The sequence below is a fragment of the Staurois parvus genome, unplaced genomic scaffold (assembly GCF_062004578.1).
Source record: "Staurois parvus isolate SC_StPar_1 unplaced genomic scaffold, SC_StPar_1.0 ptg000021l, whole genome shotgun sequence".
Taxonomy (NCBI): Eukaryota; Metazoa; Chordata; class Amphibia; order Anura; family Ranidae; genus Staurois; species Staurois parvus.
The window spans coordinates 552189-696367 of NW_028317817.1; the positions used below are offsets into that span (position 1 = coordinate 552189).

The window sequence follows — 144179 nt, forward strand, 5'->3', positions numbered from 1 at the left end:
ACAGGCTGGACAGCAGGAAAGAGCAGCTCTGCTGAACAGGGGCAGAAGATTATGTTCACTTTTAGTAGAACAAGCTGGGTCATTGTTGATGCTTTAATTTTGTGTACATGATGATGATTTATTATAGCTGCATACTAACATTTATGCATTTTGCTGGCACAAGAGAGCTCTAATGTTAAACTTCCAGCATTTTCCTGCACCCAGGGAGCTAGTTGCCATATACTTGTGTGACAACATCTCCTATACCAGTCCACCATTTTTAATCCAAGACATTATCACCCTAAGGGAAATGGTAAACTGATGGACTTTGATGCAGAAACAATGTGAATATGTGGAGCCAATCCAACACATGCATTGAATGTTTCTGTGCAAAAGGTTGTTTTAGTAGTGCTGTGTGTGTACTGCTTTTTGTTAAGGCCTTTTAATAAAATGGAGCTGCAATATTTGCCCCTTCTCTTAAAACTATACCTGAGCTGGGTACCTGCATTGCTGAATCTGTTGTACTTTGATCATCTTGGAGTATTGTGCTAATGGTCTAAAGTGAGTGAGACCTTCCCATCATATTGGGGGGGGGGGGGGTCATATATTATGGGCAATTTCCAGTCTCAGTCTTTCATATATCAATATATGCAAAGGCATACCACCATAGACATAGTTTGTGCAGAGTAGACATTATTATTACTACAGGTACTTATATAGCACTGTCAATTTACGCATCGCATTACATATTGTACATTCACATCAGTTCCTAGCCCTCAAGAAGCGTACAATCTAAAGCCCTTAACTCACATTTATACATACATATACTAGGGCCAATTTAGACAGGAGCCAATTAACATACCAGCAAGTCTTTGGAGTGTGGGAGGAAAACAGAGTACCTAGAGGAAACCCACGCAGGCACTGGGAGAACATACAAACGCCAGGCAGGTAGTGCCAAGGTTGGGATTCAAACAATGACCCTATTGCTGCCAGGCAGAAGTGCTAACCATTTATGGCCACTTGCTGACTTGGCAAAACCCACAGGCAGCTTAACTCTTTAAAAAGTTACAGAAGTTGAATCCAACACAATTTTTCTTCAGATAAGTGCAGTACAGAGGAATATTTCTGTATTTTGAAATGTAAGAAAATAGACTTTCCTAAGCCCTGTTTTTGCTTGGAAAATGAAACTAAAAACTGAACAGCAGCGAGATGGTACAGTGTCTAGCAAGACATTCTCTCCAAGTAGCACAAAAACAGAAGTAGGGAACAGAGGAAAACACCAAATACAAAAAAAAAAAAAAAAGATGACAGGCTGCTGTAGCAGCACAATATTTATTTATCACAGGTTCTCCTATAGCACCATCAATTTACGCAGAGTGTTACATATATTTTGTACATTCTCATCAGTCTCTAACCCTCAAGGGGCGTACAATCTAAAGTCCCTAACTTTTATTCATACATACACATACTAGAGCCAATTTAGACAGGACCTAATTAAGCTACCAGAATGTCTTTGGAGTGTGGGAGGAAACCGGAGTACACGGAGGAAATCCATGCAGGCAGAGGGAGAACATGCAAACTCCAGGCAGGTGGGGCCGTAGTTGAGATTCCAACCAACAACCTTAGTACTGCCAGGCAGAAGTGCTTCCTACAATGTGTTTTGTTCACATATTGCATGAAAATATCTTTGGAGTGGAAATGTGTTTAGATATATTTCTGGAACTGTTAAAATATATTTTTTTGCACAAAGCACTATTTCTATTTGTTTATTTTTGCATGGTATAATTTATTGGGGAGACATCAGATTTATCATTTTTTTTCTATATTCTTGAAAGTGTAGCAAGTATACTGAGATTCTTGTAAGTACAATATATATACAAGGTATACATTTTCTTGTGAAGAGAGATGCTGACACTTTGATCCTGTATATACATGAGAAAAGTGTCAAAAGTGTTGGACAGGCAAGGTCTGCTGACAAGAGACAAATCTTTTGTTTAGAAATTGTCTTGCTTTCATTGGAAAAGAAACTAGAGAGCTGCAAGCTTCATAATCTTCTTATAAAGCATCTTAAAGAAGAGTTATTAATTGTATAATATTTGGTTTGTGATAGGATAAAATACATGTAGTCATTTTCCCCATCGTCCTAGATGCCCTAAAACACTAGCTAAGATTGTGTTTTAGCACAGTTATGTGATAATTTAAATTTGTGGGGGTTTTGAGATTTGCAAAGAGAGATCACACAAACACTTGTATGTAGAACATTCAATTAGGAAATGACAGATGACAGAAAGAATAATGATAACAAGTGTATTAATATTGGAAAATGTAACAAGAATACTTAGCTGTAGATGACTTTTTTTTGCCAAGGAGTCCTGCGTTTTCAGCTTGGCAGAGATGATCAAACCAGGCACATTTATCAAGCAGCCCTGGGACAGGATAGATTATTCCACATTTTGGCTGTGGTATATAGAGGACTAGTGGGTAGCATCTGACCAATTGTAAGCCTGAATAGCAGTATTACCTTACAAGGCTTGACATTCCTATAGTGTGAAGTCATCTAAGGTAACCAGGCTTAGAATTAATTCTTAGATAACATGAATAATATTAACCCCTTGGCGCCGACCATATGCAGCCTCTCGGCGGGTGGGCATTGACGCCGAGCGGCCGCATATTTGTGTACCATTTGAAAACACATACAGTCAGGTCCATAAATATTGGGACATTGACACAATTCTAACATTTTTGGCTCTATACACCACCAGAATGGATTTGAAATGAAACAAGATGTGAAAAATATTCTTCCCAAATATATTGACATATATTTGAAATACTACAATTTTGACTGACTGACTGACTGACTGACTGACACACACACACACACACACACACACACACACACACACACACACACACAATGTGTTTTTATTACAAAATATATGAAAAATATTCTTAAAAATACATTTCAAATATACTGTATGTCTTTAAAAATACAAATCTACATTTTTGGAATGCCTTTACAAACATATGTAAAAATAACCTAAAAAATATATATTATTAAAAATATTTTTCATATAGTTTGTGATATATAAAAAACACATTTCAACATGCAGTGTATGTATATATATACACACACATATACATAGTGGTCTGTGACAACAGCATTTAAGAACAGAGATTGGTGACTTAGGCTGCTGAACCCTATTAACCTCACTTGCTCCTGCTATAATAGACAGCCTTTAGGAAGAAAAGAAAAGCTACCATAAAGGATTGCCTTGTATTTGCATTTCAGCAGTCCAGTTCATTGAATTGGCATGTAGTGACAGCTTCAAAGCTACAGTATACTGATGTTTTCAGAAATTACTTTTTATACATTATGCAGTTTGTAGAATCCCTCTGTTTCCCATTGTGTTGCAGTAGATTTCATCTTCCATTTATCTCCTATTTAACACATTCAGATTCTGTGCATCAGAACTGTATATAGTACTCATTCTCCACATTATTTCATTACATTGAAACGTACTCTTAAAGGGGGAAATTATAAGGGCTCTGGGTCAGTTTAATTTTACATTTTTTTTTTCATTTCAGTTTTAAACTGATGGTTTGTATGAGTTTTTTTTACTATGTATATAAAATCTCTGTTTTTCATACTTTGGTACTTCAAGTTAAATATACCCAAAAACTGGATGACGCTTATTTACACTGTGTGTGTCACATGAAAATTACTTGGTCATGCTTAGCATTACCTTGCTGTTCCTGTTATACAAGAACACATAGCAGAAGTATAAGAGGAAGGTCTTGCATAACTATGGTAAGTAGTTATGTCATGCCTATAAACTTTAGTTCAAGTTTTGGGGAGTACAGTGCTGATGTCACAGTAACATTAACCACTTCAAGTCCGGACACTTTTATCCCCTTCCTGTCCAGGCCAATTTTCAGCTTTCAGCGCTATCACACTTTGAATGACAATTGCGCGGTCCTGCAACACTGTACCCATATTAATTTTTTAGAGACAGAAAAACTTTATTTTGGTGGTATTTATTCACCACTGGGATCTTTATTTTTTTCCTATATAAATGCAAAATTAAAACAATTTTGAAAAAAAAAAAGTGTTTTTCTTATAAAATGTTGCAAATAAATAATCTTTCTTCAAAAATCTTGGCCAAAATGTATTCAGCTATCTTTTTAGTAAAAAAAAAAAAAAAAATAACAAATTAGTTTATAACCAAAAATTCTAATTCTTAAAACTTTTTTTTTTACATACTGTCACCCTTTCCATAGTGACACTGTACTACTTGTGGGGGGTGATGAAGATATGAAGCCCATAAGGCTGTAAAAGCAATCATCTCTCCTTTTCTCTGGATGCATTCTTGCAGCCATTGAGAAATACTGTGACAGCTGTGATTGGTCACAGGTTGTCACATGGTACAAGGCTGTTGTGAATAGCCTCGTGCCATGTGACCTCTGTGATCATTCACAGATTTCACTAGTAGTAAGCAATGATGTCAGAAGTGACATCTTGCTTACTACTATTGATGTGATCACTGATTGGCCAATCAGTGATCACATGATCGGGACCTCACACAGAGGTTCCATACAATGATCGGTGTTCCGCTGTGTCCTCTGGACACAGCAGGCACCGGATCGTGGTTGCCGTGCTCTCCCAGGGAGTGCGCACAGGCTAAAAAGGCGGGCGCGTTTATGAACGGCAACCTGTTCCTGCAAGTGGTTAAGTAAACAATCACAGGTTTACATCGATTTATTTTTAACCTCTCGGTGCCGGCAGTAGGCAAATATGCGGCCTCTCAGCGGCTGGGCCTTGACGCCAAGTGGCCGAACATTTGCGTACCAAGAGTGACCAAACGTGCCGAGAGCGCATGCCCTGCGTGCCTAAATAATAAAGGTCAGGGCAACCACTGGGGACAAGCATTATCAAGTGGTCCCTGTGGGGGTAGTGCTACATAATGCACATGCACTGTATGAAATACATCATATTCAGACCACTAAAGTAGTGAGTCAAACCAAGTGTCTTCACCCAGCTCTACACCCATACATCATTGGTCCAATATGAGCAGTACTGTATGTGTACACTAGCATGATACACTCACCGGGCACTTTATTATTTACACCTTGCTAGTGCCAAGAAAATATACCCCACACCATTTCACCACTGCCAGACTGAACCATTAGGGAAAAAAATCATGCTGGATATCTATACTGATAAGGACTGGGTAATGAGTTAGGAACATAAGGATGCCCCATCGTTTGATGGAAATTAAAATGATCAACCTACAGAGGACTGAATTCATAGACACTCTGAAAATCAAAGTGAAAAAATGATGCAGCAGGCTAGTCCTTTTTGCTGTTATTGCAGCAATTCAAAATGGTACTCAGTAGTTTGTATGGCCCCCACGTGCTTGTATGCATGCCTGACAATGTCAGGGCATGCTCCTAATGAGACGACGGATGGTGTTCTGGGGTATTTCCTCCTAGATCTGGACCAGGGCATCACTGTAGAGTCTGACAAAGGGGCCAAGGATTTCATCCCGATACCTAATGGCAGTCAGGATGCCATTGTCTAGCCTGTAGAGGTCTGTGCATCTCTCCATGGATATGCCTCCCCAGACCATCACTGACCCACCACCCTTTAACGTCTGTCACATGTGCTCAGGGTGAACCTGCTCTCATCTGTGAAAAGTACACCCACCACCAAAATGGTCATGCTGAACGATGTTATAGGCAGCATAACGTTTTCCGTGGCTTCTCCAGACCCTTTCACATCTGTCACGTGCTCAGGGTGAACCTGCTCTCGTCTGTGAAAAGTACAGGGCACCAGAGGTAGACCTGCCAATTCTGGTGTTCAATGACAAATGCAAATTAAGCTCTTTAATGCCGGGCAGTAAGCACAGGGCCCACTAGAGGGCGTTGGGCCCTCAGGCCACCCTCATGAAGTCTGTTTCTGATTGTTTGGTCACAGACATTCACACCAGTGGCCTGCTTGAGGTAATTTTGTAGGGCTCTGGCAGTGCTCATCCTGTTCCTCCTTGCACAAAGGATCAGTTACTGGTCCTGCTGATGGGTTAAGGACCTTCTACAGCCCTGTCCAGCTCTCCTAGAGTAACTGCCTGTCTCCTGGAATCTTACATGTTCTTTAGACTGTATATATATTCCATCCTGTAGGAGTTGGACTGCCTGTGCAACCTCTGTAGGGTCCAGGTAACGCCTCATGCTACCAGTAGTGACACTGACTCTAGCCAAATGCAAAACTAGTGAAAAACAGTCCGAAAAGTTGAGCAGGGAAAAAAAATGTCAGTGGCCTCCACCTGTAAAACCATTCCTGTTTTGGGGGTTGTCTCATTGTTGCCCATCTAGTGCACCTGTTGTTAATTTCATTAACACCAAAGCAGCTGAAACTGATTATCAACCCCCTCTGCTAATTAACTGACCAGATCAATATCCCAGGAGTTTAATTGACGTGATGCTATACTCTGATTAATAAGTGTTCCTTTATCTTTTTTGAGCAGTGTACTTACAGGTAAGGAGAGAAAGTAGCATACCTTGTATGAGAAACTTGCTTCCCTTCCTTCCATATGACAGTACTGATTCTAGGTACCTAACTTGATAACATAGGGTTTGGAAAGAGTCCACAGCCTCATGTAGGATCCAGGTCATGAGTTTACACAGAGCTTCATCTTCTTTCTTCTACTGGCAAATGGAGCAGTGAGGAGTAAAGGGAAGGGAAGTGTAAGAAGCTATGGGGGCTTGGAATTAAAGTGAAACTATTTTGTTCTTAATGGGCAAAGCATATGTTCCCTTTAAGGACACTTCACAGAGCTGTAGTATAAATCTAAGCAGAGGTGAAGTTGGTCAGACATGGCCTTACTGTCTCTAGAAATCCAGCATCAGGCAATTAGTACAGCTTATTTTCCAATACTTTGAAGGCCTTCTGCTATATGTGAATGGTATGGAAGTCTAAAATTCTTTTTTCCAGAACATTAAATGCCAAGAATCATTAGATATCAACTCCTACACTTCAGATCCAATGTCAGAACCACTTCAGTATAGGCTGAATTTTGTGCTTGCGTATAATGGCAACAGCTCTCATAGTGGACATTGTTGTTGCTTTATAATGGCAAGCAAAAACATACAACTTACTGTATAGAAAAGACCCCCCAACAATGATACAGAAGTAAAGTGTTTGAGCAGGTGCCACCTAGTTACCACTGAAACACATAAGGAAAAGAACGTTGTCAATGTAGACCTTTATGTATGCAGCAGCAAGTACTATAATTGTGTTATAAAACAGAAACATTGTGCTATCCAAATACAGTTGCAAGAAAAAGTATGTGAACCCCTTGGGATTACGTGGATTTTTGCATGAATTGGGCATAAAATGTGCTCTGAACGTCATCTAAGTCACAACAATAGAAGAACACAGTCTGCTGAACATAATACTACACAAACACTAGATGTTGCCATGGTTTAATTGCACATAACATGTAAACATTCACAGTGCAGGGAGGAAAAAGTATGTGAGGCCCTAGCTTAATGACTTCTCCCAGAACTAATTGGAGTGAGGAGTGAGCCAACCTTGACTCCAATCAGTGTGATGATATTGGATGTGTTGCTGATAGCTGACCTGCCCTTAAAAAAACACACACCTGTTTTGGGTTTACTGATTTCAAGAAGCACTGTCTGATGTGAACCATGCCTCGCAGAAAAGAGCTCTCAGAAGACCTACGATCAAGAATTGTTGACTTGCATGAAGCTGGAAAGGGTTACAAAAGTATCTCCAAAAGCCTTGATGTTCATGTGTCCACGGTAAGACAGACTGTCTACAAATGGAGAAAGTTTAGCACTGTTGCTACTCTCCCTAGGCGTGGTCATCCTGTAAAAATGACTGCAAGAGCACAGCGCAGAATGCTGCATGAGGTAAAGAAGAATCCCAGAGTGTCAGCTAAAGACCTACAGAAATCTCTGGCACATGCTAACATTTTTGTTGACACATCTACAATAAGGAAAACATTAAACAAGAATGGAGTACATGGGAGGACACCACGGAGGAAGCCATTGCTGTCCAAAAAGAATATTGCAGCACGTTTGAAGTTTGCAAAAGAGCACCTAGATGTTCCACAGCACTACTGGCAAAATATACTGTGGACAGATGAAACCAAGATTGAGTTGTTTGGGAAGAACACACAACACTATGTGTGGAGAAAAAAAAGGCACAGCAAACCAACATCAAAACCTCATCTCCACTGTAAAACATGGCGGAGGGAGCATCATGGTTTGGGGCTGCTTTGCTGCCTCAGGGCCTGGACGGATTGTTGTCATTGATGGGAAAATGAATTCCAGAGTTTATCAAGACATTTTGCAGGAAAACGTACGACCATCTGTCCGCCAACTGAAGCTCCGCAGAGGATGGGTGATGCAACAGGACAATGACCCAAAGCATACAAGTAATTCAACAAAACAATGGCTGCAACAGCACAGAATACGCCTTCTGGAGTGGCCCAGTCAGAGTCCTGACCTCAAGCCGATTGAAATGCTGTGGCATGATCTTAAGAGAGTGACTCACACCAGACATCCCAAGAATATTGCTACACTGAAAGTTTTGTGAAGAGGAGTGGTCCAAAATTACTCCAGATCGTTGTGCAGGTCTGATCTGCAACTGCAGCAAACGTTTGGTTGAGGTTATTGCTGCCAAAGGAGGGTCAACCAGTTATTAAGTCCAAAGGTTCACATATTTTTTCCTCCCTGCACTGTGAATATTTACACATAGGTGATTTCAACATGCCTGACATTAACTAGAATTCTCAAACTGCTATTACAAGCAGAAGCAGGGATGTAATGGAGGCAATGAATGAGATTTCTCTAAAACGGTTCGTAAAAAGCCCAAACCCGAGATGATCATATTCTAGACCTAGTGCTGACAAATGGGGATTGATTGTCTGATGTTGAGGTGATTTTAGTTCTTGTGATCACCAATGTCTTTGGTTTGATATTAAAACAAGAATTGAAAAATCATATACAAATACAAACGTTTTAGATTTCAAAAGGACAAATTTTGTGGAAATGGGGGAATTGAAAGGTTGGAGTAAAACAACAGGAGTAAGTAATCAGTGGGCACTCTTAAAGTCTACCATCCTGGAGGCAACTAGATTATATGGCAGGCAAATTAGTAAGAATAAAAAAGGGAAGAAAGAAACAATATGATAGAAGGAAAAAAAATACAATGGGATCCCTAAAACTAAAACTGGGCACAACACTTATGTATGTTGAGGGAGACCTGACTATAGAAAACCATTTAAACAATTACTACTGTTCAGTCTTCTCAGAACTAAATTGTACTAGTAATAGCAAGTGGGGGAATCACATTGGTTCGAAGTAATGATGGTTCATTTTTAGCATTTCTGGAGACAGAGGTAGCAGAGGAATTGGCTTGGTTAAAGCTTAACCACCTCCCATCCGGCTGTTGTATATAAACGGCCGGGCGGTGGCAGTGCATGGTCGGGTGGCCGTTTCTAAAGGGCCTCCCCGCCCCCTGCTTGTGCGCGCTCCCTGGGAGCGCGCAGCACTGCAATCCGGTGCCCGCTTTGTTCTCTAGACACAGTAGAACACCGATCGTCGGACGGGACCTCTGTACGAGGTCCCGATCATGTGATCACTGATTGGCCAATCAGTGATCACATGCAGAGTAGTAAGCAAAATGTCAATTCTAGGGTGAAAGTACGTAAAAAAAAAGAAATATAAAAAAATAAAATAAAAATGTAAAAAAAAATGTTTAAAAATTATAATTTTTGGTTATAAACTAATTTGGGTTATTTTTTTTTTACTAAAAAGATAACGGAATAAATTTTGGCCAAGATTTGATGAAATATTATTTATTTGCAAACTTTTATAAGAATAACACTTATTTTCAAAATTTTTGGACTTTTTCATTTACATAGCAAAAAAAAATAAAAATCCCAGTGGTGAATAAATACCACCAAAATAAAGCTTTATCTGTCTTAAAAAAATGCTAAAAAATTAATATGTACAGTGTTGCATGACCGTGCAATTGTCATTCAAAGTGTGACAGCACAGAAAGCTGAAAACTGGTCTGGACTGGAAGGGGGTAAAAGTGTCTGGACTTGAAGTGGTTAATAAAGCAAATTTCATGCTATAGTTGTTGGACATTTAACGGATCAGTTTATTATTATTATTATTATTATTATACAGTATTTATAAAGCGCCAATAGTTCGCTCAGCGCTGTACATTAGAAAGGGGGACAGAACATGTGACAAAACAATACCAATACAATGCAAAACATGAGGGGATCGAGGGCCCTGCTCTTTGGAGCTTACAATCTAGGAGGGAGGGGATGGTGGCACAGGAGGAGATAGCTGTGGGGGATGGAGTGGTAGGAAGAGTGGAGGAGGTCGGCAAGTTAGCAGGGGGTGGGGTAGGCTTCCCTGAAGAGATGGGTTTTCAGGGTGCGCCTAAAGGAGAGGAGAGTAGGTGATAATCTGATGGGTTGGGGCAGGGAGTTCCAGAGGATGGGTGACACCCTGGAGAAGTCCTGGAGGTGGGCATGGGAGGAGGAGACCAGGGAACTAGAGAGAAGGAGGTCTTGTGAGGAGTGGAGTGTGCGTGCTGGGCGGTACTTGGATATTAGGTCAGTGATGTAGTTCGGGGCAGTATGGTGGACAGCTTTGTACGTCAGTGTTAGGATTTTGAATTTGATCCGTTGCGCAATCGGAAGCCAGTGGAGGGATTGGCAGAGGGGGGTGGCGGAGACGGAGCGGTTGGAAAGGTGAATGAGTCTAGCAGCCGTATTCAGGATCGACTGAAGCGGGGATAGCCAGCGGCGAGGCAGGCCAGTGAGGAGGGAGTTGCAGTAGTCGAGTCGTGATATGATGAGGCAGTGGATGAGCTGTTTAGTGGTTTCTGGAGTTAGGAACGTGCGGATTTTGGCGATGTTGCGGAGGTGGAGTCTGCACGAGTTTGTTAAAGATTGAACTTGGGGCTGGAAGGATAGGTTGGAGTCCAGAATGACACCAAGTACTCTGGCCTGCGGGGCGGGTTTGATGGTAGCGTTGTTCGATGTGATAGAGAAGTCAGTGGGGGGTGGTGTCCGGGCTGGGGGCGAAGACGAGAAACTCAGTTTTGGAGAGGTGCAATTTAAGGAAGTGGAGCGACATCCAGTCTGATATGTCGCTCAGCAGGTGTGTGATTCGGGCGGAGACCGAGGAGGTGAGGTGGGGGGTTGAGAGATAGATTTGCGTGTCGTTGGCATAGAGGTGGTAGTTGAAGCCGTGAGAGTGTATGAGTTGGCCAAGGGAGGAGGTGTAGATGGAGAAGAGAAGGGGCCCGAGGACAGAGCCTTGAGGGACCCCAACAGAGAGGGGGAGTGAGAGGGAGGTGGTAGCATTATAGGTAATGCTGAAAGAGTGTTGTGACAGGTAGGATGAGAGCCAGGAGAGAGAAGAATCTCTGAGGCCGAGGGAGTGTAGTTTTTTGAGGAGGAGGGGGTGGTTGACTGTGTCGAAGGCCGCAGAAAGGTCAAGGAGTAGGAGCACTGATTAGTGGCCATTAGCTTTGGCGGTTAGCAGGTCGTTGGAGAGTTTGAGTAAGGCAGTTTCGGTGGAGTGTAGGGGACGGAAGCCGGACTGTAGGGGATCGAGGAGGTTGTTGTCGTTGAGGTGAGAGCATAGGCGGGTGTAGGCTAGGCGTTCGAGGAGTTTAGATGTAAATGGGAGCAGGGAGATGGGTCTGAGGTTGTTCGGGTCATTGGGGTCCAGGGAGGGCTTTTTAAGTATGGGGGTGATGTGTGCATGTTTCAGAGGGGAGGGGAAAGTGCTGGAGAGGGAGAGATTGAAGATGTGTCAATCTCTTCTAACAGATGTTCCCTATGACTGGCGGACAGCTAATATCGTACCTATCCACAGGAAGGGCAGCAAGTTAGAATCTGGCAATTACAGGCCAGATCATGTCAGACTAATCTGATAGAATTTTTGGCTATATTACTAATGTTTTGGACCAGGGTGGAGCTATGGACGCCCCCTAGGAACGTCAATGCAAAATCGCATCTCATAGACTTTCATGCAAAGTCATAACCCCGTTTACTTCAATGCAAAAATGCCCCCTAGTGATTTCAATGCAAAAATTGCATCTCATTGACTTTCATGCAAAAACACCACCTAGTGACTTCAATGCAAAATCGTGTCTCATAGATTTTCATGCAAAGTTGTGTTCCCATTGATTCAATGCAAAAACGCCCCCTAGTGACTTCAATGCAAAATTGCGTCTCATAGGCTTTCATGCAAAGTCACGTTCCCATTGACTTCAATGCAAAAACTCCCCCTAGTGACTTCAATGCAAAATTGCCAGCCACATTTAACCCTTCACACCTAAAGGTAAAACAAATCTTAATGTCTACGTTTGACATGTTAGTAAAACCATACATATCATAACTTCTTTGTACATCCAGGTGAATTATATCTTGTCTTCTTCAAGACAAATTGGGTTTGGATTTTCGTTTGGTGGTAAATGGTAATGGATATCTCCTGATTTTTTTTTTCATTAAAGGAAAACTGGCGTAAAAAAACAAAAACATTTTTTTAAATTTAGCTGTGTGTTTCTCGTTACTACCATAACCCACCACCTAAGAACAACCCAAAATAAATTCTCCAGCTAACGAATGCAGCGATACCACATATTTGAACATTATTTGTTGTTTATACCCATAGTACAGCCCAGAAATAATAGTGCACATTTTGCTCTTTTTTTTGTCCTACCTAAAACACGGACACTAATTTTAAATAAAAAAAAAAAACCCTGACCTTGACCCAAACAATCCTGGCACTGACTTGGGTCAAACCTTGATCTTGTTATTTTTAATTTTAATTTTATTTTTATTTTCTCTCTGCAAGCAGAGAGAAAGAGATATACAATGTATTTCTCTCCTCCATTCAGAGAGAAAGAAAACACGAGGGTGTGCTTCACAGTGACTGATCAGAGGCTATCACAGTGATCAGATGATAGCCTCTGACACCCCAGTCTTTTGCACAGACAGATATGCAAACATGTGGCCCCCTCGGACAAAAAGCCCATTTCTGTGAGGTCGCATATTTGTGTGACATCATTTTCAAGGGGTTAATTCAATTTTTTTTTTAAATGTTAAAAACTGTCTGTTTCAGTTTTTGGCCAAGTGCATACTGCATTTTCAGTTTCTGTGCACAACTAATTGATAAGATAGAACAAGCCCAGAGATGGGTAACAAAATGGTGAAAGGTCTGAGGGATAAAACATATCAAGAGAGACTTCAGGAACTTAATATGTACAGTCTGGAGGAAAGAAGGGAATGAGGACACATTGAAACCTTTAAATACATCAAGGGGCTAATAAGGTTCAGGAGGGCAGGATTTTCAATATGATGCCAAGAACACTAGGACATGACCTCAAACTAGCAGGAGGGAAGTTCAAAACTTATCTAAGAAAGTATTATTTTACTGAAAGAGTAGTTGATGCTTGGAATGGACTTTCAGCAGAGGTAGTGAGTCAGTCAACAGTAAGTGGATTTAAATATACCTGGGACAAACATAGATCTATACTCAACAAAAAAACCCCCCAAAAAACACAACTCAATGGACCACTTGGTTTTCTTCTGCTGTCAATTTTCCGTTTTTATGTAAAAGGTTTTGTTTAACCACCTCCCCCCCGCCATATAGTAATACGTCGGACGCAAGGTGGTTCTCTCGTTCTGGGAGGACGTCATATGACGTCCTCCCATTTTCACCGCGCATGCGCGGCTCAGGGAGCGCGCAGCGCGGCGATCTGCGGATCACCAATCATGGAAAAAGCCGAAGATGTCGGCTCGGACATGTGATCAGCTGTGTCCAATCACAGCTGATCACATGTAAACAGGGAAATGCCGGTTATCAACATTTCTCTCTCGAGCTGTGACGCTGACAGCTCAAGAGGAGAGCCGGTAATCGGCTTTCTGCGGAGGGGACATGTACACTGATCATCAGGGCACTGATGATCAGTGTGCCCTGATGATCAGTGTAGCCCCAGCAGTGCCACCTGTCAGTGTCCATCAGTGCCTTGTATCAATGTTCATCAGTGCCTCGTGCTAGTGCCCATCAGTGCCTACCAGTGCACATCAATGCCACATATCAGTGCCCATCTGAGCTGCCTTTCAGTGTCACCCATCAGTGCCACCTATCAGTGCCAGTCAGTGCTGCCTTTCAGTGCCAGTCAGTGCCACCTACCAGTGCCTCCTCCTCATCAGTGCAGCCTATCAGTGCCCATCACTGCAGCCTCATAAGCGCACATCAGTGAAGGAGAAAAATCACTTATTTACTAAATTTTATAACAAAAACTAAGAAAAAACTTTTTTTTTTCAAACTTTTCAGTGGTTTTTGGTTAAGAAAAAATAAAAAACCCAGAGTTGATTAAATACCACCAAAATAAAGCTGTCACAAAAAAAAATGTCATATGGGTACAGTGTTGCATGACCGCACAATTGTCATTCAAAGTGCAACAGCACTGAAAGCTGGAAATTGGCCTGGGCAGGAAGGGGGTATAAGTGTCCTGTAGGCTAGTGGTTAATTTGATGAAAAAAGCAGTTTTTGTGTGCATGTTTTTCAGACTGTTTACTTTTACAAGCGGCTGGCTGGCGATCGTGGGCTCCTCATACTACAGTATGTACTGATTCTTCTTTAATTTTATATGTTTAAGTATGGATACTGCACAGCAGAACTTCTTTTATTCTTTAAGATGTATCTGCACAGTAGCACTTCTTTTCATTTTGTACAGGTGAAACTCGAAAGATTTGAATATCGTGCAAAGGTTCATTTATTTCAGTAATGCAACTTAAAAGGTGAAACTAATATATGAGATAGACTCATTACAAGCAAAGCAAGATAGTTCAAGCCGTGATTTGTCATAATTGTGATGATTATGGCTTACAGCTCATTGAAAACCCCAAATCCACAATCTCAGAAAATTAGAATATTACATGCAATCAATAAAACAAGGATTGTACATAGAATATCGGACCTCTGAAAAGTATAAGCGTCCATATGTACTCAGTACTTGGTTTGGGCCCCTTTTGCAGCAATTACTGCCTCAATGCGGCGTGGCATGGAAGCTATCAGCCTGTGGCACTGCTGAGGTGTTATGAAAGACCAGGATGCTTCAATAGCGGCCTTCAGCTCTTCTGCATTGTTCGGTCTCATGTCTCTCATCTTTCTCTTGGCAATGCCCCATAGATTCTCTATGGGGTTCAGGTCAGGCAAGTTTGCTGGCCAATCAAGCACAGTAATCCCACGGTCATTGAACCAGGTTTTGGTGCTTTTGGCAGTGTGGGCAGGTGCCATGTCCTGCTGGAAAATGAAGTCATCATCCCCATAAAGCTCGTCTGCGGAAGGAAGCATGAAGTGCTTCAAAATCTCCTGGTGGACGGCTACGTTGACCCTGAACTTAATGAAGCACAGTGGACCAACACCAGCAGATGACATGGCTCCCCAAATCAACACAGACTGTGGAAACTTCACACTGGACTTCAAGCATCTTGCAGTGTGTGCCTCTCCATTCTTCCTCCATACTCTGGGTCCTTGGTTTCCGAATGAGATACAAAAGTTGCCCTCATCAGAAAAGAGGACTTTGGACCACTGAGCAACAGACCAGGTCTGTTTTTCTTTAGCCCAAGTAAGACGCTTCTGACGTTGTTTGTTGTTCAGGAGAGGCTTGACAAGAGGAATACGACATTTGAAGCCCATGTCCAGGTTCTGTCTGTATGTGGTGGCTCTTGATGCACTGACTCCAGCCTCAGTCCACTCCTTGTGAAAGTCCCCAACACTTTTGAATAGGCTTTTCCTGACAATCCTCTCCAGGATGTGGTCAGACCTGTTGCTTGTGCACCTTTTTCTTCCACACTTTTCCCTTCCACATAACTTTCTATTAATGTGCTTTGATACAGCACTTTGGGAACATCCAACTTCTTTTGCAATTACCTTTTGAGGCTTTCCCTCCTTATGGAGGGTGTCAATGATGGTTTCCTGCACAACTGTCAGGTCAGCAATCTTTCCCATGATTGTGATTCCTACTGAAGCAGACTGAGAGACCATTTAAAGGCTCAGGAACCCTTTTGCAGGTGTTATAGCTTAATTAACGGATTAGAGTGGGACACTTTGATCCTAGAATATTGCACCTTTTCACAATATTCTAATTTTCTGAGATTGTGGATTTGGGGTTTTCATGAGCTGTAAGCCATAATCATCACATTTATGACAAATCAAGGCTTGAACTATCTTGCTTTGCATGTAATGAGTCTCTCTCATATATTAGTTTCACCTTTTAAGTCGCATTACTGAAATAAATGAACTTTTGCACGATATTCTAATTTTTCAAGTTTCACCTGTGTATATGTATCCGGAAGATTTTACCCCCTCCATGACAGGCCATTTTTTGCTATTTGGTGCTGCGCTACTTTAACAGGTAATTGCGTGGTCATGCAATATTGTACTCACATGCAATTTATCATTTTTTTCACACAAATAGAGCTTTCTTTTAGAGGTATTTGATCACCACTGGGTTTTTTATTTTTCGCAATATAAATGAAATAATTTTTGGCCAAAGTGTGTTATGCTGCCTGTTAAATGGACCCTGTTCCCTCGCAAATACTACAGTCACCCTCTGACTCTATTCTTCACTCTTTAACTCATATCTTCGATCTCTCCCTTTCTACTGGCATCTTCCCCAACTCTCTAAAACATGAACTAGTCACCCCCATACTTAAAAAGGCCACACTGGTCCCCACCAACCTTAGCAACCTAAGACCCATCTCCTTACTCCCTTTTGCCTCCAAACTCCTTGAACGTCTATTCTACAACCGGCTGAGCTGCCACCTTATTGAGAATAACCTTCTGAATCCCCTTCAGTCTGGATTCTGCCCACAACACTCCACAGAAACTGCTCTCCTAAAACTCACAAATGACTTACTAATTGCTAAAACCAATGGTCACTATTCCGTACTCTTACTCTTGGACCTCTCCGCTGCCTTTGACACAGTTGACCACCCCTTCCTCCTCAAAAAAATCTATTTACTTGGCCTCCGTGACTGTACTCCCTGTTGGTTAGACTCTTACCCATCTCACCACACCTTCAGTGTCACTTACAACTCTACTTCCTACTCCTTTTACCGTCAGGGTCCCACAAGATTCTGTCCTTGGACCTCTCCTATTCTCGATCTACACTTCTTTGGTCAGCTAATAGCTTCCCATGGTTTCCAATACCATTTCTATGCTGATGACACACAAATCTATCTCTCTACTTCTCAGCTCACCCCATCAGTTTCCTCACTTATCACCGATTTACTAACAGATATATCAGACTGGATGTCACACCACTTCCTAAAACTCAACCTAACCAAAACTAAGCTCATATTTCCTCCCCCACGTGCCTCTTCCTCTGATTTCTCGGTGAGGATCAAAAGCACAACTATCAACCCATCTCTGCATGCCAAGGTGCTAGGTGTAAACCTCAATTCTGAACTATCCTTTCAGGCCCACATCCAATAACTGTCCAAATCATGCCGCCTCAACCTCTGCAACATCTCCAGAATACGCCCCTTTTTAACCAATGACACCACAAAGCTCCTAATTCACTCCCTGGTTATCTCTCGCCTCGACTACTGGAACTCCCTCTTCATTGGCTTACCTTTACATAGGCTATCCCCCCTCCAGTCCATTATGACTACTGCTGTCAGGCTCATCCACCTTACCAACCATTCTGCCACCCCTCTCTACCAATCCCTCCACTGGCTTCCACTCGCCCAGTGAATAAAATTTAAAATACTAGCAGCTTACAAAGCCATCCCCAACTCTGCCCCCAGCAACAAGCTCCCAAGACCTTCTGCTCTCTAGTTCCCATGTCACCTCCTCGCATGCTCACCTCCAGGACTTTCCCAAACTTCTCCCATCCTATGGAATGCCCTACCCCAATCTGTCCACTTTAGATGATCCCTGAAAAGCATTTCTCTTTAACCACTTGCCTACCGGGCACTTATACCCCCTTCCTGCCCAGGCCAATTTTCAGCTTTCAGTGCTGTCACACTTTGAATGACAATTGTGCGGTTATGCAACATTGTACCCATATGAAATTATTTTATTCACACAAATAGAGCTTTCTTTTGGTGGTATTTAATCGCCACTGGGAGTTTTTTTTTACTTTTTGTGCTATAAACAAAATAAAAAAAGAGCAAAAGATTTGAAAAAAAAGTTTCTTTGTTTCTGTTATAAAATTTTGCAAACAGGTAATTTTTCTCCTTCACTGATGTGCGTTGATGAGGCGGCACTGATGAGGTGGCAAAGATAGGCAGCACTGATGAGCTGGCACGGATATGCAACAATAATGGGCACTGATAGGTGACACTGCTGGGTGGCACTACTAGGCACACGTGGGTGGTACTGCTGGACACTGATCATCAGCACCCTGATGATCGGTTCCGATCCGTCCTCTAACAACTGCCGGTTATCGGCTGTACTTTCCTCGCGCTCTGACAGCGTGAGGAAAGTTCAGCCGATAACCGGCAACTGCATTTACCGGTTATCTACTGTGTCATTGGACACAGCTGATAACGTGGTAAAAGGGTGCTGTGATTGATTTTTTTTTACCATCACAGAGATTGCTTTCTGGGAGGACATCATATGACACACTCCCAGAACCGGACAACCGCTCTGTAGCCGTCATTATGTAAAATAATAATCCTGTATAATAATGTTTTTGATTAACAAAAAAAAAATCCCAATACGTGTTGTAACGGGGTTTGCTCAGCAGCAGTTGTGTGTGACCCCCTGGGTGAGTTCACAACACAAAACAGGCACAGCAAAACAGCAGTGTTGGTGAAAAAACAAAGGTGCAGTTTATTTACATAAGAAAGAACATTAAAACAAAAAGAAACATGAAAATAAATCCTTGCCAATTTGGCCACTTACTATGCCACAAAAAGCTTCCCTTGCACCCAGTCCTTATCTCCCTGTTAATTTGGAGGCTAGCCACACAGGCGTTTGTCTCACCGCACAGACAGGTATGATGCTCCCCAGTGTACTCAAGTAGAGAACTGGTTCCAGGACAGAGCAACTACCTAAGCAGGCTGGGAAGATTTATAGAGGCCCTAATGAGCCCACTACCTTCAGCTGGGCTCAGTACCTCACTGCTGCAGGGCTCAGCACTTCCCCGTAGTGGTACAAATCCACATACAGCCTAAGGCAGGCTATAGACGGGCCGTTTATCGGCCGGCCCCATTGCCGATGCTGCCACCCACGTCCACGAAAATAGGATGTTTTTCGTGTATTTTCCAGCATGACCGATAAAAATAAATGAGGAGATCCGCGAAAAACGGTCAACGGGGTGGCCCCACTAACAGGATTATTATCGGCCAATTTTTCGTGCGGACGAAAATTTGGCCGATAAATGACCTGTCTATGGCCTGCATAAATCTCGGACAAATGTATCGTCCATCCTGGACGCAACCAGATGATTTTACCTGCCTACTGTCACAGCGTATACGGATTCGTTTGCATGAAAGTTATAGCACCTACAAACTATTGTATACATACTTGATTTTTTTTAACCACTTCCCACCATATAGTACGACGGGCGCAAGGCGGTTCTCTTGTTCTGGGAGGACATAACATGACGTTGTCCCATTCTAACGACGCATGCGCAGCTCCGGGAGCGCGCAGTGCGGCGATCGGTGGTGCGCTGTGTCCCTAGGAAACAGCGGATCCCCAATCAATGGAAAGAGCCGAAGATGTCAGCTCAGTCATGTGATCAGTTGTGTCCAATCACAGCTGATCATATGTAAAACAGGGAAATGCCGGTTATCAGGATTTCTCTCCTCACGAGCTGTCACGATGACAGCTCGAGAGGAGAGCAGAGCCAGTAATCGGCATTACTCAGAGGGGACATGTACGCTGATCATCAGGGCACTGATGATCAGTGTAGCCCCAGCAGTGCCACCTGTCAGTGTCCATCAATGCCAGCTGTCAGTGCTCATCCATGCCACCTGCCAGTGCCACATCAATGTCACATATCAGTGCCCATCTGAGCTGCCTTTCAGTGTCACCCATCAGTGCCACCTATCATTGCTAGTCAGTGCCATATATGAGTGCTGCCTTTCAGTGCCCATCAGTGATGCCTGTTAATGCCCATTAGTGCCTCCTCATCAGTGCTGCCTATCAGTGCCCATCAATGCAGCCTCATTAGCGCACATCAGTGAAGGAGAAAAATAATTTACAAAATTTTATAACAAAAACTAAGAAAAAACATTTTTTTTCAAAATTTTCTGTGGTTTTTAGTTTGTTTAAGAAAAAATAAAAAACCCAGAGGTGATTAAATACCACCAAAATAAATCTCTATTTGTCACCAAAAATATAAAAATGTCATATGGGTACAGTGTTGCATGACCGCGCAATTGTCATTCAAAGTGTGATAGCGCTGAAAGCTGGAAATTGGCCTGGGCAGGAAGGGGGTATAAGTGCCCTGCAGGCAAGTGGTTAATACTAATGGTGGTGATCAGCAACTTATAATGGAACTATGACAGTGTGGCAGCAATCTGACCCTGGGGCCTGGCCCCCCAGTCTGCTGGAACTGACATCACCACTGATACTATACACTATCATTATACTAATGACTCTGGCTGGGAAGGGGTTAACATCTAGGGCGATCGATCAAGAGGTTAAATGTGTGCCTTACTAGAAGTAATATGTGTAGAGTGTGCTGTCTTTTACTAGCAGATCTCTTAGTTTCTCATCCCTGCAGAGAGATGGTTACCTCTGCACACAGCCCTAGGCTGTGATTGCACACAGCAGATCCCAGCCAAGAATCACTGTGGACAGGCATCAGCATGCCCCACACCTGGAAACAGGTAGCAAGGTAAGCTGTAGGACAGGTAGGGCGATCAGGCGGTCCACAAGTGGGTATAGATGGTGCACAGCAACACTTCTCTTATTCCCTATGGATGGACTCAGCCCAAAAAACGTCTGTTGTTCTCTATGGACTGGACACAGCACAGCTCTTCTCAGTCTCAATAATCATGCTTCACACACTGCGCTGGTGGAATTTCTATGGCATCCAGGAAGTAGTTCTAGAATCACTGAGTAGTGAACGGCCCATAACCAATATGGCGGCCGCTGTCCACCCATGCTGGGTCACATGACTGGCAGAGCCCTCCCCGTTTCGTATGACTGAGCCGTGACGCAGGGAGGGGGTGATTCCTTCGTTCTCACAACAAACCTCAGATGAGAGAGAACAGTGGGGAGTATTGAGACGATTGTGGTGTGCGGGGAAGGACAGACAGCGGTGTGAACAGACGAAGCCTGGCGGAAGAGGATGGCGGATGGGCAGCTGGCGATACCTTCCTCGGACAAAGGACTAGGACTGATCGGCAGCCTGAGAGCGGTCGCCTGGTCTCTTGTGTACGTACCAGCGAGGCAGCTAGAAAGAGAGTGAGTGCGCGCCTTGTCTCAGGGGTTCCCAATGGAAGGAATGCTAAGGGTCCGCCGGCCAACTCCTGACCTCTCCATATAGAGTCAGGCCGGACACTGAGAGGAGGCGGGGTTACCCTACACCGGGAACGTCCTGTACATAGGTGGACACAAGGACGGGGTGGGGCTAACCCTACACCAGGCGTGGCCTGTACATAGCTGACCACAGGGAGGGGGCGGAGCTGACCCTTCACCTGCAATGTCCTTAAATAGGTCAATGAGGGAAGGAAGTGGAGTTAACCCCACACCGGCAATGTGCTGTACATAGATGAGGCGGGGCTGACCTCACGTTTGGAATGTCCTGTCCATAGGTGGACACGGAATGGGCGGAGCAAGCCTCACACCAGTACATAGTAAGACATGGGGGTAGGGTGGCTGACCTCCAACTAGGAGAGTCCTGTCCATAGGTGGGCACTGGGAATGGGCGGAGCTATCCTCACACCAGTACATAGCAAGACATGGGGGTAGGGTGGCTGACCTCCAACTAGGAGAGTCCTGTCCATAGGTGGGCACTGGGAATGGGCGGAGCTATCCTCACACCAGTACATAGCAAGACATGGGGGTAGGATGGCTGACCTCCAACTAGGAGAGTCCTGTCCATGGGTGGACACGGGGAATGGGCGGAGCTATCCTCACACCAGTACATAGCAAGACATGGGGGTAGGGTGGCTGACCTCCAACTAGGAGAGTCCTGTCCATAGGTGGGCACTGGGAATGGGCGGAGCTAGCCTCACACCAGTACATAGATATGGGGGTAGGGTGGCTGACCTCCAGCTAGGAGAGTCCTGTCCATAGGTGGGCACTGGGAATGAGCGGGGATAACCCCACATCCGGAATGTCCACTGGAAGTAAACCAATTTCTTTTAAAGTGGAACTTTAGTCAGAAAATACATTTCTGGTAAATGACTTCAGGCTGGCCCCTTTTGCAGGTACAGCTAAATAAAACATTAAGAATAAGTGCCTATACTGTTTAAAATCCAGTAATACACTGTCTCACCCTGCTCTGCACATGCTCAGTTGCTTCCTATTTTTAGGCACTGTTCTGATCTGCTGACAGCCTACAGATTTACTGCTGCTCAGGGGCTCTGGGCTTCAGCAAAATTGCAGCCTCCAGCAAGAAGAAACAATGCTGGAGGCAATTTACAGCACACACTTGTTTTGGTAGTATAATCATTAATGTGGAATGTCTGTTCCTAACTAAAGAATACGATTTTTTTTATCAGGTCTTTATGGGTAAAGAGCCCCAGTCCTCACAACTTCCCCAGAAGTAAAGTGGGCAATTTTCTGACTTGTTTGACAGTGATGATAATGTTTATGATGGTCTGTTGTAGTTGATGTCCCTATGCACGCTCCATGTCACTAGATTCACTTGTGGTATGCCAGTTCTTGACTATTTTATGTGATGATGAGTACTGTACAGCCAGGCAAGCCTTTTCTTGGGATCCCAAGTAGCTTGTTTTGACATTGTTCTAGGGCAGAGGGTGATGGTCAGCATTACATGTTCCCCAGAGGGTTACATCTGATGGTCAGATGGTCAGCGTTACATGTTCACCAGAGGGTTACATCTGATGGTCAGATGGTCAGCGTTACATGTTCCCCAGAGGGTTACATCTGATGGTCAGATGTTCAGCGTTACATGTTCACCAGAGGGTTACATCTGATGGTCAGCGTTACATGTTCCCCAGAGGGTTACATCTGATGGTCAGATGGTCAGCGTTACATGTTCCCCAGAGGGTTACATCTGATGGTCAGATGGTCAGCGTTACATGTTCCCCAGAGGGTTACATCAGATGGTCAGCGTTACATGTTCCCCAGAGGGTTACATCTGATGGTCAGCGTTACATGTTCCCCAGAGGGTTACATCTGATGGTCAGCGTTACATGTTCCCCAGAGGGTTACATCTGATGGTCAGCGTTACATGTTCCCCAGAGGGTTACATCTGATGGTCAGATGGTCAGCGTTACATGTTCACCAGAGGGTTACATCTGATGGTCAGATGGTCAGCGTTACATGTTCCCCAGAGGGTTACATCTGATGGTCAGATGTTCAGCGTTACATGTTCACCAGAGGGTTACATCTGATGGTCAGCGTTACATGTTCCCCAGAGGGTTACATCTGATGGTCAGATGGTCAGCGTTACATGTTCCCCAGAGGGTTACATCTGATGGTCAGATGGTCAGCGTTACATGTTCCCCAGAGGGTTACATCTGATGGTCAGATGGTCAGCGTTACATGTTCCCCAGAGGGTTACATCAGATGGTCAGCGTTACATGTTCCCCAGAGGGTTACATCTGATGGTCAGCGTTACATGTTCCCCAGAGGGTTACATCTGATGGTCAGTGTTACATGTTCCCCAGAGGGTTACATCTGATGGTCAGCGTTACATGTTCCCCAGAGGGTTACATCTGATGGTCAGCGTTACATGTTCCCCAGAGGGTTACATCTGATGGTCAGCGTTACATGTTCCCCAGAGGGTTACATCTGACAGGTCCAAGCGGTAAAGTAGATTAATAACAATTTAAACTGATTGCAAAAGGCACTAATAAAGATATTTTATTTATTTATTTTAGTTTTTTAGCAAGAGGCTCCTCTTTTCAAAACTATGAGGAACTTTGGTAATATGAATAGTTACCAATCAGATCCGGTTAAAAGTGTTTGGGAATAGCACAAAGGGGATATATTGCTGTATCAACTGTTACACAAAGATATATATATATATATATGTGTTTATTTTGAGGGGCTATGTTGCATTTTTAATTTTTATTAAACCGTTCCCGCTGGCAGTACACATATATGCGGCCTCTCGGCAGGTGGGCTTTAACGCCAAGTGACTGCATATATGCGTCATGATGTGCACAGTCACCGGCGGGTACCAGAATGCTCCTGATGCATACTTGCGGTTGGGAGCTTTCCAGTCATGTGATGGATGTGATTGGCAGACACGGTGGTGCCCACCCACCTCCACCTCTCAGCATTTAGAACCTCTTAAAGGTCCAGGAGGCAATGGCAGGAAGGGGTTAAAGTCCAGGTATAGATTGTATTGCATAGTTACATTGGTTCAGCTCTGACCAATGTAATATACATATGTCATACCTGTGGGACCGCTTTGGAAGTGGAGAATCACTGTAGCGGTCACGGCTGCTAAAGTGATCACCACTGTCCTTTGCTGGCAGCTCCCAGAGCAGATTTACTTAAATTAGAGAGTGCACAATTTGGTGCAGCTCTGCATGCAAACCCATCAGCTTCCTTTTTTTTTTTTTTGTCAAAGCTTAATTGAACAAGCTGAAGTTAGAAGCTGATTGGCTACCATGCACAGCTGTGCCAGATTTTGCATTCTCAAGTTTTAGTAAGGCTAGGCTCACACCTATGAGGTTTGCGTTTGGTCCATTTCTGCAGTGCGTTTTTTGTTTTTGCATATGTATTTTTGATGCGTTTTTTTTGACCAACTTGTTGCTGGGCAGATTAAAAACGCTTCAAACACACATCAAAAACACACTACATGCATTTCTTCAGCGTCTCCTTTGAAGTCTTTTGAACCAAAATGCATCAAACACGCATCAAAAACACACTACATGCATTTCATCAGCATCTCCATTGAAGTCTTTTGAACCAAAACGTGTCAAATATGCATCAAAAACACACTACATGCATTTCTACAGTATCTCTATTGAAGTCTTTTGAACCAAAACGCGCCAAACATGCATCAAAAACACACTACATGCATTTCTGCGGCATCTCCTTTGAAGTCTTTTGAAGCAAAACACGTCAACTACACATCAAAAACACACTACATGCATTTCATCAGCAACTCTATTGAAGTCTTTTGAACCAAAGCGCGTCAAGAACTCATCAAAAACACACTACATGCATTTCTGCAGCGACTCTATTGAAGTCTTTTGAACCAAAACGCGTCAACCACGCATCAAAAACACACTACATGCATTTCTGCAGCAACTCTATTGAAGTCTTTTGAACCAAAACACGTCAAGCATGCATCAAAAACATACTACATGCATTTCTGCAGCGACTCTATTGAAGTCTTTTGAACCAAAACGCGTCAACCACGCATTAAAAACACACTACATGCATTTCTGCAGTGACTCTATTGAAGTCTTTTGAACCAAAACGTGTCAAGCACGCATCAAAAGCACACTACATGCATTTCATCAGCATCTCTATTGAAGTCTTTTGAACCAAAACATGCCAAACATACTACATGCATTTGTGCAGCTTCTCCTTTGAAGTCTTTTAAACCAAAATGCAACATTTTGCATTTAAAAACATCCCTGACCCTCTCCAAAAATCGTACCGGGTGAAAACGTGAAATGTGAATGTGTCCCATAGGAAATCATGTTAAATGGACTGTAGTGCATTTCTGCAAAATGTTTAGGTGTGAACCTAGCCTAAATCAACCCCAATAGCAACCAAAGGAGGTCGGCACAGGCACCATTCACAGAATACCTTGCATATTTCAGCATATTCTCTGATTGGATGAGGTAGCGGTGCCATAATTGGTATACAACTTAAACTACTTTTGAATGGGTTTCCTTAACATTGAACAAGGTGCTTACGTATGTTATACAAGTTTGGCATGATGTGTCTAGCTGTCAAATAATTAAGGCCTTTCTTACTGTTTGGACTGTTACATGTGTGATGCTTGTTTATTAACAAAACAATCATGGATTGTTCTAAATAATAGGCTCTTGCATATAGTAATGATGGCATACTGTATGACTACAATGTGAATGTGACTTGTGTTCACATGACGTATGTTGGCAGGTAGTCTCTTAGATTGTAAGCTCCCAGGATCAGGCCCTCCTATCTCTCCTGTATTGAATTGTATTGTTACTGTATTGTCTCCCGTTATATTGTAAAACGCTGAGCAAACTGTTGGCGCTATATAAATCCTGTATAATAATAATAATAGTCAGTGATCAAGACTTACTTATCCTAGAGGCAGAAATTGCTCATTGCCTGCAGAACCCTGGTTAGGAGATGAATACTCTTTTGTATGAATTTCTTGAGGATGTATGCATGATCCAGTAGTGGCTGATCTTTGTAGTTTTATTGTGGTGACTACAACGGAACTTACTACTGCACTGTACATTGGGAAGGCTGTTTGTAGTTGTACTCAAAAATGCTCAGAAAAGAGTGACACCATTGCAGCTAAATCTTCGAATAGATTGTAGGAGTGGTAAAACCTTTGTTCGTTTTTTATAGCTGTCTGTGTTGCCATCATTTTCTGACCCAGAGACACAACAGGAAGTCAGAGAAAATTTCCACAGCCCTCCCCTTAATTTTTGACCTTGTGAAAATGGTCAAGGGGAGTTCTTTGTAATGAGATCAGGAGCTGCAATAAAAATCTGACACAGGATTATTATATATATATATATATATATATATATATATATATATGTGTGTGTGTGTGTGTTTGTATATGAGTGTGTGTATATGTGTATATATAATTTGATTTTTGTGAACCACCCTTAAAATATGTCAGGCACTAGGCTAACCTCAAGGGTTAGCCTCCTTGTCTTTGTAAAGACTGCTAACCTCCTGAAGCCACCATGACTTGCCCTGAACATGCTAATGCCCTGAACTTGAAAATGCTAATTCCCTGGTGCCACTGACCTAGAAAGAACAAGGAAAAGTCATATGTCCTTATATGAATACTTGTCCTAGGTCAGCACACAATGTACAACACATAGGTCATCACCAGAACCCTCTAAATTTCTGTCCAGACACTATTAATGTTGAAATCTATCAGTGACTAAAAATAAATCAGGCATTTTTTAGCCAGAATTACAATTCTAAACAGAAACTAATTTGACAGGAATGAATGAAAATGTTCACCCCTAAGTAAATCATCTAAACAAATACTGCGGTGTAACTCCAACATCCTCCGCATGTATGCATCACTGAAAATGACATAAAGTGACTGTACACAAAAGGTGCTTTGTTGGAGCATGCTGACATTCCACCAATTCATTCAGTCACAAAACCAAGCTGAGATGTGCGTTTAAATGGCAATGTCAGCATTCAGCAGATGAGGCATGATGAAAGGACAACAAATAAGCACATGGTGTTCATCTGCACTACAATCCCGCTTTAGGAAGACCATGTCATATGAAGAGCTAAAAGAAACAATCACATTATCCTGGACTACCGCAATGGAGTTCTACACCGCTAGTATATTTAAAGCTGACTGTTCATCCCATGTGAAAAGTGTTGCTTCTTCATGGAAAGCGAACTAACCAGTGGTGTCATTTCCTATCCTGCAACCTTTTCATGCTCATCTAGAACGCTTTATTCTGTGTTCTTCTAGCACTTTTTTTTTTTTTTTTGCCAGGACAGACCAAGCGTTGGACGCACGACCCAAGAAATGTAGAATCAAGCACTCTGCTTCATTACCTACTCTTATAGGCCCCATCCACACCTGAGCATTTTGTAGCTTGGAGCTCCAAAACGCTCAGGGGGAAAAAAAAATCAATGTTACTCTGTGGTAAGATGAGTTCACATCTCCTCTCCAAGTTGCCTGAAGCAAGAACATCTGAAGCTCAAAAAAGTTTTGGAGCTACTTTTGTAGCTCAAATTGGGTAGATTTGCATGTTTTTGGTGAGTTTTTTTCCCATAGAAAATAATAGAAATGTGCGATTGGCACGTGTTTGCACGCTTTAGCGCATTTAACAAGCGTTTTGCGTGAATTTCTGCTCAAATGAAAAATATAAAAACAAAAAATTGTCATGCATGAATAAATAAATGTAAAATAAATACATATATAAATAAATCATGATAAATGATTGACCCCTAACCTTAAAACAAATTAAATGTAGTAGTATTATTATTATTAACACCGGTAATAATAAAACACCCGAACAAAAAATAATAAATTATTGGTATTATTATTTTATTACTTTTTTAGGTATTAGGTGGTATAGCGGAGTTTCAGCTGAAAAAAAAATAAATTAAAGTCAGCAACTACAAAAACTGTAGCTGCTGACTTTTAAAATATAGGTAATTATCTGTCCCTTGGTCCAGTGGTGTCCTAACCACGGCTGGTTTCACCGGCTGTCTTTTCTCCCTGGCGCTGGCATCTTTACTGTGGGCACCTGGGGTGAGCTCAACTTCCGCTTCCGATCGCCTTAGGCAATCGCAGCGGAAGTGGGAGCGAGTACCTGTCGTGTGTGTGTGTGTGTAATTTTTTTTTTTTTTTTAAGACCCACATACTATTTTAACAATCTAATATAGAAATTGCACATTTAGGGTTCGATCACATTAGCCCTTACACTACAACGCAATGTTCTGGTAAGCAGGCTGGTGTTCAGTGTGTAGCATTATTGCAAAGCAATATTTGCTTTTTTCTTTTTTTTTCTTTTAGAGAAAAAAAATTACATTTAATTTTTTTTCAATGCACCGTAGCTGAACTTCTGTGTGGTGAGATGTGCTGACATGAGTTGAGGTGTGATGCTTCCAAAAGCAACCTGTTCAGGTGAATAGGGTTTTTCAGGGTTAAAACAGTAGGTGAGGAAGTGATATGTTGCCTCCCAGCCACCTGTCAACCTTGGTAGATTGCTTTTCAGAGAGGTGAAAAGGGCAGCTGCAAGTGTGAGCGAACAGGTTTGCTTTTAAGACCCAGGTCGCACTATGTGTGACTTGGCATGCAATTTGCGTGCCATACGACTTGCAAATCTCGTGCCATGCAACTTGCAAGCCGCACCCTATTGTCCACAATTACAGCGGTCATATCAGTGCGGTTCCAACTTGGTCGGAGCCGCTCGATTTCTAAAGTAGTACATGCACTACTTTTGGTGCGATTTGCATAGACATCTGTGTCAGATGTCTTGCAAATCTCACTTGAAATCAGCATGTCCCCCGACTTTGAAATCATGCAACTTCACTGTAGGTCGTACAATTTCAAATTTGGGCTTGATGTGACCGGGGTGTTATACCAGCTTTCACAGCTGTCCATATTTGCTTTCACTTCTTTCCTCCTTGTTCACTAACCAAGTTCTAGCAGAGGCATGAAGGGGATTGAGTTGCATGCTCTCTAGTGGTGCACTGAGGCTCAATTCACACTTATGCGACTTCGCATGCGACTCTGCGGTCCAAAGTCACATGACAAGTAAGCTCCCTATGTTTCCCAATGGGTAGCATTCATATCTGTGTGACTTCAAGGTAGTTCCTGCACTACTTTGGTCTGACTTTCATGCGACTTGAGGGCCATAGCCTTCATGTAAACCCTCCATATTCGCATGAAAGTCACACCTGAATGTTGTACGTGCAACTTTGTACAGCAGAAAAAATTATCCTTGGTCAAAGCCAAAGTTGCACTCATCCAAAGTCGTGCCAAAGTCGAATCAAGTCACACTGTAATGTCGCAATGAAAATCGCATGATTTTGAGGTCGCACGTGTGTGAATGGAGCCTGAAATGAAAATTCCGGGGCTGAAACCAAAAATTAAGATGCACTTGGCCGAAAACCGAAATGGACAGTTTTTTAAAAAAACAATTTAAATTTAATTTAAGTGGCTGGTGTTTTTTGCACTGAGGTCATTAGGGGGGCGTTTTTGCACTGAAGTCACTTGGGGGGGGGGGGGCGTTTTTGCACTGAGGTCACTAGGGGGCAGTTTTGCACTGAGGTCACTGGGGGGGTGCATTTTTGCACTGAGGTCACTAAGGGAGGGGTGTCTTTGCACTGAAGTCACGGGGGGGGGGATGTTTGTGCACTGAAGTCACTGTGGGGGGAGGGGTGCATTTTGGCATTGAAGTCCTTGGGGGGGGGCATTTTTTGCATTTCAATGGGGTGGCGGTGTTTTTGCACTTAAGTCACTGGGGGGGGGGGCATTTTTGCACTGAAGTCAATGGGGGGGGGGGGGCCTTTTGCATTGAAGTCAAAGGGAGGGCGATATTGCATTGAAGTCTAAGGGATGCGATTTTGCATTGAAGTCTATGGGGCGCGGATTTGCAAGTTAATGGAACACCACATGCCACTATCGGCACCTTTTTTGTCTATCGGCAAAATACTGATAACCTAGTATGAGCATCTGCACAAGTTGACATTAAAGTGAACATGTTGCTTTGCTGTACATAATAGCACAGATTTACCTTTCGGCTGCTGTAGTGATTTTATATCACCAAAGAATACAGCCATATACTATAAGGATTCACCTTCCTTTGGTCATCACAACTGCATGCAAATCCGATCTCAACTTCTATCACTTTAGGTCACGGTATCCGCAAGGGGGTGATATTGTGACCTAAAGTGACAGTAGTTGAAATCTGGTTTACATGCAGTCATGATGACCAACGAAAAATGAATCCTTGTAGTATATGGCTTATCGTTAGAAATACCTATGACCTAAACACATGTATTTGTACGTTCTAGCCTTGAAATTTCATAGTTAGTGCTAAATACTGAAGAGGAAAAGTTGAGTAATCACAGGAACATAAGATACAGTTTGTTATTTTCGTAGTTGGCCAGTTTTCATGCCTGTGTTGCACGTACTCAAGCAATGATTATAGAAGAAACCTTTAAAAGGAAGCCAACTTGGTTTTAGGTTTGATTTTTAACCTCCTTTTTTTTTTCTTTTTTTACAGTTGCAAGTTTTTTGCCCTTTTTGTTTTTTATTTTTTTATTTTCTTTTTTAACACAAATATGTATTTGAGTGTCAGAGTTTTCAGAGCACTGTGGGCTAGCCAAAAAGATCACAGCAGATGCTGCCTGCTTGGAGGCTCCTTTTGTCTGATTGAATATCAGAACTTTTGATCTGAGCTCCGTAGTAAGCAATAAGGTATTGCAATAAGTCACTTGTTTGTATAAACTGGTGCTTGAGACATTGACAGCCAACATGGTTTTTACAGTAGTTTGCAAATGAAAGCAAGTAAAAAGGATCCTCGGGCTTAAAGTGGTTTTTAATCCTACAGACTCTTTTTTACCTTCAGCCATTTTATGCATGAAGGTAAACCTTTAGTATGCCGCTTCCCATGCAGCCCCCCCCCCCAATACGTATCTGTGTACGGGAACGACTGCTGTCCCAGCTCTCTGCCTCCTCATTGGCTCAGAGACAGCAGCACAAGTCACTGGCTCACGCTGCTGTCAATCACAGTCAGTGAGGAGAGGGCAGAGTCGAGCCCAGTTGTGTGTGTTTAATGGATATCTTGAGTGGGGCTTGGGAGTGAGCACGTACAAGTGCCCCCATAGCAAGCGGCTTGCTATAGGGTCACTCGGCAGGGGGGAGGAGTGCCAGCGGGGAACCTGAGAAGAGGAGGATCGGGCCTGCTATGTGCAAAACCCTTTCACACAGCAGGTAAGTATAACATGTTATTAAAAAAAATAAAAATAGTAATAAGCCTTTAGTATCACTTTAACCTGCTGGCTTGACTGGAGAATACAGCAGTTGACATCATCTTAGTTCTCCAAAGTACAGTGGCAAACAAATTGAAGACTGTGACCACTTGGAGCTGTGATTTAGGCAATAGAGTTAAGGTGGCCATACATGGATCGAAATTAGGCTGGTTCAGTAGGGACCGGACGAAATCTAATCCATGTGTGGCACTGCAGTTGAACAGAAGTCAATCTGACGATTGACTCCTGTTCAACCGTTCTGTTGGATAAAAGCCATTCGATAGGTGGCTGCAGACTGACCTGTGTATTCTGAAAGCAAGGGTGCCCCCCACTGTCAGAATTCAATAGCGCAGTGGGGAGGACCTCAAATTTGTGGGTGGGGGAATCCGTTCCATTTTTTTGTTTTTCTTCAGCTTGCGGAGTAAATGAAAGAAACTAAAACATGTAGGGTCAGCTTTAGTATTCCAGCTAGGTGACCAACATTTTTTGAAGGAAAGGTCAGCAATGGAAGCTTTCATGTTTTATCTAATTACAGATTTTTTTTAAAGGGTAAGAAACTGGAACTTCCTACACATTAGTTGTCTGTCTGTTTTATATAGCACACTAAGCTACACTTTTCTCATCTGAAAATTTTAAAATGTCTATTCGAATGGAAACATATTATTTTCAAAAGATTTTGGATAGGAAGTAGATCGTGAGGGTAGTTTGGATAGTGATGAAGGGTTAGTGAGATCGTTGGCTTTTATTGCTGTCTTTGGCCCTGCTGGGGAGGTTCTTGCTTACCATTGCCACTGAAACAGAAACAATAGGAAATAGCACATTTTACAGTTGTCGGTGAAACAACCAGGAGCATTTTCAAATAGGGGCGTCTTTTGTGGTGAGGACTAGTGGTGCATCAAAATGAAAATTCTGGTGCCGAAACTGAAAATTCAAAGTGCACTTGGCCGAATACCGAAACCGAATTGCGCAGTTTTTAAAAATTAATATATATTTTATTAAAAAAAACAAACAATATACCCCAGTTTTTTTTTTTAAATATTAAAGGGTGTGTTACGGTGAGTAAATAGATACCCAACATGTCACGCTTTAAAATTGTACTCGTGGAATGGTGTGAAACTGCGGTACTTAAAAATCTCCATGGGTTATGCTTTAAAGATTTCTACAGGCTAGCTGTGAGGGACCGCCGAGCGGCACCACTAGCACTCCACTGGTCAGGCGTGCCCAGAGCGCGGAGTCTAAGCCCCAGGGTACTTGTTCACCAGGGCCCCTGATGGTGGGGATGGACTTGTAGTACCCCGAGACCAGGTCGCCACTACTGAGCACACCTGTCAGTGGTAGGGGTGTTTGCCAGGGGCTCCAACCAGGGAGAGCCAGATGTGAGGAGGTCGGGTGACCCCGATGGGATGGATGGCTGAGCAAGTGCGAAGTCAGACAGGCCGAGTTGGTAACGTAGAGGACGGTAAGGTACAAGGGAGCAGGCAGAGAATCGTCGGGTCACACGCCAGGTCGGCAACAGGAGGTCAGATCTAATGAGGGGCATCCAGGGAGAGAGGTCAGGCAAAGCAAGGGTCTGGGCAGGAGAAATCAGCAGGTCAAGAACAATCCGGGTCAATAAACTTACAAGGCACAGGTACAGAATCACAGGAAGCAGGTAAGACCAGAAGGCAACGAAATGACAGCTCACAGACATTTAAATATCCCGCCCTGCGCTGCCATTGGTGCCCAGCGGGCGGCCGCGGCTTCTACTGCGCATGCGCAAACTCGAACGCCGCGGCTGGCCCGGACCTAGTGCCCGTGTACAGGGCGGAGCAGTGCGCCTGCGCCGGGACCATCGCGGCAGGGATCGAGGGGATCCCTGACACTAGCAGTGTAAAGTTACAGAGGAGGTCTAATGCGAGAATTATTGCTCTGATGTTTGCGGCGATACCTCACGTGTGTGGCTTGAACACCATTTACATATGTGGGTATGGCCTACTTATGCGTTCACCACTACGTGTGTGCACGGGGGCACTTTAAACTTTAAAAAAAATGTATTTAAATTTATTTATTTATTTTTTGCACTGTCCCTTTTAAAAAAATGTTCAATCACTTTTATTCTTATCACAAGAAATGCATGCATCCCTTGTGATAGAAGTAATTAGTAACAGGTCCTCTTATGGAGAGATATGGGGTCAATAAGACCCCACATCTCTCCTCTGCAATATAAAGCATTGGATCAAAAAAAAGCATTGATCTAGTGCTTTAAAAACAAAAAAAAATGGCCGGAACCGGAAGTGACATCACTCCGGTCCTCCAAGGGCATATAGATGAGTGGAGGCCATCTTTCCTTCACGCATCTCTATGCCCAGGGCCGGGATCGTTCGATGGTTTCTCAGGTAAGGCTGAGAACTACCAAGTAGTGGTGTGCGGTGAGGTTTTTTCAGCACCTGTATCGGTGCTTTTTTTTTTTTTATTTCGGCCAAAACGTTTCCTCCACCGAAATTTCGGTGCATCCCTACTGAGGACCATCCTAGGGGGAATTTACCCTCATTTTGGAGGGATTTGATCTTGCTTCCTGTTGCATCTCTCAGACAGAAAGCAAATGTAATTCTCCCCAATGTGACACAGAGATCAAAAAAAACTAACTGTTCCCTAATCTATTCAAAACTTAAAAAAACAGAGGCTTTGGCTATAGATACATTTTCAATCCATTTTTACGAATATTTTGGTGTTATCTGGAGAACTTGTCAAGATCAGCCTTTCATGATTTTGCTATAAATGGGCTGAGATCGCCAATAGGGGATTATATTTGGTTCCATTCCTATAAATAATGGAGAAATGTTGTGGTTGGAGTTGCAATTTCATGCCATGCTTGGATATAAAATATGTTGTAGTTCTTTTTGCTCACAATCCTAATGTAACCTCAAAGTTAGATAAGAAAAATTGGCATAGTTTAGATCCAGGCATATATAGAATTCCTGGAAATGTTCTGCTGCCAAAAGTTCTTCGAAAGCCTCTCTGGGAATTTAACCTTGCACAAACTGTCCTTGTCCCTAGTCATGTTTTCTATGTTGAAACCTACTGAACTTGCCAGTACTGTGTAGGCTCCTAAACAAATTCTGAATAGAGCAGTGCAATGTGCTGTGTTTGTGTTTTTAAGCTCCGTCCTAATGACAATGTTTTTATAGTATAATGGGCAGAACACAGTTATTTCCTATGGTGCCTGTTTCTTTGTTGTGTTGCATTCAAATAATTTGGACTGCCTGTGTTTTCCTTTGATTGTCCGCCCCATTCAGGTCATTGGATGCATAAAAAAAGACTGACAGAGGTCCAACACATTCTGACAGATGATATGAAGTGTTTTGTTTGTTTAGCCAGTGCTGCAGAAAAAAAAAATACAAAAAAAGCTTGTGGCAACCAAACAGTTGTAACTTCGAAGGGAGATGTCAGCAATGACAGCTTCCTTATCTCAACACAGGGGGTTTTGAATTGCACAAATGCAAAACCTCGAACCAATCTATCATATAACTACATATAATATTATTATTTTTATTATACAGGATTTATATAGCGCCAACAGTTTGCTCAGCGCTTTTCAATATAAAGGGAGACTATACAGCAACATCACCGTTCAATACAAGAGGGTGAGGAGGGTCCTGCTCCTTGGAGCTTACAATCTAAGAGGGAGGAGCTAGTACTACAAAAGGTAATAACTGTGGGGGATGGACTGGTAGGAGGAATAGAAGATTCCATTATTAGCTGAGGGCAGGATAGGCTTCCCTGAAGAGATAGGTTTTCAGAGATCACCTAAAAGTGAGCAGAGTAGGCGATAGTCTGATAAATTGGGGTAGAGCGTTCCAGAGGATGGGGAAAGCTCTGGGGAAGTCCTGGAGACAAGGGAGCTAGAGAGCAGGAGGTCGTGCGAGGAGCGAAGAGTATGGTTTGGGCGATATTTGGAGACAAGATTGGTGATGTAATTTGGGGCAGAGTTATAATATGATATGTAGTTATTCTTAAAGTGGTTATAAACCTCAGACATGAAATATGAACAAAGCGTTTCCCTCTAATAGTGTGTACTTGTCTCCGTCAAGAGCACCAAGCGTCATTTCTGTTTGCTGGTTTATTCCTCTGCTATCAGCATGAATCACTTCTGACATGTTTTCCTGACACCATGACACAAAAAATAGTGACAGAGGAGGGCACAACTTATGATTGACAGCCTCAGCTTGGCTCCTGTGTGAAGGGGGTTGTCCCTTTCCTCCAATCAGCTTTCAGAGCTCTCCTCACTGAGTGTAACTTCAGCTCTCCGCCCCCTGCTTTTCAGAGCTGAGAAATCCTGTGTAAATTCTGCCATTCGAATGGATGTACAGGACAGACGGCTATAGATAAACAAGTACAACTTATGTAAGAGGATTTATTTAAACTCTGTGTATCACCTGAGGTCAGTCACTCCACTGGTTATATGTAAAGGTTTACAACCACTTTAATTCACTTTTATTTTTCCAGTACAGCTTCTCAATGTCCCAATAAAGTATCAATGTACCTCTTTGGCAGGAAGGTTAAAGGAATTCATATGCACTGTACCATGCCCAGTGTAGTCACCAGTCCCCATGTACGCTAAAACTTCTCCCAATCATCTAGTCAAGTGTTCTATGTTAAAGCCAGGATGACCCGATCGTTCAGCCAGAAGATCTGCCTTCTGTTGCCACTGGGAATACTGTCGTCATTGTCCACTCACTACTCTCATACTGCTCGTTGACACCACTCCCGTCCACTTTTCTCTGGTCCGCTGCTCTCTTTCCCGCCTCACTGCATAATACTACAGGAAGGGAACATCTTGAATTTCTGAACAGGGAGAGTGCAGTACAAGGTGACCATGGAGTGGGAGATAATTAGAGATGGTTTGGCTCTAAAGACCAATAAGAAAGGCTTCCATTCATTATAAAATATAGAGTACCCACACGTTAAATGGGAAAAATAAATAGGAAAGAAAAAAATGTTGGACATTGAAAATCATAATGTTGCCAGATTGGAGATAAAAATGTTTGCAACTTAATAATTTTTTATCTCTGCCTGCCTTAAAGCACAGTTCCACCCAAAAGGGGAAGTTCCTCTTTAATGCTTTGTCCCTGCTCCCCATTAAGGATTAGCACCTTTGGGGAGCGGGTACCCAAATTTTACAGATACCTGCTCCCATTTCCACTGCAATCGCCTAGGCGATTGGATGCGGAAGTTGTCCTCCCTCCCTGTAGTCTTCTGGGACACATCACAGGTCCCAGAAGACTACGGGGCCATTCACAAAGCGCAGCACTTCTTCCGCATGTGCAATGGGCACCCAGCTGTGAAGCTGCAAGCTGTCACAGCTGGGTGCCCACATTAAAGATGCCAGCGCCAGGGAGAGAAGATGGCCGGTGAAACCAGCGGTGGTGAGGACACCGCTGGACCGAGGGACAGGTAAGTGTCTGTATTTTAAAAGTCAGCAGCCACAGGTTTTGTAGCTGCTGACTTTTTTTTTTTTTTTTCAGCTGGAACCTTACTTTAAGCTGGCCATGTCAAATTGAAGATCAGCTGTTTCCTGCTGAATCAGCTCTTCCAGCACTACCTGGCTCAACAAATTTCAGTCTGAAGATTGAGCTGGGTGGAAAATTATTGGCCGGACAGCGACTACAGCCAATCAGCTGTAATCACTGTTTAACCACTTCAAGTCCTGACACTTTTACCCCCTTACTGTCCAGGCCAATTTTCAGCTGTCAGCTCTATCACACATTGAATGACAATTGCGCGGTCATGCAACACTGTACCCATATTCATTTTTTTAGCATTTTTTGGAGACAGATAAAACTTTAATTTGGTGGTATTTATTCACCACTAATTTTAGGTCTGTTTAAATGATTTAAAACAAACAAACAAACTCTCAGCTGCAATCTGTATCTGTACATTGGTGTTCTGCTTTGTTCACACCGTGACCATAAATGAGCACATAATCAGCAGAGGCAAATGCTAGGGTAAATAGAATAGAATAGTTGTTTGAACATCACCGCTCAGTGGAGAGGAGAGAAGCAGAGCAGTGCGCAAAAAATCAGCATGACTTATTTTCCATAATGCATCAGAGTTTACTTGGAATTTCCATTGGTCAAAGCATGGTAACTTGGATGCGGTGCATAGAAATAAATGAGCATAGAAATAAAAGAGAAAAACCTAAACTGTGCCTTGTAAAAACTCAAGGCATTGCCTCTCATCCACCTATACTCTCAACCCTTTTAAATCATGATAAATGGTTTGTTTAGGTCCTAAAGGTGTAGCTTTAACCAATGCAAGTTTTGGGTAGTATGTGTATTCCTCCTGGAACATGTGCACATCATCTGAAAGAAAAGGCTCTGGTGATGTAGCCTTCCCAGGATGCATCTGTGAGGCCCTGGTTACATCACCAGTGCCTCACTCAACCAGGAAGTGGAAAAACAGTAACCTACATACTGATATGCTTTTTAGTTAAAGAGAAAAGGCCTGCTTTAACTAAAAAAAAAAAAAAAAGAAGTACAAATGTTTTATTGTTTGGGCAGGACCAGTTCTCTTTTTACTTCTTGTAGGCATACCTAGAAATACAGGCCCTAAGCGGAAACCTTCCTGATGGCTACAAAGACCGCAATGAAAGCCTGTAATGATTTAATCTTTCCCTATGAAACGTGGTGCTGAAGATCCATTGTAATATAATGTTATATACAGGCATACCTCAGCGTACCAATTTAATGCGTTCTCTGGGACGTTGCGTATTGCGAAAAATTTGTAAACCGAAACGCGGTTTCCCATAGGAATACATTGAAGACCAATTAATCCGTTCCAGAGGTCAGAAAAAAGTAAAAAAAAATAGTATTTTACCTGTTCAAAACTTTATAAAGTGCACTTTAAAGACATGAATACTGTACACGGACATGATTAAAAATTAATTTGTAAATGCATTGAAAACCAATTAATATGTTCTGGAGGTCAGAAAAAAAGTCTTATTTATAAAGTGCACTTTAAAGGCACGGGGCCGGCGCTATAAACCTCCCAATGCATCTTGGGGAAACTTACTTTGTATTGCAAAAAAACTTAGTAAATCGAGCCATTATTTTCAATGGATTTTCATTTGTAAACCGAAAATCACATTAACCGAGGCGTTTGTAAACCGAGGTATGCCTGTATATTACATATTTTATAGAAGGCACCTATCAGAACTTCCCTTTTTGGTTTCAGTTGAGCATATTTTTCTCTACTTCCCTCATATAAATAAAGGCTTTTGAGTTCATCTTGTGTAAGAAGCCAGTGGTCTGAGAGTATGTAAGGTTCAGGTGATGTTGCATGATCTGTTCTAGGCGTGCCCAGCATACATTAACACAAGGACAGTCCTTGACCTGTTGTGAAACCATATTCCGCACTAGTTATAAAATATGAAGACATGTTTATGAAGTTGCATATCTTGAGCCACAATGCACATCACTGTTCATGTAAACACCAGATAGGAAGAGAGAAAATGTATAATATAGGGCAAAGGGCTATTCCCAATTGGAATATTTTGGTGCTTTTCAATCACAATCCATTTTGTCTTTTTCTTGTGTTTTTTTTTTTCTCGTGTTCATTCCCTTGTTAGTGTCTGTACATCTAAAAGTGACATTTTAATTATAGGTAGAATTCGATGGGCTGAATCAGTCCTTGGTGTCTTATACAGTGGTTTACTAATTTAATGCGTTCTCTGGGATGTTTCGTATTGCAAAAAATTTGTAAACCGAAATGCGGTTTCCCATAGGAATGCATTAAAAAACATCTCTACACAATCGACGCCACGTGCTACCCACAGACTTCAGCATGCACGGGGGCGGTGGCGCTATAAATCTCCAAGGCGCAATGCATCCTGAGGAAACTTGCGAAAAAAATTTGTAAACCGAAGGAATTATGTTTAATGGATTTTCATTTTTAAACCAAAAATTATGTTAACCGAGGCGTTCGTAAACCGAGGTACCACTGTGTGTCCTGGACACTTCAGCAGACCTCCTTGACTTTGTCCACTTGAGGTTTAGGTGTTCCTGTTCATCTTTGCCTGTTCCAGTATCTCCTTTTGCATTCTTAATATAAAGCAACTAAAAACAAATTACTAAGGTGAGGGAGAACATCTTATAAGGGCCCCAACAAGTGTGCAGACCCGAGATCCCAGGTCCTTGGATCTTGCCAAAAGGTACTCTAAGATACCTGGCATTAACAAGTGGTAGCTTAGTATTAGCAGCTGGTGCACACATTGATACATATGCACACATTCACTGTAATAGTGAAATGGAAATGTTGACATTACAGAGGATTTCCAGGATTTGGTAACATTAAACACTGCTTCATGCATTTTTTATAGGACCAAGGAGCATTTCATCTGCTTTCCCTAAAAACAAGCAATAAAATGCAGTGCTACCTGCTGGTAAAATACTTTATCGTATGTGATGGGATGGTACCTGGCATGTATCTGTAGTTAAAATTATTTCTTTTTAGTGAGGGCTAGAACCATTGTAGAGTTTCTTTTGCTGCCTGTGTCCCTTCTGGGGGTCCTGTTGACACGTTATCTGTAACCAGAAGTAAGGAGAATATCTTCAGACAGCAAAAAAGGGGATCTAATTCTTCCCTACTCTGACCAAAACTAAAAAAAAAACCTTTTGGTTATAGACACTTTGGCTACATTCACAGTGGTGATTTAGGACAGTATGAATTGTAGCGACAGGAATCTTCTGATTTGGGCTGTGGTTCTGAGCGGCTAGGTGCGGCTGCCAGCCCTGTTCACTACAATAACAAGTGCTTGGCAGCCACAGCTATTCATGGCTTGCCGCCCAGCCAGCAGTTACCTGCGGTGATCGCTGCTGGTCAAACTTTGTGTCCAGGAGCAATCACCGTATATGATCGCTGGCTATGAAGATCTGAAGCCACCGGCCACTTGCCATTATAGTGAATTGGGCCAGCAGCTGCACCTAGCCACTCCAGAACCACAGCCCCAATCAGAAGATTCCTGCCATTATAATTTGCACCAATTTAAATCACTGCTGTGAATGTATCCTTTGGGTTCACCAATGAAAATACACAGAGGACCCAGGTTTTAATTGTTGCTTATAGGTGAATGTGCTTGAATTCCTTATTCGTGTTTCACTTGAAAGATATGCAACAGATATAAAACCGGCCTAGAAAAGCTCTTGTATAGGAAAATAAATGTCTAGTCTTTTTATAGCATTTTTACATATATGTGTAAAAAAAAAAATACTTGTAAATTTGTAGTGTGATACAACAAAAGGAATTTGCTGTACACCATGCTTAAAATGTAGACTTATTTTTTTTTTACATGTAAGTGTTTAGAAGGGTGGTTGTGTTTTTATTTGGAGAACGTTCCCTTAGGAAATTGTGTAACATTAGGAAATATGAACTATGTATAACATACTCCATTATTTTTTTCTGTGTTATAGGTCAGGATGGCTTTCTAACTGGCTCCCAGCCTGGTGTCCCACATCTGGGGCTCAACTAAAGGAGGCTGAAGAGAAAATGCTAAAATGTAAGTGATACCGAACTGTGGAATTAACCCTTCTCCAGTGTTGATGTGAATTTTAGAATTTTTCACCATGTTTTTGAAATCTATCTATCTATTTTGCCAGAAGGTCTGATGGTCCTCATGTAAGTACGACGAGGTAGTCCTGGTATTGCTTGTTCCTTCCTTGTCTGGCTTTTTTCTGTGGCATAGTTGATGACATGACATTGCAAACCCTTGAAGTGGACCAATGGGTATATAGAATGTGAGGGTTGGGTGGCATATATCTTGGGCTTAAAGGTCAAGAACTTCTAAAAAGAATATCTGCAAGGAATCGTAATCTCAACAAGAGTTTTTCTATAGCGTCCAGGGCTTTTTTTTTCTCAGAAAATAGGTGCAGGAACTTCACCATGACCCCCTAGTGCCTCTGACATATTTAAGGGTGGTTCACAAAAAAAAAATTACATAGACACACACCCCCTCCAAGCCACATCAAATAGTGGGTGTGGTTACATTTTAACAGTGGGAGGGTTTTACAGGGGCATTAAATACCAGAAGAGTATTATGTGGAGAGGGCAGAGTTTGGGGGGGGGGGGTTACACAGCGTGCAGAGTTCCAGGGTGTGCTATGTACATAGTGCAGAGTTCAGGGGTGCACTTTTTCCATAGCTGCTTACCTCTGCATGCCGAAGCCGGACTTCTGTGTTTGCAAGTGATGGTGGTGAGCAGGGAGCAGAGGGCCTGAGCCCGAGGTGGTGGAACTGAGTTCCACCAAGTTCCAATTGAAAAAAGCCCTGATAATCTCTAAGTCTGTGTTCACACCTATGTGTTTTCCATTGCGTTTTGCAGAAACGCACAGCAGTCCATTTAACATGATTTCCTATGGGACACGTTCGCATCTCCGCATTTTCACCCGGTGCGTTTTTTGGAAAGGATCAGGGACTTTTTGAAACGCCAAACTTTGCATTTTTGGTTCAATAGACTTCAATGCAGATGCTGCAGAAATGCATGTAGTGTATTTTTGATGCGTTTTTGACACTTTGTGTTTTAATCTGCCCAGCAACAAGTTGGGAAAAAAAATGTCAAACGCATGTGCAAAAAAGCACTGCAGAAATGGATCTAACACAAACTGCATATGTGTGAACCTAGCCTAATAGCTGACCTGTTTCAGTCCCCAAGCAGTGCATCCTAAGTGGGGCTTTGGAATCACCTCTATCAAGCTCCATAAACACATGAGCATTTTGGATCGTGAGCAGAACCGCCACGATTCTGCCTTTAAAATGGCACCTGAAAATGTGGTTCCGTGATTTGTCTTTTTAGCAGAGCATTTTGGAACGCCCATATGTGATTGCAGCCTAATGAAGTTGTTTTACCTATGGTTTTGGTAGACTTGTTTTTTAAAATGAAGATTCTGACTTGATGCTGTGAGACACATTGACACAAGAATATGTTTCTGCATAAATGGAATAACTGAGATTGTCCAGAAAGGCCGTGACAAAACAGGTTCTTCACCCATACCTGCATGCATGTCAAACTACATTATTTACTATGAATCAGTCGGCTAACAACTATGCAAGTGAGCACATCAGCGGACATTGGTAGCCCAAGGACACTTCAGAGCTTTGCTGAACATTGATGTCAGAAGGAAACAAGTGACTCAGTGACAGCTTGCTTCCTTACAGTTAAAGCTGTATACACACCTCAAATATGTACATATTGACTGTTGTGCTGCCAAAAAATGTATTCATGGAATGGAATTATTTTTATTTAAAGGCTAATTTCAGCTTTTGGAACATGCTAGTAACATGTTACACCCATATTTAGGGTGTAACAAGTGACATGTTCCTAATCACCTACCCCCAGAGGGGTTCCTCTCCCTCACAGCCACTGTCACATTTAAAATTGGTGAAGCTGTCTGGAGCTCTGCCCGCACCCCCACTTCATGCATTTACAGAGGTCTGGGAATAAATAAACTACTAGTGGTGCACTGAAATGAAAATTCTTGGACCGATACCGAAAATTCAGGATGCTTTTGGCTGAAAACCGAACGCACAGTTTTTTGTTTTTTTTTTATACATAATTGTATTATATTTGACTTTTAAATTAATATCATGAATTTAAATTAATATGAATTTATTTTCAGCACCTTTTGGCCAATAGGCTGCTTTCAGAGTGAGCAGTTTTTGCAGTGCTTTTGCGTAAAAAAAAAAAAAAAAAAAAGGCACAAGAAAAATGCATCCCTTAAAATTTGATGCATGTCTTCACATTTGTTTGTTGCAGTACCTTGCGGTGTTAAAAATCCTTCTTGCTGCATTTGTGGTGTATATTTGGCGAGTTAAAAAATGCACCTCCTCATTGAGGCCTGGTTCACACCAATTTTCTAGGGATTTTTTGCAGAAATTCACTATAGTCCATTTAGCATGGTTTCCTATGGGACACGTTCACATCTATGATTTTTTTGCGCTGCTGCGTTTTTGGACCAGGGGCTTTTTTTAAATGCAAAATGTTGCATTTTGTTTCTATAGACTTCAATGGAGATGCTGCAGAAGCCCCATGTAGTGCATTTTTGACGCGTTTTCATGCGTCTGCCACGTTTTTTATGCGCAAAACACAGTAAAAAAAAAGTGTCAAAAGTGCGTGCCAAAACGCACTACAAAACGGGACAAAACCAAACTGCATTGGTTTGAACCAGGCCTGAAATGCATTGAAAATGCAGCAAAAATGCACGTGTTGCATTTTTGATGCGTTTTGCATTTTTAATCTGCTCAGCAACAAGTTGGCAAAAAACATTTAAGAAAACGCTTCAAAAATGCAAAACAGACTGCACAAAGCACTGCACAATGGACAAAACGCAGACTTCATTGGTGTGAACCAAGCCTGAACGCATAAAAAACACACCGGTGTTGCCTTTTTGATTTGTTGTCAATCTGCTCAGCAACAAGTTGGCCAAAATAAATTTAAAAAAAAACAAAATGCTTTAAAGTGCCAAAAATGTGCATGCAAAAATGCAAAACTGACAAAATGCAAACTGCATTGCTGTTCACCAGGCCTGAAATGCATTGAAAATGCATCAAAAACACGTGAAAAACGCTCTGCAAAAAGCACTGCAAAATGGAGAAAACACAAACTTGGTGTGAACCAGGTCTGAAATGCATTGAAAATGCATAAAAAACGCACAGGTGTTGCGTTTTTATGCTTTTTCAATCTGCCCAGCAACAAGTTGGCCAAAAGAAAAATAAAAAAAAATGCAAAATGCATCAAAAAACGCGTATAACGTGCATTCTAAAATGCAAAACAGACAACATGAAAGCTGCACTTTTATGAACCAGACCTGAAATGTGGCAAAAATGCATGTATTGCTTTTTTGATGCATTTTTAATCTGCCCAACAACAAGTTGGCAAGAAAAAACATTAAAAAACCGCATCAAAAATGCGTCAAAAAAGCAAAATGGACAAAGCGCAAACTACATTGGTGTGAACCAGCCCTGAAATGCATTAAAACACAAAAAACGCACACGAGTTGCATTTTGATGCATTTTTGTCGATGACATGACCTATGAAATAATCACCTTAAACATGGTAAAATAGCAGGTATAATCGTGCGTTTTCTACGACCATTATCGGCACATTTTTACCTATTGCCAAAATGCCGATGACACTATTTTCGGCCGATACATTTTGGCCGCCAATATTTTGATGCATCCCTATAAACTTCAAGTCCTGTCTGCCACCGCAACACACAACTGGTTGTTCTCAGTGCACTACAAATACGCATATCAGGGCACTCTTAGTCCATTTCAAAAAGCAGCAAACAAAAATTCCCAGCTCACTTGCCAGCCAGCTGGCAACAACCTGAATTAAAACAGTTTACAGTAAAAGGAGTTTAGTTTGCACAAATTTATGTGTAAACTGCAGAGGCCATGTCAAGGCACCCCATGTACTGCAGTCCTAACTCACTAAATCTCCAAAGTTGGAGCACATAAATGATAATGGTTAGATTAAGTGCAGGTATGTCTGGAGGGAGCTCACCCCTCCTTAACCACTTGGTAACCGTGCTATAGCTGAACGACAGCTACAGCGCGGCTACCCAGTTCTGGGAGGGCGTCATATATTGTGCACCCGGCGATCTCCGTGATCGCTGTGTCCTAAGGACACATGATGAGGTAAAAGGCCAATCACAGTGGCCTTTAACCACGTGATCAGCTGCGTCCAATGACACAGCAGATCACCATGTACATACAGTTGCCGGTTATCAGCAGCACTTCCTCATGCTGTCACAATGTGAGGAAATTACTGCCGATAACCAGCAACTGTCACAGAGCAGATCGATGATCAGTGCCCTGCAGTGCTACCCATCAGTGCCACCTATCAGTGCTGCCCAGCAGTTGCGCCCATCAGTGCCATCAGTCAGCGCCGCCCGTCAGTGACCATCATTGCTGCATATCAGTGCCTCCTAATCAATGCCCACCAGTGCAGCCTATCAGTGCTATCTATCCGTATCCACCTCATCAGTACCCATCAGTGGAGCCTCATTAATGCACATCAGTGAAGGAGAAAAATTATCTGTTTGAAAAATTTTAAAATAGAAACAAAGAAAAACTTTTTTTTCCCTCACAATTTTTGCTCTTTTTGTGTTTATAGTGCAAAAATTAAAAAAACTTGTGGTGATTAAATATCACTAAAAGAAAGCTCTGTGTGTGAAAAAAAATTATAAAAATTTCATATGGGTACAATGTTGCATGACCGTGCAATTGTCATTTAAAGTTCTACAGCGCTGAAAGCTGAAAATTGGCCTGGTCAGGAAGGGGGTATTAAGTGCTCAGTAGGCAAGTGTTTAACCACTTGCCCTTCTGAGGATTTACCCCCCCCCCCCTTCCTGACCAGGCCATTTTTTGCATTACGGCACTGCGTTACTTTAACTGACAATTGCACGGTCATGCAACGCTGCACACAAATGAAATTTACATATTTTTTTCCCCACGAATTTAGCTTTCTTTCGGTGGTATTTGATTGGCTGTGTATTTTTATTTTTTGCACTGTTAAAAAACAAAACAACAATTTTGAGAACAAAACAATATATTTGACTTTTTGCTATTAAACATGTCCAGTAAAGAAAATTAAAAAATCTAATTTCGCCAAAATGTATTCTGCTACATGTCTTTGCTAAAAACAAATCCCAATACGTGTAAATTAATTGGTTTATGTGAAAGTTGCAGCGTTTACAAATGGCGGTATAGATACTGGAATTTTTGTTTCTTTTTTTTTTCACTAGTAATGGCGGCTATCAGCGACTTATAGCAGGACTTCGGTGGGCATCCTGACACTGGGGGTAACTGACTTGGTCGCACCTCATGTTATCCCTTCCTCCCCAGCCAGGGAGTGTTTTACATAGGGGGCGGTGTGTGTGGGCTTCACTGTAATCACACTGCTCTGGATGGCTGTGCTGTGTGCCATCCAGAGCAGTGTGCCCAAGCTGACAGGTAGGAGGACTGTTAGTAAAGAAAGCAGTCCTCCTCCCCGTCAGAGATGCTCGGTAATCACCTGGTGCCAGCGGGTAATCACCGGCCGGGACACACCCCCTACCCGGAAAAACAAAACTGTTTGTGTGTGTGATTTTGCGCACCGCTGCCACCCTGTAGCAGTATCTCTGGGAAGTGGTTAAAGGTGTAGGGATGCACCAGTTCACCAACAGTACAAACAAATTACAACCACCCCAACCTATAACTGGCCTTTGCAGCAAGGAGCACTCTTAGTCCATTGACACCTTCTCCAGCTATCTAACTAACTGAAAGCCTGTGATCCAGTGATCAGGGGTGTAATGCTTTGCCTGCTCTGTTGGGGGAGGGGGAATTAAAAATGCACATTTTGTTTCCTACAAAAATATGTACGTTTATTAATTTTTCTTAAAGGTGAACATAGCCTTTAACTAAACTGCGTATATATAACAGCTGAATACACTTGTTTACAGTACTTTCAGAAACTTTTCTGATTTTGTTGTGGCCTTGGCTTCCCAGGCCTTATCTGATCAGTGTTTCCTCCATTCCCCAAGTGTCTTTTGATGCAGGAGGAAACTGTACTCACCAACATCCTGGCTTCCTTTGCTATTTCCCTAGAGGGAACACCTGCATTTTAAAGAGTTATAATGGCATGCCTGTCTTCAGTTAATTTCTTTTTTATTGCCAGTATGAAAGCAATATACTGCTTCCGGTATTATTGTCCAAATCATGCTTCAGTTTGGTTCACCACTGCTTTTATACAGACAGGGTAGGTAAGTAACCAACAAATGTATTGTAGAAATTGCACCAATAAAGTTAAGGGTGCAGCTCCAAGTTCAACTATCCAAGTCCAGGAACTTACACTGTGGGTGTTGGCTTGGGAAGAGCCTGTCAATACATCCGGTATAGAAAGGAGAGAGAACCCCTGAACAGCACACACCGGCAAAACCTTAGAGTCATATGGTAAAAGCAGCGGCAGCCCATTTCCGTCCAGGCCACGTCCCCAGTGCGTTACACCATGCCTATGGGGCTTAGTCATGAAAGTCAAAATTAGAAATTGTTTGCATCAACTTTCGATGCGTAATTTACATCCATCAATGTAGAAAAGTTTGTATCCTATTGTTCCCTGAATAGAGCCTTTTTTATACCTGAAATTGATATTACTTTGTTTTTGGTTCCTAACATGGTTTTGGCATCTGGCAGTTTAGTTCTTATATAGGATTTCAGGGTTTTCACTGGGCTTAAACTGCCTAAATTTCATTAAAAACTAAAAAAATGTGTTGTTCCAAAACATTCTGACTGGTTGGTTGTATATGTATATAAGGATGCGGTCTGATAAACATGTGGGAACAGGTGTAGAGGCTGTATGACGTGGCTAATTGCCTGCATGATACTGCTGATCTCTTCAGTAATCTGTTGCTGTGCACTATTGAGCGATAAGCACACTTCTTAACACCCTGGAATATGGCCAGAACTAGGCAACATTGACATGCACACAAGATGAACGAGGGAGTGGAATTTCTAGTATCAGGAGGAGCACTAGCTATGCTCCGCACTTGTGCTTAGTGATGTTGAATGGAGGCAGGATCAGACCTCCTTGCCAAAATTAGGAGAGCTAGACGCTCTGGCCACCGTTGTCCTTGCTTACGTTTATACCAGAAGTTGTCCAATATGGTGGACAGGTAATGGAGAAATAGGATTTGTAACATAAAAGAAGACATTTGTAAACTCTGCTATATCTCCCACAGGCCTCCAGTAATTACCTTGCAAATAACAAAGCGGCTCACGCAGTGCAAAGATGAAACAGTCTAGCTGATAAATTAGTGGTAGCAGTAAAGCAGCACAAATGGATCGGCCTCCATAACCAGTATAAAAATTACCCGTTATTCAAATCCATTAAAAACAGTAAGGCTAGTAAAATTAACAGTCTTTTGCACTGTGGGAAACCATCTATTACTGTTGGCATTTGTTGTGTGCTTGTGTGATAAAGACTTATAAATACAGTCAGTATAGAAAAGAATCACCCCCCTTTAAAATAACGACATTTTGTTGCTTTGCAGTCTGAAATTAAGACACACCATTTTTGTTTTATCCAGCTGTATTTAAAGCGGAGCTCAACCCAAAAGGGGAAGTTCCACTTTAAGGACTGCTCCCCCGCTCCCCATTAAGGATTGGCACCTTTGTGGGGCGGGGGGGAGCGGGTACTCGAATTTGACAGGTACCCGCTCCCACTTCCGGTCCGATCACCTAGGCATGCTGCTGGCGGATCGCTTCTGCTGTGAACTTTCACAGCAGAAGCTGATCTCCGAGTCTCAGGGTACAGATGTTCACCAGCACCCCAGCAGATCGATGGGCAGGGAGGAACAACAGAGCTCTGCCTATGTTTACAAAGGCAGAGCTTTGTTCTGACAAGGGGGGCACTGATCGATCGCATGTCAGAGCAGAGCTGGGAACACGATCCATCACTTCCCCTTGTACCAGCACCACCTACTGTACACCAAGCACATAGCTAGGCACACACTTAACCCCTTGATTACCCTAGATGTTTACCCCTTCCCAACCAGTGTCATTGGTACAGTGATCTATGCATATTTTAGCACTGATCACTGTATTAGTGCCACTAGTTTCCACAGTGTCAGTGTAAAAATGTCCACTGCAATATCGCAGTCCCATTATAAAAAAAATTCCAGTATATGTACCATAGTTTGTAGATGCTATGACTTTTATGCAAACTAATCAATATACACTTAATACATATGTAGCAGAATACATTTTGGCCTAAATTTATGAAGAAATGTGATTTTTAAAATATTTTTATTGAATGTGAGTGTGTGTGTGTGTGTATGTATACACACACACGCCATGCAAGGACATTCACCTTTTTCTTCTTCAACCACTGTGTGGTCATTTTGGCTGTGTGCTTTGGGTCATTGTCATGTTGAAAGCTAAACCTTCCCATTGGCAACTTTCTGGCAGAGCACAGCAGATTTTGACAGTATTTTGTCCCATCCATTTAACCTTCTATCCTGACAAGTGCTCCAGTCCCTGCTGCAGAGAAACACCCCCATAACAGGATTGCCACCTCCATGCTTTACTGTAGGAATGGTGTTCTTTGGATGGTGAGCTGTATTGGATTTCCACAAGACATATTGTTTAGTGTTGAGAGCAAATAATTCAATGTTAGTGTCATCTGACCATAACACCTTTTTCCATGTGGCCTCAGAATCTTCAAGGTGTGTTCTTGGCAAAGCTCTATCCTGACTGCATGTGGCCTTTCTTGAGGAGTGGCTTTTTTCTTGCATCCCTCCCATACAAGCCACATTGGAGAATTGGTGATATTGTTGTCACATGCACGCAGCGACCACCCTTTGTCATAAATTCCTGCAACTGCCTCAGAATTGCTGTAGGCCTCTTGGTAGCCTCTCTGACCAGTTTCCTCCTGGCTCTTTCATCCAGTTTGGAGCAATGTCCTGATCCAGGGAGGGGCTGTGTTGTACCAAATACATTAATAATAGACTTCACTGTGCTTCTAGGCCTTTGAAATTTTTTTGGATCCATCTCCTGACTTGTGCCTGTACACAACTTTATCCTGGAGATCTTGGGACAGTGCTTTGCCACCCATAGTTGATTGTTTGCTTCAGTTGCAGTATCAGGCACTGAAATGCTCCAGGAAAGCTCTTTTCATGCTGAGCTAATCAAAATGACCACAGCTGATCACAGCTGAAAATCAAATGGCTTTGTGAGCCATTAAGAAGGTGATTAGATGCACTTGATTGAGTTTACAATTCATTTTTAGGAAGGGGTGATCCTTTTTCCAACTCACTGATTCTGTTTTTGAATTTTTTTGTAAAAAACATTTTCTGACATGTTGGTGTTCTATCTTTCACTTGAATGTTATAAGTTGCACTGAGTACATACAGCTGGATAAAACAAAAACTATCTTCATTTCAGGCTACAAAGCAACAAAATGAGATTATTTTTTCTATGCCCATTATACATGCAGCCACTGTGTCCACTGCCCCATTGACTCTTAGAGAAGAAGCAATAAACGTCACTGCAGCATGCATCATTGACTTGCTTCTTGTTTATTCAAGTAGAAATTTTGAGAGGCTATTGGATGTGCTGATAATATTGTTCCTCTTGAAAGGGATTTAAAAAAAGAGCTCATGTCAGCTGCTGTTAATGTTGAATGTTTTATTCCATTCAAACGCATACAGCTGCATTTAAATGGAGACTGCAGCTTTTAAGATGAAAATGCTGCATTTGACCTGCTCTGCCTGCAGTTCAGGCACACCTTCATCAGGATGAGGAAATGCAGCACAGTGCAAAGCAGGTCAAACGCAGCCTCCGAACTGTCATGTATTGCTTCAGTAAAGTCAATGACCATTTGCTGACCTGTGTTTTGGCACGGTTTAACAAACTTGGGGTCCATTCACACCCAGGCAGTTCGTTTGGGTATGTTTAACACACTTACATTATACATTCTAACTTGATTTAAGGCAGCCCTTTTAAATGAGTGGATTGCCGGTGGACCAAAATTTAGATATGACTTATCTGGCCTCTTTCACACGAAGGGTCCAATCAGTTTTTCAGGCAAACCTGATTGGACTCTCCATTCGCCCCTGTGGATTGACGGGTGTATACACAATTGTGTCTATTTACACCCGCCTACCTCTAATCTGATCCAGTCCGGCAGGGGATCTGTCCCCCTCCGTCTAAGCAGATTTGATCGGAGGGTAGTTGGGTGTAAACAGATGGCAGACGCCATTACACATGGCCATCCATAGAGCAAAGTGGGCTCTGTCTGCGTTCACTCTGCAGAAACTGAGCGGACACAGAGCTGCCATCTGCCATCTCTGCTCCAATCAGCAGGAGATCAGCAGACAGATCCTTTGTTGAGCTAAATGGAGTCTGCCCTGTGTGAAAAGGACCTTTTAAAGTGGAGTTCCACTTACTCTGTAAAAAAAAAATAAGTCAGCAGTTACAAAAACTTTAGCTGCTGACTTTCAAAAAACAGCCACTCTCCTGTCCCACGATCCCGTGTTACCCCCGCCTCTGCCTGTCATGTATTCCAGGCACCAGCATCTTTGCAAAGCTTGCGGCTTCATAGCTGGGTGTCCACTGCGCATGCACGAGCAGTGCTGCGCTTCCTGAATGGCCCTGTAGTCTTCTTGGACCTGTCACGTGTCCCACAAGACTTCAGGGAGGGAGAGTAGGGGGACAACTTCCTCTTTTGATTGCCTAGACCAGCAATGGGCAAACTACGGCCCACGGGCCGTATACGGCCCGGCGGACCTTTTAATCCGGCCCGCGGAACTAGGCTCCCGCTAGGCTCCTCTCACAGTCCGCCCTGAAGACCGGTGTAGCATGAAAATCTGTCTCCTATGAGGATCTGTCCCCCTCGACGTATCTGCACATGTGCCGGAGATCGCCGATCGGCTGCTAATGCCTGAAACTGGCACATGAGCAGATAAGTCGAGGGGGACAGATCCTCATAGGAGACAGATTTTCATGCTACACCGGAACGGCGCGGGAACACGGCGAGAGGAACGCGCGGAGCAAAGGTAAGTGAATTGACACAGGGGGGACTTGGGGACTTAATATGGGGGATGAATTAATATGGGGGATGAATTACTATAGGGGGGATGAATTACTATATGGGGGATGAATTACTATATGGGGGATGAATTACTATATGGGGGATGAATTACTATGGGGGATGAATTACTATGGGGGATGAATTACTATATGGGGGATGAATTACTATATGGGGGATGAATTACTATATGGGGGATTAATTACTATGCTTACTATGGGGGAATATTACTATACTTACTATGGATGACACATACACATCATTCATCTACTCTTGGTCCGGCCCCCGGGTCCAATATATGAACCCATTGCGGCCCTCAAGTCAAAAAGTTTGCCCACCCCTGGCCTAGACGATCACAGTGGGAGTGGGTGCCTGTCAAATTTGGGTACCCCCCCGCTCCCCAAAGGTGCCAATCCTTAATGGGGAGCAGGGGATTAATCTTTAAAGCGGAACTTCCCCTTTTGGGTGGAACTTCGCTTTCAGTACCACAGAGGACCATATGGTAGTGTCAGTAATCAGTGAGCAGCAATACAGATCCATCACCTTGAATAGCACTGCCACAAACTAACTTACCTGCTATGCTGCTGTACATTGTGGTACCACGCGCATTACTTCAACGCATCGGAGGAAATGTACCCTTAGTGGGTGACTTGCTGCGTCTTTACATGCCACCTCCTGAGACCGAGAGAGTATATTACACAAATTTCTTCTTATTTTATATCATTCCACTAATGTTTGACTTGAGGCATTTTTTTCACAGAAAGGATTCTGTTTCTGACATTGAATTTATTTTATGTGGCTAGCTTAGATGCTCCAATTAAAGTTTAGTAGAGTTCTTCTTTAATAATCCCGTTATCAGTGATTGGTTTTGTTTAAGCGTATGAATTTATGCAGAGCAGTACACTGTTGAACAGCAGTGGATTGAAATTGAAAAGTATTTTTAAAGGTAACCTGCGTTGATATGCAGATTTGTTTTCTTTTAGAAAATGCTAATTGTCTGACTTTAGCGTTTATTAAGGCTGGTTCAGAGAAAGTACTCAGACAAGGAGTTTTGACTTCACTTACCACATTTATTATCATTATTATTTATTACAGGTAATTAAATAGTTCCCTCAATTTACGCAGCACTTTATGTATATAATGTACATTTACATCAGTCTATAACCCTCAAGGAGCGTACAATCGAAATTCCCTAACGTACATTCATACATACACATACTAGATCAAATTTAAATTGGATCCAATGAACATACCAGCATGTCTTTGCAGTGTGGGAGGAAACCGGAGTACCCAGAGGAAACCCACGCAGCACAGGGAGAACATGCAAACTCCAGGCAGGTGGTGCCGTGGTTGGGATTTGAACCAGCGACCCTAGTACTGCCAAGGTGCTAACCATTTAGTTACTGTGCTGCCCGGCATTTGTCACATGCTTGTTTAAAGTCAGTGACACAAATATTGAAGCTGTAGGCAGCAAGGTGAATAGCATTTTCAAAGCTGGTCATCAATGGAACCATATACTTCTATCAGTAGTGCTCTGGGGGGGTTTTATTGACTCTGTGATCACTTCAGACACATTGATTGCACTGGTTGGACAGATTTCTGTGCACATGGTCAATGTGTTGTGACAGTTAACATTGCGAAATTGCATTAAGAGCGGTATTTAGGTCAATGGGTTTTTTTAGGTCACGGTTTCCTGGGGATTGGGGATTAGGTTTTCTGCTGTGAGAACAAAAGAGATACCAAACAAGCATGTCTGAAAATGTTAGCTCTTCATTTTTCAGTTACTGAAATGCTGATTTTATGATTTTACAGGATGGACAGTAGGGAAGGGGTTCATTTCTATCTAATTTGTTTATTCATTACTTATATTAAAATGTCAGACTTGTGTGCAGCCCCTAACAGAAAACACATCCTGTCATTGCGGGTTCTCATTAGCTATACAGTTTTATATGCTGAAATAGGAAAAAGTAATGTCCATTAAAGAGAATTCTGGAAAACAAGAAACTAACTGGAAATGTGTGTGGGGGCAGCCATTGCTGAGTGAAAATAATTGCCTGGCTGTTGTTGCTCTTATTGCTTTGCATCACTCATGAGGAACAAGTCAGAACTCCAGATATGCCTACCCGTTGCAGGCCAGTGACTCAAACCATCGAATAAGCAGGACTAACTGGTCACCAGCAATTCCATAGCAAGAGGACAGCAATGAAATTAGACAGTAATGTGCCTTTAAAAGTCTGGTGTCTGGATTTTCCACCTATAAGGTGGCTTCTTTGCCTTGCAGAGTCTTCCAGGAGCTATCCTGGCTGAGCCGAAGGGTGTAAATGGATGCTAGTCCATTTACATCTGACTGCCTTTAGAGAAGAATGAAGGGTCCAGTTGGATCTATCTGAAAAACGGACAAGCGGGTCCAACCAGACTGCCCGTGTGAAAGGGCCGTAATCATGACACATGACTTAGCATGTGAAAAACAGGCTGTGCTGCTGCTGTGTTCAGCCAATACATGCACAGGGTGGGCCTTGAGGATTTCTATGTGCCCAACTTTGTTAAAAAAGAATTCCAGGTATGGATATTTTATGCATAGTTACATAGGTCTAGCTTGGACCAATGTAACTAAGTAGCTATGCATGTAGCTACTGTAGACACCGCTATTCCAGTGATCTCTACTTGATTACAAGACTTGTGCTGATCATCTGGCCTGCTGTATTCTGAACACAGGAGGTTGGCCACTTGGCACAGGCGCCATTGAGAGAATGCTTTGCATGAATGAATGTGTTCTGTGATTGGATGAGGTGGAGAGGTGGGCTATTGTCATTGTGCTCTCCAATTCCTTCTATCGGAGATCGCTTTGCATACATTCAGAAGATACAAAGCATTCTCTGAAAGATACCTGTAATGAGCAGCCGACCTCCTGTGTTCAAAATTCAGCAGCCCAGCCACTCAGCAAAGGGCCCAGAAACTAGAGGAGATCACTGGAGTACCAGTGTCTATTTCAGAGATTTCCAGGGGCATTGGCCAAGTATGGTATCTGCATGGTTACATTGGTCCAAGATGGACTGATGTAACTATCTATTGTATAAAATATCCATACCTGGAATTTCTATTTAAATTGCTGAAGCAGTGACAGGGTGCTACTCCCAGTTTCATGAATGGAGAACTCTGCGGATGTGTGCTGACAGCTCTGCAATAGTGTCAGTACACCTTCGTATAGGCAGCTTTGCAAAACGTAGCACATCGTCACTGTATTCAGCATCATAACCGTTGGGGACCTAGAACTCCTGTCCCACACTAAGGCTGCATGGTGTATGTCACCTCCCTCCTAACCACCTAAATGCCACTCCCCTGGTTCATGCACATCTTGGCCACCTTTACCACAGTACCTTCCACCCATTGCTCCCCCAGTTCCCACCCTCTTGGTCAAACCGCCTACCATCCTTCATTACAGTGCTCTCTACCCAAATCATCACACCCAATCTACAGCGTTTAACACCCAATCTACAGCTGCAGCGTTCAACTACCCACCTCACACTCCTCCCCTCTTCACAGTGCCTTTCAACCAAATTGACCCCACTTGGGTCACAAGGCCTCCCACTCACTTCATCAACTCCTCAACTACCACCCCCCCCCCCCCCTTCATCACCCCCAGGTATTCTAAAGTGATGTTCTGTTTCATTGCTCTGAAGGGTCAGGTAGCCCAGTATTGCATATATTAAAACACAGCTCAAACTGGCAGGTTAAAGGCTTTTATGTTTCTCATAGGGTCCAGTGATTTGATCTTAGTACCCATCCATTACTAGTTTTTTTTGGAAGGTGAACGAACACTGTACACCCTCCCTACCTCCCTGGTGTGCTTGCCTTCATGGATGATGAGCTGTCCGTGTCCATGCACCTGGTTTAGGAGTCCAGGGTTTTGAAATCCCCATTGTTCTTTCTGCAGCACTTCCAGGATGGATCAATGCAGTGTTCTGGGCCGGCGCTAACCAATCAGAATCTAGAGCTAACTGCTCTACTGTAATCTGTCCCAGAAGCCCTGCAAAAAGAAGAGGTAGAGGAGTGGGTGTTCAAATACCTTGACCTCTACACTGGCTGTGTGGCATTGACAGTTCATCACCCACGGAGGTAAGTACTATGGGGACCAGGGGGGTGGGGAGGGTGTTGTTCATTTTTCTTTAAAGGTGAACTTGCATGTTAAATAAATTGTGCACTTTGCAAGGGTGTTAATTATTTATTTTTCACTTTTCAGGTATAACAAGTTCCTACAACAAAGAACATGTATTACTGCCTGGAGGGAACCAAATCTGGACCTTGTCCTTCACACAGCCGCTATCACAGAAGACTCCACTAGTGTTGCTTCATGGGTTTGGAGGAGGTGTTGGACTTTGGGCCCTGAATTTTGAATCTCTTTGCCAAAACAGAACTGTCTATGCTTTTGACATCTTGGGATTTGGGCGCAGTAGCAGACCTCACTTTGAAAGTGATGCTGAAAAGGCAGAGATGCAGTTTGTGCAATCTATAGAAGACTGGAGAATTGCAATGGGATTGGATCATATGATTTTATTGGGGCATAATTTGGGAGCTTTTTTAGCTTCGGTTTACTCTTTGAAATACCCTTCAAGGTAAGTTGTTTAATAAAGAATAGTATTTTCAATAGTTTTTTTTTTTTTTTAAATCAGGCTACAAAAAAATACTATCTAAATACAAGAGGTGTGTGTATTTCTTCCAGACTTGTGCAGTAGTCCAGCTTGAAACAACTCCTGCATGTTGTCTCTGTGCAGGAGTTTCCTTTAAAAGTGGTCTTTGTATCTGCCCCCTCCTATTATTTTTGTGTGTGGACCAACTGGGTCCCTCCAACAGCTCTTCTCTCCACACAGACTATATACACCACAGTGATGAGGCTGGATGGGAGCAGTGCAACAGCAGGTGGGCGTTTATAAGCGGCCTCTGCATTCACTGCCTGTGCGCGCTCCTTGGGAACGCGCAGCAACGATCTCTGTACGGTACCTCTGTGTGAGGTCCCGATTCATGTGATCACTGATTGGCCAATCAGTGATCACAAGAACAGTAGTAAGCAAGATGTCACTTCCTGACATCATTGCTTACTACATGTGAAATCTGTGAATGATCACAGAGATCACATGGTACAAGGTTATTCACAACAGCCTTGTACCATGTGACAAGCTGTGACCAATCGCAGCCCTCACAGTATTTCTCAATGGCTGCAAGAATGCAGCCAGAGAGAAGGAGAAATGGTTGCTTTTACAACCTTTTATGGGTGTAAAAGCAATCAGTGTAAAAACAGTAAAAAAGAAAAAAAACGTATCACCCCCCACAAGTAGTACAGTGTCACTATGGTGACATTGTACTGCTAGGGTAATGGTATGTTAAAAAAAAAAAAAAATAATAATAATATAAAAAAATGTAGGAGAGATTTTTAAAAAAATTTATCATTTTTAGTTATAAACTCATTTGGGTTTTTTTTTTTTACTAAAAATATAGATGAATACATTTTGGCCAAGATTTATGAAGAAAGATTATTTATTTGCAAACTTTTATAAGAAAAACACTTTTTTCATAATGCTTTTCATTTATATAGCAAAAAAAATAAAAAATCCCAGTGGTGAGTAAAACCACTAAAATAGTTTTATCTGTCTCAAAAAATGCTAAAAAATTCATATGGGTACAGTGTTGCATGACCGCGCAATTGTCATTCAAAGTGTGATAGCACTGAAAGCTGAAAATTGGCCTGGTCAGGAAGGGGGTGAAAGTGTCCGGACTTGAAGTGGTTAAACTGTTCCCGCCAATGGTACACATATATACATCCTCTTGGTGGATGGGCTTTATTGAAACATAATAAACACGCCCTTTGCGCTCCCAGCACAGTTACAAATGGGTATTGGAAAGCTCTCAATGCGTATTTGCGATCGGGATCTTTCCGATCATGTGACTGGTAATTGCAGCAGTCACGTGATCGGAATGCCTTCCTCCACCTCCTGGCATTTAGAACCTCATAAAGGGCTGGGAGGCAGGAACAGGTTAAATGAAAGTTTTTGTGTGGAGTTTTAAAGAATCAACTTCCCTAGTATTTACTTTTGAGTTGACAGTCCTGGACTAAAGTCCCCACTAACATATGACTGTATGGATTTCAGTGGGAATGAATCTCCATCAGAGCTCCCATCTTTGTCTGCTGCCATAAGTTCTGTCTTTTTATTATTTCTGCATCCCATCAAAAAGGCCATACGAGGTTAATGAATTCATAAACTTGTGTGCAGCAGCTTTCCTGCATAAGTCACCAAGAGGTTTCTTGACTAAAATGGTGAAAACAATATCCTATCACAATTTGTGGAGCCTTCTTTGCTGCCAGTGCTGGCCCATGCCACTATACTGCTCAGACAAGTCATGGAGAATGTAGATCGTATCCCAGGTGGGTATCAAAACCCATTTCAGCTTTACACATCAAAGAATGACACCACAAATGGACAAAGCTTTATATTTTATTTTAGCAATAATTATGTTACAGTTTATTTTTATGCTGCCATAAGACGGCACACTATAAGAAGCAGCCTCCAAATCTGCAGATTATCATTCATACTAGGGTGATTTTAAATCCATACAACCCCATGTTTGTCATTGCACAACTACACATCAATAGAAAGACCCTAGATATGCCAACATTATAAGCAGAACTCCAGGCAAAACATTTTTTTGCCCGTGCAGTGGGGCTGTGTCCGTACTGCATGGGTTAACTGCTTGTTTTGTGCTAAGGGAGAGGACAGCGGAGATATACAGGTGAAACTCAAAAAATTAGAATATCGTGCAAAAGTTCATTTATTTCAGTAATGCAACTTAAAAGGTGAAACTAATATATGAGATAGACTCATTACATGCAAAGCAAGATAGTTCAAGCCGTGATTTGTCATAATTGCGATGAATATGGCTTACAGCTCATGAAAACCCCAAATCCACAATCTCAGAAAATTAGAATATTGTGAAAAGGTGCAATATTCTAGGCTCAAAGTGTCCCACTCTAATCAGCTAATTAAGCCATAACACCTGCAAAGGGTTCCTGAGCCTTTAAATGGTCTCTCAGTCTGGGAATCACAATCATGGGAAAGACTGCTGACCTGACAGTTGTGCAGAAAACCATCATTGACACCCTCCATAAGGAGGGAAAGCCTCAAAAGGTCATTGCAAAAGAAGTTGGATGTTTCCAAAGTGCTGTATCAAAGCACATTAAGAGAAAGTTATGTGGAAGGGAAAAGTGTGGAAAAAAAGGTGTACAAGCAGCAGGGATGACCGCAGCGTGGAGAGGATTGTCAGGAAAAGGCCATTCAAAAGTGTTGGGGACTTTCACAAGGAGTGGACTGAGGCTGGAGTCAGTGCATCAAGAGCCACCACACACAGATGGATCCTGGACATGGGCTTCAAATGCCGTATTCCTCTTGTCAAGCTGCTGCTGAACAACAAACAATGTCAGAAGCGTCTTACCTGGGCTAAAGAAAAACAGACCTGGTCTGTTGCTCAGTGGTCCAAAGTCTTCTTTTCTGATGAGAGCAACTTTTGCATCTCATTTGGAAACCAAGGACCCAGAGTATGGAGGAAGAATGGAGAGGCGCACACTGCAAGATGCTTGAAGTCCAGTGTGAAGTTTCCACAGTCTGTCTTGATTTTGGGGAGCCATGTCATCTGCTGGTGTTGGTCCACTGTGCTTCATTAAGTCCAGGGTCAACACAGCCGTCTACTAGGAGATTTTGGAGCACTTCATGCTTCCTTCCACAGACGAGCTTTATGGGGATGCTTCATTTTCCAGCAGGACGTGGCACCTGCCCACACTGCCAAAAGCAGCAAAACCTGGTTCAATGACCATGAGATTACTGTGCTTGTTTGGCCAGCAAACTCGCCTGACCTGAACCCCATAGAGAATCTATGGGGCAATACCAAAAGAAAGATGAGAGACATGAGACCAAACAATGCAGAAGAGCTGAAGGCCGCTATTGAAGCATCCTGGTCTTCCATAACACCTCAGCAGTGCCACAGGCTGATAGCTTCCATGCCACGCCGCATTGAGGCAGTAATTGCTGCAAAAGGGGCCCAAACCAAGTACTGAGTACATATGCATGCTTTTCAGAGGTCCGATATTGTTCTATGTACAATCCTTGTTTTATTGATTGCATGTAATATTCTATTTTTCTGAGATTGTGAATTTGGGGTTTTCATGAGCTGTAAGCCATAATCATCACAATTATGACAAATCAGGGCTTGAACTATCTCATATATTAGTTTTACCTTTTAAGTTGCATTACTGAAATAAATGAACTTTTGCACGATATTCTAACTTTTCGAGTTTCACCCGTACTTTAAAGTGGAGTTTCACTCAAAAGTGGAAGCTCTGCTTATTTGCCTCCCCACCTCCACTGCTATATTTGGCACCTTTTGGGGGAGCAGGTACATGGTTTTGAAAGGTACCCGCTCCCACTTCTGGCTCAGTTTGCTACGGCAAGCCGGAAGTTCGGCCCCCTCCTCCCTCCCGCAGTCTCCTGGGAAAGCGCAGTGCAACTCACGCATGTGCAGTGGGCACCAGGCTGTGAAGCCGCAAGCCGGCACCGTGGAGGAAAAAAGGGGAGAAGGGACAGCGCGGGTGAGAACATCGCTGGACCCCGGGACAGGTAAGTGTGTGTTTATTAAAAGCTAGCAGCTATAGTTTTTGTAGCTGCTGACTTTTAATAAACACAAAAAGGACTGAAACTACACTTTAATTGACCTGCCAATCCTTTCCACACAAGACCAGTCCCTCTGGCTCCTGACCCCACATGCGGTCCATCAGTCTTGTAAATGGACTGTTCCTGATGTCAGCATGCTCAAGACATAGACAGGGACAGTCCACCGCTGGACCGTGGGGGAGCAGTTTTACAGGGGATTGGCGGGTCAGGTGAGTGAGCTTTTTGCTCACCCTTAGAAAAAAAAGAGCAGTTTATCCATGCAGTTATGGCACAGCCCCACTATTTGGTGAAATAGAAAAATGTTTGCCCGGAGTTCTGCTTTAAGGGTGGAAACAAATCTATAAAACATTTTTAGCCTTTTTTAAAAATATAAGATGTTAATCCTTCTTAAGTACAGGTATTAGATAAGTGATACTTTTATAGCCGAAGACCGATCACATGTGTGCCTATCTAATTTATTTTCAGTTTCTTACCAAGGGTTAGACTTTGGTGACTTTTGAGAGATGATCCACCTACCAACCTACATCTTGTCCATTAAGAATGTCTTTCATATCCTCTGAAATGCTTATATTGCACAGAAGCATGACAGTAGGGCAGCGCCACGTCCAAGTTAAAAATGGTGGAACTTTTCCTTTTTCAAACTATAAAGAGGTGATTTAAGATTGCTATCCAAGTAATCCATCATAAATTGTAGATGTAAATGCATTCAGCAGTGAAAACTAAGTGAAATGTTTTCTTTTTTTTTATTTTTTATAGGGTAAAAAGCCTTATTTTGGTAGAGCCATGGGGATTTCCAGACAGACCTGACAATGCAACAGATGAAAGGCCCATTCCTATATGGATTAAAGCTGTTGGTGCCGTTTTAAGTCCATTTAATCCTTTAGCAGGACTTCGTTTAGCAGGACCACTGGGTCAGTAAGTTCACTCTAGATTTAGAGGAATTCTTCCTGACATTTGATGGGATTAAATACTGTCATTATGTACAGACACTCCTTGTATTTGCAGTAGTGGTAAACCTGTGTACAAGAGGTGTATGCTTTGCTTGTGAAAATATTTTCAAAAATGACTTGTGCAAAATAAAGATGGACAGATAGATGCCAAGAAAATAGGTGCCACATTCCCAGCCCTGAATTTATTACTGTAAAACTACAATTCCCTCTTTTTGCACCCTCTGTAAAAAACCTCTAGGCATCTTGCTTTACTCCTACACACTGTTTCAGTTTGAACTGATCAATTAAAGAGGCAATAGGGGCTGCAATTGCAGTGATCTTTATCAGGCTCATGCAACATCAGCCACTCCTGAGCATATCCCTAAGTCTCTAACTATCTCCAGCTATATGTGAACAGTTTCTGTCTTCTGTAGCACTACATATACTGAATATTGTGTACAGTCCCCCCATAGCTGAGTTCCCTTTTTTGGTAAGTTAACCACTGCTGCCCTCCCATATGGAAGAAAAATATATTTGAAATATATTTAAAAAAATATTCTTCCCAAATATATTGACTAATATTTGAAATTTTGGCCATATTAAAAAAAAAAATATATAGATACATTTTATATATATATATATATATATATATATATATATATATATATATATATATATATATGCATTTTTTTATATATTACAAAAAATGTAGATTTGTATTTTTAAAGAGATACATTATATATGAAATGTATTTCTAAAATATTTTTCATATATTTTTAATCAAAACGCATTTCAACATGCAGTGTATGTATGTATGTATGTGTGTGTATGTATGTGTGTATATATATATATATATATATATATATATATATATATTATGTGTGTGTATGTATGTATGTATATATATATGTGTGTGTGTATGTATGTATGCATGTGATATATATGTATATATGTGTGTGTGTGATATATATACAGTTGTGTTCAAAATAATAGCAGTGTGTTTAAAAAAGTGAATAAAGCTCAAAATCCTTCTAATAGCTTTTATTTCCATACACACAAATGCAATGGGAACACTACACATTCTATTCCAAATCAAAACATGAAGAAAAATATATTAAATTTGTGTTGTTCCTCTAAAAAAATTAAATTGAAGAAAAGTGAATATTAGACTGTTCAAAAAAATAGCAGTGTTTGTATTCTTCTTTACAAACTCAAACATTCACTATATAAACTGAAAAATGTTTAAAGATTTTGCTTTCCTTTGAATCACTTAATGAATATTTAGTTGTATAAGCACTGTTTCTGAGAACTGCTGTACATCTGTGTTGCATGGAGTCAACCAACTTCTGACACCTGTGAACAGGTATTCCAGCTCAGTATGATTGGCCTACATTCCACAGTTCTTCTCTATTTCTTGGTTTTGCCTCAGAAACTACATTTTTGATGTCACCCCACAAGTTTTCTATTGGATTAAGATCTGGGGATTGGGCTGGCCACTCCATAACGTCAATCTCGTTGGTCTGGAACCAAGATGTTGCACGTTTACTGGTGTGTTTGGGGTCGTTGTCTTGTTGGAACACCCATTTCAAGGGCATTTCCTCTTCAGCATAAGGCAGCATGACCTCTTCAAGTATTCTGATGTATTCAAACTGATCCATGATCCCTGGTATGCGATAAATAGGCCCAAAACCATAGTATCAGAAACATCTCCATATCATGATGCTTGCACAACCGTGCTTCACTGTCTTCACAGTGTACTGTGGCTTGAATTCAGTGTTTGGGGGTCGTCTGACAAACTGTCTCCGGCCACTAGATCCAAAAAGAACAATCTTACTTTCATCAGTCCACAAAATGTTGCGTCATTTCTCTTTAGGCCAGTCAGTATGCTCTTTGCAAATTGTAACCTCTTCAGCACGTCTTTTTTCCAACAGTGCGACTTTGCGGGGGCTTCTTGCAGATAGCTTGGCTTCACATAGGCGTCTTCTAATTGTAACAGTACTCACAGGTAACTTTAGACCTTCTTTGATCTTCCTGGAGCTGATTGTTGGCTGAGTCCTTGCCATTTTGGCTATTCTTCTATCCATTCAAATGGTAGTTTTTCGCTTTCTTCCACATCTTTCAGGTTTTGGTTGCCATTTTAAAGCATTTGCGATCATTTTAGCTGAGCAGCCTATCATTTTCTGCACTTTCTTTATATGTTTTCCCCTCTCCAATAAACTTTTCAATCAAGGTACGCTGTTCTTCTGAACAATGTCTGGAATGACCCATTTTCCTCAGAATTTCAGAGAGAAATGCACTGTAACCAGCATGTACAACATTTGCTGCCTTCCTTCCTTAAATAAGGGCAATAATTGCCACCTGTTTTTCAAAGAATGAATGATCTCACTAATAGAACTCCACACTGCTATTATTTTGAACATGCCCCTTTCAATTAGTGATTCAATTACACAGAATCATCAGCATGCATGTCATGACTGTTGGGTCTGTTGGATTTCTATTACTCTACTACACCTGCTAGTAAATTATTTGCCATGTAGAAATATCATTTCTACCAAAAACAGTGATTGATCAGGTTAGTGATGTCTGACTGCTATTATTTTGAACACAAGTGTGTGTGTGTGTATTGAATATGGCCAAAATTGTAGCATTTCAAATATATATATTTTTAAAATATATTTCAACTATATTTTTCTACTAGTGGTTTGTATTTAATAATCGTTGGTTAGCACTACATAAATAAGACTTAAAAATATTTTTGTGGAGGGTTTTTTTTGTGTTGTTTTTTTCAGATAGATATGAAGTTGCAGATAGATATTTAGCATTCTTCTTGGAGCCAGTAGCTGGAGCTTTAGGCTACTTTACACATATTTAGAGGCTCCATTTACCCTATTTAAAATGCTTGTTTAGAGACCTCAACAGTTCAAGCTGAATTCTACATACCCCAAAGAACAACTCATTGCAGTGACTCATCCCTTATCAGAGTTATCAATATAAGGTTAAGAGGGTCTCGATAACACTATTCATCACAGTATTGTCATATTAATATATATCATATATCGCTTAATAAAAAACAAAGTTCTGATCACTTAGTTTTATACTATAAAGAATTTCAAACTTGAACCTAATCCTGTGATTTATAACTTCATCATTAAACCATACTGTAACTTTCATATTGTTAATAACAACAGTGTACTCTCCATTCCAACCTGCTGCTCTTGGTTTAGAATTTGCTAATCATCTGAATCAAATATCTAAGAACATATTAAATCATGTTGGTCTGCTGAAGTAATTAAGAATAATTTAATATAAAAGATTAAAAACACGCACACCTACATTAGTTGTTTAAATGTGTCATGCATTAAGTGAATCTACTGGTCCTCTTTGATCAACAGAAAGTCTCATTGGTCATAGATTGACAGACACGGCAAATTAATCTGCCACCTCTGTAGCATGAATCACTTGGCTTAATGTTTTCTAGGACAGGTCTCCTTTATCAGAGCCAAGTTTAAAAAAAAAAGACAAAGTAAGGTTGACCACAGACACAGCTTCACTTTAAGAACAGTTTTGTGTGATTTGTTTTTTTTTGTTCTGAATAGAGTACATAAACATTAGAACCTCTGTCAGGTTTTTCCTGCAGTGTGAGTTTTCATTAGGGAAATGGTCCTTTATCTGTTCAGGTAAATACTCATTAGGCTTGATTTCCTGCTATCTGTAATTCAACTTTAATACTGATGTTTATAATGCCTGGCACACAGTATTTTGTTTGAGTAATACCTTTAATGGTTATGTAATTTTTGGCTATCTGATTCAATTTATGACACCAACTAAGCAGATTTTGTCCATTTAAGTCAGGACCATGTTGCTTGAATTGTGTGTGGATCCCCCTAGCAACCCTAGATGTTCCTAAACTATATATATATATATATATATATATATATATATATATATATATATTTGCAGCTTAATCATGTGCAAATTAAAAATGTGGACAGTCTTACGTTACATACTTCAGATATTACCACCCTCAATAGTAGTGATCTACAGCGACGCATTATATATATATATATATATATATATATATATATATATATATATATATATACACACCACATTAAATCCTAATTATCAATCCCAGTGCATAATTTCTTGTCTTCATTGATGTTCCTACAATGCAAACATATTGTGCACAAAATATTATAAGGAATTCAAAAAACAATATATCAAAATATATGTGACTTCACATTATAGTGCCCAAATTATATACACCATAAATGATAAGTCCTGTGAAAATTAAATAGAAAGAAAGTCCAAAGAAAAAATCCAAAAAAATCTTCCACAATGTGAGTCCTCTTTAACTGAGATTTCAAGTGAAAAATATATTAAACCACGTGCTGTGCCTGTCATACACCCCCTCTCAGGTGTACACTCACCAGAACATAGCCTTTAATCAGCCTTGTTACAAAAATTCCAAATGTCGAGATCAGGAAGACTCACATTATGGAAGATTTTTTTGGATTTTTTCTTTGGACATTTTTCTATTTAATTTTCACGCGACTTATCATTTATGTTGTATATAATTTGAAGTCACCTATATTTTAATATATTGTTTTTGGAATTATTTATATTATTTTGTGCACAATATGTTGGCATTGTAGGAACATCAATGAAGACAAGAAATTATGCACTGCGATTTGATAATTAGGATTTAATGTGTTATATCTATTACCGTGTATGTATATATATATATATATATATATATATATATATATATATATATATATATATATATGTATATATATATGTATATATATATAATGCGCCGTTGTTGATCACTACTATTCAGGGTGGTAATATTTGAAGTACATTTAACATAGCATTGAAAGTGGCAGCTAATTAGGTATAATAATAATTTGAGAGCACCAATTGGGGTGATTTAGTGATCATATAACTATACATTCATTGGTCACTTTATAAAATAGTCTTAAGTGACAGTCTAAATTCATAAAAGTGAAGTCAACCGACAGATGAATCTTCAGTGGCGCTCCCAGTGATTATTCAGTGCTTTTCCCATTACCTTAAGGCAAGTAGCACATTTACTGAGCCCAATACCCCATACAGAGGTATAATTTGCTCATAGAAATATGTTTCTCAATGCAGAAAGGCGGCTGCTGCTGCTTATTTCGCATCTGCCTGTGTCTCCCTTTGCCTATCAGCCATATGAACATCCAGGTGAAACACTGCTAAGTTGCCAGCCACCAGCCAATCTCCAAAATTCCATACAAAGTGAGAAAAATGCTCTCAGTGCAGTATATAAAGAATTTTTATAATAAAAGAGAAAACCCAAAACAACACAAGTATTAAAAAATCGGGCAAAATACACTCCCATAAGCAATGCTCATCACAAGACAGCAGCGTGTATATGTGTGATGTCTGTGTACTCTACTCCACCCTACGTTTTTTGTCCTGTCAAACATCATCATCAGGGGCTACATTCACTGACAGACCCATTCCTTATGAAGATTCAAGCTGACAAACCCTTCTAAGGAGAAATTGTTCAACCCATATGATATTGGAAATCACAATCAAGCGAGTGGGTCTGTCAGTGTATCCAGACCCTGATGATGTCTGGAAGAAACTCGTAGGGTGGAGGTGAGTACATTGATGTCACACAGATGCATACTGCTGTCTCATGGGGAGCAGCAGCATTCATGTGAGTGTATTTTGCCAGCTTTTTGGAATACTTCTGTGTTGTTTGGGTCTTTTCGTGTTATAATAAAGCCCGTATATACAGCACTGAGAGCCCTTTTCTCACTTTGCATTGTATTTTGGAGATTGGCTGGCGGCTTGGGGTAGTGGTGTCCGATCCAGTGACGGAGCAGTGTTTCCCCTGGATGTTCGTGTGGCTGACAGGCAAAGGAGACACAGGCAGATGAGAAACAAGCAGCAGCAGTCTTTATGCAGGTGGATGTATATTTCTATGTGGGATATTTGTTTCGGTAAATGTGTTATTTGCCTTAAGATAACTGGAGTCGCGCTGGTTAATCACTGGGAGTGCCACTCACCTTGGATGTTGGAAACATCACTGGAAATATATATTGAAGATTCATTTGTTGGGGGCTTCACTTTTGATGAATTTAAACTGTCACTGAAGATTGTTCACATTTTTAATTTGCACATATGATTAAGTTGAATTATGTTGGATCCTTTTATCATTCACAAAGAATACACTGACTATTTTTATTATGAATTCATTGTTCATACAGTATATTACTCATTTTGGCTCTGCAAATACGTATATATATTTTGTTTAGGAATTGTGTCATTTCTTTTGCGAACATACTTTTTTTTTTTAAGTTTTTCACTGAGCGCAGGCTTGTTATATATTTTACAATCCTAGGCGTTGGGTACAATCCAGTCCTTACTTCCTAGTAAATCACCACTGAGATTACAAGGTTCATCAGACGGGAATAATGTAACCTGATTTCTGAGTAAATTATGTATTTGCCTGCAAGGTGATCAGTGCAAAGTTTTATCAAAAGACTTTGACCTAATTAAGCTGCCATGCTGTCCTATTCTTCCAGTAAATGATTCTATTGCTATCTCCCCCTTGGTACACTTAGTCATTTACTATCTTTTTTTTTTTTTTACTACAATCATATTTTGTAACAAATGTTTTCATGTATTGGCTTATTTTCAGTCATTAACACACATGTAAAATAAATCATATAGATTAAAGTTACATTGATCATTTAGCTACATACTCTACTTGGGTACTTATTAGAAGGCGTGAACTACCAAAAACTGCTTAATTTGGATGAACTTTGAGGAGTTGTTTGTCCTTTCTCCTGCCACTACATTGGTAGAGCTGGGATCTTGGCTATAGGGTGGAAGATTTTCTAATTGGAGTATCTACAGAGTTTTATTAAGCAGGCATGAATTCAGAGTCCACCCTGGACTAAGTGTTTTAGATGAATGCCATTTTTTTTACTGCGGTCTGTGACCCTGCAGAACAAGATTCAGCTTCTTAAAGTGATGGCAAATCCAAAATCCTAAACGTGACACCAAAACAGGAATAGAGGAGAAATATTCTGATGAGGACACTTGTTCCAGTGACAACTTTCTTAAGAGTTAACACTCCTCACTTTGCAGAGATTTTTTCTTCACATATTCTGTTGCATTTTCAGGACAGAACTTCAGCAGACACAATATTTACATAATTTTTAATCAAATAGAGTGGGCTTGCACACCAATTACGTCTTGCTTTTTTCCCCTACGACTAATCCCCGTGATGGGTGAAAAGCATAAGGGACGTAAGGTGGGAGTTTGCAGTGTTAGTTGTCAGCAGGGGCGGACTGACAACTCATTGGGCCCCCGTGCAATAGGGGATAATGGGGCCCCTGTGTCCTTGGCCAAACTCAAAAGAGCCTATGAAAAAGGTACCAGGGGCATCTCATGGGGCCCCCTACTGACCCTCGGGCAGTGCCCGAATTTCCAAATGGACAGCCTGCCTCTGGTTGTCAGTGCAATAAACAGATCAGGAGTAAACACATCATTGGTGTGTGGCCCACTTTATTTGATTTGAGGGTTGTCGGGGAGAGTGAGCAGAGACCTGTGCATAAGCACCTGACTGTTATTCATGGGACAGAAGAGGACACAGGTTGGCTTGTAAGCAGTGACATAGACTGTGATCGATGGTACTTACAGGGGTTTTAAAGGGTAAGTTCACCTTTGAGAACATGTTCTAACCATTTTAAGGGTGGAACATGCTCCTGCAGTCTGCCCTGGATCCCTCCCCTTGCTGTGACAGCGGGCCTGGGGATCTTCTCCCTGCACCCACTGTCACAATTTGAAAAGAGCACAGCTATGCTGAGCTCTGCCCACACAGCCACGTCATTCATTTACAGAGTTCTGTGAATTCATGCCTACAAGTACCATCAGCCTTTAGGGCTGACAGCTTGTAGTTCTCAAAAAATAGTAAATGCATATTTTTTTTACCTGCAAGAAAAACTGCATTTATTTATTTTTTTAAAAAAGGTGGACCTATCTTTTAAAGGCTTCACCTTTTCAATAAAATATACTATGCAGTCAATGGGCCCCAGTTGGCCCATTAATGGTAAGGCATTTAAGCTATGTGTGAAATCCCCAAAACCTGCCTGAAAAACTCCCTATTTAAAGATCAGCCCGGTCATGCCAAGGATCTGGGACGCTCTGTCCATTGGGAGCTCCCCCAGCGCCATAGAAGTGAGCGCTCTTCTTTGTGCAAAACCACACATACCCAGTGCACTCTCCCTCACCCTGTAAAACAGCTCTGAGCACAGCATATGTATAAAGGGAATTAAAAAATTACCATTTCTATTTTTTTTTTATTAAAACAATCCCACTTTGTTTGTATGTAAATGCTGCATTAGCAGATTTAACCAGCAGACGATGCTGTGAACGATTTTAGGATCCACAACTCCTGTTGAAGAAGAATGTGGATTGGTGCTGAAGGGGGATCCCTTCTATTTTTCTCTACAAAGGGGTGTGAGGCAGTGGCTGTTTAAAAATGATTGGATCATGTGCCATTGATGTTTATTGATGTTCCAGTTTATACACCTTCACTATCCTCATAGTTCAGGATTTAGAAGGAATCACTTCATGTGCACCAAGATATATACTATATCAGGTGATGACGATGATGACTTTTTGTCTGGTAGTCACTTTTCTCTGTATTTATTAAACCAGGTTTAAGCCTTGTTCAAAGACTAAGGCCGGATTTTAAGAAGAAATATGCTTCAATGTTTGATGATGACACTGTGACAGAATACATTTACCACTGTAATGCACAGTCTCCAAGGTAAGGTTTATTTTTTTACTTCTGGTAAAGTTTTTATCTGTTTAAAGGCTGTCTATGATAGGAAATGAGAGCTATGTGGGTCGGAACTGTCATTGCTGAGCCTGCAGCGATTTTATTTTTTATTTTACGCTTGGTGCATGTGCAGCGAAAGAACCTTGCCTCTGTTCATAAGGGAAATGTCGTAAATCTGTAGAGTTATTTCCACATATTTAGCCGTAATAATCTCCTGTTGGTATTACCAAATGGTTTTATGTTTGTGAAAATTGGGTCATTATGAGAGTGATCTAACAGTTAACCTAATCTGCTGCATGTTTTTGAGGATTAAAGGAGCAGTAAGCCAGGTCATGTTTAAAAAGCATTTAGCAAGAGTCAACAAAAATTAAAATGCATGGTTGCAGCTTGTATGTGAGATTTCGTTTTAATTCGTTAAAATATTTGTGTACAAATCTTTCCAAACAAAAAAAAAAGACAGAGTCACAAAGATTTCTTATGACAAGGGTGGTAATTTTTTCTGCTTCTCAAAGCTTGCTAAAGAATCCCAAATAATCTGAATTGGAGCTTCAGGGACAACGCTTAATACAGATAAAAAAAATGATTGCGAAAAAACTTTTTCCTGCCAAAGGATTCGGATATCTATCCATCCAATTTTTAGAAATACTAATTATTATTATTTATTTGTTTTTAAGTCCATTTTCGATCACTTTCTTTATGCTTTATTTTCTTCCTGGTTGCAGTGGTGAGACAGCGTTCAGAGCCATGACAATCCCGTATGGTTGGGCTCAAAGACCAATGGTGCAGCGTATTGACAAGATGCATACAAACATTCCAATCACAGTCATTTACGGAGCACGGTCCTGTATTGATGGGAATTCGGGAAGCACTATTCAGTCACTGCGACCAAATTCGTATGTGAAAACAGCTGTAAGTATTTGTATTGAATGCAATCTGCTTCTTATGGATGTGATGATTTAGACCAGGGGTCTTCAAACTTTATGAACAAAGGGCCAGATTACTGTCCCCCAGACTTTAGGAGGGCGGGACTGTGGCTAGTGAGAATAGACAATGCTCAAACGTCAGTGGGAGTAGACATGGTCAGTAGTTGAAAATGGTAAAGGAATAATGCCCCATCATTGGAAGGAATAGTGCCCTATTGCTGGTGTCAGTGGAAGAAATGTTGCCTCATTGTTGGTGACAGTGGAAAGAATAGCTCTTCATACCAGTGGGAGCAACAGAGTCTCGATCAGTGATAGGAACAGATAAAGGTGTGCAAAATGGCGTCATCTGGCCCACTGGCTACTCTTTGGAGACCACTGATTTAGACTATGGAATGTGCACAATCTTTGCCTACTGATCATCCCCATTTTATCTGCCATGTTGCAATTGGAAGCTCCTCCTAGGCACTGCTCAATAAGTTTCATCCACCAGCATTATTGCTGTGAACTTCTACTTGCATTACTCATACCTCCCAACTTTTTGAGATGGGCATGAGGGACACCTATTAGCAAAAGTATGTAGGTCTAGGACACACCCTTAAAGGATAATTATCGAAAAATATAATCAGTTAAACCCACAAGTGCTTGTTTTTACCACTACTATTCCTTATACTGGCTTTTGAAATTTACAAAAGCAGCAATTTTAAAATTTGGATGAAAGGTTTAGCACTGGGAAACACTTTTTTTAAAGATAAAAAGTTCATTTTATATACATCTATATAGATCAGACCAAAATTAGGGATAAATTAGAAGGAAAGAGGGACAGAGGGACTTTGTTCCAAATCAGGGACAGTCCCTCAAAATTGGGGACAGTTGGGAGCTATGGCGTTACCTGCACCAGTCAACCAGTTGCTATGCCTTAACATTTCTGGTCTTCATGGGAGTCTGAGCAGTGAACACTGGATATATACAGCTAAACCACCTCTTCTTTTACCTCTCTTGGGGTGAGGGAAAAGGACCATTGAGAATATTTATTCTTAGTACTGGATAGTTAAAGGATCCGGACACCTCAAAAACTGCAGGACAACTGTACTGGAGAATAACTACAAGAGCCCCATGGTCTCTAACACAGGTGGGGAATACACATGGCTATGCTTTGGTCACATGAGGATGTACACTGAACTTCTGTATGAATTAGGATTTCAGTTTACTTCTATAATCAAGCCACACAGCGCAGGTAACCATGTATTTATCATTGTTATCCCTATCCTGGGATAACACCCATTCCACTTTGGTGGATCAAGTCCATCTCTCAAATCCATTCCATTACCTGGTGTGTAGTAAGAGTTTCATCTAGGATTCACCAAAATGTAATGGTTAATTTCTAGGTGGATGCAGGTACATGCTTGCACCACCAGCTTTTTGTAAAATTCTTGGACTATACTGGAGGAATATCCCAGCATTGCAGCCTTCATTTAGTCATATGACAAACCATGTGATCTCAAAAATGTACTGTATTTAAACTAACACATGCCACTCTAGCACTGTAATTTGTGTTGCCCATTCAGCTTTTTTAAAGAATATGTAAGCCCTCATCTTGTTAAACAACCCATTCAGTTTAAAATAGAAATTAAAGGCAAAACATTTATGTATAGATATAAAAAAAAACATAAATACTTTTTTCCCCTTTTTATAAGCAGTCACATTCCCTCTGTTCTCAGTTGCAAAAGGAGCTCAGGGAGGAAAAACATCAACACACTGATATTCCCGTTGAATGGCTGTGCAAGCAGGGGGTGTCAGCGGGAGTCTGATCATTGGAGGAGAGTGGGTGGAGTTCCCAGTACAGCCAGAAAACTAACCACGTTGTGTTCTCTAGTGTGGTCAGTTTTTAATAGGAACGCAGAGGGACTGGCAGGAACACCAGAGATTTTACACAAAAGAAGCAATACAAAGAAAACAGGAAACTTTCAGACCAGTACATGGTACAGCAGGAATATGAAATGTTGGGTTTACATATTCTTTAAAGTGATTACTGTGTGGTAACCAATCCAGAGTCAAGAAGCTCTGTCCAGTGGTGACACAAATGGCAGCAAAACAGTGACATATCTTTAGCTAAAAATACAAATACACCTTTTCTTTCCAATAATCTATATCAAATACCCATTCAGAAGTGTCCACAATGTCCTTAATCACAATGTATATACAATTCCATATACTAAAGTCTTTTCTTCCTCCAAGATGAATGTCTCTCTTTATTTAATCACTGTGAAGTTCCAGATATTCTGTGTACCTCAAAAAAACATAAACTCAAAATAGTGTAATACCCTTGGTAAATATCAATGAAGTACACTATATTCATGAAGTACACTATATTGCCAAAAGTATTGGGACACCCCTCCAAATCATTGGATTCAGGTTTTCCAATCACCTCCATGGCCAGAGGTGTATAAAATCAAGCACCTAGGCATGCAGACTGCTTCTACAAACATTTGTGAAAGAATGGGTCACTCTAAGGAGCTCAGTGAATTCACGCGTGGTACCGTGATAGGTTGCCACCTGTGCAAGTCCAACCGTGAAATTTCCTTGCTACGAAATATTCCATAGTCAGCTGTTTGTGGTATTATACCAAAGTGGAAGGAACTGGGAACAACAGCAACTCAGCCATGAAGTAGTAGGACACGTAAAATGACAGAGCAGGGTCAGTGCATGGTGAAGCACACAGTGTGCAGAAGTCACCAACTGTCTGCAGAGTCAATAGCTAAAGACCTCCAAACTTTGTGTGGCCTACAGATTAGCAGAAACAGCAGTGTGTAGAGAGCTTCATGGAATGGGTTTCCATGGCCGAGCAGCTGCATCCAAGCATTACATCACCAAGTGCAATTTCAAGTGTCGGATGCAATGGTGTAAAGCATGCCGCCACTCTACTCTAGAGCAGTGGAAATGTGTTCACTGGAGTGACGAATCACGCTTCTCTGTCTGGCAATCCGATGGACGTGTCTGGGTTTGGCAGTTGCCAGGAGATTGTTACTTGCCTGACTGCATTGTGCCAAGTGTAAAGTTTGGTGGAGGGGGGATTATGGTGTGGGGTTGTTTTTTAGGGGTTGGGCTTGGCCCCTTGATTTCAGTGAAGGGAACTCTTAAGGCGTCGGCATGCCAAGACATTTTGGACAATTTCATGCTCCCAACTTTGTGGGAACAGTTTGGGGATGGCCCCTTCCTGTTCCAACATGACTGCGCATCAGCGCACAAAGCAAGGTCCATAAAGACATGTATAAGTGAGTTTGGGGAGAAGGAACTTGATTGGCCTGCACAGAGTCCTGATCTCAACCTGATTGAACACATTTGGGATGAATTAGAATGGAGACTGCGAGCCAGGCCTTCTCGTCCAACATCACTGCCTGACTGGTCAACCATTCCCATAGACACACTCCTAAACTTTGTGGACAGCCTTCCCAGAAGAGTTGAAGCTGTTATAGCTGCAAAGGGTGGGCCAACTCAATATTGAACCCTATGGACTAAGACTGGTATGCCATTAAAGTTCATGTGCGTGTAAAGGCAATACTTTTGGCAATATAGTGTATATGTAAAGGAGGTGGTTTGGAAAAGCTATGTTCTTTAGTATATTGTATGATTTTTTTTTTCAAGAAATTATCACCCATTCACTGAGGTGCTGGTTATACTGCTAAAAATAGCTTGCAGTTTATTACTGTTGACTAATAATACACATACAGTATTACTGCTGTTGGCTAACCTTTACCCGTGCAATAATAGTTCAAAGTCCTGTTTAATTAGATTTGATTTGGTTATTGGTAAGGTTGTATTGTAGTTTACATCCAGTTGTTGTTTCATGACTAATGTCTAATGCAATCTTTAAGAGAACCAGTTACAACATCCTTTTTCAGGAATATCAACATCTAAAGTGATGCTAAACAATATATTTAAAGGAGAAGTTCAGCTTATAAGAAAAAATAATGAATGCATATTTTTTTGTGCTTTTATTATTTTTTGTTTGTGGGGTCTCTCAAGCATTGCACCAGCGATCAGCAGATCGCTGGTGTCATGCAGGTCTCCTGCAGACCTGTCAGTGTTTCTGTGTGCCTATACAATTCCATACCAGCAAGAAGATACTAACAGGAAGACTCCTTGAACTACCACAGTGCTTTACAGCACCGTGATAGTTCATTGAGAACTACAAGCCACAAAGGTTGTCGGGAACATGTAGTGTTCTCATTCACAGAATACTGTGAAATCCACCTGTCCATATTCACTGTCAGCGGCTGTGAGAACTTAGCGATCAGCGGGCATGTGATTTGCTGAGTTCTCACCTGTAGAGCATTTAAACAACTGTAGTATCAGGCTGCAACATAAAAAAATGTCAAAAAAGTGAAAGGGATCTGAATACTTTATGAATGCACTGCATACATGAGAACTGTTTTTTACTTGCCAAAGGATTTGTAACTCTGTGCAGTCTCTCTCGTGTAGCACGTCTAACAAAGTGTATAGCCAAATCCTTCAACAAAGTTTGGTTGAAAATAGTCCTAGCTTGTTGATAGGACAGGGAAGCCAAAATGGACACTGCCTCTCTTTCCTGTTAGCATATTCACTGTCAGCACATGTGCAGGTAACAGAGCCTGATTGGCTCATAGTACTGACCCCACCTCTTCCATTCTGATTGCTATTGTACAGGGAATTACAGGAGGCTTATAGCAAGACAGATTAAGGTACTAAGGCTAATTGCATTTAAAACAGACTGCATTAGTTGCTGTTATCTGCCTGAGCTTCAGTTTTAGCCTTTTAAGTAATCATCTACCTTATACCATATTTTTCGCTCCACAAGATATACCTGACCATAAAACGCACCTAGGTTTTAAAGGAGGAAAACAAGAACAAAAAAAATTCTGAACCCATGGACTGCAGACATAGTACAGGAAATGACCAGAGACTGCAGGCATAGTACAGGAGATGACCAGAGACTGCAGGCATAGTACAGCAGATGACCAGAGACTGCGGGCATAGTACAGGAGATCACCAGAGACTGCGGACACGGTACAGGAGATGACCAGAGACTGCGGACACGGTACAGGAGATGACCAGAGACTGCAGACACGGTACAGGAGATGACCAGAGACTGCGGACACGGTACAGGAGATGACCAGAGACTGCGGACACGGTACAGGAGATGACCAGAGACTGCGGACACGGTACAGGAGATGACCAGAGACTGCGGACAAGGTACAGGAGATGACCAGAGACTGCGGACAAGGTACAGGGGATGACTGCGGACAAGGTACAGGGGATGACCACAGACTGCAGACAAGGTACAGAGGATGACCACAGACTGTGGACACGGTACAGAGGATGACCACAGACTGTGGACACGGTACAGAGGATGACCACAGACTGCGGACACGGTACAGGGGATGACCACAGACTGCGGACACGGTACAGGGGATGACCACAGACTGTGGACACAGTACAGAGGATGACCACAGACTGCGGACACGGTACAGGGGATGACCACAGTCTGCGGACACGGTACAGGGGATGACCACAGTCTGCGGACACCTTACAGGGGATGACCACAGACTGCGGACACCTTACAGGGGATGACCACAGACTGCGGACAGGGTACAGGGGATGACCACAGACTGCGGACACGGTACAGTGGATGACCACAGACTGCAGATACGGTAAAGGGGATGACCACAGACTGCGGACACCTTACAGGGTATGACCACAGACTGCGGACAGGGTACAGGGGATGACCACAGACTGAGGATACGGTACAGGGGATGACTGCGGACACGGTACAGGGGATGGCCACAGACTGCGAACATGGTACAGGGGATGACCACAGACTGTGGACCTTTGGGGAGCAGGTACCCGAATTTGACAGGTACCCGCTCCCACGGAGTTGTCCTCCCGCCCTGTCTTCTGGGACACGTGACAGGTCCCAGGAGACTGCCGGACCATTCACAAAGCGCAGCGCTTCTCATGCATGCGCAGTGGGCACCCGGCTGTGAAGCCGCAAGCTGTCATAGCCGGATTCCCACAGTACAGATGCTGGTGCCAGGGAGAAAAGATGTTGAACAGGTAGGACCGAGGAGCACAGAAGAGCCGAGCGGCTGGCCCGGTATTCTAAAACGGGAATTCGCTCCATAAGACGCACATACATTTTTCCCCATTTTTTTGGGGGGGTGGGGGGGGAGTGTGTCTTATGGAGCGCAAAATACGGTACAATGCATACAAAGTAAGGTGTGTGTGTTTTCTTTAGCTACCCTCCGTAGGAGTATCTCCTTATCTGTCATTACTGGTTGTGAGGTACGTCACTGAGAATTGCCTTCTTTCCTCAAGTGTATATATACACAAGGCTCATTATAGTTCACATGCCACCTCCAGATAAAGGCTTTCCCATTAATAGATCAGTATATACACAACACGGTACCAAGAGCGAAGTTATTTACTCATTTGGACGTTTGAAAAGGTTTGACAGATGGCCTTAATAATTTCCTCTGCGGTCATCTCAGGCATGCTCTGAACTTTTCTTCAAGTTAATGTCTCAAAGCCAGTAATTAGGCTTGATATAAACCTAGCAATTAAAAAAATTGCTCTGTATGTCCATTTTTATGATCAAAAGCTAAGTGACATACCATGACCAGTCTTTATTGAAATTTGGTTGGCTGGACTGAAATTTCCTGAACTAGGGCATGTCCAGTATCCTAGTCCAGCTGTCTGGGTAAATCACTTTTCTTCTGTTCCACCTTTCAAAAGAATGCCAACACAATGTAAAATATAATGTACTTTTGTATGTGTGTGTGTGTGTGTATATATATATATAAAATTTTAATATAGGTTTGTTTGTTTTTTTGTTTTTTTTTTAGGCAATCCGTGGTGCTGGCCATTATGTGTTTGCTGACCAGCCAGAAGATTTCAACCAAAAAGTAACCGAAATCTGTGATTCTGTGGACTAACCTGGAGATCTGGTTTTAAAGAGTCCTTTCTGGATAATTTCTCAAACAAAGTAATGCAAAGAGCTTGCAGATTGCTCCCCTACCCATCTTATCGGTGCTTTTCTTTTTAAGGACAGTTGCACACTTGAACCAGAATTGTGCCTTTTTTGTAGGAACAAATTTTAGAAATAGCACTGTACAGCTTTTAAAAGTTTTCAGAGTCTTTATATTTATATTGTTGAATTTCAAAAGAGCTATATTTACTTTTGTCATATACATAGGTATATATATATATTTACAGAGCCATATAGTATCATTTATAAGTTTTAAACTGGAATATAGGCCTTGCGCCAAACTACTCCAAGGATTTATTTATCCAGATATTTTTTGTTTGTATGACTGTGACTCCACGCATGTTGTGACAATGCTGAATTGTATGTACATTGCTGTATTTATTTTTGTATTGTTGAATAATCATTCTGTGTGTGCCAAGTACTGCATGTGAGTTGTATGCCTGGGAATCCTGAATATGTGGTGAGGTGTCTGAAATTCAGCAAGATTTGCATGAAAACACTACCAGCATTTCATATAATAGGTAACAGGTATAAATAATCACTGTAATAGGAATTTAAAATTATGACATATTTAATCCTATTTTAGTTCACTAATAAATTATTCTATTTTCTTTCTACAAACAAGTACACCAAAGTAGGGTATGTGCGTACCAAAATTTGGCTAGTTCAGCGAGAGCCAGATGAATTTCGGTCCATGTGTACAGCTGTCTGTTCAACAGAAGCTAGTCGGTCATGCTGGAGGACGAGCATTCAATCAGTGCTTGCATCCAATGCCTGCAGTGCTGATCAGTGTATTCTGATGAGGAGGAAGTCCCTGCTGTCAGAATACAAAGACATAGTGGGAGAGGTTGCTGCGTCAGCATCACTTGTATTGACGCTGGGGTCTGTGACTTTTTTTTTTCAACTCCCTGGTTGAAGGGAAAAAAAAACATGCATATAACCAGCTTAACCCCTTCACGCTGCTGCCTCCCTACCCTTTAAGGGGTTTCTGATGCTGGGAGGTGGGGCGGGGTTTAGGGTCTTGTGAAAGCCGTGGATGGCTGTCACGGCAGTCACATGATCGGAAAGGTCCCGATTGCAAGGAGAGATCGGGACCTTTCTGTGGGACGCCAACACGTGCTGGGAGCGCGCTCTCAGCACATGTTTGCTTACAAATGGTACGCAAATATGCGGCCACTTGGGCGTCAAGGCCCAGCCGCCGAGAGGCCCGCATATTTGCGTACGGTCGGCGTGAAGAGGTTAAGAGTCTCCCTACTATAAAGACATTAGTTTTAGCAGCCTGAAGGGTTTCTTGTTTAATTTATACCCATGACTTACCTAGGATAGGCAAACACGGACTCCGGCTGTGACTGTGCTGCTCCAGATAAAAGCTGGCAAATTACAATTAATTTGTTCCAGTAATGAACAGGCCAGACTAATAAGGCACAGGGATTTAATACATTGGAAATGATCCCTGAATAATCCTCAGTTCAATTTACCTGGTTTACCTTACTTTGTGTTGAGTGATCTCCTAATTACTACCAGTGAGAAAGTTTAGCATGGCTCCAAAGAGATGAAGAGAAATGCACCTTGATTGCCGCCTCACTATACATTTTTATTTTCCATATGCAATCGTTTGCATGCAGTGAATGAAGTGATTACCACATAAAACGCCATACCATCATTTTCTTGTCTTGCCAGGAAATAATTGGCAATGGTACTAGGGTCCTTCTATTTGTTATGGAGTAACAAAGGTTGGAATACTTCCATGTTAACTACCCAGAGGTGTATAAAGCAATAATCAGGCAATATAATGATGAATAGGACTTACCTAGGGGATGGTAACAATTTGATTTGGAATTGCTCTTTATCAAATACAGGAGTTTTCAGAACTTTTTGGAAAACCTGTGATGGGGCCAGTCCTTCCTGAGAATTTGTAAGGCCCAAACAGTCTCCACTTGTACTTACATATAGACAATAACTAACTGTCCCATGGAGTTAGGGGACTATCAGATGTCTCATTACTCCCTTTTATTTATTTTTTTCCCATTTGGGACGTCCGGCTTGATTTAAAGAAAATTTTTTTCGATCTCTTTGTGTTCTGTGATAGGTTTTGTGTCAGTTTTGCAGACAATAGACAGGTATTGATCTAATTGATCAAACATGCGTCTGTTAAAGGTATTTTAATGTTTTGAGCATGATTACATTTTCATTTGAAGGTGCTTTCAGCTCATTAAAGTGGAACTGCACTGCATCTGAGCATCACAAACAAAAAATGATATATAATTCATTTTTAATATTCAGTGCAAACTCCTCCATCCATCCACGTCTCCATGCTGTATTTTGCTGAGAGATCATTTTGAAAAACACCCCCTTAGCATTTCTGGCCATCTGTGGCCATCTTGAGTAAGGACAGATGATTTGTGTAGCATTTACTTCCTGGAATCCACCAGCTTTTCGCTCAGGCATGGGCTGAGCTGAGAACCCTCCCGAAGAGTCCTGGGATGTATGGCATCCTTTGTCTAGGCATGGAAACCAGGCAGTAACTGAAGAAATGCAAAACAAAAGTGTAAAACAAGTAAATATGATATACCTTTCAATCAGTGTTGTTTGAGAGAGTGAAGTTCCACTTTAAGTAAAGAAAAAGGTGCAGTGGTGTAGGCACTTTTACCTAACCAATAAAGTTGATTAATTAAAAAAATGAAAAGCTTTTCTCTCTTTTCGGCCTTTATTTGGGGTGTTTTATGTTGATTTTTAGCCCTGCCTTAGTAGCTTATGGTCACTGGTAGCAAAAAAAAAAAAGCAGGAATTCCTTTCCCTACAGCCAGTATTTAGGTAGTGCAAGATTTTGTACCTGTTAAAATGATAGTCTGTTATAAGACAAAACAAAAAATCACATGACTATTAGTACTGTGGCCAAAAAGGATTTTTCATGTGCTTTTTGGAAGATGTTCAGATTTCGGAGTAACTCCACTTCTCATGGGAATGAACATTTATCTTCCTGGTTGTTCAACTTAAAACTGGCAACTTCAGTTTCCTGTTAAGAGGCAGTTGGAATGCAGGAAAGAACAATCTACACATTTGTGTTTTTAAACTGGAACTCCATGTATATGGCCCAGTGCAAAGATAAAATGCTTACATGTTTACCATCTACAGAATTTATAATTGTCGTTGCTACTGCTTGTGATTCACATCCTTTTGCTATGCTATGCAACTAAGACCCCTCTTCCTATTGCAAAGAGAAACTATCTAATTGCCCTTTGAGCATGCTTGAAGAGCAATCCCACTTTTGCAAAAAAAATAAAAAATCTCCTCTAGGTGATTAATGTACATTGTAGGGATTTTAAAACACTTTGTAGCAGATTCCTTCCTTTATGTTGCTCTAACATTTGCTCTGTGTTTTTTTCACCATGTCCTTTAAATACAGAATCTAATTGGGAGGGTCTTGTTCATTATAATCACCTGGTGCACTCTTAGTGTCCTAATGAAAAAAGCTGCAAGGTCGGCATCCAATTTAGAAGTATTTAAACCTTAACCTGTGAAATGAAATGGGTGAAAAACGAGCGCTGGATATAGATAAAAAAGCTGCTAGCATGAATAGTGAAAACCTCTAAAACCTTCTAAAAAAACCATATAAAATAAGCATGCAGGGCTGCATGCTTATTTTAAACCTTAACCTCTTTGCGCCGGTGCCTCCCGGTCCTTTAAGAGTTTCAGAAGCCGGGAGGCGGGCAGGGTTTTAGGCTCATGTGACCTCCGTAATTCACCATCGGGACCTTTCCATAAGTCACGGACATATGTGCTGGGAGCACATAGGGTGCGCTCTCTCAGCTCATATGTATTTTCTAGTTGCACGCAAATATGCGGCCGATCGGCGTCAAGGCCCAGATGCCAAGAGGCCGCATATTTGCGTGTTCTCGGCGTCAAGGGGTTAAGGAGTATTGCACCAAAACTGAACTTCCTATTGCAGGGGGGTGCCTAAAATATGACTTGCATCTTAGTGCATACTCCTGGGAAAATGTAGGGATCCAATCACACAAGCAGGAAATGACATTTCTGGGGGGATTCTGTACACCAACTGTGTACAGAATGCCTCCAGGTTGCCATATTGTGTTGAATTTTACAGAAAATGACATCATTATAGATGGAAAAGGAAAGGTCTTTTTTAATAATATTAAACTGATATTAAAGGCAATTATTTATTTATTTTTAAAAAAAATAACCAGCATGTTATACTTGCCTGCTCTGTTTAGTGGTTTTCGCACAGAGCAGCTCGATTCTCCTCTTCTTGGGTCCCCTGCTGGCACTCCTGGTCCTCCCTTCTGCAAAGTGCCCCCAGAGCAAGCAGCTTGCCATGGGGGCACCCAAGCAGGCTCGCTCCCGTCACGCTGCTCTGCATGTCCATTCACGCACAGAGCCATGTTCATTCTGCTCCCTCTTGTCTCATTGGCTGTGATTGACACCAGCGGGAGCCAATGCATGAAGGTAAAAAAACCTTGAGCCTTTACAGCCACTTTAATTTACAGCATAGCTTGTGTAGCAATTGTATATGTTATGTTTGTTTTATTTGCTGAGTATTTTTATTACAAAAGTGGAGCTGTCATTTAAAGCATAATGACATAGGAAGTTGCATAGCTGGACCAGAAAAGAAATCTTTTACCTGCATAACCTGGCAGTGTATCAGAAGTGTGTAACGTGTATGAATAGCCATTATGGATTTCAAGCCCTTTTGCAGATAAAACCACACATATGCATTTCATTTGTGTAATTAGCCATTTGCCTGGAGTTCCACTTTAAATGGACACAATGTAGGTAAAGGTTTGACTATCATTTGCACAATATGCTCTTTGGGGGGGCATTAGAGTTACTGCAAAAAGCAATACCGTATTTTGAAATTGCACATTTTTTTCTGCTACCCTGGTTAGCCATTCACGAACGTCTTAATTATTAAATGTTTGTTCAAAGTTTTGTTGTCCTAGGCATTCTTACTGCTTAATGTGTATATATAGTTTTATATGTTTTTGGTTGTATTGAGTATAATGGATAAACATTTTCAGGTATTTCATAATAGCTGCTATGGTGAGATGGACTTCACTGGAGTAATAATAAAACAAATTCCTTTTATAATGTACTGTTCATTTCACCCAAAAGAGATATATTGTATTCTTTAGGATATCATTACTTTACAGCTAGGTGTTTCCATAGCGACCTGCCTCCAGGTTTTGGAGCAGAACTTTATTTCATAGTGGAAAAGAAATTCACTGCTTAGAAGTTGAAGTGTAAAAAATGCACTTTGCCGTTCATAAATAAGAAATGTGACGACTAAATGCAGAAGCCATTTTGTCAGCCAAATATGCAATGTGTATATTTTATTTAAATATAGGACATAGTAAGGCTTTTTGTTATCTATAGAAAAAGGTTGCACAATACGTTTTGGTTTTCTGTTATATTATAATTATGTAAATGTATATTAAGCTGCCTTCTCTGTGAATGCTTCCATTTCATGCTGAATGACAACCATAGTATTGAGTTCACAGAGTATGGTGCAACATATTTCAACCTAAATGCCTAGCTTAATGTTGCATTGTTGTTACTGAATGCAATAAAATGTTTAAATTTGAGCCTTTCATTCTTTTATTGTTCTGATTTATTTTTTAACCTGTGTGAATATTTATTGACTGGTGTATATTACTGTGCATTTATTAACCAGTTATGCAGATCAATTATACTATCACAGCTGAATTCCCTGTAGTAAATTGTAATGATCTCTAACAGATCGGATTGGGGGACCACCTAATTCATATCAGGTAGTGGTGCACCAAAATGAAAATTCTAGACCAAAAATTCAGGATGCATTTGGCCGAAAATTGAAATTGACAATGGAAAAAAAATATATTTTTAGATAGAATTGCATTATTATTATTATTATACAGTATTTATAAAGCACCAACAGTTCACTCAGCGCTGTACATTGCAAAGGGGGACAGAACATGCGACAGTACAGTAACAATACAATGCGATACACGAGGGGTTCGAGGGCCCTGCTCTTTCGAGCTTACAATCTAGGAGATAGAGCCAGAGGGGCATTCCAAGGCACTCGGAGTGTCAGAGGGGGGTGTAGGAGCCTGTGCAAGGGTAACCAGAGGGTGGAATGTGCTGAAAAGATGCAGATCTCCAGGGCAGAAGCAGAGAGTTCAGCAACTACAGAACCAGCCTCAGTGCAACCTTGGACATGCACCCCCCATATTTACAAATTGGTGCTTGGTTGATAGCATTGCCCTGTGTTCTAGCAACCATGCACCTGCTGGTTAACATAAAAAGTTAACTTGGCCAGCTCCCACCCTCCATCCTGAGCTGTGCTGCCTCCCACCCTCTGCTCTGCCATGTGGATGAGAGTGGTGGAGGCTGGGGGGGGGGGGGGAGTGGCACCTAAGCTGGGGTTGGCAAAGCAGCGACATTTTGCTGACCCCCATCTACAGGGATAATTTTCAGCTTTATTAAGAAGATACATTGCCAGATCAACTGAGAAACAGCCTCCTCAATTGGGTATCATACCGCAAAACACGTGAAAGGTATAAAGTTTATCAGGTGTTTTCCAGTAAGTGTACAGAATATCTGTTTCAAGTTTTTTATTAAGTTTTTAATTAATATCAGGAATTTAAATGAATCCTGAATTTAAAAGAGAAAATGCAGTAACGTAAAATAACTTTTATTGAAAGTAACACACAAACATTAAACAGAAAAAAAATGAAATATATGTATAAAATTAAAAAACTTAAATAGAGGTGTTTTTTGCATTGAAGTCAATTGGGGGTGTTTTTAAATTGGAGTCAATAGGACACAATTTTGCATTGAAGTCGATAGGGGGCGTTTTTCCATTGGCGTCCATGAGACGCAATTTTGCATTAAAGTCAATAGGGGGCATTTTTACATTGGAATTAATGGGACACGATTTTTCATTGGAGTCAATAAGACGCGATTTTGCATTGTCATCAATAGGGGGTGTTTTTACACTGGAGTCAGTGGGATGTGATTTTTCATTAGAATCAATAGAACGCGATTTTGCACTGACGTCAGAAGGGGGCGTTTTTACATTGGAGTCAATGTGCCACGATTGTGCATTGGAGTAAATGTGACACGATTTTGCATTGAAGTCAATAGGGGGGAATTTGCATTGGAGTCAATAGGCAATAGACATACAATATCTTGTTCTGAGCAGTGTTTCCATAGGGAGGTGTCCATTTTGTGTAAATGCAGGGTATTACATCCTCATATCAGAGCCTCCAGCAAGAAGAGCATCGCCAAATCTAATTTTAAATCTCAGACATCCAGACAAAAAAGCGTGCACCGCTCCAGTGAGTATACCTGCTATAGTCCCGTGCAGGTGCTCTCCCCGACTCGCCACTGTGTATATTGATGAGAGAAAATGATGGCCGCTGGACTTGATCCAAACAGAAAATATTTTTATTTCTCCATTGCCAGAGAGACAGCACACAGGACTAGCAACCTGTTGATGTGTTGCACACAATTAAGTGCTTATTCATAACATGGAGGTTGTCAAGAGCACTCCTCTAAGTACACAGCCTCAGAGAGCATCACCTGTACTAATTAGTGCCCCTAACCTCCTCCTCACAAATATCTTGACAAAAACATTTTAAAAACATTATACAATTGACAACATATATAGTTTACAACAGAAAAAAAAAAGAAGAAATCTGGGAAAATATCGAAGAATTTTGGACCACTCTTCTTTCGCAAACTGCACCAGGTCTCATTGGAAGGGTTCCTTTTCCCAGCTGCTGTTTTAAGATCTCTCCACGGGTGTTCTATGGCAGCCTTTTTCAACCAGGGTGCCCTGAAGTTTCTTCAGGGGTGCCTTGGCAAAATGTCTAAAAATCGCCCAAAAATTGTATACAAGCCAGTGGATCAAGCCTGCCTTTTAGTTACATAAAGCCACAGGTCTTCATTGTGCACCATTACAACCTTCTAGCCACCAGCGTCCTAACAACCAATGGCGCCATCAGTTGATCTGGAGAATGTTGGTCACCTGTACAGCATCCTAGTTTGACCCTCCCTGCCTCTCTTTCAGTAATGGTGTCAAATTATCTTTGTGATAGAGAGAAACTGAGAGAAGAGAAGCAATGGAATGCTTTTCAGTATCGGGGCAAGTGTATTTCCTTTCGAAGAATAAAACCCCTTGAACATTGGGTGTCCTATATGTGTGGATGTTGCTGCATTAGGTAAAACTATTAGAATAGTTTTTGCATTTTAGAATGGGGTGCCTTTAGACTATAAATAATCGCCTAAATGAAAGAGGAAATGTGTATTCATACTTGAAACGTGGTGTGCTTTGTGTATTTATTCCAGATTTGTGCAGGAATGCAGTAGGAAACATTGCCTCTGTGCAGGAGTTTCCCACTCCTGCTCTCTCTGTGCAGGATGACTGTTCTTGTATTCTCCCCCTCTTCTAGTTTTTTTGCTGGCAGCCTGTAGTGGGTAGACCTGCTGGTCTCTTCCCACAGTTCAGCTCTGCTCAGGCTATGTACAGGACAGTGATGTTGTCACTGCTACTTTCAAGATAATATCTGGGTTTGCAAAGGCATTTAGTGCACACAGTGTAGATTTATATTCTTTGTAGCTATTGACAAATAGCTAATTGTTATGCCCAAAGTTGAGTTTTAAAGAGGAACTTTATTTAAACTTAATACATTTCAGAAAAACAACAAGCAGCATGTAACAAAGTGGGTAATTTATCAACTTCATTTATCAAAATCTGCCTTTTCCATTGAAAAATGCAGCCTGGAACTACACTCGCTCTGTAACACCACCGCGGCCATGTTAACTTTGGGCAGCTAAAGCCGTCGCTTTTTTGCTTCCTGGTAACTGTGGCATCCTTCTCTCAGTAAAGGCAAATTACACACATGCGCAATGTAACAGCAGGAACCGTGATTGCTTGGTTTGGCAGCGGGGACCACGATTGCACGGCATGGCAGTGGGCACCTCGTGCATGCGCAGTGAAACAGCGCATGCATGTAATAGTCTCTAACATTCTCCACCTGTCTCCACCCCTCTCTGCCCTCCAGCTGCCCTCCTGCCATCTTCCAGCTCTCCCCTCGTAACTGAATCTCATGGCTTTTAAATTATCCCTGATATCAAGATTAGATGATCCTATGTCATTTGCCTAGGCCAGGGGTCTCCAAACTTTCTAAACAAAGGGCCAATTTACTATTCTCCTAACTTTAGGGGGGCCGGACTGTGGTCAGTGGGAAAAGAAAATTCCCTGTCATTGGTAATAGGGGAGGAATAATTCCCCATTATTGGTGTCATTGGGAGGAATAGTGTCCCATCATTGGTGTCATTGGGAGGAATAGTGCCTCATCATTGATGTCGGTGACAGGAATAGTGCCCCATCATTTGTGTAAGTAGGAGGAATAGTACCTCATCATTGATGTCGGTGGGAGGAATAGTGCCTCATCATTGGTGTCGGTGGGAGGAATAATGCCTCATCATTGGTGTCAGTGGGAGGAAAAGTGCCTCACCATTGGTGTCAGTGGGAGGAATAGTGCCTCACCGCTGATGTTAGTGAGAGGAATAGTACTTCATCATTGATGTCAGTGAGAGGAATAGTGCCCCATCATTGGTGTCATTGAGAGGAAAAATGACTCATCATTGGTGTCAGTGGGATGAATAGTGCCTCATCATTCATGTCAGTGGGAGGAATAGTGCCCCATCATTGGTGTCATTGGGAGGAACAGTGCCTCATTATTGGTGTCAGTGGGAGGAATAGTGCCCCATCATTGGTGTCATTGGGAGGAATAGTGCCCCATCATTGATGTCAGTGGGAGGAATAGTGCCCCATCATTGGTGTCAGTGGGAGGAATAGTGCCCCATCATTGGTGTCAGTGGGAGGAACAGTGCCTCATTATTGGTGTCAGTGGGAGGAACAGTGCCTCATCATTGATGTCAGTGGGAAGAATAGTGCCCCATCATTGGTGTCATTAGGAGGAATAGTGCCCCATCATTGGTGTCAGTGGGAGGAATAGTGCCCCATCATTGGTGTCAGTGGGAGGAATCGTGCCCCATCATTGGTGTCAGTGGGAGAAATAGTGCCCCATCATTGGTGTCAGTGGGAGAAATAGTGCCCCATCATTGGTGTCAGTGGGAGGAAGAGTGCCACATCATTGGTGTCGGGGAGGAATAGTGCCCCATCATTGATGTCAGTTGAAGAAATAGTTAACATAAATAAAAAAATATTATTGTGGTGCCTGGTGTCTATAAGTGAAACAGTAATAAATTGCCCGCAAAACGTCTGCTATGTGAATTGACAGCTGCCTCTAAAAAGTAACAATACACTTAACCATGAACAATCGTGAATAGATAGGCACTGTACAACCATACAACATACACTATATTGCCAAAACTATTGGGACGCCCCTCCTAATCATTGGATTCAGGTGTTCGAATCACCTCCATAGCCACAGATATATAAAGTCATGCAGACTGCTTCACAAACATTTGTGAAAGAATGGGTCGCTCTCATGAGCTCAGTGAATTCAAGTGTGGTAACATGATAGGTTGTCACCTGTGCGATAAGTCCATCTGTAAAATTTCCTTGCTGCTAAATATTCCACGGTCAACTGTTAGTGGTATTATAACACTGTGGAAGCAACTGGGAAAAACAGTAACTCAGCCACAAAGTGGTAGGCTACGTAAAATGACAGAGCAGGGTCAGCGCATGCTGAAGCGCCCAGTGCGCAGAAGTCGCCTATTGTCTGCAGAGTTAATAGCTAAAGACCTCCAAACTTCATATGGCCTTCAGATTAGCACAACAACAGTGCATAGAGAGCTTCATGGAATGGGTTTCCCTGGCCGAGCAGCTCCATCCAAGCCTTACTTCACCAAGTGCAATGCAAAGTGTCAGATGCAGTGGTGTAAAGCACACCACCCCTGGACTCTAGAGCAGTGGAGACATGTTCTCTGCAGTGATGAATCATGCTTCTCTGACAATCCGATGCACATGTCTGGGTTTGGACGTTGCTAGAAGAACAGTACTTGCGTGACTGCATTGTGCCAAGTGTAAAGTTTGGTAGAGGGGGGGATTATGATGTGGCGTTGCTTTTCAGGGGTTGGGATTGGTCCCTTAGTTCCAGTGAAGGGAACTCTTAAGATGTCAGCATACCAAAACATTTTGGACAATTTCATGCTCCCAACTTTGTGGGAACAGTTTGGGGATGGCCCCTTCCTGTTCAAACATAACTGCGCACCAGTGCACAAAGCAAGGTCCATAAAGACATGGATGAGTGAGTTTGGGGTGAAGGAACTTGACTGGCCTGCACAGAGTACTGACCTAAACCCAATAGAACACCTTTGGGATGAATTAGAGCAGAGACAACGAGCCAGACCTTCTCGTCCGACATCAGTGCCTGACCTCACAAATGCGCTTCTAGAAGAATGGTCAAACATTCCCATAGACACACTCCTATACCTTGTGGACAGCCTTCCCAGAAGAGTTGAAGCTGTTATAGCTGCAAAGGGTGAGCCAAATCAATATTGAACCCTACGGACTAAGACTGGGATACCATTAAAGTTCATGCATTAAAGTTCAGCGTATAAAGTCAGGTGTCTCAATACTTTTGGCAATATAGTGTATATTCAACAAAACATCTCTATGTATCTTAAAGCAACTAATACAAAGTGTGCTAGTAAATACTCCCAATTAAATCTATACAATAGTGCACATTTAACATTAGTGAACGTGAAAAGAATAATCACAATATTTATGGTGGCAGTCCCTTCAAGGTATGTTGCTGTGGACCAAAACTTTGTGCGCTTCCACCTCATGCAGATGAAATAAGTGAATTTCTCACTCACCGGAAGTATTTGACCCCAGTTAAGGTGGTCAAAAAATGCATTATTATGATATACATAGAAGGTCAACATCTGGCTCTCTTAGGGAATTCCTCCTGGTCATCAGCACATCACAAATAATAGCCCCAGGTGGATATTCACAAGATTCCAAATAAACCATGGACTACTGATATCAGGCTCTCCTCATCAATGAAGGGATGCTCTAAGTGGATGTCAAGGTGCCCCATTGACCAGCACCAGTCTGTATAGCCTGTGTTTTTAAAAAAATGGCCAATGTGCCTTCCAAGCCTCTTTTTCACTAGGCCAGACGTGATGTCACAGGAACCCGGAAGTGATGGAATCACGCTTTTACGTACATTTTTCCTCGCGGCATCTTAAGGAAGTGAGAGAAATAGTGCCCCATCATTGGTGTCAGTGGGAGGACTAATACCCCACTGTCAGTGTCAGTTGCAGGAATATGCCCCACTGTTGCTGAGAGTGGGGGTAATAATACCCCAAGGGCCAAGCAAAGGGCCGCATCCGGCCCCCAGGCTGCAGTTTGGAGACCACTGGCCTAGGCGAATTACATTGGCTGAGGAGCTCACCTACTAATAAAAGGTATTTACACATTGAAAAATTGTGTGTTTTATCCCAGTGCTATTAAAGATGGGTGAGACCATTCAAACAGAGCCAACACAACAAATAGATTGCGGATCCTCTTTAAGTAATAGCTGTGGATAGTGGTAATAGTTTTGGGTCCAAATCTATACAGCTAAAGAGAACTAGAATATTTGCGGAAAAATGCCATGTAGCCAGATGAAAATCCTTGGCCTTTAATCTAACTTTCTTTTTTCTCTCCTACTGCTGTCAGAATATGGAGATAACCGATTAACAGATATGTATAATGCTGAACATCTTGCTCTTTAGGATTATCAGTTTTCTTGAACATTTCTTACTCCACTTTCAGCAGATATGAATGTAATCTATTGAAAGGATAGCAATAAAGAGTTACTTTTACCTGTAAATCTGCACGCAGTCCTATAGATTGTGTGATATCTTTCATTTGTTGAAGATATGTATTACAGCTGTTCAAATGCTGTGAAAGTTCTTTTAATCTCTTGTTCAACCTTTAGTATACTTTCCACACAAACTTCTATTGCTATGAGAACTATCATTTCAGTTGTTTGCAGGACAAAAAAGAACAATTTATTCTGGTACCCATATGCAGGTAATACCTGTAATGAGCGTATTATGTAAATGAATTATTTCTTTTAACTCCACATGCTTTTATATTTTTTATTTTCATTTCCACGCAGACTGATCTGGCCAGCAAAACTGAGTTACATGGGTTGGGTCTGTTTTAATCTCATGGCTTTAATTATTTCTAAAGGAAAAACAAAAATCTGTTTCTGGAACTATTTAAGATTCTTTTTTTCTCAGTGCTGTTTTTCAATGAATTCTGAATTATCTCAGAGGCTTCTCAAACTGATTTCAAATGTGTGCTAAACCTGCCCACAGGTTCACACCATAGAGATGTAGTCTGGATGCCTTTCCGCATGCGTGTTTTTGACACGTTTTGATGCATTCTGTTGAGTTTTTTATGCATTTTTGATGCATTCCGGTGCGTTTTTCCCTTTATTTTCTTCATCTTACATAGGGACATGTGCATTCCAGTGCGTTCAGTGCAGAAAAAAATGCAGCATTTTATCATTTTTTTCTGCACTGGTGCGCACAGGAACTGACCACACTGGTGTGAACTAGGGCATTGGAACCCATGTAACCTACTTTCCATGTATTTTTGATGCAAAATAAAAAAAACGCACACTAGTCTGCATCTAAGGTGAACTCGCCCTAAATCAATACAGTATTTATCTGAAAAAAAAAATCAGAAGACCAAGACCACGCATGCACAGAAACAAAAGAATACAATACAATACATTACATCACTTCCGAAGTTGTATTCTGTCGTATGAGAATTTTCGCAACCTTTATTTTCGATGTATGAGTAGCATGCGAAAAAAAAACAACGATCTTTCATCCGATATTCTCATTGTGTGTATGAGGCTTTAGCTGGAGTAAGGTTTTAATTTGTGTGTTGCTTATTGAATGTCCCCCTTAAGACTACACAGTGAACACTTGGGGTGCTTTGTGTCGTCCTTCCAGATCTGTGCAGTAATCCAGTGTGAAATTGTGCTTGCTGCACAATTCTACTGCATAACAAACAAATTATCATGCTGTTGAGGGGAAAAAATTGGATCTGCTTGCAGGATCAACAACTTATTAGACTATGTTACAGGGGACTCAAAGAAAAAACTGCTGTGTACATGCTGGTAACATAATGCAGTCTCACTTCTTAACAAGTAAATTTTACATTCCAATATTTGAGAACATGCTTTGAAGAAATAATGTGACTACAGTGCCTTGAAAACGTATTCATAATCATACCCCTTGAATTTTTCCACATTTTGTCATGTTACAACCAAAAACAAATGTATTTTAGTGGGATTTATGTGATAGACCAACACAAAGTGGCACATAATTGTGAAGTGGAAGAAAACTAACAAATGGTTTTCAGAAATTTTTACAAATAAATATCTGATAATTTTCACGTCTTGCCACAGATTCTCATTTGGATTTAGGTCTGGACTTTGACTGGGCCATTCTAACACATGAATATGCTTTGATCTAAACCATTCCATTGTAGCTCTGGCTGTATATTTAGCGTTGTTGTTTTGCTGGAAGGTGAACCTTGCCCGAGTCTCAAGTCTTTTGCAGACTCTAACAGGTTTTCGTCTAAGATTGCTCTGTGTTTGGCTCCATTACCTTCCCATCAACTCTGACCAGCTTCCTTATTCCTGCTGAAGAAAAGCATCCCCACAACATGATGCTGCCACCACCATGTTTCACGGTGGGGATGGTGTGTTCAGGGTGATGTGCAGTGGTAGTTTTCCACCACACATATTGTTTTGCTTTTACGCCAAAAAGTTCAATTTTGGTCTCATCTGACCAGAGAACCTACTTCCACATTATTGCTGTGTCCCCCACATGGCTTCTTACAAACTGCAAACAGGACTTCTTATGGCTTTCTTTGAACAATGGCTTTCTTCTTGCCATTCTTCAATAAAGGCCAAATTTGTGGAGTGCACAGCTAATAGTTGGCCTGTGGACACATTCTCCCACCTGAGCTGTGAGTTACCATGGGCCTCTTGCCTGCTTCTCCGATTAATGCTCTCCTTGCCCAGCCTGTCAATTTAGGTAGAGGGCCATGTCTTGGTAGTTTTGCAGTTGTGCCATACTCTTTCCATTTTCGGATGGTGGATTGAACAGTACTCTATGAGATGTTCAAAGCTTGGGATATTTTTTTATAATCTAACCCTGCTTTAACTGTCTCCACAACTTTATCCCTGACCTGTCTGGTGTGTTTCTTGGCCTACCTGATGCTGTTTGTTCACTAGTTTTCTCTAACAAACCTCTGAGGGCTTCACAGAACAGCTGTATTTATACTGAGATTAAATTACACACAGGTGGAGTCAATTAGGTGACTTTTGAAGGCAATTGGTTCCATTAAAGTTTAGTTAGGGTTATCAGAATAAAGGGGGCTGAATACAAATGCACACCATACTTTTCAGATGTTTGTAAAAAATTTTGAAAACTATTTATAATTTTCCCTCTACTTCACAATTATGTGCCACTTTTTGTTAGTCTTTCACATAAAATCCCAATAAAATACATTTACTGTTTTGGTTGTCACATGACAAAATGTGGAAAATTTCAAGGGGTATGAGTACTTTTTCAAGGCACTGTAACTTCCTCATTTCACTTCTCACTACCTATCACAGTTTCGGAGGCCCTGAAATGCCAGGATAGCACCAAACCCCCCGAAAAAACGTATCCACAACTTTATCCCTGATCTGTCTACTGTTTTTTGGCCTTTATGATGCTGTTTGTTCACTAATGTTCTCTAACAAACCTCTGAGGGCTTCACATTGGTCTCTTTATATGGTACCTTGATCAAAAAGAAAATCATATATTGAATATTTTCTTTCTTCACATCCAGTTGTTTTTTTTTATATTCCACTTTTTGTGTTATATTTGTATTCCAATGTAGTGATTCCTGCCACCACTCATTCACTTACCTCAAATGGTGGAAGTGCTATGCACCAGGTCATAAAATGCTTTTTCCACCATGGGGTTAATCACTGGTAGCATTCAGGTTCTGAAGTCACTAGATTCTCCACACGCCACTCAACTTATAGCTGGAATATGACATTTCCACAAAATTGGGTGTATGGTCCTTTAAGAAATCACCAATATTTCCTGCAAGGGGCTTGATGTTGATGAACTGGATAGGATTGTTCTAAAAATTGGCACGGCAGAATCACAAACAAAGTACTGATCGCTAGAACTCAATCACTCTGGTCCGAGGCCCTTTCAAGAAATACACTTTGAAATTCCCCAGCTATATTTAGTTTGCCTTATGGCTCACTAGCAGCTCTGAGGGCACAAGGTAAGGGTAATTTAAACTTGAGTGTTTTTGCACTGATTATTATTGTCTCGCTTATTTGGCCAAATAGTTAATGGTGTAATAACATTTACCCAGGGGCAGACTGACCATATAAAAACTCTGGCACTGCCTGAAGGCCCGGGGTCAGTAGCGGGCCCCATGAGATGCCCCTGGTACCTTTTTCATAGGCTTTTTTGAGTTTGGGCAAGGAAACAGGAGCCCCATGATCCCCTATTGCCCAGGGGCCCCATGAGTTGTCAGTCCGCCCCTGCATTTACCTATTTGAAATTGGTGGTCTTTTCCTCCACCTCACTAACAGAAGTTTCTCTCTGGCTAGTGACATGGTGGTGATAAGACTTCTAGTTGCACACTTACGGCCGCCATTTTTGCCAACGATGGAAGCTGATTATTTGTCATCTCACCTGTTGCCTGATACCTTAGAAAAACAGCCACAGGAACTTGTTTAGTGCCTGTTTTTTTATGATTCCTTCATACTGGGCACTCTGAACCCCCTCAGTCCTATTCCATTCCATTAGCACATAGGAAAAACCATGGAGATTCTGCTGCAGGCCCCGAGGAAACTCAAAGTACCTCTCAGGTCGATAGCAGCTTCCTTGTACCAAAACAACATCTTCCACTGACACTGCTCCAACCCCCAGATTCAGACTCACTTCAGATGAACAAAATGGACTGCCTGATAAAAGCAAACTAAGCAATTTCTGCCACTATGTCTGAACTATTCCAAAGGCTATTGCCACTTCTGGAATCAGTGGATACTAATACCTGTAATTGTTCTGCCTCTCCACCACCTGATTGTCTTCAGACATTGCAGCCTGAACTACCTATTGCAACAGTGCTGGTCTACTGTAGCCTGATCACCAGTGGCGTCCCTAGGCGGGTGCGGGGGGTGTGTGCCGCACCGGGTGACACCTATCGCACAGGATGACAACGAACCCTCTCCACAAGCTCCACTAAAAGGAAAGTTTTAAAGCAAGCCGAAGATCCCCGCAAGATGGATCAGATCTGCAGATTGATCATAATTGATCAGAGTCTGATCCATTATGCTCCCCAATCCGCAGATCCAATCAGGGGCAAACTGACAACTCATGGGGCCCCGGGCAATAGGGGATCATGGGGCCCCTGTGTCCTTGCCCAAACTCAAAAAAGCCTACGAAAAAGGTACCAGGGGCATCTCATGGGGCCCCCTACTGACCCCGGGCCCTCGGGCAGTGCCCGAGTTTCCAAATGGTCAGTCCGCCCCTGGATCCAATCCATCTTGCAGGGATCGTCGGCTTGGAAACCTATATGGGGTTAACTGATCTAGGTAAGGCTGTGCAAGATCTGGGACTTGTCTGTAACCAGGAACTGTGGCCGCGATAGCAGGAACCTCTTCCATCTGACATCACTTTTCGAGCATGTGCAGACCGGACCAGTGTTAAAAGATCAGTTGTGGTGCTATATAATGAAACTCCTAATTGGATCCTGAGCTTTCATGTCCCAAGGTGCCTTGGAGACCTTTGTTCTTAAAAACAGATCTCAAATCTCTGACCATAGGCCCAAACACTACCCAGCAGCAGATGTTCCCAATAGGATTGCCACGGGCTATATGTAGTGCTAACCAAATGAAGGGAAAAGGGGGGAAACCAGTTTCTAAAACCCCCTTCCCCCATGGGACTGCGGCAGTGCAGTTTCTAGGGTCCCCACAGGTGTGAATTGAGTGGGAAGATCTGTGATTGGTTTCCTGACCTCTGAGAGGTCAGGAGACCACTATTGCTTGGGAAAAATCCTGATTGCCCTGGGAGAAGGTCTATAAAAGAAGGGTCCATTCCCTGTCAGATCAATCACCTCAGTAGGCACAGGCTGTGGTGCTCTTTCCCACCCTCCCTGTCTGTCACAGTCATTTATTATGTGGTGGTGTCACTTTTAATTTGAAAGGGGACAGTGTTTTTTTAAAAAGAAATTTTAAAAAACCTGAGTCGTGATGGCTAGGATTTTTAAGTTAAGGAGTCTTTGAATTTTCTGGATATTTAAATTTTGAAATAATTCCAGTTTAAGCCGTAGAGGCTAAGCTATCACAAGTGTTTTAAAGACATTTTTAATAGTTATTTGTGTTTTTATCAGTTAAATGAAATTTAAAACCGATAATAAAACGTCTGCTGCCAATTTTATCCAGCTTTTAGATGTTTGTCGTTATTTATTTATGATTAAGGACTAAGCTGCCTGCTGTCCCATAAAGATGTAAGTTGACAGAACGTAAAGTCTAACTCTATGACCCTTTATAAAGCCATTAAAATAACTTACCTTATTACTTTATATCAGCCTTTTTAATTGCTTTTGCACAATTACTATTTGTTTTCATATGGAATCATCAGTTTTTGAAAATCTGCCTGTAGATATCAGAAATTCAAAGCAAAGCATGCAAGATTACCCTACATATAGGTAGATATCAAACATGCTGTGCATGCAAGAAGCCCCTTTAATATTTTTTTGTGAACTAGAAGCTTTTTAAATAGGAGTCAGAAAAATTCCTAAATTAAGTTTAGGACCAGTATTAACGGGCTTGTGTTCACCTCAGAAAGGCAAGTAGAGTATTTGGCTCACTCCAAGATGGAGTAAGGAGGTAGATGTGGAATACAATAGTATGTACTGTATAATCATATAATCAATGGTGATGGAATTAGGGAAAATAAATCATGAACTATACACTGTAATAAATCTACAAATAAAATGTCCTTAGAGTCTTATAGGTAATTCTGATGCACCATGGAGTGGAGGTATACTCCACTCCATGGTGCTAGAGAACTAGAGAGGCCCTGTGGAAGATCAGGAAGAAAGAGGCGGCATCCTCCAAGTATAGTATAAAAGCTTTTTAATGAATAAAAAGTGTATTAATACAGGCCACTAACAAAGCATAAGTAGGTTTGCAGTTGAAAATTATAGGCATCTGCTGTAGTGAAGGAGTGTGAAGCCTCTGGATGGATGGTGGTCACCAGCATCTGGCTATGGTGCTGGTGGCTTCCAGCACATCCTCCTAGTTCCAGGATTCCCTCGGTTGAGATATCACTTCAGGTCGCTTGATAGTGTGGGTTGGCGCGCGTTCAGAGCATGCGTGCTTCCTTATCAGGCTGACCTGATGAGGCTGGCCTTATTGGAAGCCACCAGCACCACTGCCAGATGCTGGTGACCACCATCAATCCTGAGGCTTCAGACTCCTTCACTACTGCGGATGCTTATTAATTTACAAGCGCAAACCTACTTACAGTATGCTTTCTGAGTGGCCACTATTACAACACTTTTTATTCATCAAAAAGCTTTTATACTGCAATTAGAGGATGCCACCTCATTCTTCCTGATCTTGTGTTCACCTCAGAACTTCTTTCCCCGTAAAAGTCAATCAGAATACAAAAGCAGTGTGAGGGCCTGTTTTCTTGGGCTTTTGTTTGCTTCAGGCATGTTGTCAGGAATGGACTTGCCAATAATGGTGGGACTCACCTGCCTTATGGGCTGCAGTACCAGGGCTGGCCAGCGGGTGCTCTCAGCAATCAGAGACTCACCCCTGCAATCAGCCAAACACCTGAAGCTGATTGCAGGGGTTGTATTTAGGGAATGGCCAGACTCACAGTCAAGGCCTTGGTGTGTGGTTTTCCATGGGCCCCTGTACATTGTATCCTGTATTCCTGTTCCTGTCTGACTTGTTGCCGACCCTGCCTGATCCTGACCTCTGCTGACTTCTCCTGCTTGATCCCTGGCTTGTGACCCTGACCATTCTCTGCCTGACCCTCTGTACCGCTCTGCCCGTGAGTTACTGAACCCAGCTTGTGACCCCGACCACTCTCCTGCCTGTTCCTGGTACTCCGTTTGCCCATTCACTACTGACCCGGCCTGCCTGACTACTCTGGTATTGTATGTATTGTTATCTGTGGGTGGTTTGGTTTGGGTTGTTTGCACTGTGTTTATGTTTAGGTTTGCACTGCGTTTTGTATTGTTAGTCTTAATAAATTGTATTGTTTATACCATATCTGAAGCCTGCATTTCCCTGTGTCAGTCCACACACTTCTGGTCATACCCGCACCCTGACACATGTATTGCATAACCACACAAGTCTAAGAATGCAAAACTTTGAAGGAGATCAAGTGCCCAGTTGGGTTGGCCAGTTGATTTAGCTGGCATTTCTTTTCAAAGGGGAATCTCTGAGGAAAGTAGTGTGTGGGATGTCTTTATGCCTTGTGAAAATTCTAGATGTCCATCATGCAGATCCTCTGATTTTAATAGTCTTAGCCACTGAGCTAAAATGAAAAGAGTTGAATTAGAATTTCAAGTTAATCATTTAGTAAGTACCAAAACCAGAGGATCAGCATGACAGACAAGCAACTAGCAGTTCCAGAAGAAGTTTTCTTCTCTTGTAGCCAGGTTACTTTAAATTGAGGTATTTCAAAGATCAAGATAAATTAGCTACACATTTACAAGACTCTTCTTGTCACAGAGGAGTTTTTCATGTTCTGCCTGCAGCAGTGTGAAATACATTTCACATGATTGTATGAGGTTCATCTTCAAAGAAGAAAAAAAAATACGACTGTCTCCACAGAGCTTCAGCTTGTCTGTGTTATTGTGAATTATGCAAATTGTGATTAGCAAAACTTTCACACGGCAAGATTTGGAGGAAAATCTAAGTGCAGTAAGAAAATCACCAGGTAAATCACAGAAGGTCGGGTTATATCCCATCTGTTTTTTTTTCATTGATTGAAATCTACAGAAAACCCAACAATAAAAATTCCCCTGAGCTGAATGTTTTTTTACTAAATAGAGAAGACTGTAGACAAGGCAATGGAGTAGGGTCGGATTGTAAAGTGATAAAATAGGCAATGCCATAACTACACAGAAGCAGTGTCAGGAAGGTGTTATTATATACTCCAAGCCACAAATGTTGAAACTGTTCTTCCAATCAGTGCTGCTACAGAAATGGGTTAAGTAGTTTTTCTCTTGACATAAATGTTACTGATTTTTTACGTTTACTTATTTTAAAGCCTACCGGTGAAAAAAGTAAAAACCCCTCCCTTGCAGTGGGGGTGTCTCTATACTGCAAGGTTTAAATGCTTGTTTATGCCCAGGGTACCAGAAAATGCAGTTTACTTATCCAATCTTCCACTCCCATAGCAGCCAGCACTCCCCGATGCTCCAGTGTTGGACTGTTCCTTGGCATCCTCACATCAAGTGCAGAGCTATGGGCTCTGCATTGGACTAGATGATGTCAGAGGACCTGCGACTACTGAAGAACAGGGTAGAGGAGGCTGTGGGGAGCACTTTCACACCATAGAGGAGCCTGCAGGACTGGAGATTCAGTTAAGTAAAATTGCTTTTCTTGTCCCATTGGATGTGAATGAGCATTTAATCCCTGCACTGCAGGGGCAGCCCCACTGCAAGGGAGGTTTTTTTTTACTTTTCTTGGAGTTTAGCTTTAACCACTTCCTGTCCGGACACTTTTACCCCCTTCCTGTCCAGGGCAATTTTCAGCTTTCAGCGCTATCACACTTTGAATGACAATTGCGCGGTCATGCAATACTGTACCCATATGAATTTTTTACCATTTTTTTGAGACAGATAAAGCTTTATTTTGGTGGTATTTATTCACCGCTGGGATTTTAATTTTTTTTGCTATGTAAATGAAAAAGTCCAAAAATTTTGAAAAAAAGTTTTTTTTTTAAATAAAATTTTGCAAATAAATAATATTTCATCATAAATCTTGGCCAAAATTTATTCCGTTATTTTTTTAGTAAAAAAAAAATCCAAATTAGTTTATAACCAAAATTTATAATTTTTAAACATTTTTTTTTACATTTTTATTTTTTTTTTATATTATCATTTTTTATTTTTTATTTTTTTTTACATACTGTCACCCTAGCAGTACAGTGTCACCATGGGGACACTGTACTACTTGTGGGGGGTGATGAAGATTTCTTTTTTTTTTTTTTTTTTTTTTTTACACGGATTGCTTTTACACCCATATAGGATGTAAAAGCAATAATTTCTCTTTCTCTCTGTCTGCATTCTTGCAGCCATTGAGAAATACTGTGTGAGCTGTGATTGGTCGCAGCTTGTCACATGGTACAAGGATGTTGTGAATAGCCTTGTACCATGTGACCTCTGTGGTCATTCACAGATTTCACAAGTAGTAAGCAATGATGTCACAAGTGACATCTTGCTTACTACTTTGCATGTGATCACTGATTGGCCAATCAGTGATCACATGATCGGGACCTCGTACAGGCGGTTTCACTGTGTCCAGAGGACACAGCGGGCACCAGATCGCAGTGCTGCGCGCTCCCAGGGAGTGCGCACAGCTAGAAAAGGCGGGTGCCGTTTATAAACAGCAGGCGGACGGCAAGTGGTTAAACATAGCAGCACCCTATCCCAGATAGTAGACTCTGTAAATGGCCCCTCTAATTTCAGTGCCAGTACAGGCAGGGCCAATGCTAGACTATTTTGCGCCCTAGGCAAGACCGCTACTTGCCCCCCCCCAAATAAATAAAGTAAATAAACATTTTAAAAAACAGTAGAACATATTAAATCAACAAAACATGAAACTGTTGCAAAAATAAGTGCAATAAGATGCCTCCAGCACCATTATTAAAGACAAAATCAGTGTCATGGATGGACTGTATCTGTGGCTGGCAGGGGCAGGGTGACAGTTGCAGTGAGTGGAGGATGATGGATCCACACTCGAACAGATTTCAGGCTGAAATTTCCTGGGTAATGGGGGGGGGGGGAGATAAAACTCTGTGACAGCAGGCAGCCCAGCCCACACAGATACAGAGAACACCTGAACTGAGCGATCCCACACAGTGGCAGATCGGACACAATACACTGACACAGATCAGCAGGCACTAGAAAAGCAAGCTGTGGGATTATGCTGATGTCATCACTCAATGACATTCCACATATGATGGCCGGTCGGCCAGGTCACACTCACATAGACACAAGACATCAGGGTCAGACATTACCTTCCTTCACAGGTGCAGCTCCACCTCCGCTGATGAACAGGAAATGAAGGACTAAACTCCATAGTGATAAGCAGCTGCCAGCTGGTTTGCAGAAAGGGACCGAGTCTAAGAGGAACAGTGGAAGGAAGCTCAGTGGAAGCTCACCTGCTACACTGGCCCCAGACACCCAGCATCTTCTTCTGTCCTTTCTTCCTCCCCTCTGCCATCCCTCGCCTCAGCTAAAGGATCATTCCTGATATGGCGGCGTCCCACACAAAAAATGCTGAATGAGGAAAGAACAAACAGAAGGGTGCACAGGCCTAGTGAATTGCCATAAAAAATGTTTAATAAGAAATAAAGTAGGTGTTGTACTCACAAAGGACAATAAAGTCAAGGCACGTCATAAAAGAACAGCTGGGTCAACACCGCGCTGAGTAACAGTCCGCAATAGGAAGTGTAGACATCCAATAGGCTGACGCGTTTCGAGGACTTGCCTCTTCCTCAGAGCTACACCACAAAGAATGCTGGCCTGTACTGCGCCCAGGCACCCCTAGGTGACAGTGAACCAGTTTGCCTAGTGGAAGCACTGGCCCTGAGTACAGGCAGATTGCTCAGGTGCTACTGCCTGTACTTTGCGATAGATAGAGGGGTATGCCTTCTCTTCCTAAACCTTGGCAGGCAGTGTATTCCTGTGTGCTCCAGTGCATGCTGCAGGGACAATGACACTGATAATGAGGATATCAACAGATACCTGATGTTTCCCACTCACCAGTAATGGAGGTTAGAATAAAACCAGCTTCACAGCCATATATTGTGGTACTGCCTGATACCCAGGGGTAGACTGACCATTTGGAAACTCGGGCACTGCCCGAGGGCCCGGGGTCAGTAGGAGGCCCCATGAGATGCCCCTGGTACCTTTTTCATAGGCTTTTTTGAGTTTGAGCAAGGACACAGGGGCCCCATGATCCCCTATTGCCCGGGGGGCCCCATGAGTTGTCAGTCTGCTGATACCATACCCCCCAATGTTCGAAAATTATAGCACACAGTATGTAGGCAAAATGTAATGTAATATCTAATAAGCAGAAAATTATTGGCTAAACCACAAAAGTGTTTTTTATCTTCATTTTGCCTTTATATTCGTTTTCAAAATAAGAAATGCAGTCATATAGAGGTGGGGGAAAACATTTAGTGCAGCATAACACAATTCGTAATAAAATAGTACATTTTGTATAAAGATACACTAAGGCTGTACAAGAGACAAAGGGATTTGGTCTCAAAAGAGAGACAATCCCTGCAAATGAAGGACAGTTGGGAGCTATACTGTTGCTGCAATGCACTTCAACTCCTGATGTTCATCTTGAATGACTTCCTGACTCACTAAAGCAAGACTTCACGCTGCACATTAAAGTGTTACTTAACCCACAACAGTAAAATCAGTCTGTATATGCAGTAAAGCTTGTTTGTTATATTCATTGTAAAACCTAGACGGTAATCATCTGCATTGTGTAAAAAGTCTGTTTGATCCTGTCTTCTCTTATCCTTCCCTTCTTCTACTGTCCCCAATCAATTTGCTGATAGTACAGAGCTTTAGGAGTCACTCTGCACATGCTTAGTTTACTGTGTATTGAGAGTTTTTTTTTCTTTGAGAGGGTTCATGTGGTCAGCCCTGGGCCAATCAGCACTGTCCAGAGTCAGGAGGTATGCAGCCTCATAGGAGAGTCAGAGGAGAATGAAAACTCCTCCTACAAGCTTTAACCAGTGCTAAGCTGGACACTGATAAAAGTCACAAGACTGCTATATACTGCTGATGAGAATTAAGCAGTTTATTATTTCTAAAATAATTGTATTTCCATGTTCTGTGTACTGTGGAAGACCAGATATAGTATGCTTAAGAGTTCCCTTTACTAGAACTAATGGGCCAAGCCCAACCCTTGGAAAACAACCCCACACCATAATCCCCCCTACACCAAACTTTACACTTGACACAATGCAGTCAGGCAAGTACCATTCTCCTGGCAACTGCCAAACCCAGACACGTCCATCGGATTGCCAGACAGAGAAGCGTGATTCATCACTTCAGAGAACACGTCTATACTGCTCTAGAGTCCAGTGGCGGCATGCTTTACACCACTGCATCTGACGCTTTGCATTGCACTTGGTGATGTAAGGCTTGGATGCAGCTGCTTGGCCATGGAACCCATTCCATGAAGCTCTCTACTCACTGTTGTGCTAATCTGAAGGCCACATGAAGTTTGGAGGTCTTTAGCTATTGACTCTGCAGACAGTTGGTGACTTCTGAGCACTGTGTTCTTCAGCGTGTTCTGATCCCGCTCTGTCATTTTACGTGGCCTACCACTTCATGGCTGAGTTGCTGTTGTTCCCAGTTGCTTCCACTTTGTTATAATACCACTAACAGTTGACTGTGGAATATTTAATAGCAAGGAAATTTCACAGATGGACTGATTGCACAGGTGGCAACCTATCATGGTACCACGCTTGAATTCACTGAGCTCCTGAGAGCAACCCATTCTTTCACAAATGTAAGTAGAAGCAGTCTGCATGCCTAGGTGCTTGATTTTATATATCTGTGGCCATGGAGGTGATTGGAACACCTGAATCCAATGATTTGAAGTGGTGTCCCAATACTTTTGGCAATATAGTGTATGTAGCAGCTAAACTGGCATGCATTGGCATATTTGATTAGGAATGAGAAGATTCCAAACTAATTTGACCATTCCTTTGTAACTATGCACAGTAACGTATATTGTAAAACCCAAATCTCAGCAAATTAACTCAATGTGACACACAACCATTTGATATTTGTTACAGGCTACTTACTGTCCCATTTTAAATTATATTACTCTTATCTTTTACAGGTAGTGGGCAGTATAGGGGTAGGAAACCTAATGTAAATTTTGGACTTCAGGGCTACTTCAGTGGGGAAACTCTAATGCAGGGTGTCAAACTCAATTTCATCATGGGCCGCATCAGTATTGTGGCCGCTCTCAAGGTTGTGTCTGTAACACTAGATGTCCAGAGCACCCCACCCCCCCTTACATCAGATATCAAGAGCACCCCAACCACCATCAGAAGTCAGAAGTCCCCCACTCTCCCTTACATCACTGTGCACCCCTTTACATTATGCTGGCTGGAGCTGGGAAGCAGAAAATGCAGGATCTGGAGGAGAACCAGAGGGTTGGAGTCAGCTGCTAGAGTCCGCTGAATGCTAAGACCAGGGGAGGCAAAGACGAGGGAGTGCTGCAGCTGCACAGAGAGGCTCAGGATCTGTAGCAGGAGATCTTTCCTCCTCTCTGCTGCCGACTGTTGAGGCAAGGTGGTGGTGGAGACTATGGGGGTACCGCAGCTGTAAGATAGGTGCGAGAGAAATATGAAATAGGCTGCAGGTCTTGTGTTTGACATGTCTAAAGTACATATTGTACATATACAGTACATATACATATACTGATACGGATATGTATAGTAGTTAACAGTCTGATGTTTTATTTATTTAGTTTTTTAGTCCAAAATTTACAAATAAATATTTACTGCATAATGTATATGTGATACTGTTTTTGCAAAGTTTGTTGGGCTTTATAGTAAGAAAGCCCAGGAATGCAATTCTTCATTTTGGTAGACCGTTTAAAAATTAGCTAACATTGTTTAGCTAGCAGAGGAAAAGCGGGCATCTAACTTAAGCCTCTTTCACATGGACATTCTGATTGGGCCTGCCTGCCCGTTTTTCAGGCGGACCCGATCAGAACCTCCATTCTCCACTATGGAGGGACAGATGTAGGTGTATGAAAGAAAGATGAGCTTTATCCCTGGAAATTTCCTATATCCTTGAATGGTGGCTACATATCTGAGGAGAGTTCGTTTATTTGCACAGCATTGCATTCAGGAATTGGACTGCTATATATTGCCCCAGAGAAAAAAGTGCTTGTTGCTAGTTCAATTGTTCAGCATTTAGCTCTGGTGAGTGATTAAATTTTTTGGTGGTGGCTTCAACACAGTGTGGACATTATTTGAAGACTTTTTTTGAATATTTAACGATTTATGAACATTTTTTATAATAATTTTTTCATATATTTTTCACATCTATTTTTATTTAGCGCATTCCTTTTATTTATAAGATTCACAATATACCAGGTCTTTATTTGGCTTTGGAATTAGATCGATTAGATCTCATAGATGATGGGAATATTTTATCCTCAAAGGTGGCTTCAAATGATAAGACTTATTGTAGTATTAAATGTTCTGTGTACATTATGTACCATGCCAGAGGGAAGCCATCTGATTCAGGTGTTTTATGCTTGGTGAATGTGTTCAGGGCATATTCTTTTTTCAGTGGAGGTATATAGACTGTGGATATGGTCATATGTTCTTGGGATAGTAAAAGTTCAGGTACTGGTTTGGCTAAAAAGGCAAGTAATTGATCATTTTTATTTCCTGATTTAAATATATTTTGCGCCTGATATAGAAGTTTTTTTGAGTCTGATCTGTAATAGGTAATTTATACAATATCTGATCATCCTTTCAATTTTCAAAATTAGTGACAGTAGGGGCTAAATCATAATGATACTGCAACACCCAAATAGGATCATTTTCTTAAGTTTATTGACACCAGTCATAAATGAGCCTCTTAAGGCATTCCATTTGAAGCCTACAGGCACATCCAAATTATTTTCTTGCCAGAAATGAGTCATATCTTCCTGACATTTGCATTACACCATAGGATCATTTAAATAATATGGACCCATTCTCCAAGTACATAAACTTGATTGAGGGGAAGTGGTAAGTACAAGTTGCAGTGGAACATAGTTGGATATAGCTAGGTAAGTGATCTATACCAGAAACTCTAGGGAGTATTTGCTTGGATATGAGGGTTGTATCTAGTCTAGAAATGGTAAGAAAAGAATTGGATTGATCCGCAAGATTTACCACACATGGTGAATCTTACTTTGCCTAGTGCGAAGAGAGACGGCTGAAACCTAGGGAACACTCTATCAATTGCATTTTGGCCTCTCTTCAGTCTCAAGGGAAAGGTTATCCATTTTCATCCAGAAGTCTCTTGCCTTGCAATCCCTTATTAGGCCTTTTTTTAGGGAGTTGCTTATATAAATTCCCCAATTTGGTCTCAAGCTGGGATTCTTTGTCCTTCAGAGAACCCCTTTCAAGCCATTTAAAGACAATCCTTCGGAAAGCCTTGCATGTATGGTTACCTTCCTAGCTGCCATTATGTCTGTAGGACATGTTTCTAAGTTAGCTGCCCTTTCTTTCAAGGAAGATATTCTTGTTTTACACAGGGCCACTATGGTTTTGGGACCAAGACCTTCCTTTTTTTCTTTTACCTAAGATGGTCTCTGCTTTCCACATCAGTGAGGATATTGTCCCTTTGTACTACTCCAAAACATGACAAGGACATTGCCATACATGTGCCATACATGCCTGGATGTGGGCAGCCTCTTTGGTCTGCTAGGAGGTCCTCAAATGAAAAATGGTACATGCATGCATACTTGTAAATCTGTGTTAACTTTCACAATATTCCTATTTTATATTATTCATATGCCATCCTGCAGAGTCTGTTTTATTTACTTCCTCAGCATTAGTGTGAGGCAGTGAGGTGGTCCATGTTTGTGCTACTTTTACTTGCAATTTTGCAGTAATATAAAAAAATATATTTTTACTTTAATATAGTGAACATATGTATCATTATTTTATAATATGATTAGAGGAACTGAATTTATTCTCTCTTGAGAAGAGGGTATATAGGGGGATATGATCAACATGTATAAATATTTAAGTAGTTCATATAGTAAACTTGGTTTAGAGTTATTCACTTTAATGTCATCAGAGGACAAGGGGGCACTCTTGACGTCTGGAGGAAAAGAGATTTAATGTCCAAATGCAGGAAGGCTTCTTCACAGTAAGAGCTGTGAAAATGTAGAATAGACTCCCTCAAGAGCTGGTTCTGGCCAGCTCAGTAGATTGTTTAAAAAAAAAGGCCTGGATTGTTTCCTAGATACAAAAATATAACTAGATATGAATATTTATAGGCAAAGTTGATCCACAGTATATTTGAATGCCTCTTGGCTGATCAGGGAGGAAGTTTTTCCCTGCTGGAGCAAATTAGATTATGCTTTATTGGGGGGTTTTTGCTTTCCTTTGGATCAACTGTATAGGATCGTGTACTTATACGATTGTATATACATTTTTATTCCCATCTGTTGGTTGTCTTTTTTCAACCAGACTAACTATGTAACTATGTAACCCCTTTTTATACACTGTAAAAAGAAAATTTATAGGAAGATATTAACAATTATTTCACATAATTTATTATGTTATTTTAATAAAACAGTATTAGTTTTTTAAATACACAGGTAGAAGCTAGTAATTATAAATTGAATATTGCCAGGCAACAAATACTATTTATTTACGTCTAACCACTGTATAATTAAAATGTTTAAAAACAGAACAAATTCATATAATGACATATAGAAGCTGAGTGGACACCAGTATCATCTGGGTTAATATAAAATGTCACAAATCTGTGAATAAAATTGTACATCTCAGCAAAAAGTGAAACAAAAAGAGCTATGCCGACTCCTGAGATTATGCATTACAATACATAGTAATGACTCCTTTGACTATCTTCACATTTGTGTCAAGATTACAGATTTTAATATAACCAGAAGGCACACAGAGATGCCATGTCATTATTACAGATGACGTAGGTCTATACAAAGAATCAAAGGGCTTGAAATAAATGTCAGGAAAAGAAGAACAATGTAGATTTTAATTTTACAAGGTCAAATTTATTCAAAAAAGGAACAAAATGCAATTTTCAGTAAAATGTAAAAGCTGTATTATCAATGATTGACTTTTATATGTATCCATTTCTTACATTTATTTTTGTTAATATGGACTAAAGTGTCAGAAAACATCTTTCTCTGTAAGTAATTCTTAACATCACAAAGCTTATGTAAAAAAAAAGAGGAGAGTATGACATAAAGAGGAAATTAAAGTACAGCTAGGTCCATATATATTTGGACACAGGCACAATTTAAGTTTTTTTCAGGTATTTACCAAAACATTTCAAGCTATAGTTATGTAATGGATATCTGCTGCAAGTGCAAACTGTCAGGTTAAATTTGAGGGTATGTACATCCAAATTGGAGGAAGAGTTTAGGAATTACAGATCTTAAGAGTAGCCATCCCCCCAAAAGCAGTTTTTAATGGCCAGGTGTGGGCTACTCCTTTGTTATTTCTTCATCAATTAAGCAGGTGAAAGGTCTGGAGTTGATCCCATGTGTGGTATTTGCATTTGGAATCTATCGCTGTGAACCTACATCATGCATTCAAAGGAGCTGTCCATGCACATGAAACAGACCATTGTAAGGCTTCAAAAACTAAATAAATCCATAAGAGAGATAGCAGCAACATTAGGAGTGGCCAAATCAACAGTTTGGTACAGGGGCGGACTAACAACTCATGGGGCCCCCGGGCAATAGGGGATCATGGGGCCCCTGTGTCCTTGCCCAAACCCAAAAAAGCCTATGAAAAAGGTACCAGGGGCATCTCATGGGGCCCCCTACTGACCCCGGGCCCTCGGGCAGTGCCCAAGTTTCCAAATGGTCAGTCCACCCCTGGTTTGGTACATTCTGAGGAAAGAAGAACGCACTGGTGAGCTCAGCAACATAAAAAGGCATGGACGTCCACGGAAGACAACAGTGGTGGATTATTATTATTATTATTATACAGGATTTATATAGCACCAACAGTTTGCTAAGTGCTTTACAATATACAGCAACAATACAGTTCAATACAAGAGGGATAGGAGGGACTTGCTCCTTGGAGCTTACAATCTAGGAGGGAGGGGATGATCGCAGGATCCTCTCTATGGTAAAGAAAAACTAATTCACAACATCCAGACAAGTGAAGGACATTCTTCAGGAGGTGGGAGTATCATTGTTAAAGTCTACAATTAAGAGAAGACTTCACAAGAGCAAATACAGAGGGTTCACCACAAGGTGCAAACCATTCATAAGTCTGAAGAATAGAAAAGTCAGATTAAACTTTGCCAGAAAACATCTAAAAAAGCCAGACCAGTTCTGGAAAAGCATTCTTTGGACAGATGAAACTAAGATTAATTTGTACCAGAATGATGGGAAGAGAAAAGTGAGGAGAAGGCTTGAAACAGCACATGATCCAAAGAACACATCATCTGTAAAACATGGTGGAGGCAGTGTGACGACATGGGCATGCAAGGCTTCCAGTGGCACTGGGTCATTGGTATTTACTGATCATGTGACAGAAGACAGAAACATCCAGATGAATTCTGCAGTGTTTAGAGATATACTGTCAGTCCAGATTCAGCCAAATGCAGCAAAGTTGATTTAACAGCGCTTCACAGTACACATGGACAATGATTCAAAACACACTACAAAAGCAACCCAGTATCTTTTGAAGGAAAAGAAGTGGAATATTCTGCAATGGTCGAGTCAATCACCTGATCTCAACCCAATTGAGCATTCATTTCACTTGCTGAAGGCAAAACTATAGGCAGAAAGACCCACAAAGAACAACTGAAGGCAGCTGCAGGTAGAGCCTGGCAAAGCATCAGAAAGGAGGAAATCCAGTCTTTGGTAATGTCCATGGGTTCCAGACTTCAGGCAGTCATTGCCTTCAATTTGGATGTACTTAATCCAATTTGGATGTACATATCCTCAAATTAAACCTGAGAGTGTGCACTTTCAGACCATATCCATTATATAACTATAGCTTGAATATGTTTTGGTAAATACCTGCAGAAAAAAAATAAATTGTGCCTGTGTCCAAAAATATATGGACCTAACTGAAGCTGCAATTATTTTTGGATAGATAATGCAGCAGGAGAAGCAGGACTCTGTGGCAGCAACAAAACAGAAACTATTGAGGGGTGATCTGGTAGTGAAGTCCTCTAAAAGGTATGAGCAGCTAACTAAGATTTTGTTCACCAACACTAGCTGTAACCATAACATCATTTTTGGCTGAGCTAAGCTTTTGAAGGATAACTTCAGCCTAGAAATGAATCATCAATTCATTTATACTCTATATGGCTCTATCCTAGTGGTATTTTTTCTAATAAATGTGAGTTTTATAAGTCCCTCTATGAATATTCACATTTAAAACTATTAATAATGTTTAAAACATTTAACGCCTCAAGTTTCCAACTACTATCATCTCCCCCTTCCTTTAGATTGTAAACTCCACGAGTAGGGCCCTCACATTCCCTCTGTACTGAAATGTATTTTAATTGTACTTTCTCCCTTATACTGTAAAGCGCTGCGCAAACTGTTGGCGCTATATAAATCCTGTATAATAATAATAATAATAACTATACCTTTTACAACTGTCAGATCTAGGTGGTTTCTTGCCTTGCATCTTGCAGCAGTTGCACAGTAGTGCATAGAGTTCAGTTAACCAATGTCCTTAGGTCTGTCATTGACTCGGATTGTGCTGGTTGACCCAATAAAACTCAAACTAAATATTTAATATATAGTAGTTTGCCAATCCATAGATGTGCTGGCTACATTAGTTATGTTTTTTAAGCTTTTTTCCTTTATTTTACGAGGAAATCCAGACGGTAACACATTTCCTGTCCTAGGGTGTCTGCATTCTTACATAGTGATATTTATGGTTACGTTGTTAGGTTGAAAAATGACACTAGTCCATCCAATTCACCCCATTGAAAAAAAAACTAATAGAAAACCTCCATATACACAGTCCTACACCCACAGTTGATCCAGAGGAAGGCAAAATTCCCCAATAAATCATCATCCAATTCACTCCAATGGGGGCAAATATTCCTTCCTGACCAGCCACGAGGCAATTGGATATTCCCTGGATCAACTACACCTGATGTTACTACCACTAAATGTTAATATCCAGTTATATTTTGTGCATTTAGCTCTTTTTTAAAACAATCTACTGACTGACCAGAACTAGAACTACAGAACTAGATTTTCACAGCTCTTACTGAGAAGAAGCCTTTACATGTACAGCATGTACAGCATGCTCCCTTGTCCTCTGTAATGACCTGAAATTGAATAACTCTAAACCAAGTTCACTATATGGTCCACTTATGTATTTATACATGGTAATCATATCCCCCTTAATCACTACTTCGTAAGAGAGAAAACATTTGGTTCAGCTACTCTTTTCCCCATAGCTGACCTCCTCCATGCCTCAGTTTGATTGCCCTTCTCTGCATTTTCTGTACTTCTTCGATATCTTTTTTGTGAACTGGTGCCAAAAACTGAACTGCATAATAGTTTGTACAGGGGCAAATGATGTGTTAAGAATGTTTTGCTATTGCTGCGACAAATCCAAAAAGAATTACCACCAATTTGCAGATAAGCGTACATAGTACTCTTAATTCGAAGTCTAAGTTTGCATACAAAGACATGTCAGTGTTCAGAGTGGGGCATGTTTGGAATGGGAAATTGTCAGCCAATTATTCTTGTGAGGAGTGTATTTCTTTTTATAGCTTTCTGTTCAATTCTGCTTAGAATTTTGAATACCAGTGAAAAGTATCAGAATGGTATAGTTGTCAAGCACAGTGTTCTATGTTCTGTAAATATCTGTAGATTGATCACTGGTTAGATTTACTCACTTCTGCACTAACATTGCATTATCTGATAGACATGACTGGTCTAAAACACTCCAGCCTCAGCATTGGCTCCCACCATGCCTCTTACAACAGATCCACATACCTGTTTCCAGAAGGTACAATAATCTGTGGCAGGAACTGATATTTGTGGGCTGAGGTATGTCTATTCTTTCTGATTTTCAGGGTGTCATTGTGTCAAAGAGGAAGACAGGAACATACTATATATCTGGCATGTTAAACATTACTCTTCTATGGCCGCAATATGTTTGAAGATATAAAATATAGGGAAATGTGCATGTATTGCAGATCTGTATTAAATATATATATATATATATTTTTTTTTTTTTTTCTGATGCCTTGACATACACTTTTATTTTTTGTTTTTGGTTGTAGATATGTTTAAATAAATGCTACAATCACTTTAAAATATTATATAGATGTCTATTATAAATATTATATATGTGTATATACCAAAACAAATCAGTCTTTTTAGATATAGATATTCCTGTTTGTCTTCAGGATCTGTTAAAGCACAGCATTCTATATTATTATTACTCCCACAGGAATTTTGGAAGAGACATGAGTCATTAAAATATATAATTCTACTTCTTTCTTTATGTTAATAGTGTATTTCCAGGGGGGCCCGTCTCCAGTAACTTTTCATTCCCGAATAACATTTATAGCGCACACGTTCTTAGCAGCAATACTTGGCCCTTGAGATACTGCGACTCCTTAATCTTCTGACCGTCCAGCCCCACAACTCTCTTGCCGTTGCCCACAGCAACTCACCATCACCTTCTGAGCCTGAGGTTCTGGGTCTGTCTGTCTCTGTGCTGTGCTCTCTTCTGCCCCCATCAGGGTCTCGTGTCCCAGTTTGTAGTAGCACATGAGAGGGAGTCTGGTCGGGGGCTCAAGATGTCCTGTGTCCAGATATCCTACATCCTTTGGTATCTCCTGGCCTCCGGATCCCTGCAGTGTGTCATCCAGCCAGCCTGCCTAGTGCAGCCCTGCACAGACAGTCTCCCCTGGGGTCCTCCCCACTTGGACACCTCCTGCTCTCCTCTCCCAGGGCCTCCTGTGCTCTTGGGAGCTCCCCCATCGGCCGATGCCGGACACTCCAAGGGCTCCGGGATCCGAGCCACCCATCCCTCCTGCCGGGCTCACCGCTGCCGTCGCCCACCATGTGACCAGCACAGGGGAAGACACCACACGCCACTGACCGGGAGCCAGCAGCAGGGCCAGGTAAGCTTTGCGGGGGGGTGTAATGTGGATCAGGCCCCAGGCAGCTTCATCATAGCAGGTGTTGGGAGCTTTTGCACCTAGGAGTCTCCCAGTGCCATGTTCAGGCCACTCCCGGCCCATCAGCAGTGGTGAAGGTAAATGGGTCCCTCTCAAGGTCTTTTAAGAGGTACAACGGTACAAGGCAGGGATGCCCCTTATTCCTGTTATTATTTGTAATATCCCTGGAACCTTTGCTGGCGAAGATAAGAAAGAGTGTAGATATAAGAGGAATCAAAATAGGTGATTTAGAGCATAAGGTAGCAGCACATGATGCTGATTTGTGCGAATCCTGGGTTAACTTTGCCTAACCTAATGGGATTACTAAAAGGGTACGGAGAGCTTTCAAAGTTAAAAATAAACCCCTCAAAATCAGAGATCTTGAACATTAGTGTTTCAAAGAATGTGATGCAGTCTTTACAAAAAGACTTCCCATTTTCATGGAGGGAGAAGGAATTAGGTTACCTAGGTGTAAAGTTGACTCCTTCTATAAATAATATATGCCGGATAAACTATATCCCATTAATAAATTAAATGAGTTGAGAAGACTCTCAAGGGGAAGGGTCTGGTAGATCGGGCGTATAAATTTGGTTAAGATGGTGATAGTCCCAAAAATCTTATATAAATTCCACATGCTTCCATTCCATACCCCAGGATCCTTCTTTGGGATAATAAAAAAAACTAATATTTAAATATATATGGGCTAATAAGAAACCAAGAATTAGGTATGCAGTTCTGTGTAATAAGAAAGAAAAAGGAGGATTAAACCTGACCAATTTTAAGAAATATTACACTGCGGTGATATTGTCACAAATTGTAGATTGGACATATAATTCACAAGGGAAGAGTTGGGTTAAAATAAAAGGGATATTAAGTAATACACTATTAGAGAGGATTATCTGGATACCACGAACGTTTTGCACTATGGATGAGACAGTAGTAGTAGTAGTAGTACATTGACACAGGAGGTATTAAGAGTATGGGATAGAATGCACAATCAAATGGATTGGAAGTATAATTCACTGTTGATTCCCCTGGTGGGTACTGAGTTTTTCCCGCCGTGGAAGGATAACATTTTGGGGAAATGGTTTAAAGATGTAGATGCACGTTTGGGGGATATAGTAGTTAAAGGGAATTTGGGCACTTTTCAAGACCTAAAGAGTAAAAAAGAGTTATTTGTGTCATTAGATGAATTGAGATATTATCAATTGAGACATTTTCTTGCGAAGTTGCCCAAACCACTGAGGATGACGGAGGACATGCTCCCGCTTGAAAAGATGTTGGGTTCCAGTATGGTGCCAAAACATGTTACTTCTGGGATATATGATTCTTGTTTAAATGGGGGGGGCGGCAGGTCCTCCGCTGTTCTTAGAGAAATGGGAAAGGGAACTGGGAACAAAAATGAATGAATCACAAAACAATTAAATGTTTAAATTAACACATGCAGTGATTAAAATTAACACGGTGGAAATTAATTATAAATGTTGAACTAGGTGGTATTTGACACCAAGTGTTGCACATAAACAACGAGTAGAAGTCTCACCATTATGTTGAAGGGGATGTGGAGCTAAGGGAACAATAGCACATATATGATGTGACTGTCCAAAAATACAGGGGTTTGGCAAGATGTAATCCAGTTTATACAAGACATAATGGGGACACAACTATACAGAAGGATCTCTTGGTGTGTTTGTTTTATAGGACAGAAGTTATATAGTTACATCCTTAGTCTGGCTGAAAAAAGACAAAAGTCTATCCAGTTCAACCATAGAAAAAAAAAAAGAGTTTTAATCCTACACCCACAGTTGATGAAGAGGAAGGCAAAAAAAACCCCAGCAAAGCAAGATCCAATTTGCTCTTGCAGGGTAAAAAATTCCTTCCTGATCCCCCGAGAGGCAATCAGATATTCCCTGGATCACCTTTACCTATAAATGTTAGTATCCAGTTATATTCTCTGTATCTAAGAAACAATCCAGGCCTTTTTTGAAGCAATCCACTGAGCTGGCCAGAACAAAACTCTTGAGGGAGTCTATTCCACATTTTCACAACTCTCACTGTAAATAAACCTTTCCATGTTTGGAGATTACATTTCTTTTCCTCCAGTGAAGCAGTATAAAAATAGAGTATTATACCATCTAATTAGTGCGGCTAAAGGGCTTATTCCTAAATTTTGGCAGGTACAGGAGCCTCCAACAATGAAAGACTGGTTAGACAGGGCGGAATATATAAATAAGATGGAGGAGTTATACCATATACACAAAGATAATATGAGTAAATTTAGAAAGGAATGAGGAAAATGGTCTAACATCAAGGCATCTGGAAAAAATCTGGAAGTAGTGGGAGGCCCCCGGATCTGATTTGAGGTAGGAGAATAAAGGGAATGTTTTGTAAGGTGGTAGCAGGAATAGGAGAAGGTAAAAGAAAGGTTGGAGGGAAAGAAAGAATAGTAAGAAAAAGGAAGAGTCGGAATTCAGGACTGAGGAGAAAGATCACAGGTACAGAATGGAAAGTTGGAAAGAGAAGGGAAGAGCTATATGGATCGGGGTAAATTGTAAGGGGATTTGGGTAAGGGGGGGAGAGGGGAGGTTGGATTGTACAATTTAGGAGAATGTTCATATTTTGATTGTAAATGATACTTTGCTATGTTTTTGTAATGGAAAAAAGTTTAATAAAAGATTTAAATTAATAGATAGATGGCAGTGTGATGGTGAGGGACAACATTTGCTTTTGAAAAGCGCATTAGTATGCAATACAGGACCTAAGCCTTGATCTTGTTAGGACAGACAGTGTTCAGTTCTAGCTTACTATTGATGATGGTATCTACCATCACAGTGCAGGCAGGGTTATTTATTTATTTCAGGTACTTTTATAGCGCTGTCAATTTACGCAGTGATTTACATATATATTGTACATTCACATCAATTCCTAATCCTCTAGGGGTGTACAATCTAAGGTCCCTAACTCACATTCATACATACACATACAAGGGCCAATTTTAGACAGAAGCCAATTAAGCTACCAGCATGTCTTTGGAGTGTGGGAGGAAACCGGAGAGTTATGTTAAATATTACTCCACAGCCCTTACCTAAAAAGTACAACACGTGGGAAAGCTAGGTGGGATTGTGAGCAAGTAAAATGCGCTTAAAATGATAAACAACATTTTTTAGATTATGCTATGTTAATGGGAATATGTAACAAATATAAAGTAGGTCTTATCCTGATTTGACTGCAAAAGTGATAATACGCTATAAAGTCTTTGTGACCCTTCAATTAAAATGCAGGCTAGTTGTTTGCATATAAATTGTTTTTTACTGATTCAAGGTCATTCAAAACAATAGACCAAATAATTAGGGGTGTTAATATTACGAGAAAATTCAGAGGACTAATCTTGTATTTTGGATTAGTTCCAAAACTATTAATGCATTCTGCCCTGACAAATTCTCCTTGTAAGTTACATTCTGGCACCAGCCTGACATTCCAGCAAATGAGATTCAATGTACCATCCTTATAACAGCACACACAGTCCTAGGCCAAGCTGTAAAATGTTCTTTACCTCCTGTAATTCAGAAACAAGTTTTAAATAATGGTTAGCTATATCTGATTCTTAATGGACAGAGGACAGGCCAAGCAGAGACAGGCTTGAAGAAAAGCAAGTATGAATCTCAGGTACATATTTCATCAGATGAGACAAAGCAAGCCATAACGTTTCAGGGGAGTGATTCTTTTTTTGGTAGATGTCACTTTGCTCCCATGAAACATTATGTCTCACCCAGGGCTGTGGATAAGGGGGTACCACCAGTCCTCCTGTATGGGGCCCAGGCCAACAGGGGGGCCCAGGAAACTGGGTGAATCGGATGTGGGCAGGGAGGGTGATAGGCACGGCTGGGGGGCAATTACTGGAACTGATCCTCTGTATGGCTCTCTCTGCAGTAGCTGAAAGCTGGCTTTTTATCCTCTCCCTCCTGCTGCTGCAGAGAGAGCCATGCAGAGGATTGGTTCCAGTAATTGCCTGCCTGCTGCACCCATCACCTTCCCTATGCACCATACGTTTCCCCCCTGCTGCCTCAGGCCCCCATGTGTGCCCACCCCTGCCAGTTTCTCTCCTCTCCTTTCCACAGACAACTGCAAGCACACAGTAGGATCCTTAAGAATGAAGAGTGGGGGAATGGACCAGTAAATATGTCATGTTTATTAAGTTCTTCCTGTCCTGAATGAACACAATGAGTGATTGGTACTAATCACTCACTGTGTTCATTCGTAACTGAAGCATAGTAAGCTTTGTTTTTTTGGGGGGGGGCGGGCTGTCAGGTTGGCTGTATGGGGCCCCGTGGTTCCTAACAGCAGCCTTGGTCTCACCCTTTATGCAATACAGTAAGTATCACAAATCATCTGTTGGATTTTTATATTACTTTTGAGGTGATATTGCAAGCTTTGATTGGGATCTACATTCATACTTTATACAAACATAGGTTCCTATATGAACAATACAACTGATGGACGGTATAAATGATTTCTGTGCAGCTGTATAAAATTGTACAATGAAAAAAAATGAGCTTGATGAGTCTAATATTTTTAAACAAGAACACATTGGGTTGATTTACTAAACTTGGAGAGTGCAAAATCTGGTGCTGCTCTGCATAGAAACCAATCAGCTTCCATTTTTTTGTCAAAGCTTAATTGAACAAGCTGAAGTTAGAAGCTGATTGGTCTCCAGATTTTATAATTTTTTTTATTTGTTAAGGTACTTATATAGCGCCGTCAATTTACGCAGCGCTTTACATATATATTGTACATTCACATCAGTCCCTAACCCTCAAGGGGCGTACAATCTAAAGTCCCTACCTCACATTCATACATACACATACTAGGGCCAATTTAGACAGGAGCCAGTTAACCTACCAGCATGTCTTTAGAGTGTTGGAGGAAACCGGAGTACCCGGAGGAAACCCACGCAGGACACAGGGAGAATATGCAAACTACAGGCAGGTGATGCTGTGGTTGGGATTCAAACCGACGTCCCGAGTACTGCCAGGCGAAAGTGCTAACCATTTAGCCACTGTGCTGCCCACATTTTGTACCACTTTTAGTAAATCAACCCCATTGCTTATGTTGGGAGTTCAACTGCTGAAGTATCAGTGACGAAGTATGGAGTAGTCACAAATATTATACAGTATAAGATGCCAGTGCCACCTATAGGACAGAACATGTTCTCCACTCCTCCAAACCTGAGGAGGCAACCTGATAAAGAAGTGGACCCAGGAAAGACATGACATAGTTGAGGTTAGCTAAGTTCCGTTGCACTACAGACCTATGTTTCACATTGCATTAGGAATGCATGATTCTTACTAAACAAACATAAACACAATTTTCACTGCAACATTGTAGTTATTATACCACCAGAACAAAGACATTGTTGTTGATTTCCTACAGGCAAATACGATGTTCATTTTGCAAGGGAATTTTCCCATAGCCTAGTGAATTAGTTGAAGATATGCTGATGTCCATTATCCAATCATACAGAATAGTGGTCACCAAACTGTGGCCCAGGGGCTAGATGCGCCCCCTTGATTGCTTTTATCCGGCCCTTGGGGCAATATTTCATCCTCCAACAATGGGGCATCATTTCTCCCACTGACTGCAGTAAAGGGGCACCATCCATCTTGACATGGACTTTCACTGTATTGTTCATTTAAGCACAAGAGACTCCATCTTACTTGCAATGTTGAAATGTGCCCTGTGCCCTTCACTTAAGACACAGACACAACAGAACTAGATGTTCTCTCTCTTTCCCCCCTCTCCCTTCTTGAGGTTTTAGTTTCGTAACTGTTAGGCATAGTCTATGACATATAAAATGTGACATTATTCTATTTGCTAATTTTTAATAACATCTCACACCACCCTCTTCTTATCTTCTGTATAAAATAGAATGCATTAATACATTTTGTCAGAACGGATACTTTAAACCACAGTGATTGTGTCCTGTGAATCTGTTCCTGCAATTTTTATTTATTAATTTATTTCAGGTACTTACATAGAGCCGTCAATTTACACAGCGCTTTACATACATATATTGTACATTCACATCAGTCCTTAACCCTCAAGGGGTGTACAATCTAAGGTCCCTAACTCACATTCATACATACACATACTATGGACAATTTATACAGGATCCAATTAAACTACCTGCATGTCTTTGCCATGTTAAACTTTTATTTTCAGTGTCTCAGTCAGAAATCTTCCACAACACTCCGAATGACACCAATGATGGGATACAGTTCCTTCCAATGACACCAATGATGGGGCACAATTTCTCCCAGTGACACCAAAGCTGGGGTGTTGTTTACTCCCAGTGATGCATTTTCTACTCACAATGGCCACAGTCTGGTCCCCTAAAGTCTGAAGAACAGTAAACGTGCCCTTTGTTTAGAAAGTTTGGAGACCCTTGATATAGAAGATAAAATACTGTTTTTTAAAAATGTTTCTTGCGTGTGATTAGGTATTTTTTGCAAAGCAAATTTTCACCAACCTCACTAAGCAAAGTTACAATTTCCTTGCAAAGTGAACAGCCTATTTGCCTTCAGTAAATCAACCCCATGGACCTAGTGTGAATAATATAACAGAAGGTATGTGGTATGGGTGTTATAAAGTACTATTTGTCATGTTTATACTCAAAAATCTTAACTGTAAGTGAAATCTCAGATTACTTCTTCTGATTCTGGTAAAGCATAGGAACAGGTTTTATTTATCATAATGTCAATAGTGGTCCAATGCCTATAGACTAGGGGTATCAAACTGGCGGCCCTCCAGCTGTTGCAAAACTACAAGTCCCATCATGCCGCTGCCTTTGGGAGTCGTAACTTGTAACTGTCAATCTTGCAATGCCTCATGGGACTTGTAGTTTGGCAACAGTTGGAGGGCTGCCAGTTTGACACCTGTGCTGTAGACAATGGTTATAGGGGATAAAGCCAACCCTTAAAAAAGACATATTAAAAGCTTTTAAAGTAGGCATATTATAACTTTGCTTCCCACTGATATCCACACCAGAACATTTGTGGTTAAATTCAGCAAGAGGGGTGCTGGGGATAACTAGAGGAGTTGGAAAGCTCTTTGTAGTTCAGGAAACAAACATATCTCTATAATTGTCCTGCTTTGGTGGCCTGTACAACTGAAAAATAGCTGTATGTATAAAGGAGACAGCATGTTTCCAATAAGTTCATTCTAGTAGAACTTTTAACTTAAAGAAGAACTCCGGGATAGGCAAAAAAAATCACCCATTAGTACACCCCCTACATAAAACACTACACAGTTAATAACATTTTGAAAATCGTTACCATGACCTCATCTCTGTAATTCAAAAGATACCAGCATCTGCCCTGCCAAGGAGGAGGTGTAATAGCAGGGATTATGTCATATCCTCTCTTCTTACTCTGCAGTAAAAGGAAACTACAGTTCCCATCAACCACAGGGATTTGTAGGGAATGTGGGTGGGTACACTAGGCCTGTACATGTTAAATGTGTCTAAGAGTCCCAGTTCACCCATCACTGCAAGTAGGACTGAATTACATTACTGTTTCCTGGAGAAAGAACTACAGAAGCGATATGCCAAGACCAGTGGCTGGGGGAATAGGAGCATAGCAACTACTGGTCTTACTAACAGGAAACCAAAGAGAATTAATGGTTTGATTTGAAAATTAATAGGCTATTTCAGAGCAATTACTAAGTGAACCAGAAGATGGATGACATATTCAATGAAGGTAGGAAATCAGTAACAAGGACATGTAAATAAGGTTTTTCCTGGAGTTCCTCTTTTCTCATGACAAGGGGTGTTGCTTGTACACAATTCAGATTACCTAGGACAACAAGAGTTCTGCACAGGAGAAACAGAACTGGGACCTTCCCTGATACAGCATGAAGGAATCTCACACAATAGGAAATCCAAGTTGAAATGCAAATGCTACTTAATTGCACTTTCTTTATTTCCCAAAAGCAAGTAAATAATCATGCCAATACATAAAAATTACAGTCGTCCTTGGCTTAGAAAATCTTGGTTTTTAATCCGGGGTGGATCGAAAGTTTGGGCTCCCCAGCTAAAAATTTGTATTAATGTGCATAAAGAAGCCAAGGAAAGATGGAAAAATCTCCAAAAGGCATCAAATTACAGATTAGACATTCTTATAATATGTCAACAAAAGTTAGATTTTATTTCCATCATTTACACTTTCAAAATAACAGAAAACAAAAAAATGGCGTCTGCAAAAGTTTGGGCACCCTGCAGAGTTAATATCTTGTACTGCCCCCTTTGGCAAGTATCACAGCTTGTAAACGCTTTTTGTAGCCAGCCAAGAGCCTTTCAATTCTTGTTTGAGGTATCTTTGCCCATTCTTCCTTACAAAAGTCTTCCAGTTCTTTGAGATTTCTGGGCTGTCTGTCACGCACTGCTCTTTTAAGGTCTATCCATAGATTTTCAATTATGTTGAGGTCAGGAGATTGTGAAGGCCATGGCAAAACCTTCAGTTTACGCCTCTTGATGTAATCCCCTGTGGATTTCGAGGTGTGTTTAGGATCATTATCCATTTGTAGAAGCCATCCTCTCTTTAACTTCAGCTTTTTCACAGATGGCATCAAGTTACCATCCAAAATTTGCTGAAATTTTATTGAATCCATTTTTCCTTCTACTCGTGAGATGTTCCCTGTGCCACTGGCTGCAACACAACCCCAAAGCATGATTGATCCAACCCCATGCTTAACAGTTGGACAGAGGTTCTTTTCATTAAATTCTGTGACCCTTCTTCTCCAAACGTATCTTTGCTCATTCCGGCCAAAAAGTTCAATTTTAACCTCCTCGGTCCACAGAACTTGTTTCCAAAATGCATCAGGCTTGTCTATATGTTCATTTGCAAAGTTCAAATGATGATTTTTGTGGTGAGGACGTAGAAGAGGTTTTCTTCTGATGACTCTTCCATGAAGACCATATTTGTACAAGTATCTCTTTATAGTGGAAAGTGTACCACAACTCCAGTGTCTGCCAGATCTTTCTGGAGGGATCGTGCAGTCAAACATGGGTTTTGAATAGTTTTTCTCACAATCCTGCGAGCTGTTCTGTCTGATATTTTTCTTGGTCTTCCAGATGTTGCTTTAACTTCCACTGTTCCTGATGACTGCCATTTCTTAATTACATTCTGAACATAGGATATTGACATCTGAAAACGCTTTGCTATCTTCTTATAGCCTTCTCCAGCTTTGTGAGCGTCAATTATTTTCAGTTTCAGTTTTCTAGACAACTGCTTAGAAGAACCCATGGTGCTGATTGTTGGGGCAAGGTCAGATGAGTATGGGCATTTAAAATCTTTGAGATTGACATCACCTTGTCTTCCCAGACGATGATTGAGAACAATCCATGACACTGGCAGGTCTCAGCTTTGCAAAGGGGGCAGTGCATGCTATAAATTCTGCAGGGTGCCCAAACTTTTGCAGACGCCATTTTTTTGTTTTCTGTTATTTTGAAAGTGTAAATGATGGAAATAAAATCTAACTTTTGTTGACATATTATAAGAATGTCTAATCTGTAATTTGTTGCCTTTTGGAGATTTTTCCATCTTTCCTTGGCTTCTTTATGCACATTAATACAAATTTTTAGCTGGGGTGCCCAAACTTTCGATCCCCACTGTATATACAATCTATGCTGTACGTTTAAGCCATGGTGACTTTTTTGGCCCCAGTGCAATGCAAAATGCTGTTTTTTTACACAAAGATTTAAAGAGCATGCAGGGTGTTAAAACAAAAAAATGGTCATCTGCTTCCTTATTTCCCAATAACCAAGTTCCTGAACAATGTCTTGTATGCTGATATGCTGCACTTAAAAAAGCAGCAGTTATAAATAGATATTTAGGGTTACAAGTTCTCATGATATAATAAGCAGCCCTCACACACCAAGCTTGGCTTTGTACTGCAAGTTGAGATAATGGACCCTGGCACCCCATCTGCCAGAAATTCATTTCATGGGGCTCAAGTACAGTGGAGCTGATTTCTCATTCCATGCTCAGACATAATTTGGAAGTAAATTAATAATGTTGTTCTTCTAACTAGATATACATCTTTGGGCTGCTTTCTGTCTAATAAAAAAATTCCATTAATATCTGGCTAAATGAGTCAACAGCGATCGAGATAATGAACATTTTGGCTCTGTGTTCTTCATTAACGGAAACCCTTAGCTTTTAGCAGATTTTATATCATTAATTCCAAAATTATGAATGAAGATGGATTGCTTATGGGATTCTTAATTCATTATAATACATCTATAGAAGCCACAAGATGACATTTTAAAATATCGGAGATGTGTTGCCCATAGTTCTAAAAACTGCTAGAGTATTGGTATTATGTTGCATTTCCTTTTTTAATAATTCATATGTGTTAGATGTGTATACATCTGTGAGTACTTTATATATATCTTATTTTTGTTTTTTATTTTAACACCCTATGATGGTCTTATTTTCCATTTGAAGGCCTATTTAATAGAAACAGTGCCCCAAAAAAGTCAAGCGAAAGACCAAAGACTAGTCAACTGTATTGCCTATAGGATTCCTGCTCCTGACCTTTTCGCCAGAAAAAAATGCACCATTCCTTGTTTCTCCATATGGTTGTGCCCATCTTGGAAATGGAACCAAACTTTGCTTCCCAATCTCACACCCACCCCAGATGACTTGTACTCTAATGAACTAATGGCTGATGAGGAGAATGAATAATAGGCAGCAGCAGAGAAGGAGGAGGTGTAAATCAATAGGCAACACAAAAGGGCAAATGCACTGAAACATAGACATCAGCAGAACAGGAGAGGGAGACATCAGTAGGCAATAGGAGAGGTTGAGGAAACACACTTGAGGTAATAATGAGGTAGGATCAAGGAGTTCTTTGCCCTATAAGTCCTTATTATTATTATTAATATTATTATTATACATGTAGTGCTACCCTCTTGAGAGCCACTGGCTTTGGATACCCCTATTTTCCTGCAAAGCCAGGCAACATACATTTATACTCTTGAATCCAAAGTCAGAAATCAGTTCACGAGCTTGGTTCTGTTGTTTTATTACGGGCTAAACAACTTGGATGGGTTCTAGGGGCATATGGGATGCCCAACTGAAACAATTTGGAAGACAATCTTCCTATGTACAAACGGCACAAAAAAATTTGACCCTGGACTTTCTACTCCCTCTGGAGTGGCTCTTGTCTCTTAACGGATCAGCACACAGACCTTACTAGGAGCACTCAGTCCCCTTAAATGAACCTTCATCAGACTCTAGATGAAAATCTCCTCATCCATGTGACTGTCATGAAGAGTATCCCAGGGCAAGGTATTTGGAGACACATAAGTATACTGTCTCAGGGAGAACCAGTTGGGTATGTCACCTGACTGCCCTCTCCCTTGTAGGCCCAGGGGGTGCATAGGTACTCACACTGTCCTGTTCCTGTAGCTTTAAAGTTAGATGAAGCTGCTTTCAGGCCTTACGCTGAGCTGTCTCCTTCCCCTGCTGACAGGCTGTCCTTCCCCACCAGACTGCGGAACAATGGAGATATTTCTTTCAAACTCCCAGCCTTTAGGTAGACCTCCTTTCTCTGGGGCCCCCTCCAAGCTCCACACCAGCAGTACTTTCTCACTACGTATTCTACCGATCACCATTGCTGGCTAGGCTCTGTCATATTTATGGGCTGATCTCCCACACTGCCAGGCATCTTGCCTCGGGGCTGATCTGCATAAATATGCAGATCAGCCCCTCCACACCTCCGTCTACTGGCTTCTAGAAACTTCTCCAAGTTTCTAACGCAAGGGGAGGTACCAGAGGACTGACCTGTAGAGCCCTCCAGCCCTAACCTAAAGTAACCTTCTGACTCACACCCAGACTTCTAGCAAGCCTCTAACTATAGAAAAAAAACTTAATGCACTAGAGGGGGATACATCCAGAATTTATATAGTGCCACAGTTTGTGCAGAGCTTTACAACATGCGTGCAAACAGTACAGTCACAATACAATTCAATACAGGCTGAATCAGAGGGCCCTGCTCATTACAGATTAAGTACAACTTCCAGCGTCTTCAGAAGAATAATGTGCAGTGAACATTCTCATTGGGAAATTCATGACAAAAAGTTAATTTTTCAGGATACGGCTTAGGCACAATTAACCTTACTCGATATTTTCTATCAGATGGCAAATACTGTATATTGTTTCCAGAACAGGTCTGCTTTGACACTACCAGTGCCTGGATAAATTATGGTTCAATTAGATAATTTTAAAGCTAATTTGTCCTATGTACAGGAAGCAAACTACTGCTACAGGGAAATGTGGATGCATGGTGACTGCATCTGTATGACTTTTTCTATTACTTCTGAAAAATCCCTCACAAGATTTAAACATTTGTAGAGTTTCTAAATTTACAGATGTGTAATACTTGTCCATATGCCTGTAATGCCAAATATTTTAAAGATTGTGATGCCTGTTTCCAGATATAAACTAGGTTAAATGGCTTGATTACAAAATGTATCTTAATTCTAACAGTCTTTTCATTTGAACAAATGATACCAATTACTAAACTAACAACTCTTTGTACAGGTTGATTAGAGATAGCTAAATGGTAGGTCTGCTTTTCTGACAGCCCTCCCAAATACTAAAAGCGTAAAAGCTGTTGCAAAAAATACTGACCTAAGCCCCAGCATGTGGGAGGCAGCAGTGAGGCAAATTTACATAATTTTTAAGCTATTGGCATTTGGGGAGTTCAAGGCTGTTATTTTAGGAAGGTTCTGTTCATATGCAATGAGTGTTTGGTTCACCTGAAGGTTTACCTGCAGTGAGTGTTTGGTGAATGTCTATTACCTGCTATAAAAATATACCCCTTACTGTTCTATTGGGCTGTAGTAACTGGGAAAGGAATGAAATGAGAAACACTCCATGCGGACAGAGCTTCTATCTCTTCTCCCTTCTCACACTGCTTTAAAACATGTCTTTTTAATTATCTTCTTTACATTCTGCTTTCTTCCTTTTATAGAAAAAAATACTGTCCATGATGGGTGTAGCTTAAAGTGGTGTTGCAAGGTAAGCAGGCACCCCAGTAGGAATACGTTAGGTCTTATATACCGCATATTGTTTTTTTTAAATTTGTAGATTTGTAAATTAAAATAAAGCTCAGTAAACAAATGGGATCCATTCACGCCTTAAGCTGAAATAATAAATGATACTTTATATACTTATCTGCTGTTGATTACGATTCACACCATGATAGTGTATCTACCATGTACTATAATAATACTATTAAAAAACATTTAAAATAATTTTCCCCCCGTATGTCATCAATAAAATAGCATAGATATGTTATACTGATTTGGTAGTCCATGAGCAAGTAAAAGTAAGCAAATAAATGTCCTGGCAGGTAAGACAATAAGAATGGGTCATCTTCCTCAATGTCTACAAACACAGCGTTGAGCTGCCTGTAAGAGGAGTTAAGTAAGTGATGCAGCCTACCGATCTCCCCCGAAAATTAATGAGCATTTAACCCTTGTACCCACTACAAGGGTTTGTAGTCTTCCCTTCTTCCCAGCTGCACTGACGTATACTTAGCATGGAGACCTACATTCATGACTAAAAATATTGGCACCCCTGCATTTCTGTTAGATAATGCACCACTTCGCCCAAAAAAAGTGTTGCAATTACAAATGTTTAAGCATTCTCATCTTTATTTCTTTTATTTGTATTGGTATGACACAAAAAAAAAGTGGAGAAACAAAAACAAAATCTGACACATTCCACGCAAAACCCAAAAAATGGACCAGACAAAATTATTGGCACCCTCAATTTATTTGGTAGCACACCCCTTGAAAATAATAACCGAAATTAATCGCTTCCTGTAACCATCAATGAGTTTCTCACACCTCTCTACTGGAATTTCGGTCTACTCTTCTTTTGCCAACTGCTCCAGGTCTCTCAGAATGGAAGGATTCCTTCTCCCAACTGCTGTTTTGAGATCTCTCCACAGGTGCTCTATGAGATTGAGATCTGGACTGATTGCTGGCCAATTCAGTACCCTCCAGTGCTTTGTCTTAAACCATTTCTGGGTGCTTTTTGATGTGTGCTTTGGGTCATTGTCCTGCTGTAAGACCCATGACCTCTGACAGAGATCCAACTTTCTGACACTGGCCCTACATTGCACCCCAGAATTCTTTGGTAGCCTTCAGATTTCATAATGCCATACACACAGTCAATCCACTGGACATCCAGTGCCTGAAGCAGCAAAGCAACCCCAAAACATCAGTGAACCTCCATCATGTTTGACTGCAGGGACTGTATTCTTTTCTTTAAAGACCTCATTTTTTTTTCTGAAAACAGATGTGTTCATAGCACCCATCTCCCAAAATTATTTTGGCTTCCTCAGGTAAAGTTGACAAACTCCAATCTGGCTTTTTTATGTTTCTGTGTCAGCAGTGGGGCCCTCCTGGTTCTCCTACCATAGTGTCCCTGTTCATTCAGATTATGACATAGAGTGCAAGCTGACACAGTTGTACCCTGTGCCTGAAGGACAGCTTGAATTTATCTCAAGGTTCTCTATCCACCATTCAAACAATCCTTTGCTGCAATTTTTGATCAATTTTTCTCTTTTGTTCACGTCCAGGGGGATTAGCTACAGTGCTATGGGCTGTAAACATCTTGACAATGTTGCGCACAGTGGGCACAGGAACATTAGCATCTCTGGAGATGGACTTGTAACTTTGAGATTGTCCAAGCTTTTCCACAATTCTTGTTCTCAAATCCTCAGACAATTCTTTAATGCTCTTTCTCTTCTCAATGCTCCATGTGCATACAGGGACACACAACAGAAAGATTAAGTCAATTTTTCACCATTTTAACTGTTTGCCGATGTGATTTCTATATTGTCAGCACCTGTTAACTGATAAAGGTGAGTTTAATTTCAAATTACAGGAACCTCACAAAGTTGGAATTCAATTATTTCTAACAATTTTGAGAAGGTGCGAAGAATTTTGTCCAGTCAATTTTGGGAGTTGTGCGTGGAATATGTCAGATTTTGCTTTTTTGTTTATCCACTTTTTATTCCAATACAAACAAAAGAAACAAACATGAGAATACCTAAATGTTTGTAATTGCATTAATTTTCTGGGAGAAGAAGTGCATTATGTGACAGAAATGGCGGGGTGCCAATATTTTAGGTCATGACTGTAGCAGTACTCTACCCTATATAGCAATACATTACCTTCTCGTGGTTCTCTTCCCGTGTACTAGTAATTCATAATCTGGTGTTCTCCCTATTAGTATGTTGTATGTCTTTCCTATATATATATATATATATATATATATATATATATATATATATATATGTATGTATATGGGACATTTTGCCTTCCACTGATCAGCAATGTACAGGATCCTACAATACACCATTATAGCCTTTTAAAAATGCAAGGCTTGCCCTGAATGGCAGAGGAGCACTCAACCTGACTTTCTTTAATTTTGACAGAAGATCAGAAGTCAACCTTACTGCTACACTACTTACTGCATGTAGCTAATGCTACTACCTTCCATTACAACAAACAGCATCATTCTGTATTGGAAATAGTTTGTTTGGCCCAATCAAACTATTTAAAGTGAAATAAACCTGGAATACTACTTTAAGTCGTGTTCAATGTGTGTTGCAGCTCAGTTATGTCCATTTTCAGTGCAGTGTCCCTCTATCTCAAGTTCCAAAGTTGGGAGGTATGGATCCATACCCAGTTTCTGATTGGCAGCCTTCAACAGCCAATTACAATTAAAATAATGTATCAATATACATTTCTATGAAGCACACAAAAAATATATTTTTTTGCAACATACCATACAAAGTTGACTAAAGTTTCTAAAACATACAGTAGGTAAAATGTGTCCTGTTTGTCCTACAGCAAATGGATTCTTGGCTTTTATACTACACCATCACTATGGATGCTTGAAGGTTATCAGCTGTTAGGGTAAAAGCTAAAATCAGCAAAGATGATCACAGAAGGCAATATGAAGCAACGGCTTGATACAATGCTCTCTCTACTGAGCCAGACATTTTTCCTACTGAGAGAAATCTGTGATTTACAATGATTTTTTTTCTTTTAGAAAATGACATAATTTACAGAGTAGCCGTGGCCTCCAAGAATTTGCATCTCATAATCCAGCAGAGCCATCACACAGCATTCATTGTCTACAAGATATAAAGAGTGCAGGGGCGGATTGACCATTCGAGCACTCGGGCACTGCCTGAGGGCCCAGGGTCAGTAGGGGGCCCCATGACATGCCCCTGGTAGCTTTTTTATAGGCTTTTTTGAGTGTAAGCAAGGACACAAGGGCCCCATGATCCCCTATTGCCCGGGGGCCCCATGAGTTGTCAGTCCGCCCCTGAAAGGGTGACAAACATATTTTCCATGACATGATCTCTGAGACACTCACCACCAACCAGACATTTTCTTGGTATACTGTATATTGCTAACACATACAATATGTTTTCAGTAGCGTTCATTGCTTATTGTATCTTATTGCAACTTAGAGCTCATTCTCAACATTGGTTATCTGCCGGGCTATTCATTTTGAAGGGACCCAAACGACATGTGCTGCAACACACAGCAGTGCATCACAAAGCATGGTGTCCAGTCCAGTGCTGTGTATTATGAAAAATGGCGCCTGCACTTTTTTTTTAATGATTTTTGTTTAATGGGCAGCCTAATACAGCCTGCCAAAACGTTCCTCAAGGCACAAACATGCATGTGTGTTAAAACAGTTCAATATGGTGTGAATGGGCCTTCAACTGGCTGTTTGCTTTACCCAGTCTGTATACTATAAACCGAATGGTGCTATAAAATGGTGTGGTCTCTACCATGAGTCCCTATTATAATTACTGTACCAAAGACTGCTTCTAGCACCTGACCGTAGGCCTGTTTGCATGTTTACAAATGTGGATTCTGGTTATCCAACAGGTTAAAGGAATTTACATTGCATTGCGTTTTTTGCTGCATTTTGTTTTTTGTTTAATTTTTTTATATTTATTGTTGCTGGGTAGATTTAAAATGCAAAACACATCAAAAACGCAGCAAAAATGCATAAAAAACACAGTAAAAACACAATGCATGCTTTTCTGCAGCATTTCCATTGAAGTCTACTGTATAGAAACAAAAACGCAACTTTTTGAGTTAAAAAAAGGTCCCTGATCGTTTCCAAAATATGCACCAGGTGAAAACGCACTGGTGTGAACATGTCCCATAGGAAATCATGTTATGGACTGTACTGCGTTTCTGTAAAACGCAAAGTGCTGCAGAAAACGCTTAGGTGTGAACCTAGGGGAAGGAAGGAAGAAGGGAGATGTGCACTTTGCTTTATGCAGCCTGTCCCCACCAGTAATCCATACCTCCCAACTTTCTGAGACGAGAACGTGGGACACCTACTAGCAAAAATATGTAGGAATAGGACACACTAACCTGCCCCCCCCCCCCCCTCCGCCTTAAAGGAGAATTGTAAAAAAAAGTGATAGGTTAAACCGACAAGTGCATTTTTACCACTACTATTCCATTATATTGGATTTTGAAGTTTACAAATACAACAATTTAGAAATTGGGTGAATGGTTTACCAATGGGAAACACTTTTTGATAGCTAAGTAGTGCATTTTATATACAACTATGTAAATCAGACCAAAATGAGGGACAAATGAGGAGGAAAGAGGGACAGAGGGACTTTGTTTTGAATGAGGGACAGTCCCTCAAAATCAGGGTCAGTTGGGAGCTACAAGTAATCTGTAGCTGTGGTCTTGCAGCAGTGATTCAACCCCCCCCCCCACCCCATGCTGAGTCAGACTAAAAGCCCTACAATCTTTAGGGAGCATTAGCTTTAATGATTGCAGAGGTATTGGTCTGACTCAGCAGGGAACATATTGGGACTACAGCAAGGTTACTTTTCATCCATCATTTCCCTCTGTTCATAATCTAGTGAACTGTGATCCACTCCCAAAATTGGTGTCACTAATGCCAGGTACCTGGACCATGTGCCCCGCATCTCTTGTGTAGTGTTCTGATGCTGAAAACTCCAGACATTTTATTCCAGTTTTGGTGCTGCAATGCCACTTCTGTTGTATGACCTCTGATACAGCAGCACCCCTAGACTCCTTGTTGGCTTGATCACATTACCCAGCTTTTCCCTCACTTTTAACTGGTGCTGTATACGAGGTCTGATGAGTGGATTTCAGGGAGGGGGAGAGCTCTGTACCGAGCAGTGGGTTGGACTTCTGGGGAGAGAGCTCTGCACTGGGGAGATGTGGGCTGGGAGGGGGAGAACTCTGTCTTGGGGGGATTTGGTCTGGTAGGTAGGTAATTTTTTGGCTGTACACTTGCCTGCACTGCTACTCCTAACCTATGCACTCCTTGTGTTATGCACTCCTGATCCCTGCATTCTGTGTGTTACACACTCCTGACCCCCTGAACCCTGTGTTTTAAACATTGTTGGCAGCAACACGCTGTATTTAACACACTCCTGACCCCTGCACTTCATGTGTTATACACTTCTGACCCTCCACTACGTATGTTTAAAACTACTGAGCCCTACATTCTGCATGTACCACACTTCTGACCCCTGTACTATATAAGTATACTATGGGGTTGATTTACTAAAAATGGCAAGTGCAAAATCTAGTGCAGCTCATACTAAAGCCTAATTGAACAAGCTGAAGTTGGCTGGCCACCATGCTCAGCTGTACCAGTTTTTGTGCTCTCCGGTTTTGATAAATCAACTCCTATGTTGCACATTTTATTCTTCTGATCACTCCAGTCTGTATGTATGTGTCCGAGATGCGGGTATGACCAGAAGTGTGTGGACTGACACAGGGAAACGCAGGCTTCAGATATAGTAAATAATATAATTTATTAAGACTAACAATACAAACGCAGTGCAAAACTAAACATAACACAGTGCAAACAAACTGAACCAAACCTCCAACAGATAACAAACAAACAATACAAGAGTAGTCAGGCAGGCCGGGTCGGTAGCAAACGGGCAATAGGAGTACCAGGAGCAGGCGGGAGAGTGGTCAGGACTAGCCGAGGTCAGTACAGGCAGAGTTCAGGCAGCGTCAGGACAGCAGAAACAGGATCAGGAAACCAGGGCCAAGCAAACAGTACAACAAGGCATAGACTGCAGGTCTGGCCATCCCTTAAATACACCACCTGCAATCAGCCCCAGGTGATGGCTAATTGCCGTAGTGAGCCTCTGGTTGTTGAGAGCACCCGTTGGCCAGCCCTGGTACTGCAGCCCACAAGGCAGGTGAGTCCCACCACTATTGGCAAGTCCATTCCTGACAGTATGTATGACATTCTACGACATTGCACTGTAAGTACATGTTATACGCCTGACCCCTGCACTCTTTATGCTATATCGTTTATTACATACTTCTGACTCAAGTGTTTTTTGGTTCAACAGTTGCTAATTGGTAAATTTTGTAATGGTTAGTAGGGTCAAATCAACATTTGTTTTCAACTGCATTGACAACAAAAAATTCAAAGGAGCAGGATGGAAATATTTTCTTAAATGGTCAAATTTATAGTGTATGTGGTTTTTGTTTGGGAAGGTCCAGTCATTCAAAAACCAAATGCTAAAAGCAAACAAAATTTTGAAATACTTTCAAATGAAAACAATGTATTGACTGTATTGACAATTTTTGTATGAATGTTAATTAAAAAATCTACTAGTATATGGTCATCTTAAGTTATTGGCTATTTTAATGAAGTTCTTATTTAACCATTTGCCGACCGCCCCATAGCAGATATACCGCTACAAAGTGGCTTCACTATGCAGAATGATGTATAAAACGTGATTCTGCACTTCCTGATCACGCGTTGGTGCACCGCCTCTGCTGTGATTGGTCACAGCAGAAGCCGATCAGCAGGTGTCAGCAAAAGGATGAGCTCCAGCACCCACCGTTCATCTAGGAGATTGACAAAACACAGCTCTACTTATGTAAACTGGTCAGAGCTATGACCTGTCAGTGGTGATGTGCTGGATTCTCTTTCCCTGCAAGCAGGGAAAGAGAATCCAGCACGTTATCTAGTGAAAACAGTGTACACAGTAAACACTACACATAGCTAGGGACACAGGTAATCCCTTGATCACCCTAGATGTTTAACTCCTTCCCAGCCAGTGTCATTAGCACAGTGTCAGTGAATATTTTTGGCACAGATCACTGTATCAGTGTCACTGTGTCCGATTGTCCGCTGCAATATCACAGTGCCGCTATAAGCCATTACTAGTGAAAAAAACAATTCCAGTTCATATACTATAGTTTGTAGATGTTATAACTTTTGCACAAACCAATCAATATATGGTTTTGGGATTTTTTTTAACCAAAAATGTGTAGCAGACTACATTTTGGACTAAACTTATGAAGCAATTTGTTTTTTTATTTTTTTTATCGGATATGTTTTATAGCAGAAAGTAAAAAATATTGTTTTTTTTTTTCAAAATGTTTGTCTTTTTTTCATTTATAGCACAAAAAGGAAAAAAATCGGAGGTGATCAAGTGCCACTAAAAGAAAGCTCAATTTGTGGAAAAAAAGGCCATAAATTTCATTTATTTACAGCGTTGCATGACCGCACATATGTCAGTTAAAATACCTCATTGCCGTATCGCAAAAAATGACCTGGTCAGGAAGAGGGGTAAATCTTCTGGACGTCAAGTGGTTAAGGCTGAAAAATGTGTAATGTATAGTATGTAATACTCTTCCATGTAAAATTTTTTTTTTTTAAATATTTTTTACTATGGTTTGTAATGTGCATATTCAGATTCCTGCTCATGGAGCAGTAATTGTGTGGATAGAAAAACTGAAGCATATGTGAACCCTGTATAAATCATGTAGGCTCAGGTTTTATTTAAAGCCCAACTCCAGGAGACTATAAAATTATCCTTTGCAGTGGAGAGTGCTTGCATTGCATGAGTTATTTGCAGTTTTAGGTCTAGGGGACACAGAAAAGCACATTTACTCCCTGCTGCTAGACTGGTCCCCTCAGTGTCTTCTCCTGCTTGCTCCACCGGTCTAATGTCCTGATGTCATCAAGACCAATGCAGTGCAGGGCTGTGGATGTCAGGATGTTGACAGCACTATGTGCTGGAGGAGTAGAGGTTCAGGCAGGGCTGTGGATAAGGGAGTACAACCAGTCCTCCTGTATAGGACCCAGGCCAGTAGGGGGGCCCAGGCAGCTGGGTCAATTGGATGTGGGCAGGGAGGGTGATCAGCACAGTGGAGGGGCAATTACTGGAATGGATCCCTAGTATGGCTCAGTGATTGGTTCCAATAATTGCCCCTTGACCGCACCCATCACCCTCCCTGTACACAATTCGTTTCCCACTGCTGCCAAGCCCCCCTTGTGCCCTCATCCCTGCCCTTCCCACCTCTCCTTCCCACCAACAGCTGCAAGCACACAATAGCATCCTGCAGGATGGAGAGTACTGAAAGGGTCTGGTAAATATTTCACATTTACCAGCCCCTTCCTTTACTGAATGAACACAAGGAGTGATTGGTACCGCTCACTCAGTGTGTTCATTAATAACTGAAGCATAGTAGACTTTTTTTTTAGAGTACCCTATAAGGTTGGCCCTATGGGGCCCCGTATTTTCCAACAGCAGCTCTGCGTTCATGTAAGTAAGGGCACTTCTCCTCCACTCTGAAAAAATCGAACAGTCGACTTTTGCAGTGCACGCATCCTCATGGCAAGGGTTAATTTTATGGTTTCCTAGAGTTTGGCTCTAACCATGCCTCTTTAAGCCTGGAATTAACTAGATGTAGATTGACTAAGATATATATTCTTAGTCAATAATACTCTTCCATGTAAAAATTTACTTTTTTTAAATATTTTTTACTATGGTTTGTAATGTGCATATTCAAATTCCTGCTCATGGAGCAGTAATTGTGTGGATACAAGGACTGAGGCATATGTAAACCCTGTATAAATCATGTAGGCTCAGGTTTTTCTTAAAGCCTTGCTTTCTAGCTCCCTTTGCTCCTCCTCCCATGCTCGTCTCCAGGACTTCTCCAGAGCTTCCCCCATCCTCTGGAACTCTCTTTCCCAATTTATTAGACTATTGCCTACTCTGCTCACTTTTAAGCGATCTCTGAAAACCTATCTCTTCAGGGAAGCCTATCCTGCCCTCAGCTAATAATAGAACCTTCTACTCTTCCAACTAGTCCATCCCCCACAGTTATTACCTTTTGTACCACTAGCCCCTCCCTCTTAGATTGTAAGCTCAATGGAACAGGGCCCTCCTCACCCTCTTGTATTGAACTGTATTGTTATTTTTATTGTCTCCCGTTATATTGTAAAGCGCTGAGCAAACTATTGGCGCTATATAAATCCTGTATTATATATATATATATATATAAAATATATGTCGATTCATATCCTTCTGCCTAATTCCATTCTACCTACCCTTCCCTATATATTTTATATATAATTTAATAAATTAACTAAAACCAAAATTAATTAATGTACTGATATACTGTAGATGTAATCAGTACCTATAGTATTATGGTGTTGTGGTAACATGGCCATATAGCCAGCAGGTGGGGCTATTTCCATGCACAATATGACTTGCAACATTCTTGTCAGCATAAGCTATTTGCTTCGTAACCCTATGCTTTATTTTAGTTAAAATTGGTTGAATCATTTAATTGATTTATTTAAATCATAATCACCATTTGTAAAATACAAGCATGTGTTATTACTGATTATGCAGACACAAAGCATACATAAACATACAGCAGAGCAGTTATGAACAGGCCGGACCTTGGTTTATGTTAGGAATTATGTAACATTTTGGAATACCCCTCTTGAAAAAAAAGTTTAGCTCTCTACTGTAGCCACTGTAATAAAGCTGACAGGAAGAAAGGTGACTTCATGTTCTAATATCCTCCCTGTCATCCTTTTTAGATGTTTGCAATATTCTCAATATACAAAATGCTAAAATTGCACATATTTCAGAATACACAGAAGACTGACCAGTTTATCTTATGGTAAAAGCACAGCAAAAAAAATATTTTTAAGATATAGCTTTTTGCAAAGGTTTTTTTTCTTACCCTAATATAAACTAGTATTCCGTCTTATTTAAAGTGTTACTAAACCCCGGACCCTGCATTCACTATATCTGGTCCCCCACAGTACACAGAACATGGAAGTGCAATTATTTTAGTAAATATAAACTGCTAAATACCTTTTCTCATCAGTCTTGTGACTTCTATCAGTGTCCAGCCCAGCACTAGCTAAAGCTTTTAGGAGGAGTTTTCTTTCTGCTCTAGGAGGATGCAAAACCTCTGACTTCTGTTTGACCAGTGATGATTGGCCCTGTGCTGATCACATGCAGTTTCCCAAGGAAAAAAAAAACCTCTCTAGCAATACACACCAAACTGAGCATGTGTAAATGCCTACGGTCCAGTCTGTCTTATCAGATGATAAGAGGTGGTCACTTGAAAAATGGGAGGAACAGAGAAGACAGGATCAAATGGCCTTTTTTACACAATGCAGAGGATTAGCCCCTTATAACAGGCATGCTTTACTCCATATACAGACTGATTTTACTGTTGTGGGTTTAGTAACACTTTCTAATAGTTATCATCCTTGACCAAAAAAGAAAGTGAGAGTTTAAATACCTGTTAACCAAATGTACTCACTTGGATGATTATGAAAAGTATGGAAAGATTTGTCTTACAGTGTATTAGTTCACCTGGTCTTTGGACTCTTAAAGTGATTCTACAGGCTAATTTTTTTTTTGTAAAATAACAAACATGTTTATACTTACCTGCTGTGTGCAGTGGTTTTACAAAGAGCAGCCCGGATCCTCCGCAGGCTCTCCTGGCTTCTCCTGTCTGTTGGTTGCCCCCACAGCAAGCAGCTTGCTATGGGGGCATCCAGTGCTCTGTGTGTCCATTCACACACGGAGCCACTGCTTGGCCCAACCCATTCTGTCTCCTCATTGGCTGACTGGCTGTGATTGACAGTAGCAGGAGCCAATGGCTCCTGCTTGCAGTCTCAGCCATTGAGGAGGCAGAGACCCAGGACAGCTAAGGCTGTTATTCACATTGATGGATCGCGATGAGGCTCAGGTAAGTATAGAGCGAGCTGGAGGAGCTTCTGCACACAGAAGGTTTTTTACCTTCATGAGTAGAATGCATGAAGGTAAAAAGCCTTCAGCCTTAGCAACCACTTTAACAATTTGCTTATGGAGGATATAGGTCTATGGAAGATGGGAGAGGAACAACTTAGAGTAATCCACATACAAGAGTTGATTTACTAAAACTGGAAAGTTCGAAATGTGGTACAGCTCTGCATAGAAACCAATCAGCTTCCAGGTTTTTTTGTCAAAGCTTAATCGAACAAGCTGAAGTTAGAAGCTGATTGGCTACCATGCACAGCTGTACCAGATTTTGCACTCTCCAATTTTAGTAAATCAACCCCACAGTGTAGTAATTAAATCTCTTGACAATTTGTTAATGTTTTAAAATGCACTTACAAGGAGATCAATGTAGGTGACGTATGCATGAGGTTTTTATAAGCATCACTAATCTATTGTCACCCAGGTGGTGGCAGGTTGCCAGTCTGGCCACCTCCTACCCCTGGCCAAGGGGAATCAAAGATGGAGCTCCAGGATATGACAAACTTCACAGAGCTGATACAGAAGGAAGCCTCAATATGGGTAGACCCACTGTTACTTCAGACTGAGTCAGATTCGTTCACTGCCAACACCATTCCTTGGGCATGCACAGGAACCTGTTCCGGGGAACCAATCCCCATCCTCCAATCTGCCCCCACCTGTGTGATAATGGATTTGTGATGTTAAAGAGGAAAGGATCACCACTACTCCTGACCAGCCCAGGTGAATAAACGACGTCAGCCACCAAACCTTAATGACTTGGAGAAGATCTGCCAAGAGGAGTAGGCCAAAATCTCTTCTGAGATGTGTGCAAACCTGGTGGCCAACTACAGGAAACGTCTGACCTCTGCGATTGCCAAGGGATTTCTCACCAAGTGCTAAGTCATGTTTTGTGAAGGGGATCAATTACTTATTTCCCTCATGAACATGCAAATCGGTGCATAATTTGTTAGACATGCATTTCTTTTGAATTTTTTGTTGCTATTATCTCTCAGTGTTACAATACACCTACCATTCGATTTTAAGACTGATCATTTCTTTGTGAGTGGGCAAACATTCAAAATCATCAGGGGATCAAATACTTATTTCCTTCACTGTATGTGAAAAAACTTGCATTTATTGTGCTCCCCCACCAGATGTACTCTCGCCTCAGGTATATGACCAAACCATTAAGTGAGGTCATATCATGCTTGTGTCCCTTTAAATGGGCAAAAATGGATGAGATGGCATCCTGCTGTTTGTGGTCCTTCTCCACTCAAACGATAGGCTCCCTTTAAATGGGCCAAAATGGATGGGATGGTATCCTGCTGTTTGGAATCCTTCTCCTGCTCAAACGATAGGCTCCCCTTCCACAGTGGTTTATATAGAGGAATAATCAAATCATAGTATATTAGCCTTTTAAAACCGTTTTATTAATAAAGTATTGCACTCACATGTACTCTATATAAAAATGGTTTGTGCACAAAATGTGTCCTCCGGATTTTTTTCAATGGTGAATATCCTAAAATGTCCAGCTGGTGTCAGTATGGAACCCTTAAACGTCGTGACATCAAAGCCCCTCCCCTACGCGTTGCACCACTGGTCACGTGGCTTCATCAGGGGGAATGATTCATGTATGCTCTTTAAGGGTGCTTTATGAAGGCGCTCAGGGCTCACAGGAGAACACTGTAAGAACTGGCACCACTTCAGTTCATTTCACTCTTCAATGCAGTATTGGCTGCAGAAGTAAGAAAGAACTCATGATGTCACACCAGATCTATAACTAGGATTTTAATTGTGTATTCTTTGTTATCCAAGTCATGGCATAACTAGTTGGTCACATTCCAACGGTACTTGTTCTGCAGAGATAGATAATTCATACCTTCTCAAAGCCGCTTCAGTTCTAATGATGCCCCAGAAATTATATCCACACAGACACATTAATCATTTCCTCTTGTATTGAACTGTATTGTTGCTGTATTGTCTCCCTTTATATTGTAAAGCGCTGAGCAAACTGTTGGCGCTATATAAATCCTGTATAATAATAATAATAATGTATGAATGTGTTAGGTGCAGGTGATTCACAATTAGCACTTAGTATTAATTACCTTTCACATAGCAGCTCACAAGCTTTTACTTTACATTTACTAGCCCTCTGGTTTGGTATTATGATAAGCCTGCATCCAATGCTCTGGGACACAGGGATATGATTTCACCTTTACCTTTAGTGGCGCCAATATAACAGATAGATTTGTGATACTTATTCACCCCATACATACCTCGCCTACATTGACCTCCTTGTGAGTACATTTTAAAACTTTAATGAATTGTCGAGTTTTTAACTCCTAAACTATACATATGGATTTTGCTGTGTTATTCCCATCCCCTCTTCTTTTGTTTTACATACAGTTGGAACTCTCTCTCCAGCGCCTGCTCCTTGTTAGTGTTGTATATAATTAGATACTCAGATTGCCTGCACCTTAGGGTTATGTGTATTTTTCTTTCTTGTAATGTACATCTCAGCCTGTGCACCATAGTGGGTTCTATTTTGCACCCCCATGGGTGGTCAGTATAGGGCAGCCATCTTTCATTATTCACATACTATACTTCTGCCCTAGATTTTGAGTTGGTTATATATGCTGTAACAGAGGTGACAGGAGAAATAAACACATACTCTATACACATATACCACTATACGTGCAGCGGGTTCTCGGCTTTTCCTTTTTGCTGTTTTAAGCTTTACACTTCCTACGGAAGGTGCAGTTGCTATAGCATTACATAGGGTGTTATGTAGGGTTGCCACCTAATCCCTTTAAAGCCGAACACATATTAATTAGACAGGTTCTGAGTCTAATTTAATGCAGGTAGGTCACTAAGTGAGTTTAATTACCACCTTAATCAGCCTCAGAACCTGTCTAATTATTATGTGTTCAGTTTTGAAGGGATGAGGTGGCAACCCCAGTGTTATGCCATCTTTAAAACCAAGGGGGTTATGTTAGGATGTTATTTACAGATGTAGTATTACCCTCTTGAGAGCCACTGGCTTTGGGTCCCCCTTTACTTCCTGCATAGCCTGGCAACACTCATTTTCTGCTTGTATCCAGACACAAGAAACAGTCCATGAGCTTTTGCCCCCTCCCAGGCTACAGAGCAGCACCTCTCAGCACTCCATCTTCCACCTGACTCCACTTCTGGTCAGGCTCTGCCATATTTATTTGCTGTTCTGATACACTGCCAGGCCCCTCTGCCTGGGATTAGACTGACTCCCATAAATATAAAGATATGCCCCTCCTCATCTCCGCCTACTGACTTCTAGAAACCTCTCCAAGTTTCTAGAGCAGGGGGAGGTACCAGAGAACTGACTTGTAGAGCTCTCCAGCTTAACCTGAAGTAACCCTCTTACTAAACACAGGCTTCTAGCAAGCCTCTAATTACTCTGACCAACTATGTACACCAGAGGGCACTACACAGATTATAGTTCAGCTTTAATGCAGTTATTTGTGACATACTGTTGGCTAAATTGCTGGAATCGGGTCTTCTCTTGCTCATGTGTGCTTGGATTAGGGATTTCCTATGCTAACTGACAGCACATTGGTAAAGTGGGCCCTCATTCTTCCTCTACTCTTCTATTAGGAACTGGTTCACCACAGGGTTATATGTCGAGTCTACTGCTCTATACTTTGCATACCTATGATTGTAACGCATTTCACTCTACAATTACTTTTATTACATTCCAGATGATAATATGGTGATTGGTGTTATTAAGGGTGGAGATAAGGTGTCCTATATAGAAGAGGTTCAAAAGCTGTTTAGATGGTGTTTGGCAGTGACATTAGATATTGAAAAAAAATTATTATTGATTTTATTGAGCTGTCAGGAAGGACATGCCAGTAGACAAGATGGCTCCTCTGGACAGACGTCTGTGCATCTTTACAGACTAATCCAAGTTCCTTCATATAGATGCAGGAATTAGGTACATGGTCATGCGCATGCTCGTACCCACGTGTATACAACAATATTAAAGTGTGAACAAATCGATTTAGACTTAGATTTTCTCCATTGGCTATACTGTGAGTCCCCACCCCCTCCCAACCCCCACAGGAGAAAAGGAATTAGTTATACATAGAGTTGGGAATAGTGAGCACAATAGCTTATAGTGGAAACTTTTCATACTGAGGCTGGTATATTTATTATTTGTGCATGTGTTGTGTTGCTGTTTATAACTAAAGGCAAAACTTTCTTGTCCTGTTTACCATTATCTTTGAAAGTGAATGTAAAAGAAAATCCAAATTTTGGGTTGTTCCTAGAACAGTAATAGAAAGGAAAAGCTTCCAGTGGGGACACTAGTTCTGGTGACCTGGGGGTCCCCAAGAGATTCCCTCAATTTGAGGGGATTTACTCTCACCTCCTATTTTGGCTGTGGGACAGGATATAAAGGGAAATCTCACCCATGGGACACAGATAGTGAAATAAAACCATATGGGGATTATAACCCTCCCTTACTCTATCCAAAATTAAAAAAAGTTTTGCCTATAGTTCTACTTTAAAGCATCTATTTTAAGAGTATAAATGACTTTTAGTTGTACATTTCATAATGATAAGAAAGGCTTTCAATTCAATATGTTCAGCCCAATGCATGGCTTGTATTCCTTAATACACAGTATGATACATAGCCATGTTCTGACAGACATAAAAACATAGAAACTGTGGATTGGAGTGTGCTAAACAATATACAAGTCATAGTCTGTCACACTAACAGTACATAAATAATAATTATTATGATTTCTCATTGCCAGCTGTCATGCAGAAACTGACAACATGCAGTACAACTAGTGTTTTATAGGTAATACTTCTCCTTGCAAAAGGGACAGAGTTATGACACTCTGTCCCTCAGTACATAATATGTTTTCAAGATGGTATGGTGACTATTACAGAACTGCCATGAAGAAGGGAGGAACGCAGTCAGTGAGAATTTCCCCAACTTAAATCAGTAGGGCCTACCAGAACAATATATACAGATATTGGTTTCATCACAACCTTTGCTGCCCAAAAGAAACAGCCCTCTCCTAGGATCCTCCCTTTTATGAAGAACCATTACTAGTACTATTACGCCTAGGCAGGGTGGGGAAACTGCATCAATATGGAAGAATATGTCAGTTCCTCCTGTCACTTCCAGTGATGGCCCATCCTAACAGGACTAGAAACTCACAATTCACCGACACACCAATAACAATGCAAAAGTATTTATTAGGGTCTGGACAAGTCCTGCAAATTCAAGTGTTGCAAAAACAATATGACGATAACAAAGTTAACAAAGCATCAACCACTAACATGAAACACTGGCACAAGCAAAGTCAAGATAACAACACAGTCATTGAATAGCTATAAAAGAGAACTCTGCGGGAGGCAGCAAACAATATAGCCTATCTACTGCTTTGCAGCAATAACTAAACCACTGGCCATGGACAGTGAAATATCCCATCTGCCAGCAGTGGGGCTCTTAAAGCTGTGGTAAACTGCACCAAAGAAGAAAATAAAATTGGGCCCCAAGTGGTTTTAGTCATGATGTGCTAGTATTCACCGCATACTAGCACATTATGACAGACTTACTTGAAACCAAAGCTCTCCAGTGGCGTGCTGTCAGGAGTTACAGTGCTTCCATTTTCATCCGGTCTTCCTTCCAGGTTTGCGGGCTTCACCCATATGAATGGCTGAGCTGTGATGACGTCCCTCCCGCGCATGCATGCGGGAGTCATGGCTGTGGCACAGAGCTCTGAAGGAACAACACGGGTATGTCATTCCTTCAGAGCACATTTGCTGGTGACGTCACCAGCTGCTGCAAAAGTAAATATCTACTAAACGGTGCACGTTTAGGAGACATTTACTGTGCC

At 41.3% G+C, this 144179-nt stretch overlaps 1 protein-coding gene across 2 annotated transcripts; it reads left to right on the plus strand.

Moving 5' to 3' along the window:
* Positions 1–21207: 21207 nt before the first annotated feature.
* Positions 21208–84487, plus strand: ABHD5 (abhydrolase domain containing 5, lysophosphatidic acid acyltransferase). 2 transcript variants are annotated; one of them, XM_089690686.1, is made up of 7 exons: positions 21208–21444; positions 41304–41389; positions 56693–57065; positions 61923–62077; positions 70820–70931; positions 71666–71852; positions 78745–84487. In XM_089690686.1, the coding sequence occupies exons 1-7, from the start codon at positions 21359–21361 to the stop codon at positions 78832–78834; spliced, it is 1089 nt and encodes a 362-aa protein (XP_089546812.1). In that variant the 5' UTR covers positions 21208–21358; the 3' UTR covers positions 78835–84487. The 2 variants fall into 2 exon arrangements, with proteins under 2 accessions (XP_089546812.1, XP_089546806.1); XM_089690680.1 differs by having other exon boundaries at positions 21209–21474.
* Positions 84488–144179: the final 59692 nt, after the last annotated feature.

Excerpts from the sequence above, each read along its gene's own strand:
- ABHD5 (XM_089690680.1), top strand. The coding sequence starts at position 21,359 with ATGGCGGATGGGCAGCTGGCGATACCTTCCTCGGACAAAGGACTAGGA. Across the intron at positions 41,390-56,692 it reads TGAAGAGAAAATGCTAAAAT|GTATAACAAGTTCCTACAAC; the intron begins GTAAGTGATACC and ends TTCACTTTTCAG. Across the intron at positions 71,853-78,744 it reads ATTCGTATGTGAAAACAGCT|GCAATCCGTGGTGCTGGCCA; the intron begins GTAAGTATTTGT and ends TTTTTTTTTTAG.